General features: G+C 41.5%; 5 protein-coding genes across 7 annotated transcripts; 4 read left to right on the top strand and 1 right to left on the bottom strand.

The window, feature by feature from the left end:
- The first annotated feature begins 2,722 nt into the window (after positions 1-2,722).
- jam3a (junctional adhesion molecule 3a) lies at positions 2,723-13,392 on the top strand. The gene is made up of 9 exons (XM_062385129.1): positions 2,723-2,892; positions 9,546-9,617; positions 9,710-9,823; positions 10,038-10,190; positions 10,752-10,954; positions 11,445-11,544; positions 11,861-11,990; positions 12,102-12,153; positions 12,247-13,392. The coding sequence occupies exons 1-9, from the start codon at positions 2,844-2,846 to the stop codon at positions 12,280-12,282; spliced, it is 909 nt and encodes a 302-aa protein (XP_062241113.1). The 5' UTR covers positions 2,723-2,843; the 3' UTR covers positions 12,283-13,392.
- Positions 13,393-17,236: 3,844 nt separating this feature from the next.
- LOC133951963 (vacuolar protein sorting-associated protein 26B-like) lies at positions 17,237-21,950 on the top strand. Its single transcript, XM_062386219.1, has 6 exons — positions 17,237-18,092; positions 18,879-19,035; positions 19,194-19,358; positions 19,675-19,850; positions 19,960-20,102; positions 20,897-21,950. Exons 1-6 carry the CDS (start codon positions 17,870-17,872, stop codon positions 21,032-21,034), a joined length of 1,002 nt encoding a protein of 333 aa, XP_062242203.1. The 5' UTR covers positions 17,237-17,869; the 3' UTR covers positions 21,035-21,950.
- Positions 21,951-23,016: 1,066 nt separating this feature from the next.
- Positions 23,017-29,163, top strand: acad8 (acyl-CoA dehydrogenase family, member 8). The gene is made up of 11 exons (XM_062386453.1): positions 23,017-23,158; positions 24,609-24,709; positions 24,908-25,077; positions 25,276-25,385; positions 25,490-25,566; positions 25,666-25,803; positions 25,936-26,071; positions 27,117-27,214; positions 27,319-27,471; positions 27,561-27,663; positions 27,770-29,163. Exons 1-11 carry the CDS (start codon positions 23,038-23,040, stop codon positions 27,823-27,825), a joined length of 1,263 nt encoding a protein of 420 aa, XP_062242437.1. The 5' UTR covers positions 23,017-23,037; the 3' UTR covers positions 27,826-29,163.
- Positions 29,164-29,262: 99 nt separating this feature from the next.
- Positions 29,263-69,069, bottom strand: esamb (endothelial cell adhesion molecule b). Of its 2 annotated transcripts, XM_062386450.1 has the most exons (8): positions 68,635-69,069; positions 39,396-39,541; positions 37,302-37,503; positions 36,715-36,870; positions 35,084-35,128; positions 31,556-31,678; positions 31,331-31,460; positions 29,263-30,587 (listed from the first exon to the last, which is right to left on the bottom strand). In XM_062386450.1, exons 1-8 carry the CDS (start codon positions 68,687-68,689, stop codon positions 30,116-30,118), a joined length of 1,329 nt encoding a protein of 442 aa, XP_062242434.1. In that variant the 5' UTR covers positions 68,690-69,069; the 3' UTR covers positions 29,263-30,115. The 2 variants fall into 2 exon arrangements, with proteins under 2 accessions (XP_062242434.1, XP_062242436.1); XM_062386452.1 differs by lacking the exon at positions 35,084-35,128 and having other exon boundaries at positions 68,635-69,066.
- An 11,703-nt stretch (positions 69,070-80,772) lies between these two features.
- Positions 80,773-125,371, top strand: LOC133952401 (roundabout homolog 2-like). Of its 2 annotated transcripts, none has more exons than XM_062386824.1 (26): positions 80,773-81,245; positions 91,210-91,536; positions 100,695-100,852; positions 102,520-102,640; positions 102,721-102,859; positions 104,159-104,286; positions 108,072-108,196; positions 110,019-110,190; positions 110,569-110,774; positions 112,558-112,639; positions 112,782-112,950; positions 114,912-115,078; positions 115,321-115,442; positions 115,644-115,860; positions 116,246-116,364; positions 117,851-118,028; positions 118,687-118,905; positions 119,832-119,874; positions 119,970-120,106; positions 120,217-120,522; positions 121,207-121,345; positions 122,374-122,705; positions 122,903-123,019; positions 123,715-123,861; positions 124,179-124,300; positions 124,742-125,371. In XM_062386824.1, exons 1-26 carry the CDS (start codon positions 81,191-81,193, stop codon positions 124,751-124,753), a joined length of 4,059 nt encoding a protein of 1,352 aa, XP_062242808.1. In that variant the 5' UTR covers positions 80,773-81,190; the 3' UTR covers positions 124,754-125,371. The 2 variants fall into 2 exon arrangements, with proteins under 2 accessions (XP_062242808.1, XP_062242807.1); XM_062386823.1 differs by having other exon boundaries at positions 123,682-123,861.
- Positions 125,372-127,990: the final 2,619 nt, after the last annotated feature.

Genomic DNA, 127,990 nt, shown 5'->3' with positions numbered 1-127,990 from the left:
TCGATATAGTTTTTGGCCTTTTTAAGTAATTTCATTTTTGCATCCTTTTGTGACAGCTTTGCCTTATTTTTGTGGTTTTCTGTCTCTTTGTTGTCATCTTCCACATGTTTTGTGGCCATTTTGCATCTTGCTGTGTTTGTTACTTTGTCTTTTTCTCACTTATGACAAAGGCTCTCTTAACCTCTTCATCCAGTAAATCTGCTCTGTAAACTTTACATCACTGCCTAGATTTGTTTCCCTCTTCCATACTATGAAATTTTCTCCCAGGAAAATGTGTTCAAGACAAGACACATTCCAAACCAGGATATTTAGTTATTGTGTTCGCTTCATGTGTGAAACAATAGACATGTACCGTTTTCAAAGAGATGCATCAAAGGGGCGGCCAGCAGCAGGGACCTTGCAACACAGGAATTATTGCTTAGCAACATATTCTACTAACACTGCAACAGGCAGGCAGGATGGTGGGATCTTGCAGGTAAATTGTAAAACCTCAACAAGTTCATCTTATTTGTGTTTTTGATATTTAAGTGGGTGGTTCAGGGGTTGATACGAGATTTAAAGTGACTGTGACAGAGTCTTTAAATGGTGTTCTATGACATACAATTGGAATGGCATATAATCCCTTTCTGTAACCTTTATTATAATATTTCCAACAAAACAAACAATCAACCATATTCAATATAATTATCATGATAATTCATACATTAAAATAAGATGCTATGTTAATGTTTTGACAGCTGAAATGATGTCTGGTTTTACACTGCCACCTGCTGTTTATTTGCAGGAATCCCAGCAGCTACAGTTACAAACAGTGTATCAGTGCAAAGCTTGAAAATAAATAGAATGAGAAAGTAAATGACATAAATGATATCTCAGCAGGATCGTTTGGTTTCCAGCTCTAAAGCCCTACTCACAGAGCATCCTGCTGTTTTTCTGCAGAATACAGATGTTAAAATGTTTTATATTTATCCTCACATCTGGTTCAGATCAGTAACTTTCTGTTTCCTTGGCAATATTTTTATTTTTTGACGTAGCATTGGGAATCAGCACTGGTCCAGTGGAAGATGTGGTGTTGATGTTGGACATCAGGCACCCTGGCACAGTGATGTTCAGGCACTTCCTGTCTGTGAACCGTGCATCTTCCGCCCCGATGCCCTTGTGGCGTTCATTACAGCTGAGTTTGCCCTCAGTGTTGTCTTACAGGCCACAACCACGAGATCCTCCCCATGTCTCTTAGCATGTTGGTTTTACTTTTTAACAATTCTTGTGTCACATATGTGCTCTTGATATTGCGTCTCTAAATATGTTTGACATTTTGGTTTTACTGTAATTATTTATAATGTATTGTAAAGTGTCCTTGAGTGTCTAAAGGCATTGCTACAATTGTCACATTTCATACTTTTCCAGTGTATTTTGGTGACTTGTGTAGAGATGATATAAATGCTAAATAGGCAACACACAATTTGTAAGGGATCACAAGGGGGTCATTAACCATTCATTTTACCATAAATTGTGTGTGTAAGATTATCATGCTTTTCATGCAAAATCTTATTTTGCAAGCTAAGTGTACTGAAATGTGAAGTAGAAGAAAATATAAACACTCAAGTAAAGTACCTCAAAATTGTACCCAACTTTTGAAAAATGTACTCTGTTACCTTCTAGCAGTAACACTACGTTATACTCTGAGGATTGCAGGTGAGATTCCAACTGTTAAAGATACTGGGTTACACTGGGTTATCAGAACCATCCCCAATGTTAAGTCTGTTTTATCTCTCTACACTATTGTACATTTATATTCAGCAACTATTTATACTCTCACAGGAAAACAAAACCACTAGAGGGTGTAGGTCGACACTTTCTCACGACAACAGATGTCCATGACTGTCTGTGTGTGCTTGTGCGTCTGCGTGTGCGTGTGAGTGTGTGTGCAAGACTTGGTTTTAGGGTCTGAATGAGGGTAAGGATAAGGACCAGGCATTTAGTGGTAATAGTCAAGGACAGTGGCCATAGGGAATGCAATGATGCAATGAGTGTCCTCAATATTTACTGAGAGAGAGAGAGAGAGAGAGGGATAAAGAGAGAGAGAGAGCGAGAGCGAGAGAGAGTGAGAGAGAGAGAGAGAGAGAGAGATAGGGATATATAGAGTAAGATCCAGTAAGATGAAGAGCGGGTTTATATAAATGTAAATAAAGAGAGAGAGATAAAGGGAAAAAGAGAGAGAGATAGAGATAGAGAGAGAGAGAGAGAGAGAGAGTGAGAGAGACAGATTTTTTTAGGGTATGATAGAGCTATAGATAGATAGATAGATAGATAGATAGATAGATAGATAGATAGATAGAACGATAGAACGATAGAACGATAGATAGAACGATAGATAGATAGATATATAGATAGACAGATAGACAGACAGATAGACAGATTAAGATATATAGATAGATAGATAGATAGATAGATAGATAGATAGATAGATAGATAGATAGAGAGATAGATAGAGAGCTAGATAGATAGATAGATAGATAGATAGATAGATAGATAGATAGATAGATAGATAGATAGATAGATAGATAGATAGATAGATAGATAGATAGATAGATAGATAGATAGATAATGTTAGAGATAGAGGAGGAGGAGACCCCATCAGGGGCCCCGCCTCCTGCCTGACAGACAGCACTGAGGGCCCGCCCCCCTCCCGCTTGTAGCTATGGAAACTCGTGGATGGCAGCATCCAGCAGTCGGCTGCTCCGCTCCTCTGCACCCTCCCGCCGCTGCTCCTCCTCCTGCTCGAACCTCCGAGCTGCTCACTGACTCCGAGGCGCCGGGACCGAGGGACCAGAGGCAGCAAGATGGCGATCGCGCGGCTGGTGGCTTGTTTCGCTCTCTGCACGAGTCTGGGTGAGTCGGTTGATCCTCTGTTCTGCGTCAGGATAGAAGGTGTCCGTGAAGTTGCTGATCCGGAGCCGTCGGTGCTACAGACGGAACAGACGCTAGCTCGGACACAAACAGGCTGCTGCTCGTCAGTGAGCCGTCAGGTGCTGCCCGGTGTTCGTGACGCTTTTTTCTACTGTAATGTCACCGACACGCTTTTTATTCTTATCTAACGTTAAAGCGCGTGTGTCAGTTACAACCGTCGGTGAGCGTATTCTGAGAGCAGCTCACACTCAAGGCAGCGATAAGCGTCTCTTTAACGTCTCTGCTGAATGAACCTGTGAGGGAAGAGCCTCGATGTGAGTGTGTGTGTCAATGGAGGCTCGTTCCTCAGAGGACGAATAGAGCCAGCGTGTCTTTGAGGGACGCACGGAGACATGTCCCGTGTGTCCGGACACGAAGGGGACAAGACACATAACAAATCCCAGGCCAGTGTGTGTGTGTCCGGGAGAGTCTCAGATATAACATGTGTGTTTGTCAACGCTGCAGCTCCATGTGCCATGATGCATTGATGGGGCAAGTTAAACAGGCATTACAAGCTGCAACCAACAACAACAACAATAATAATAATAATAATAACTTAAACAGGTGCTTTACGATTAACAATAAAAAACTTTCATAATAAGAATACAGATATTAAAAGCATGGACATCACACGATTAAAGCTTTTTTTTTTTGAAGAGATGTTAATGGGTAACCGGATCTTTAAGTCTAATCCAATGGCTTTATTTATAAGTATTATATATTATGTAAGAACAATTTCTCACTTAACAGCCGGATTAATAACCCCTGGAACAAACTCCCACTGACCCCCACCACCACCACCACTACACACAATGGTTTCATGAAGATTAGAAATTAGTCAACAGCTCATCAATGTGAATATTTGCAGGTGAATCTAATGTTAAAGATTCTTTTTTTTTTATAAACAGTCCAGGACAAAGCCCACAACTTTCAGTAATGAAGAGTTCACTGTGTCTGATGAGAGTTGTTTCATTGCTTAATTAGCACAAACAGTTGATATATAGTGAACCCAGGGTGTAAGTCTCCTGTCTAAAGTAAATGGATTCATAATTTGCAATAAGCATCACAACATGTTAATGAACAAGTAAGAATTTGTTGGTTTCCTGTAAATGTTTAATACTTAAAGGTTTCTACAGCAGCCTACAGGATCAGGTCAGATTAAAAATATAAATATTAACCCTGATATGTCATGAACCCGTTAGAACTGGTGCCTGGTCAGAATGTGAAGTCACATCATGTGCGGACCATTTGGTTCGGGTTGCAACTAAGGATTATTTTCATTATTGATCTTCTATTAACTGCCATCCATTATGTTGAGTCATCTATTATTTGTTGGTGTTTTAAAGGTCACTCTTTAACAGTCGGGTTGTATTTGATTGAGATTTTAAAAGATATAAAGATATTTAGAGTTTTGTTTAGAGTATTTCGAGTTTTGTGATATATAATATCTCACATTTTAGAAAACCTGAACAAAAGGCACATTTTTGATTGTGAAAGTACTCGGATGATTTATCAGTTATCAAAACATTTGCTGGTCAATCATCTGTCGATCAAATAATCTATAAATGGATTCAACTCTACTCTCGGTCACAACTAATAAAACCTGAAAAATCAAAGGTCATCTTTCCAACCAGCTCCCGTCCACGAGTAACATTGTGCACTGACCTTCTGGGGATCACGTGGTGATTGGTGGCGGTGGGCGGGGGGGGGGGGGTGTTGTCAGTGCCGCAGGTCGAGGCCGTCAGTTGAAAACGTCCTCGGTCATGGTGAGGCCGCTCAGCAGAGGTGACACGTCTCGTGGCGGCTGCCCTTAAACCCAGCTGGAGCTTTTGAGTTGATCAATGTAGCGGATGCTGAGCGATGTGCTGCGTCCAGCCTGGTGTGCGTTTGCTGTGAGGTCATCACCGCTGCCGCCGCCGCCGAGCGACTTTCGTGGAGTGGGTCGGTTGGACCACCAAAAATGCATCAGTAAAGGCTGAACTTTTGACCCAGGTCTTCTGCAGAGTGTGGATCAAATGACTAAGAGAAGGCCGACAGGCAGCGCTCGCTCTAATGAGGCCGTTGACACTGCTCTGGTGCTGAATCAGGTCCGACCTCATCGCTCAGAAGTACAGCAGCAGTCCTGTTTTGAGACTCATATTAATAAATGAATGGAAAGTTCTGTCCTTAAGTTTCCGTCTGTCTTTAGGGGTGAATAATGAGGAGGAATCAGAATTAGCATTCTTTAATTCATGCTTCATGTAATTAGGACACAGCGGAGCAGAAAGTTGAATTATTAAATTTAAATTAAGTCCTTGTTGCCTCCTTCCTCGAGTTATTTTTGGAGAAAGAAGTCAGTGAAAAAATGTGAGACAGAATTTCCCACAGAGCAAAATAAGAATCGCTTGAATGAGTCATTTATAACAATGAAGACAAATCGTCACATCTGCTGGAATGAGACTCATTGGTAGTTTTGTGTTTTAAATGACTTAAGTGAGTAATGAGTTATCAGCGTCAAATGAAACCTTTCCTTTTCTACACCATTTTGTCAAATGAAAATATTTTGGTTGTTTATTGCACATTACCCCCGAAACATTCTGCCTGATGTATTTGTTCAATTGATGTATTTGTTCAATTCAAGACTTCGTGCAGTCTGATGCGTCAGTGGCACTGCAGAGATTAAATCTACCGGAGCGACATTACCTCTCGGTCTCTAGTCAGAGTGGGATCCTGCAGTGTTGAGAGTTTTTTTCTGTGCACAGGCGTCTTTAGAAAACACAAGAGTAAAGTACAGTTCACGTGTCTCTTTCTTATATCGCTCAATTATTTATGACAACATGACTGTCTCCCTCTAATCTACTGGAGTGATTAATTGTTCTTACACGCTCACTCCACCATGCTGTGAATCCCACCGGTCCCTGTCCTCACTCCACTCCCCCTCTGCCCGCAGCTAACTCTGCCTTTAGCATATTTGCAGCAGACTGCACTGGAATGTCTGGGAAGCTGGCTTTTTATAGATGCACTGGATCAACAACTTTTTGTTGCAGGGATGGGGATGGGTGGTTGTTTTTCACATTTAGCCCATAAGAGGATTTCAGAATGTGGCTAGTTAGGAGCGTGTTTCCCTCAGAACGGGCTCTAGACCTGGATTGTCTCTGAGTTACAATAGCAGGGGGATTATAATCCAGCCTCTGTTCGCTTTCCAGCAGACGATGGGATTATTTTCATAATTTAAAAAATATTGTCTTCTCCCCAGCCTACATTGTGTCACTGGGGGTCCAAGCCTGGCCGTATGAATGCTTTTATTCTAAGCCTGTATTAGTAATTAGCTGCACATTGTCTTGTTAATCGTCTGTGGTTCCCACGGCCTAGTTTTGTTTTGTTTGGATAAACCTTCACTAGAAATCATGTTAATACAGTCTGGTTGGTACTGATTTTGGATGTTGCTTCTCCTTGTATCTACTCAGTCCTCTGTCGACTACCTCTAGAGTATACTGTGTTAAATTCTGCAGAAAATAAGACAGAAATGTGTTTTTGTTCATTTTTGGCCAAATGGACGCGGGGGAGGTCACATGCAGCAAAGGTCTCCTCCACGACCTTTTATCAGTGTTCCAGAGAGCTTTACAAAAACAAACAGACTGGGACGCTTGAGACACTGTCATGTCGCAATCCCGGAAATAACGAGTTCTAATGCATTATTAGAACTCTGGGGGGGGGGGGATTGCGACATGACAGTGTCTCATGCGTACGAGTCCGTTTGTTTTTTGTTCGATGGTCAATATCTCACAGAGTTTCAGTTTTCCTTTTGTTCCTGAAAACGTGTCCCTTCAACCCCCCCCCCCCCCCAGCTCCTGTCTGTTTTATATGCATATGTCAAGGGTGCGTTTGCTGGACGAGCACTTTCCGTGTCTCTCAGGATGTCCAGTCACAGTTGGGGTAAAAATAGCTCTTGATGCACAGGGTGGGAAAGTCAGCAACAGGGACGGAAGCTGAGACCTGGGAGTCAGATCTCATCAGTGTCTGCAGCTGCGCCTGTATGACTGGAACGCCTCGGCAGGACCCATGTTTGAGCATCGGCTACACGCCTGCTCCCGATGGCTCCGAGTCACACACGGCACATCTCAGGGTCACTTGTGTGCTCACAGGGCCGCTCCGGAGAGATACCTCAGAGTGGCTCCCAGTGCCTCGGGCCCACAGGAGCAGATTCCCCTGCTGCACTCGGAGCCCGATGACTGTTATTGTCTACGTTGTGCTTCATACGCAACCCTTCACATGACCCCACAGGGAGGCCTGCATTACACAGCGTGGGCTCTATTAGTTACATGTATACCCAGTAATTACGACATTTGGAGGCGTCACAGACACAGTAGGTTGAGTGTAGGGCAGCAACATGCTTATTTGTTCCCAGCATTTAAAACCAAACACACGGTTGAGTCATGGGTACATCTGAAATTATAATTTTCCACATTTTGCCTAATTTATTGTTGTGGTCCCCCGCCTTCCCACGACTCTCTAATTTAACGCTCAACTTGGCTTTCTACATGGCCCCGTTTTTTACTGAACTTGTGAATTACGCCTCTTGTTATTTTAATGTGACATTTACAAAATAACACTGATTGCTTTAAGGAGTTCACCCAAGCACGGAACTTCAAATAAGTGTATGTCATGTGTTGTTTGAGCCAGGGGGCATGACGTTGTGATGATGTTGATTAAATATGTTAAGAACGGAAGCACAGTCCCACTGTTGCGTTAAGTCTGTTCCTTTGCATTTGCTTTGTTTGGGGGAATTTCTATAAATTATTTATTCACCGTAGCTCAGAGTATCTTAGCGTCACAATTTAGTGAAGCAAGAAGCCCTTGTATCTTGTAATGTCTTAGGGCATATGTGGCTTTTAAACAACCGTTTGGCCCAAATCTGTTATATAACAATGTAAAAATTGCACAACCCTTCCACAGAGCTCACATTTCAATATGGTATAACAACGCACACTGGACCAAAAATCTGTAAATATTATTTACAGAAATAAAATGGTGGCACTTTGCTCTAGCGGGTGATGCATCGTTGACTGCTCCCAGGTATTAGTCAGAGATGTTTCATCGCCCAAACACGAGTGAGATCTCGTGTCCCTCTGATGCAAATGCTTACATCTAAAAAAAGAAAACAAGCATCATCCTCAACGTTGCACGAGATAGATTGTCCCCAACTATGTTTCTTTTCTGGTAACTTTACTGTGTCATAATTAAATGAGGATTTGTGAATGGTAGGATATTTTTGGATATACACGTACTTGCTATGAGGAACAGAAGATGTCTTACAGTTTCATCCTTTTAATTTGGGAGGTCTAGCAAAATAGGTTGACATGCTGTTAAGGGCAGACCATTCACTGCTGCATCATCGCCTCCTTTCACCCTCTGTCTGAAACACTCATTTTCGCTGTTGGCCCAAAAAAAGCCCAGTCTGCTCTGGTTGGTCACTGGCCCCGCTCTTTCTGTGATTGGTCATCTGCTTAAAGAGCGTGTCAGAAATGTCACAGTCCGAACCCAGAGGCTTCCTGATCAGCTGCAAAACACTGCTGTAGCAATGGTAACAATGGCGATGGGTCTGCAGAGCCAGTTCGGGTCAGATTAGCTGGAAGGTGGTCATGTGATGCTTTATAGAGGCATTAAAAAAGGCTGGGATGCAAACAAGGTGTTTCAGCATCTTTTTCTGTGGGAGAGATGGACCCCGTGTACCAATGACTTTGGCCTTTAACAGATCTTTTACAGGCACAACACAATAAAGAAAATGGAAAAACCTGAAAAACACAATATGGACGCTATCAGATTAATCAGCCTCGAGCTACAGTTAGTCTTTACATAAATACTCAAGTCCCTCTTGATTTCTTATGTTTTTTCTCACTAATTGAAACAAAACGTGTGTGGACTAGAAAAGGTTCCTCAGTGTACAGTTTTTTTGCTGATTGTTTGTGTTCTGCTGCATTGGCCTGAGGGCAGCACACAGAGGGACTGTGCATGAAAACCTTCCTACACAGGCTCTTCAGTATGCGCGGTGTGACAACCTCAAAGAAAAAAGGCTGAGAGGCTGAGAGTCAGCACTTTAACCTCAGTCGGGCTTTCAGTCCAAACACAGTGTGCTGGAGGAAAATCGAAACAATAGATCTGTTTTACTGCCCACGTATTTACCGATACCACTGTATTAATATTTCATTGCAGTAATTTAACTTTTAAAACCTGCTCTCACTTGCAATGAACCATCGCCAACTAAATTATTTACCATTTAACCACTACACAAGAACAAAATCAAATATTGAAGTCTGAATATTTGTACTCCGAGTCAGTTTATTCTAAAACACCATGGGCAGTACACATCAAATCTTTAAAACTTACACTCTTTGCCCCCAGGTTATAATCCTCTTAAACACAAGTGGGAATTAATTAATAAGATACGTTTGCCCTAAATCGAATCCCAAGCCTCTCACACTCTCTTAGTTTCTAAATTTATCTGTCTAATCCTCTTTTTATTAGGCAACATGCCCACTAGATAATGTGTGCTAATGCCTGTGAATGCTGTCAGCTTTACTCATTTGGTGTCTTTTTTTTCTTCTTTTTCTCCACAGGTCAAATTCCATCATCAGCCGGGGTTACCCTTCGAACCACGGACAAGATTGTGTGGGCAAATGAGTTTGAGCGTAAGTTTTTGTAAAATCTCTCGAACCTATTTGTGCCAAAGTAGCTTTTCTCTCCCTGACTCCTGCCTGCATGCTCTCTGTTTCCTCCACAGCCATCGAACTGACCTGTTTAATAGAGTCCATCTCCACAAACAACCCAAGGATTGAATGGAAAAAGATTAAAAACGGGGTCCCCAGTTATGTGTACTTCCAAAACAAGATATCAGGTAAACCGTTCAGAAAGTCTCTTATTTAAAAGAACCATATCCGCCTGCAGAGCACGGAGTGGAAACACAGTGTCTCAGGACTCAGAGCTCAGATTGAATGAATGGTACCTTGAAAGAAGTTGGCAGCGGATTCTGTTCTTTGCTCTGTGGAGAGTCACACTGTGTATTTGAATGAGGGATTGTTAAGTGTTTTTTTTTCCTCTTCCCTTTGAAGGGGACTTGGAGCAGAGAGCTCAGCTCAGAGAACCAGCCAACATTCTGATCTTCAACTCCACTCGCTCTGACACGGCAGAGTACCGCTGCGAGGTGGCCGCCATCGACGATCAGAGGGACTTTGATGAGATACTTATAAGTCTCGCAGTGAGAGGTGCGGAGGGCCGACACTGGGTTCAGATACCCACCACTCATGGTTGCACCACATCTAGAATTACATTATGGTTTGATAACAGATGATGAAAAAATTACACTGCACCTCAAAAATCTAAAATGTAGTTGATTTTCTTTGTTTTGACATTATTATGGGATTCATATTTTATGATTTGGGTGGATAAGGCCAATTTGATAGTAATAGTTAAAGATACATTTAATGAGTAATCTTATTTAATTTTTATCACACAAATTCTATTCTATTTCTGTCTTATCGTATTACTGTATTTATCTGATGACTACCGTTATTATTGTTATCTTTATTACTTAATTAACTACTACTATTATTTTTGTTATTTATTACACAACCAAATGCGACAATAACAAATCTTTATTATTATTTATAGTATGTCCTGTACAGAGATAAGAGCATCCCCTAACCCTAACCCTAACCCTTTTTCATTTAGGTAATTTATGCATCAACTAAATAGTTAAAAACAAAAGCAGTCGGTTGTTGTTAATGTGTTGCGCCTGTTGTTGACTGCTGTGTGTCTGTGCGCAGTGAAACCCGTTGTTCCACGGTGCAGCGTGCCGGAGGCGGTCACGGTGGGAACATCAACGGAGCTGCGATGTCTGGAGAACGAGGGCTTCCCTGCTCCTCTCTACCGCTGGTTCCACAACAATGAGGAGCTCCCCCAGGATCCCAAAAACACCCCCAAGCTGCTCAACTCCTCATACAGCATCAACCCCGACACCGGAGGCCTGGTGAGACAGACAGAGATGTGTTGTTGCCCGTTATTGGTACATTTAGGACTTCTGGAAAATAGAATCTGTCTCAGTCAAGCAGGAGGAAGTATCCGACTGACCTGTTTGTGGATGAGCCTCTTCAGCATCCAGAATACTTAATGGCAGCTTATCTAATGTAAATGTGAACAGCTTAATCCAAATAAACCCATAGCCATCATATGACTAATAGCAGGATTAATCCATGTGTGTAAAGATAGCCCGTGTGGAAGCTAAAACCTAAACTGGCACATATGAAAGGAGGATAATGATGCATCCAAAGCCAAGGTGATGTGATGTGTAAATAGTTCACTTCACAAATATAACAACTGAGAAAAAGTCTTACACACAGTAAGGAATTCTACTGCATACACATCTCATGTCCTTATCATAAAGAGTAACAGAACAATTAAAGACATTAAGGATTTATGAACAGGTCGACACTGAAATATTCAAAAAAATCTCTTCACAGAAATTTCGAAGGCTGAGGAAGGAGGACGCAGGAGAGTACTACTGCCAGGCGAAGAACGACGCAGGACATGCACAGTGTCCCGTGCAAATAATGGAAGTCTGTGAGTGTTAGCGTTTTCCTGTCCACAGATTTGAAACATCCAAAGGTTTGAGGTAGTTTCTGAGACGTCTTCTGCAGATGTCCTGAGTGAAAATATGGCCTGGTGGTTTCTGTAATGTGAAAAGCAACTTCAATCAAAGACGGCTGAAAAGACGAGATGATTTTTTTTTTACTATCACTTCTCACTCAACACTTTATAAAAGCAAACAAAGCTAAATCCATTTTGTCGGTCCCTAAGCAAAAGTGTACAACTTGACCTCTTGTACTCAAAACTACAGGCACAAATTTGTTAAGATCTGATCTTTGTTCTGTGGCAGATGATATCGACATCCTTGGGATTTTCCTCAAGTGCTTCGGAGGAGTGATTGTATTCTTCTGTGTGGCTGCTTCCATGTGTCATTATCTTAGACGTGGATGCTTCAACAAAAAAGGTCACAATGAAAACAAGTGAGTATAAACCTCACCTCTGATAAGGGGCTCCTTTGTCATTCTGTCTAACGTTCAACACTATTTGAATGATTTCATTAAAATGTTATTTTGTGTATCTATTCGTTTCAGCTACAACTGGCCAGCACAGAGTGATGGTGTTGACTACGGTGATGCAGATGAGGTAAACATAATTGTTGAAAAAACATACACAGCATTTAATTTTTGTCCCATTAACTCTGGACAGGCTCATTTTCTAATTCTTATTTTTTTACAGGGCCATTTCCGCCACAAGAGTTCATTCATCATCTGACGGGGGTCGGTTCAGGGTTAGAGCTGCAGGAAAAGGATCAAATACACAAGCAAAAACCTTTGAGGTTAATTTGCAACAATGATGCTCCAGATGCTGAAGTTAGAAGTGGAACATGGCACATTATTCTCTGAGGCACATCAAAATCAGCCAACTTGCCAAAGTAATTTTTGATATAATTTGTGTGGCACTGTTTTATGGTATTTATAAAAGTAACAGCATTCTTTTATATTTTGTTAGTATTCATTTCCATTTGAAACATTTGGGGTGTAATTTTAGTTTGAGTCATTATCCAGATTTTTTCTAAATGATTGAACCATTTGAATGCAGTGATATTTGTTCCACGGTGTCGTTGCTAAAGATACTGTTCCAACAAATCCTCTTTTATAAACCTTAAACTTTTTACTGTGTACACTGCAATTGTTCTACAAATCTCCTTTACATTTTGTTCGTTCATAAGATCAGCACATTCTCTTCTCGGGTTTGTTTCACGTGGGGAAGAGGAGAAACAAGTTTTTGTATATACTGTCGTTATACAGACAAGTAGCAGACTGCAAAAAGGCTGAATAGCTAAGACTGATATGGCACAATTCATTAGCCTTTATTCTATTTACAGACGTAACAAGTAAGTGCAAGTACAGATTAACCCTTGAATTTGAGAACCATGTATCCCACTATGCTGCAAAGTCATTATAAAATATAAAAGGTGGTAAAGTATTATTTTTGAGTGCTGTTTTCTGTGTATAAGTGACCTTCTGTACTTTAATAATTATTTCTTGAGTATTGGACATATTGTCCAGTTTTGACTCGGTATTTAATGTACATAAATACAACAAATTTTGTTCTTTTGATTTTCATTCATTGCATACCATACCTTATTGTAAATATGGCAATAAAACTGTTGGTCGGAAATAAATGTACAGTATTTACTGTTCAGTGTGTTTCTGCAGTGTCAAGCCCATCAGTAATAACAGTATTATTTTAATTTCAAACATTTGTGTCAATGATTTGTGTAACAACTCAGGAACTGTTGTAAAATGTCCACTGTTCATTTGATATTAATTCTACATGTTCATGTTATTTTGTTACTATTAAATACAATTGAACTGTAAATGTTGTCTTAAAAGTTTTTTTGTTGTACATGTATGCAGGGCAGGCAAAGTATGCAGATACAGAAGTAACAGTAAGGCTCAAACACAACAGTAAACTACACACACAGAATATACAGTAGTGTTTTTTGAAAAAACTATTATACCAAACTTAATACGTCTGTTTAATGCTACTTTAATACTACACTATTTTTGTATTGTTTTAGATATCATGCACTCTACGTCAAGACATAAAGGAGTCAATAAACCTGTAACCTGTGGCTCCTAAATGGAATGAGCTCGACATCCGAACATCAGAGAGTTTACACATCTTCCGCCGCACTGCTCTTGGTTCCAGTCCTTACATACAAGGCTCTGAAGGGATTAGCAACAACAGCAGACATTAAATCAGAGGTGCAGCATTTGTAAACTACACATATTTTTAGATTTAAATTGTATGTTAATCACTTTGAGCTGCATTGAAAGGCGTTACATGAAGAAGTTTACCATCACTAATCAAATGTAAACAGGCATGTGCACAGACAGACCCCTAGTGGTGCTCAAGCACTGGCCCTTTTGCCCTTCTGCTGGAGCCCAATTTTTTCTTCATTCATCAATGGTTCATGCTGGTTGTACATCAAATTGCCCTTGAAGGATATTAAAGATTTTCTTTTATGGACAACTTTGGTTAATCACAAGCTGCACAAACCAATCCAGAGCAGCAGAGGAACCCAGCAGCCAGCAGGGGGCAGCCTCAGGACATCACAGCAGACTGTGATTCTTGTTAGGCGTCTGAAGACAAGGTTGGAAAAGTACTGGGTTATTCTCTAACAACAGTTTTTTTAAAGTATGTTAAATCATCCAGTATCTAAAAGCCAAAAATATAAAAGTAACTTTTAAGTAAGTATGTAGTAAAGTAGAAAATATTTTCTCTGCTGTTTTAGGGATAATTTGTCAATGTTATTACTTTGCTTAATTCGTCATTGCAATCATCAGGCTGTGTGGCCTAGTTGGCAAGGTGATTGCTCTCCAATAAGAAAGACCTGGGTACAAATCCCACTCTTCCCATCTTCTAGCTAGCAAAATACTGAATTCTTAAAATTGGCAGGATTTCACCTATTAATTGCTAAATATATTACACTATGTCAATTTAAATTAATTAATATAAAAACAGAACAAAATTTAATTAAAAAAAACTGTGCGCGCAATTCCTGCGCAGTTCGCTTCTGCGCAGGGCGTGCGCTTCTGTTTTGTATTATTTATTATTAATTTTAATTTTATAAACAATTTTGGCGATGGGTCCCCTTTTTTTGGTTTGAGCAACTGCCCCCAAAAATGGCTGTGCACGTGCCTGATTGTTAATGTGTAGTTTTACTCAAAGACCAAAAAACGTCTTGCACAAAGCTAAGATAAGACAAGAAGTCCTTTATTAGTCCCGCAATGGGGACAAACATGAATAGTTCACGTTCATAGTTCACCATTTAAATTCTGAACTAGTTCATAGTTCAGTTCATTTCATAGTTTTAAGGTGGAAGCTGAGAATGAAAGACTTAACTTGTTAAAGAAAACCTTATTCATCATTACTCCTTGCCTTTACTGTCAGAATCTTTATCACAGTGTGTAAAAATCCCTCAGATAATAATCTGGTGCATCGGATCTCGGATGTAGTTGCTGAGTCTGCGTCTCTGCTTTCTCTTGCCATCTGTATATGAGACCGAGAGCTGTTGCGTTGCATGTATGGCCTGCCCCTTTAAGGAAAGTTTGTAGTGTGTGACGTAGTGCACCAGGGTTTTGTGGGAAAATACGCTGAAAGTGTGTTTATAAGGAGAAGTGACGGACCACCTAGAGGGGATGCGAGTGTTGCTCCTGCTGTATATCCGAGAAATGAAGTGGCCGCATTCCAAGTAAAGAAACATCTCCTCCTCCTTCTTCACGGAGCGGTTGGGACGGCTGGTTACCGGCCAGACAGCGAGCCAAGATAACGAGTGACATTGGCGGCTCCTGGTACAGGCGACAGAGGAGACTGATCTCTCATGGACGTGACACATGCAATGAAAAACAATACATTAACGTCACACCATCATCCTCTAACCCCGGGGACGCACTGGAGGTAGAAGCGCTGCGAAAAGCGGTCAGCCTCCTTTCCTCGCCCATATTAAATACTCGGGCTGTTCGCACCGGCAGCATAGTGCAGGAAGAACCAGGAAGCGCCGCGACCACACACGCAGGCACATTATCTCCTGTGGGGGGGGGTGGCGACTACAGGCTTGCGTAGGTCAGTCACCTGTGAAGACCAGCATCATTTACCCCTGAACCAGCGCGGAGAAATAATGATGATGAAATTTAATATGAAAAATTTAAACATAAAATGAAAAATAAAAAAATTAATTAAATGAAATATATATTTTTTCAAATTAAAAGAAATGGGGAAAAAAAAAAAAAAAAAAAAAAACTGCGCGCGCAGATTCTGCGCAGAAGCCCACTGCGCAGATTCTGCGCAGAAGCCCACTGCGCAGATTCTGCGCAGAAGCCCACTGCGCACATTCTGCGCAGAAGTCCATTGCGCACATCCTGCGCAGAAGCCTACTGCGCACATTCTGCGCAGAAGTCCATTGCGCACATCCTGCGCAGAAGCCTACTGCGCACATTCTGCGCAGAAGCCCACTGCGCACATTCTGCGCAGAAGCCCATTGCGCACATTCTGCGCAGAAGCTTACTGCGCACATTCTGCGCAGAAGCCTACTGCGCACATTCTGCGCAGAAGCCCACTGCGCACATTCTGCGCAGAAGCCCATTGCGCACATTCTGCGCAGAAGCTTACTGCGCACATTCTGCGCAGAAGCCTACTGCGCACATTCTGCGCAGAAGCCCATTGCGCACATTCTGCGCACATTCTGCGCGGAAGCCCATTGCGCAGGAATTGCGCGCGCAGTTTTTTTTTTTTTTTTTTTTTAAATTAAATTTTTCCGCCTGTTTTTATATTTAATTAATTTAAATTAACATAGTGTAAGATATTTTGCAATTAATAGAAGTCCTGCCAACATGAAGAGTTTAAGATATTGCCAGCTTGAAAATGGGAGGGAGTGGGATTCGAACCCGGGTCGCTCTTATTGGAGAGCGACTGCTTTACCGACTACGCCACATGAGCAGATGGTTAACTCACTGAACTAAGCAGACTAAGACAATGGACAAATTATCGCGTGTGTATGCTGCTTTTGATAAACACTTCAGAGAAAATATTTTCTACTTTACTACATATATTTGACAGCCTTACTTAAAGTTACTTTTATATTTTGGCTTTTAGATACTGGATGAAACCTAATGTTAGAGAATAACCCACTGGGGGGGGATATTTTTTGAGAGAAGATTCCAGACTCATTCACTATACGGCTCAACAGATCTCTGATCCATGAAGCTTCCTTCTACCACGTTGTGTGGTTCGGAGACGAGACACTGGCCAGAGAAGAAAACACTTGGAATACGTTGCTTGTTTGGTCTGCGTATGTGTGCAATGAGTGATGGGTAACGTAGTGCGAAGTCGAGTTAGTTGGTCTCGGTTAGGCTAAATCGCGGACATTTTACGGGCACTGAGCAACGACATGGTGAAAGCATTCGATTGAGACAGCGTCTCTCCTGAGGAGAAAGTATTGAAATGTCCCGAGGGTCAGTGAACAGGTAGGGGTGGGGCACGTGACAGTTCAAGCCAATGATAGGAGTGTTGGAGTTACGAACAAGAAGTGTGTCGTGTTCGCTGGACTTTAATAAAGTTACACATAAAGATAGGTTTCCTGTTAGACAACGAGGACACTACAATATGAACGTGTTCACCGTTCAAATTCATTATTTGGCATTTAGTTGCGTTCAGTTCATCGTTCTCATAAAAGTGAACGTGTTCAATGAGCGCGTTCTTTTGCGTTCGTTCATGCACAACACTGGGATTAATCAGTTTGGACAATGATAATGTGTTCACGTGAATATATGAGAGGTCAAGACTTCCGGTACTGGGCCGCCAGTCTTGTTTGCTCTTACTCTGAAAACCCCCACCCGGAAGCAGTCGTGTCATCCAGGTTTCGCACTTCCTGGTGGTTTGACAACAGTTTGTGTCAGAGAAAACAAACATGTCGGGTTCCTCCTCAGCGGGAAGCTGCTGTTCGTGTCTGTGAAGCCGCTGCAGAGCGCGAGATAGAAGAGGAAACCGGCAGCTAACGTGCTCATGTGCTAATGGACGTGTCGCTGCACGTTTTCCCTCCATACGTCGTTTCACGTTTAACTTCATCGGCGGAGGCGAGTGCGGACATGTAGCTACTGTGGAGTGTTTCTGAGAAGCATCCTCGTCTCCTCCAAGTGTAGCTGTGTGTGCGTGTAGTTGTGTGTAGTGAGCTCGGAGAAGAAGAAGGCCACCGCTGTGTTGTGTGTGTGTTGTCTTCTTCTTCACAACGTTAGCAAACTGCTGGGGGTTTGCGCTTTTTAATTTTTGGAGATAAGAGGTTCGCGACGCGACCATGAGTTTCTTCAGCTTCGGACAGAGTGCAGAGATCGACGTGGTGCTGAACGACGCCGAGACGCGGAAGAAAGCCGAGCACAAGACCGAGGATGGGAAGAAGGACAAGTACTTCCTCTTCTACGATGGCGAGACCGTGAGTGGGAAGGTGAACGTCACGCTGAAGAGTCCCGGGAAGAGGCTGGAGCACCAGGGCATCAAGATCGAGTTCGTTGGTCAAATAGGTACAAATAAACCCGCACCTCCAAATTATAGACACAATTAAAATGTCCATTATTGTCACACTTTTAGTCATATCTCTTCCTTTAGTACTTTATTACTAAATTTTTCTCCTACCATTATTGTTTACTCCTATTATATAATAATATCAGTTTATTATTGGGTCATTTTTGCTCCTTTGCTCTTTGAGGCATATCATTTGAGTGTCAATCCTCCTCATTATGCTTGGACAAGTTAACTTTTGTTATATTGCCATTGATGAAAATTACATTGACAATCACACCAAGTTCACACACATTTCACACTGGCTTCTGTGCATTACCTTTTCACAACAGTTAGCAGTGTTATCACTCACACTTCTTTGCATTTGATTATTAGGGAAACTGCGACACCATCCTCACAATAACACAGTCACACACAGAATCATTGACTGGTGCAATAATGACTATTTACCAAAATAAGAAAAACTTGCACAAAAGGTTGCAACTTTAGTTTCTACCTCACTACATGTGAAACCAAATTGCACAATAATTGTGGAATAATTGTGGGAAATGAGGAGTACTATTGACTTACTAAGCATTTTATTTTTTTTCAATACGCGATTTTAACCAATATTCCTGAAGTATAATTCTGCCTTTGGTTATAAGTTATCAATTTGATTTCACTATAAAGTTCTGCTTTCTGTGAAGATAGGAGCTGCAGAAATACTTCCCCTTTCTGCAATCCCCTCCTCCCATTACTTATTTTTTCACACAGTCTCTTTGGGTAAAACTCTGATTCTTCTATTCTAGAGCTTTATTACGACAGAGGAAACCATCATGAGTTTGTTTCGCTGGTGAAAGATCTGGCCAGACCTGGTGAAATAACTCAGTCGCAGACCTTCGACTTTGAGTTCACTCATGTTGAGAAACCTTACGAGTCCTACACAGGCCAGAATGTCAAGCTAAGGTAAGTTTGATCATTCACTTTACAGGCAGTGAGATGAGTGACTCTGAGTGTCACTCTTTAACCAGCCTGTCCTGTGGTGTCACTGACACTTGTTGAGTTTACTTTGCAGATGTGATGCAATAATATAACAACTTAACATTAGTTTGTTCCATTTGCAGATATTTCCTTCGTGCCACAGTGATCCGAAGATTAAATGACATCAGTAAAGAGATGGACATTGTGGTCCACACACTGAGCACTTACCCCGAACTCAACTCCTCCATTAAGATGGAGGTTGGAATCGAAGATTGTCTCCACATCGAGTTTGAGTATAATAAATCCAAGTAAGAGCTTGTCAGCGGGTTTTCTTTCAATCGATTCATCAACTAGTTGTTTAACCCATTTAAACATGAAAATCTCTGACTCAAATGATAAACATGATTTTCTGGTACTTTTGAATTTACGATCTGCCTTTAAGGAAAGAAAATTATTCAATCTATTTATAGTTTTATTAATCTATCAACAGCAATGTTTGGATACAATTTAAAGCATCCAGACAAACAGTTTATAAATAATTAGTGTACACATATTAACCCATTTATTGACAGCTCTAATTCTCATTCTAATGCTTTTGTCTTTGTTCTATTTATTTTTTGACAGGTACCATCTGAAAGATGTAATTGTGGGGAAAATCTATTTCCTGTTGGTGAGGATTAAGATAAAGCACATGGAGATTGATATAATCAAACGTGAGACAACAGGCACCGGCCCAAGTGTATACCATGAAAATGACACTATTGCCAAGTATGAGATAATGGACGGGGCTCCGGTCAGGGGTAAGCAAACCTGATTCATAATTGTCAAGTTTCTTTACAATATAGAACACTTATTTTTTAGTTAAAATAAGTCCGTATCTAATCTGATACCCTGTACTTCGTATTTCAGGGGAATCCATTCCCATCCGGTTATTTCTGGCTGGTTATGATCTGACTCCCACGATGCGAGACATCAACAAGAAGTTCTCTGTGCGCTACTACCTGAACCTGGTGTTGATCGATGAGGAGGAGCGACGCTACTTCAAACAACAGGTAAGATCAGGATGAAAGGGAGAGCGGCTTCTCTCCTGCTCAGTGTTTGCATGTATTAATATAATCTGAATATTCTCTACATCTGGCACTAATCTGAGTCTAGAATTATCCCTGCAAATGTAGCACCTGGTTTCACCGACCCTCTGAATACTGTTTCATCGCTGCTGGAGAAAGCTTATTTAATTTAGAGATGTCTAATACCCTAATGGATGGGTCACAAAGGTTTATTGAGTTAACAGTGTGTATGGCAAAGACCCAAGATGGAAACATCCATTAAGAAACTGGACATTTAACAAAGTCCTTGTGATGTTCTATTGAACTGATCTGCAAACAGATAAAGAGCTGAAACCAGCCTACACCTTTTTAGTGTTTAATTATTTATTTATTCATAGTAGGGCTTCAACTAACAGGTATTTTATTACCTATTATTCTGATGATTACTAAAATCAATAAAATGCACATCCCAACTTCACAAACACTCAGTGTGATAACTTCTAATAGTCAAAAACACAAACATACTGAGTTTGCTTTTATGAGAGAAGAAGTAAACTATTCCTGATTGAGATCTGACAAAGAATCTTGCTCTATTTTCTGTCACAAAATAAATAAGTTAAAAAAATGACCACCAACAGCAACAATACAAATTTTTTAAGTGAGAAAACCCAGATTATTGACATGGTCTTAAGTTTTATACACAGTTCCATTAATTTAACCAGTGCACATGGACTTAAAGCTAATAAATAATCAAGCTAAGTCTAAATACTAACGTGCTCGAACCTTTTCTCCTTCTACAGGAAATCACACTGTGGAGGAAAGGTGACGTGGTCAGGAAAAGCATGTCCCATCAGGCCGCCATCGCCTCTCAGCGGTTCGAGGGCTCGGCGGCTTCGGAGAGCGCCCTGGAGCGGGCTGCGAGGGAGGAGAGCGGGTAGAGCCGCCACCCCCCCGTCTCCTCACACAAGACTCATCAGCGCCTGAGTCGGAGTAGTGAAGGCACCTGTAAACCGTACATCATCTCGTCAAGCAGCTGTTCTATTGGGGAGGAAGAAGGGAGACAGACATGTGACCAATGGAACCGTTCGCATGAGGCATTGAAGTGGCGTCAGGCTGCTGGTCTTCACCTTCCTCATTAATACTTTCCTTTTTCTTTATGGGAATCAAACTAATCACCTGTCGCGATGTCCACCGTGTAAAATGTTTCATGTGAAGTTGTGGGATTTTTAAGCCTTTTGCTACATTTTCATGCTTTTTAGGGATAAAATGATTTGTTTGTCTCCTTATTAATGCGACTTAAATGTCATGAGTTTCCATCTAAATGTGGCCAACATTCCATGTGTAATAAACGCATTACTAACATTGCTATTAGGTCAAGATATCTGAGATAACTTTGCACTGCTATATCTTGCTGAACACCCTTTTCTCTTTGGGTTTGTGTTTGTGTGTTTGCATATAAAAAAAACGGTGGAAGTGGAAACTGGAATCTTTTTATTTTGAAGTATTTTCCAACACATTTTTAAAAGGAACCTGTACATAAGACCAGATGAATCCTGTTACCCTGTGCTAGGTTGTGTACACTGCTTCTACAGTACACGGTGCCACAAAACGACCGTTCACTTCCATGTGCTTACCTCAGCATTCCAGTGGTGTTAGGAAAAGAGTGTCACAGTGTTTGTATTCAGATCTGATAGTATGAAGTCCTCTTTATCATCTTTGTTAGAGACTTGAAATTTGTGCCTCAGTGTATCAAGCTAATTAAATCTTCCTGCCTCTAACATGATTTTAGTATTTTAACCCAAGAGAAGTTACAGTAGAACGATCTATCTTTTGCTAAATGCTAATCTCTTACTCCTTGTCCCCAAAAGTCTAATAAATTGATGCCAAATGGAAAACCTCAGATTCTGTATTGTTTGTGTTGAATAGATGAATTTGCTTAAATAATAAAAACATTATGGGAATAAGTTTCTGTTTGACCACATCTTGCAACACTTGGGGGTGAGCGCTGTGTTGACATTTCAAGCCCCACAACACCATGGGAAAGAATTTATTCAGATTTTTTAAATAGAAACAGGCTGTTAAACAACACATGCAACTGTTTCTATAAATGCCTGAATCACTTAAACTGACTGAAACTGGTTTGGGCTACAGTGGACTACATATATTCAGTCAACACACATTTGGAGACGTTTTGGTATAAAGGCTCGTAGGTGTTACTTTCTAACAGACTGGCAGAACTGGAAAGGAAGAGTTTTCTCTTTTGGTTTTCTCAGAGCTTTGTCAGACTTGAAATGAAATTATAAGTCATCTTTTTGGACTGTGTTTTCATATGTTTAACTCTCAGTAGCTGCCAAGAACATTTTAAGCCTGTTGAGTAAATTGCACCTGTATGAAAATGAAAACTCACACATGCACGCAATGTACACAAAATACTTCACAATCAATACTCACACAATTTTCTGCCATGCCTGTTCACCCTCTTTTAGAATTCAAATGTAATCTCCACCTGGGAGAAGTCAGAGGCTTGAGTCACAATCACAGAGATGACATCTGTGTTCCACTGATGAGGGTTTTTATCTCCTCTCACACAGTCACACACCCACACAACCACACGCACACATACACACACACGCTCCACTCTTATATTTATAATAAAGTTCATGGACAAACTGCATCACATTTCTTTACATCACTAGTTTGATTAGGACATACATATATTTAGATAGATAGATAGATAGATAGATAGATAGATAGATAGATAGATAGATAGATAGATAGATAGATAGATAGACAGCCCATACCCCAACACAATCAATCACCAAATGTGGGCACAGTGGGCGCTGTATTTCATAAAAATCACCTTTAAGCCTCCCTGCTGATAAAACTACATTTCCCAGCAGCAGTAGCGGCGGCTCGGTGACATAAGGCTGTGAGGTGAAACATGGCGGCTGCAGGACCTTTATCCAGAGTGTTCAGACTGAGCTCCATCATCTGCAGGAGGAACCAGAGGTTGTTTCCCGGCAGGAGCTCACTCAGACGGGGGATCGCTTCATGCGTTGACCGTAAGTCGAGAAACACGTGGATGTATATACACATGACAGATCATACAACCTGCTGAACTGTACCGGGTGAACAAATCGAGCACGTCAGCTAACTTCTACAGCTCTGACATTAACTGTTAATTCATGAAAACGAGTGAACACAGACATGTTGATTTATCTTTAAATGTTAGATTTGAACAGCTGTCATTGGTCAGAGAGACACACACCCCTCACTAACACCGCCCCTCTTCTCACGAAGGTTATAGTAGGTTATAACTAGTTTTATCCTCTGTTCCTCTGATAAGCTCAGAAAAAGGATGGTTGATGGTCCTGGATGAGACGTATACCTAAAGTACTAGGTTCAACATGGACTAGACCTAAAGTACTAGGTTCAACATGGACCGTACCTAAAGTACTAGGTTCAACATGGACCATACCTAAAGTTCTAGGTTCAACATGGACTAGACCTAAAGTACTAGGTTCAACATGGACTAGACCTAAAGTTCTAGGTTCAACATGGACTAGACCTAAAGTACTAGGTTCAACATGGACTAGACCTAAAGTACTGGGTTCAACATGGACCATACCTAAAGTTCTAGGTTCAAGATGGTCTAAACCTAAAGTACTAGGTTCATCATGGACTAAACCTAAAGTACTAGGTTCAACATGGACCATACCTAAAGTACTAGGTTCAACATGGACCAAACCTAAAGTAATAACTTCAACAGGGACCATACCTAAAGTACTTGGTTCAACATGGACAATACCTAAACATGGACTAAAAGTAGAAAATAAACCTAATTCAATTTTGGACCTGGAAACAACATTTTCAATATGTGACTGTAATGACAAGTTCTTATTAATAATAAAACGCAAACACTTCTATATTGTGACCATTTTCAATCCCTTGATCAGTTGATATAATGAAGAAAAATAGTTTGTACTTAACACCAACTGAACTGAAGTGGAGTGAAATGGAACTGATGGGAACACGGTACAAGGCTTGAAGTCATTTTCAGTTATCTTTTGAGTTGTTTGCTTTAATTTCACTGACTGTATCCTAGAGCTGCTCATTAGCTACAGCAACCCTAATTATTTATTTGCTCAAGAGCAGGACGCTGAATAAGAGACTGTAGCTGTCGTCTCTTTTCTTCTTAAATTTACACGTATATATTCTTCTAAAAAAAGAAACCATCAGATACAGATGTATTGCATATTGATACATTTATTTGATAAAGAGCTTTTCTCTCTCTTCCCCCAGGCTTAGTATTCGTATCAGTACTTTCTGCAGCCTCAGGACTCCTGCCAGCCAAAGAAATTCAAAATCATCTGACAAATGCGATACAATAGTTATTTAATTTCTTTCTATCTTTATTTATGCATGACTGAGATTACATATCCGGCTACCGGGATGAGTGCATGTGATTGGCTATGTGTGTCATACTTAATGTTCTCTGCTCTTTGTTTACAGCTGCTCACGGACTCAGCGATGAACAGAGGGAGTTCCAGAAAGTGGCCTTTGACTTTGCAGCCAATGAGATGGCTCCGCACATGGCAGAGTGGGACCAGAAGGTACTTGTACAGCAATGATTAGTTTATAATGTCACTAAAGAGAGCGTGAAGGCAATGGTCACAAATTCATAAACTGTAATATACAATAATCAATCACTTGGTTTAAGAATTAGCATTTGTGAGTAACATTTTAAGACAGAACCAGGTCCTGGTTGGGCGGTAACACTGAGAACCGTTCATTATTCCTTTTCTTTACAGGAAATCTTCCCGGTAGAGACGATGAGGAAAGCAGCACAGCTCGGGTTCGGAGGGATCTACGTTCAGCCAGAAGTTGGAGGATCGGGTCTTTCTCGCCTGGACACGTCGGTGATCTTCGAGGCTTTGTCCACGGGATGTGTCAGCACCACGGCGTACATCAGTATCCACAAGTACGAATCCCTCACACCGCGATAATGAAGTTCAAGTGTGATGAAAAGATGAATGGTTTGGTTGTTCAGACGACCAGAGGATGACTGAGTGGTGAAAACAGTTAGAAATAGTTAAAGGGTGTTCATTATAACGATTTTTATGGACTCTACAGGGAAACATATGTATACAATAGCTGGATATATCCTCTTTCTTTGCAGCATGTGCGCCTGGATGATCGACACGTTTGGCAACAACGTGCAGAGGGAGAGGTTCTGTCCTGATCTCTGCTCCATGGAAAAGTTGGCTTCCTATTGTCTCACTGAACCAGGTCAGTTCATACACACATAAAAGTCCTTGAATGTGATGTTTGAGAACGTGTAATAAAAAACCCCATTTTATCAAAGTAAATAAACCAGAGATCTTTGACTTCAGGCAGCGGCAGTGATGCTGCATCAATTTCGACCTCTGCTCGGCGGCAAGGGGACCACTACATCTTGAACGGCACCAAGGTATTACGTCTTGGCACGTGTTGACACTCACACGTGGCTTCACATCGCACCATGAACTGCCGATTCAGACACGTAGCTCATGTCTCGATGATTCTCCAGGCCTTCATCAGTGGAGGAGGAGACACGGACGTTTACGTTGTGATGTGCCGAACCGGAGTTAAAGGACCCAAAGGCATCTCGTGTGTGGTGGTGGAGAAGGGAACGCCAGGCCTCAGTTTTGGCAAAAAAGAAAAAAAGGTAACGTTTTATTTTTGGCTTGTAAATTCAACTGGATTTGCTTCGTTGGGATTATTTAGCGCCGCTGTAGTTTTAACAGTTAACCACTAGATGGCAGAATTATGTCACAGTCACTCAGCTGTTGTTCTTCAGGTGGGTTGGAACTCTCAGCCGACAAGAGCGGTGATATTTGAGGACTGTGCTGTTCCAGTGAGCAACCGGCTGGGGGAGGAAGGTCAAGGCTTCAGCATCGCCATGAAAGGCCTGAATGGAGGCAGGATTAATATCGGTGAGGAGGAAAACAACTTAAATATTCACTCCTTCATCAAACAGCATCTTCTGACACCCACATTATCCCTCTAGCTGGAGAGGTCGTGGAAATGATCACACATAAAACTCGATTTTATAGACTTGAACAGTCAATCTGCTGAGCATCTGTGAATGAATCTGTCAGCAACAGATTTGTGAATAAAATATGAGCATGTTGTTAAAAAGAATGGAGTCCGGAGGTGGTGAAGACGTGAAGGACGGTTGTTGAAGCCGACAGTAAATCAAGACTATGATTATGTACATTTTTCAAGAGGAAATAAAACATTCACTTACTAAAAGAAAAATTCAATTCATAATAGGTCAAACGCACCTTTTCTGATTTCAACACCCACAGAGTTTCTCAGTCTGGTTTAACCAACAGCTCGCAGCAAAGACATGAATTGTTTTAGATATAAATTACAGACAACTTAAAAAGTCTTAAAACCCGTTTCAGAAATAAAAGAGCTTTGAGGTATTACGTTGACTTACATTCAGATGGGATGGGTCCCACCATGAAAATGTCTCTTGTCTGCCAGACCAAAGAAGAAAATTGATTAGTTTGGGAAATGCACTGCATTGTGAGAATGTTTCTGATCAAATTTCTGTGTTACACTAATGTTTATCTAGCCTAGCTGCAACTTAATTTATGAACATGGGAAAATGCAAGTTTAACAATCAGTGGCTTGAGAAGGACGAGTAATTGTGGTAGTTAAATCCTGGAAATACTCGAATGTCTTTCAAACTTACATTGTTATCAAAGCGGTGAAATCTAATAGACATAAATATGAACATATATTTTCACTTTTGGTCTGTATTTACATCACAATTTTGGTCTTAAATTAAATTAAATTTTCATCATGTTAAAAAGGTAAGATGTTAAATTGTATTATTATTTAGAGACATTTTCTGACAGTCTGACTCTGCTCTGGTAGTTCTACTAGTGTTCAGAAGTTTCATAAAAAAATCCTGGTCCCTACTTTTTATTCCTCACATCATCAGTTTTAACCTGAATACTCTGTCGACAGCTTCCTGTTCTCTGGGGGCGGCTCATGCCTGTGTGCAGCTCGCCAGGGATCACCTGCTGGTGCGCAAACAGTTCGGAGAGACACTTTCCAGCAACCAGGTAAGAACCAAAATTCACAGTGTGCAGCCGCTGACCCTGTGTGTGTGTGTTTAAAAAGATGTCTGTGCTTGATCCTTCCCTTCTGTCTGTGCCCGCCTGTGTAGTTTCTTCAGTTCAAACTGGCGGAGATGGCGACCAAGCTGGTTGCCTCTCGCCTCCTGGTGCGCGAAGCTGCCACGGCGCTGCAGGAGGGCCGATCCGACGCCGTCTATCTCTGCTCCATGGCCAAGCTCTTCGCGACAGACGAGTGCTTTGATGTGAGTGATAAAAGAGGCATTCGTCGACTCGGAAGAAAACTGTCACCGAGGTTTTTTAACTGTTGCATGTCTCACTGCTCCCTGAACAGATCTGCAACCAGGCGCTTCAGATGCACGGCGGGTACGGTTACCTCAAAGACTACGCAGTGCAGCAGTTTGTGCGTGACATCCGGGTGCATCAGATCCTGGAGGGTGAGCTCGTTTCAGATTTCCTCACATTTAAATATTTGTCAGACCATGGTTTTGTTGAGCATTAACATTTTTTTTTGTGTCTCTCCTGTTTTTGTTTCCCTGAAAGGAACAAACGAGGTGATGAGGATGATTGTTTCCCGAAACCTTCTGACTGAGTCGTGATGAAACTCCCTCCCTGGATCTGGAAGTGACTTCACTAGTGACCATATTGTTCTGGTCTCATCGCTGGTTTGTTACTGTGTGACTTGTTTCCTGAATTGCCTCCAGCATCGTAGTTTTTCAAAGGGGGAGAAATGTATATTAGGTTTTTTAGGGTTTTATTTCTAGCTACAGTGAAAGATCATGAGCTGCTCTTCTCATTCTGATCAGAGTGAAATATTTCAGCCAACATTGCACAGATCGTCAAATAACATTTCTTTCAGCGCCATCTGCAGGTCAGTTTCCTCCTGTCCAACACTTGGGTGATGATTGGATTTCCAGCTATTCTTGCTAATACAACAACATTAAGCATTTAGAATGCTAACATTAGCGTCCAGCTCAAGGCACAGCTGAATGCAGTGTCATCTAAACTAGACAGATCACATATGAAGCTCACATTGTTTCAGTGCAGGATGGAGCAGACGAACACTGATGGTGATATTGTCGCCTGAGCCTGAGATGAATTGTTCATAACCACATGGGAACCGAACGGTAGCTCTGGCTCCACCTGCAGACAAAATAAATAGTTAACTTTTGATTTTTCATTGTAAATATCTAATTCCTGTCAATCTGCTCGTGTAGATCTAAGTCTCGTTAAAAAGCTGCTAAAACTGTTGAAAATTATTTAACACCAACCACTAACACAAAGTGCTAATACATGTATACAATATATATACTGTACCTCTGCCACTGTACTCTACCTCTGCCAAGGCCAAACTATCCTCTCTCCAGTTCTTATAGTATAAACTTAAAAGGTCTGAGAATCTAAAACTTAAATTTTCTAGAGGTTCTTTGTCCAAGAACAGCAACAGTGCGTTACCACTGCACCCAGCCAACTGTGTTATAACAAATACATCATTAAGATTTTAAATGCTTTATAGTCCAGGTCAAACTCCGCCGGCTGGGATAGGCTCCAGGCTCCCCTCTGTGATCTTTACAGAAGAAGCGGTTTGATGAAAAACAGAGTGAGTCTGCCTCTTAAAATGCAAATGCACCAAAATGTTAAATTTTCTTCCCACACTTACAAGTTTGGTGGAAAACTGTTCAGTAGTTTCACCCTAATCCTGTGTACATCTCCTTGGCCGAGGTCATTATGTGGTTGTTTTATTTCACATATCTACAGTTTGTCACATGCAACCTCAGTGTCTGTCCCTTAAGTGACTTTTCAAAACCTCTGTTACTGTATCGTTACTGTGTTTTACTCCACTGTGTTTTCTGTAAAGTTAGTGTTGTATGGGTCGTATGTAAAAATGTCATTTTGCAATTTGCAAACTACACTCTAAATAAAATGATCAGAATTTTCCTTTTTGTCAATCACCTGAATTAAACATGACTGGGATTTGTTATTTAAAATGTCTGCCATTTTGTAAGTGCGAAAAAAATTCAGTGAGGCTAAAAAACAACCACTCCAGAGCACTTTATTGAAAAACAATCCGAACTGCATTAAAAGTGCTACATGTAGCCTGTCAACACCGATAACTCACTGCCACATCAAATCCAGAGTTCAGCATAATTACAAGAAAACAAACCAGTTTCAGTCCGAAGACCAGTAGTCTCAATTCTCACCTAATTGTCTCGTGTGTTTTACGGTAATAATAATATCAAATTATATCAAGCACCTTTTCAACAAAAAAAAAAGAATCTCTACTTCAACAATGTCACGATTTTGGTTACATCCCATCTACCACGACCGGCGAAGAAACTCAAACAGAAGGTTCTCTCCGAAGTGAAGAGAGAGAGAAACTAACACACACACGGTTATTAAAACCGGAACTGTGGTTTTAGTTTTGGCTGAAGTTTTGCCCTGAACTTGTGTAGTGAGCCTGAGAAGAGTGAACTGAACGTGACAGAGAAATGAAATAATAGAAAAAAATAGTTTTTTTTTTTTACATTATTCAAATGTAACCAAAACGTTATACTTTACAAGAACCTCCAAACTCTAAGAGCACTCCACCGTTCATTATGGTTCACAGTATCCAGACAGATCTTATAGGAACTGGTGTCTTAATGCTACTTCACCACATTACTGAAAATGTCTTTCTGAGCATGTAAATACAGATTAACCCTCAGTGAGACAGAACGCAGCAAACGAAAACTGAAATGAGCGACGCTGCGTTTACGTTGATCGGCAGAGCGACGGGAGCGTCTGTGCAAACGAAGCACGAACCATCTACTCTCGGAAACTTTCAGGTTTTCAACTTTCCAACTTTCCCCAACAAACAACCGCTGTCCTTGTATTCCCCGACCAGCGCGGTCACACCAGCGAGCCGGCTTGGCTCTGAGCCGGCACCATGACGGCGACGGCTCCCGTGCGCGTCAGGGTGGAGGAGCTCATTTGTGGGGACACGGCGAGCGGCGGCGCCTGCGGCTGCGCCCCCTCAGTCCTGTGGGGGGGGACGCCGAGCAAAGAGCTCCTCACAATCTGCGGAGGGCCCCCGTTCGCACAGGGGGGCCGCTTGTGTTTACGTGACGGAGTGCCGCCCATGTTGTAACCAGGAAGTCCCTGTAAGGTGTTGGCCTCTCCAGGTCGCAGCTGGTAGGCGTTGATGACTGAGCCCGTGTCCGACGCCGAGATGGGCGAGTACGGGTAGTGGTAGCTGGGCGGGTTCGGGTCTCGGGTCCGGGGACTGGTTGCTATGGAGGACAGCGTGCCGTTCTTGGACACGATGTCGGAGCCGGTGTTGCTCTTTGCCCACGACACTCGCTTTGGGGCCTGAGCATCCTCCCTGAGGTGGGGGGAGAGAGAGAGAGAGCGAGAGAGGGAGGCAGAGAACACCAATATTACTATTTATCAAGACTAATAAAATGAAATAAACAATCTTTTCTTGCTACCATGAAGTGAAAGTACACATGACGCACAGTCAGCTTATACATTACTACAGTATTTACAGTGGCTGGATGTTACTTGTAATGTTAAGTGGTTGAGTGGTTGTAACATCTAGAAAAGTGTTTTTAAAATAGTTATTTCCCCCCCCCAAAAAAAATATATATTTTTATGATTTCTGTCTTCTGTTTTTCTGACATTGTCATACGTCTTAATGCAGATAAACGATTCCCGTGGTTTGTAGCTGTGTTATAATGAACTACACAATGTTCAAATGTGTTTCTAATATTCTGCGTGTTAAACTACAAAAATAATTACTTTTCTTATGGTGTTAGAAAACTGAACATTATGTATAAACTTGATAAACCGAGCTGCTCTACTGAATTAAACTGGAGGTGTGCACGGTGGAACAGTGGTGAGCACCGTCGCCTGACAGCAGGAAGGTTACAGAGTTCAAACCCGGTTTGGCCAGTGGCTCTCTAGAGTTTGTATGTTGTGAATGTGAATTGTGTCTGGGCCGCTTCTTGGCTGGGATTGGCTGCAGCTAACCCCCCCCCACAACCCTCCGAGGACAAGCGGTATAGGTAATGGACGACTGGACGTGTGCCTCTAATAAAGAGACCAGCGAGTGTGAAGTGAACTCACTTGATCTCGTTGGCCATCTCCTCCTCCGTGTCCCGTCTCCTCCTCAGGATGAATATGAGGAACAGCACCATGGCCATGAGACCCACCACTGACCCCAGGGTGGCCGCTGCGATCATGCCTGCGTTGGAAGCTTCAACAACAACACCACCAGTCAGTATTCAGCCTCACAGCTGGGATTTCAATACACACTGTGGAGACGTGAAGAAGGTTTTACTGTGGACGTACAGGTGATGACTTCCAGGTTAATGGAGCAGCTGTCGGAGCCGGCCGTGTTGCTGGCTCGGCACACGTACTTCCCCGACATGTTTTTGGTGAGGTTGCTCAGCCGGAGGGTGCCGTGTCTCTCGTCTGCAACACAACGGCACAGTTACACACAAACACACACTGGAATCATTATAGATGCATGTGATCTCTGCAAGTGGGTGTAATAGAGCTAACCAAGGGAAATACATTGGTTAATATTAAACAACAATACTAAAGGTTTGGGAACTATTAACAAACACAAAGTCACTGAAAGTAAGATTACACAATGGACAAAAAAAAAAAAAAGACATTTTAAATGTGATATTTAAATCAGTGAAAAAAGTTCCAATTTGAGTTATTCAACATTTCTGCTGCAGATCAGACAATTATCTACTAATTTCTTTATTCTTGTAAAATCATGAATTCTTCTCGTAACATTATGACTTTAGTCTTATAAAATCCTAACTTTAGTTTTGTGAAATGACGGAAAAAAGATCCTTGTAAATTACAACTTAATCCTTGTAAATTGCTTATTTTTTCAAGTTATATCACGACTTTTCTTCCGAATATTATGACCTCAATCTTGTAAATCACAATTTTTATTCTCCTCTGATATTTTGACATTATTCTTGTAAAATCCCTACTTTATATTTGTAAAATAAAATTTTTGTCTCGTAAATTATGACTTTATTCATGACATCTCTACATTTCCCCTTTGAGTGGCCTAATACTCGTCGTTCTTCCTTAATCCAGAATGTTTGGCATCGCAGACATCAGAGGACGACCTGCTGCAATCTCACAACATGTTGCTCAGCACTTTTTCCTGTGTTCAGTGCTTTCGCAACCAGATAGTTCCATTCAACGCAATCTGTTCTTGGCAAATCTGGCTTCAAACTGCCGTGTTGTCGCGAACATAGGCAGTAGAAAAATAAACAAGCTTTATTCGGGACTTATCACAACAAATCCTCTCAAATCCAATCTTACACGTCACATTGCAGCATGTCTTCATGTGATGTGGTCTTTTGATTTGGTGGGGATGCAAGGAAATACGACTGTGTGTGTGTGTGTGTGTGTGTGTGGGGGGGGGGGTAGTTTGGGGGAATCACCCTTATAGAGTCTAGCGCACATAAAAAAGGGTGATTCCTGCTTGTGCACGTGTCAGAAAAAAGAAATGCAAATCAGGGACTCATCCAAATCATCCCCTGACAAAAAGTCCAGGTTGCGTCAGCAGGCAACATATTAATGCAAGAGACCAGACAATCAATCACCATCAGCGGATCCACAGAGCCGCCACCCTGACCCCAGAGTTTGGGTGAGTGAAGGCTGGACTGAGCTTTGTGTTTTGGCTGCAGCACACAGAGCCAGTCAACAACATAAATCTAATTGGTACAGTCACTGAGTGTCGTCACAAACTGTCTGATGTAACTCTGCTGATGATGGATGTCAGTCAACAGCAAACACACAATAATTAGTTGGTGTAAAAAAACAGATTTTAGCCTGGGTGTTTTATTGTTTATCCTTTGGTCCAGCTGTTAAAAATCATGTCTCAGATATGAAAGCAAACGCAAATGAGTCCGACGTGCACCTAGGCCGATCGGATTATTAATCTTGCCAGTTGGAAATCCAGCTGTGAGGAATCAAACCCAATTGTGACAGATTAGCAGAACGTCAGCTGACTCGGAGCCCGGAGCGAGTTCCAGCCCGTGCTCACTGATCAGAGCCCAGCGCTGGAGGGAACGTGACGTTACAGCTCCATCTGAGGAGCATTACTCATGTTACACTGTCGTCACTGCAAGGTCAACGAGCAGCTTCTATCAGAGCCCTGACACTTGATTAATGGGAATAGGACGCTCGGGGGACAGTTTGAAACATCACATGACAGCTTTCCAAATTCATGTGTCAAGATAATAACCTTTATAACCAATAACTGTCATTTACTAATCACTTATTTCATCAATTTGACTCTGGAACTATCAGCCTGTGGTTGTTTAACTCCACCAACGCAGTGTTTCAGCCTGAATACAATCATTATTCTGGATTCATACAAGGTCGCTGTGACCTTTGACTACATAAATGGAATCAGTTCATCTGTGTGTCCCAAGTAACAACTGATGAAAATGTTCCAGAGAGGCAGACTTGAGATATGTTCAAGAAGCTAAAAACATGGTTCTTGAGGCCACCTTGACATTTGACCTTTGACCTTAGACCACCCAAATTTAATCAGGTAATCTGTGATTTTAGGTGAACCCGTGCACCATATGTGAAAGGCCCAGGTTGAGTTGCTTCTGAGATGTTTGGTTCATAAGGCTAAATAAGCGTTTGGGGGGGTAACAGTAACTTTGACCTTCGACCACAAAAATCATATCAGTTCCAACTTCAGCCAAACTGGAAAGTTTTGCCAAATTTGTATAAATTCCCTGAAGGTGTTATTGATGTTCACAAGACACTGACAAACAACCCGGAAATATAAAAACAAACACACTTGTCTTCTACTCAACATTGTGAAGAAACATCTGAAACAGGACCGTACAGGACACAGCTGTCAATTCACTCACTTTTCTACTTGCTCCAAAAATATGCCTTCAGATTACTTTTAATTCTAACATTCAAATTATAGTTAAATAAATATAAATGTTGACTGATAATAATAATTTCAACCTTATAGGAAATAAATAAATAATGTTTTGCTTCACAATAGGCCTCATTCAGCATCCAGGCTTGCTGTCGTCCGGATGTAGCACACAGTGGAAAGATGAATGAATGGAGTGACAGCCCAGACTAACACCACACAATTACAATAAAGATCGACAAGGCAATTTCAACCCTTTATCACAAAATATGAATAATCGCAACTATAAAAAAACCTTCTCATAGATTTATCCATTAAGTTTTTATATTCCACATCCTAACAGTAAAGATAAAATACTACTTGTTATTACTCAAAAGTTTATTAATCTATGAATGTGCAAGAAGACTGGGAATATCAGAGGTTGAATGGGATTATCACCTGGTTTCACACCAGTGCTAAGCAGTTTATTTATTTACAGTAGATGGTTATCATTCCTGAATCATAACTCTATTAGCATCCTGATAAGCTGGGGTGTTTTTTACAGTTTAAGCCTGACCGGGAGTTGACTCCAGACACCCTGACCCCTCAGGAGGTCAAAGGTTTACAGTGACCGAGACGCCACAAGCGCATTAACGGAAAAAACACAATCGCAAAAGCCACACAATGTGAACTTAACCACAACAGAAGTGAGAGACAACAAATGTCGACAATGAAACATGCAGAGTTGTGGATTTTGCAGTTGTTTTGTAGCGTTTGCAGTTGTGCTGTGGCTCTTGCAGTTGTGTAGTCACTTTTGCATTTGTGTAGTGGATTTTGCATTTGTCTTTTCCATTAATGTGCTTGTGTCAGATATCCTGGCAACTGCACTGTTTTCAGGTGAGGGTGGGATAGATGGAGGTATGAGGAAAGGAGTAGAAACGGTTATGAGATGAAATCCTTACCCATGAACCCAAGCACCAGCATAGGCTGGGGGCAGGTTCTCCATTCTTTGCGTGTGGAGAAGATGGGTGAGACAGAGTGAGCGTGAATGAAGGGTAGGGAGGGAGTGATATGCACCGACAGGACAGGGGGAAAGACGCTGCCGTCCCCAAATCTAAATGATGCCTCTCGGAGGGGTTGATTAAGTAATGACATGGGACGAGTTAGATTAGGAACAGAGGTCAACAGGAAATGAGGAGCACAGAGAGAGGATCAGCAGGGAGATGGGAAAAAAAACAAAAACCAGCTGAGCAGAATATGAGAGATCGCTGAAAGATAAGCAGCTGTGGCAGAGTGAAGTTTGAGTGTCAGAGAGAGAGAGAGCGAGAGAGAGAGAGAGCGTACACAAGTGCAGATAAAACGATGGAGCACAGGGTTTGATGGCAATTAAGAGGTGCGGCCCCCGGCCCAATGCACAATCGCAGGGAGTAGTTTTCCTACTGTCAGTCTGGGGACTTTTCTGCTATAAAGAGATGACGGGCCAGAGATCACAACAGTTAAGTCAATACTCAATCTATCAGCCCGTGTCCCGCTGTGCAGAAACAGATGGTGTTGTCCCTGCAGCATTATCTCCAAACAAACATCAACAAAGTACTGCGACAAATGAGGCCCGTGCACGACCCGCAGGAACGCACTTCCTTCTCAATTATGCTGGAGTGGACAGTGTGTCTCAATCTGTAAAGAGGATTTCAGGCTGGATGTTACAAGGCATGATGGAGGCTCTTCCTCTCAGGAGCGTCCGGAACAACGATCAGCAAAGTAAAGCTCAGAGGCGACTTATCATCATGAACATGGGTTATGAGTGTGACCTCTGCCCCAGGTGCATGTAGGTGTCAGGGTCAACACGGAGGAGCGGGACCTTTAGACAGGGTTGAAGATCATTTCTCTACTGGACAGCTAGGCTAACTGACAAAAAGCTGTCTTTATTTTAACAATGGTAGAAGAGTTATTATAATAATAATAATTTATTTTTAATGTACCAACATCCCTGAAATCATGTTTCTGTAATAATACTGTTAATAATTTTATCTGAAGCATATTTTATAAGAAAATCAAACCAAAAACGACATTAAAATGTAATCTTTATAAATTTTATTAAATTAATTTAAAGTTAAATTGTATGGACAGTACTTGTTTACCACTGTTCTCTCCTTGTTTGGATTAAAGTGTCTGAGATCAACTCTCATCTGGATTTTCGACAACTGGAATTAAAGTTCACCATCCTTGGAGAACCTGGACATCAGACATCAACTCTGAAGTTCGTGTTTCACATATGAGGAATGTAGCAGGAGATTCAGAAGAGAGGTGTCGAGCAGTAGAGCAGCAAAACTCAAATTTCTCGAATCTGGTTTTTCCAATCCTCGTTGGTGTCTTCTACGTGCACGACACATCTGTTTATCCTGAGATATTTGTATTCATTTTATTTTTTAAAGTTGGACCTTTTTTTGCTGTATCGTCACATTCTCACACAATTTACCAGACATTTACCAATGTGGCGCTGTCAGGAAAAGTTTCCGTAAAATGAAAGAAGTTCAGTGCCTGCCTGAGAGCAGCTTACACGTGAGAGCTACTTCCTCATAATCACAGTACTCACTCTGCATCGGCGAGAAGAAAACCTCCGACAGGGGCGCGGCCTTGGTCCACTTGTACTGAGGGATGGGTTTTCCGTGACTGGACTTACAGCTCAGCGTCACGTTGCCCTTCACCACTGGGTTTCCTGTCATGGTGCACACCGGCGGAGAGGGGGGGACTGGGCGGAGAGACAGACAGTGTTATTAAGTTAACAGAAGAATAAAGGATCAGTGACCCCTTACTGAACTTGATCATTTGCATATTAGTTTTAATCCTGTGCCAGTGACGTGGAGATGGCAGAAGCCATATTGTAAAAAAAAAATGAAAAAAAGTGTTTTGACGCCCACCCCTCCCCCTTTGTCCCATCTGCTGCTGGAGGATGACATAATGGCCTGTGAATCCCTCAACAACAGATGAGTTTTGTTTGTACAGTGCTTACTCACACAAATACAAGATGTTTAACAGACGGGTCCAATCCAAAATCCTCCAAAATATGTTCGGCATTTGCTCTGGCTGGATTTCCAAATCCAGAGAAAAGTGTGAGCCGCGCCGCAGACTGCTGTGATTAAACCTGACCTCTGAAATTGCTCTGACGCTGAGCCGCCGTACCTTTGACATTGAGGTGTATCTCTCCTGAAATGCCATTACTTCTAGGGATGAGGACGCTGCAGACGTAACGCCCCGAGTCCGACTCCTGTGTGTTGTTGATGTAGATGGAGAGGTTGGCTGAGGGCATGGCCGCGCTGAAGCCCACCCTGGTGGTGTAATCGCTCTGACCGAGCCCGACCTCACCGGAGCTGAAGTTTATCACCTGCACAGAGAAAACCCAATCATGGAAACCCTTTAAATCTGTCTTATTGCAGAAAGTATTAAGTATTATTGCACAAATTAATTCATTAGTGTTAATTAGGATTACGCAACGGCAATTTCCGTTTAACTCTATATCCTCAAACAGTCTTTACATTTTATTTAAAGTGCAGATTAACCCTATAACAGAAATCGATGTGCTTCATAAAGATAATCCGGACATGTACAGATGGTGGATGTTGAATTTTAGGCTGATTTTCTGTTTGAGCTAAGCTCAGACATCGTACACTGAAACTGTTCAGATTATAATAATCATGCAAAGACCCTTCACACACACACACACACACACACGTACACACACACACACACACACATGCACTGACAAACACACACACTCACAGACACACACAATATGGGCAGATATATCTCACTGGAGGTCCGTGCTTCATATAGGAGGTTCCGGGGGAATCAGAGATGAAATGTCATTAGTGTCATCCGTTCATTAATGTCACTCATCCATCTTTCCTTCCTTCCTACTCAGCAGTGGTGTTGGACATAATCCTAATCTCCACAGATCATCTTTTTTTCACCTTGCACATCATCAGATATGTTTCTCAGAATGTTACAGAATCATGAAAACAAATAATGACTCCTCTCCTCTTGCATAACATTAAGCAGTGAAGAGACAGTCCCTGGAAGAGCATACAAAAAAAAGACACAACATTATAGCAGCTGTCTGGTTTTTAACGTCGTGGCTCATCTGTGTATTTTTGACTCAGGCAGGAAAATAAAGTTTTCAATCACATTCCTTATGTTTCAAAGTGTGAATAAATCTACAGTGATCTGCAACAACATTACCTGGTTTCATGTTGTGGTTAATGGGTGAGCTCAATGGTCACTAATAGGTGGACCATGGTCTGGATCCAGACTTAGAAGCCATTGTACCTGGACATTTAACCTGTAAATCACTAAGAATTACTTTGAGAGAGCATCTTGGAACAGTTCTTTTTTTTTCGTTAGCAGGCCAGGGAACTCGCAGACCAATTGCATGACTCGTAAATAATCTCACAATCTCACAACTCAGCCAATCAAATCTGTGAATTCTGATTGACTGGAGTCGGAGAGTGAAATACACAGAGCAGGGAGCGAACGAGAGGAGGAGGAAGACGGTAGGAAGTGAGTCAGAGAAGAGTTACTTCAAATGGTTCAAAAGGAGAAAGTCAACTGCGAAGAACCAAGTTTTAAACAAAAAAGAAAAGGTGAAACTTAACTTACCCTTTAATTTAAGTTTTTTTTGTATGAAGCACAACAACTACCTGCTTTGAATTATTTTGTAGTTGACATGAAGATTATTCATCTAATATTTCAATAACTATTGCAATGAATCACAAAACTATTTAAGATATTATGATGTTTCAGACCTTCGCTTGAGGAAATGTTCTCTATCTGGACCTCTCTGAAGTTGAATCTAATAACCCAGGTGTAGCTGGTTATTCTATAGGATTTACTGAAATTAATTTATTTTGAGCTTTCTACACGATATCCAACAGCCATATTGATTAATCTGTTGATTTGATCTAGAACATCGCTCGTGTTTTTGTCTTCACATCCACTGAAACTATTGAATTCAAAGAAAGCAGCAAATGATGGTATTAGATAAGCTGGAGAGTGTTTTTGTAGTTTGCTTAAAACAACTTCAATAATAATATGATCATCAGAACACTAATCATGGTCACAGCTCTGATATTTGGGTTTATCGATGTCTACATTAGCATGAGTGAACTGTACTTGACTTGAATCCCTGTAAAGAGTCTCTCCTGTCCCTGCTCCACCAGAGGTCAGATCGGGGTTAACTACACAGCAGATCAGTGCAGATCCATGTTCCGACCTCCTCACCTGCCTCGACTTATTCCCCATGAACTGCCAAATGACAGAGTTCCTGGAAATGTCGGAGTTGGGGCTGTACCAGGCTTGTAGCACCACCATCTCGCCTTTCACCACCTCCAGCTCCACTCTGGGGATCTCCACCTTGTGGGTGTCACCTGAAACACAGACCAGTATGGAAATGGTTAATCTCCTCCGTTATGTGACAGAGTTTTTTAACTTATTTACATTTTTATTAGTTTCTTGATTTATAAAAGAGCCATTTTTCTTTTCCGTGGTTAACACTTAAAAACTGATCATAGATGATCAGTGACAATGATGAAGATCACAGAAACACACTCAAATAATTAACTGATTCAACTCAGTTTATTTAAAGTTTGTTTTTAACTTTTTGTCTCAATCTGTTTTGTGAATGAGAGTTTTATTTTCATTGATCGATGAAATATTGCTAAATCTAATCATGTTTATATTTTTGAAGTGATCCAACCGATGTACTGATGGTCAGTATGAGAGGACCTGCTAAGAATGAAGTGGTATAAAAAGTAAAAAACAGGAACATGTTATGAAACGTTGAGGTTTATAAATGTGATATCAGTTCACCGATCTGTTAACATTTTCATAATCAACAGTGATCATTCGATCTAAAAAATGCTGAGACACAACAATCACATTTTGCGCTGTCTTCTACTCTTTTAAAATAAAAATATATATCAAGGCACAGTTAAGGCGAATACAAATGCATCAGAATCATGTGGGAGCTGAAGAAAATCTATTGATAAGCAGAGACTGTGCTTTAAATAAGTGTAAAGATAATAACATTGAAAAGAAAAATCTCATGTGAGTTAAATGAAAATGTCCAAATGTGACATTTGAACGAGAAAAGGTTTCTGGTCAGGTTGAAATTGTTCAATTAAATGCAGAAGTTAACCTATAAAAGAAAATATATATATGCAACATTAAAAATCAAAAGCATGTGTTTCAGTGGAAAGTTCAGATCTCCTTAAGTTCCATCTGCATGGTAGCCTCTTAAAATGATTTATTGATGACTGTAAACAGGATAAAACATTTTTCAATTTCCCTTTCCATTACATTAGTCCTCATGAAGAATAAAGGGAGATCAATCTCCAGGCAAATGAGCACAAAGTCCATAAAGCACATCTACTTGTCTTAGTGCATCAATGAAAAAAGCTAATCTTAAGAAATTAAGAAAAGGGGATGGTAGGAAAAAATTGTGATCGTCTATTTATGATTCAAGAAGTGTATTGTCTAAGAGTCATTCTCAAATCAAATTATGCCTGTTGTAAAGATTTACCAGGGAAGATATTCAAATATAAAAAACTAGCATCTATATCATGAAAATATAGAACGAGAAAAGAAGTTCTTCCATAAACTAATGGTCAGCATATAACATGAGTATACAGTCAAGAAAATACAAAGCAACTCCCCCCTCAATTACTGCCATTGCTCAAAGCTTAAATACATTTGAAAACGAACAGAAGAAGATTGTTAAGGAGATGAAACAATGATCATAATGATGTGAAGGAAGAATCGAGGAGAGGAAAGGAAGCGAAAGAAAGGGAAAAAGATGATGGGAATCTTTAAAAGAGGAGGAGGAGGTCTGACTCACAGGGTGCTCCGTCACCCGAACCCGACAGCTGCAGCTGGATCAAGTGATCCCAGCAGTCGGTGTCTATCTGTGTCTCCAGCTTGAAGATGGGCTCAATAAAACTCAGGCCAAGTAAAAAAAAAAAAAGAAAAAGTATTTGTTGCCACTAAATCCCGTGACTGCAGCAAAACTGTGGAGAGTTTCCCTCGTGTACTAACATATACAGAGGGAGTGCATCCTTAGAGAGAGAGAGAGGGGGGGGGAGAGAGAGAGAGAGAGAGAGAGAGAGAGAGAGAGAGAGAGAGTTATGATCTCCAGCTGAGATCTCCGCATCTGTTCAGCCCAGCATGCCTTCCTCCTTTTCCAGACTGAAAGCATGTAGAGGCAGAGATTTAGCAGATTGGTGGTGGTGGTGGGACGGAGGGTTGCACCGGCCGAGAGGAGGGGAAATATATGTGCAGGTGTGATAGAGAAAGACAGAAAGCATGAGGAAAAACAGAGGAATGAATTTGTTTGGACACGTGCTTCTGCCGCAGTGACTTGCTGCTTTCTTATTCCTCCCGGGACGATGTGACCTCGGCTGCTGCAGCGCTCTCCTGTCCCCTTAATTTCTGAATCTCTGAATCTGGTAAGTCCTGCTGACTAATCCCCAAACAATCCTGGGCTCAATCCTCTCACCTCACATGAGCAAAAGAGCTCAGCGGGACATGGATATGATGTAACTCACTTCTCCCGGCAACGCCCCCTTCGTCATATCATCATAATCATCATCACGGCAAAAGCATTTACATTCTCTAAATTCCGATTAGCGGATGGTTTTGCTTTACATTAAATCGTATGCATGTCATGCGATCTGGGCTGAGCCGGTTTGTGGATTTCACGTGTCGTGGGTCTGAAGTAATGCGCTCAACACGTCAGGAAAATCTGGTAACGCGCTCTTTAATAAATATAAAAATCCAACATCTAAAAAGGGCAGAAAACATCCTGTCATGATTATATAAGAAAATAAACTAGGCAATATTGATTATATTTTTACAAAAATGATAGAAACTGATTGATAAACTTGAGTTTTCTTTAAAACGCAGCCGGATTCATCTTTCATCCAACAAAACTGTGCTACACAGAGACCCAAAAGAGGATGTCACAATTCCACTGTGGGTAAAAAAATTACTTTGAGCAGAGAAACTCTACTCGCGTGAAAGATGATTTCCCCCTCGTCACTGTTGACATAATTGAACCACAGATACAAAGATGGAAAACGTGACAGCTTCCCAAAAGTGTCACGATCACAAACTGGTGGTCGGCTGCAGTAGAGGTCACACGTCCCACCTCCTCCACGTGAACAGACGGGAGGTTTACCACAAAAACAGTCAAATCACAATACACCCACAACTCTGATTTGTATTGTGTGCCATGAATACAAAATGCAGGCAGCATCTAATCGTAAAACATGTCTTCCTTTCTATCATTTGCTCAAGTCAGTGGTGTCGAGCAAAGCCACCTCCTGAACATGCTTGAGATTAACATCTTTACCATCATCCTCACAGCTGCAGCAGCCGTCGCTGTATCGGCCTGTTTCTGATTCACAATGTCCGGCAGCCCAGAGTCTCTTTTTTATAGATTTTTTTCATTTTTTCACAAATTCTGTTAAAGCTTCAATCTCATTTCCACCTGCTAATGTTTTTGCAGTTGCCAATAAACTGATGAGCTGCGACAATAATGCAACAATGTGGAGAAAGACTCATGTTCGGGACGTGATTGTCTGCATTGACAACGAAAGCCTGGGATCTCTTTGCCCCGTATAATGCTATAAAGTGCTGTGTTGCGTCTTGATTAATATACATTGTGTCGCGCAGAGCAAACAATCAGAAAGGATCAGGTTTTCTGTAGGTTGATGAGGGCATGTTGCACTCATGGGAGTGATTGGCAGCTTTAGGGGCCATGCAGTAGTGGAGGCCGACGGTAATTCTGAATGATACACAGCTATCCCATGATGAAGCAGGATAATGCCCTGTAGTCTCCCCACTCCAGACTATTCTTATGCTTCTTTGAGCAGGTTTATCCTCAGAACTGTGTCATTCAATTGTTTATTAAATGAAGGAAAATCTTCACTAATCCGCGGCCGTCTCCATCTGGGATGTGTGTGTGTGTGGCTGCAGACACACACACACAGACGGAGTGTTCAAGATGTGGATATGGGTATGAATTCAACTTAAATCCCTCACAAGAGGGAAAAAAAATGGGAAAAGCTGCCAATTAAGAGGGTGCAGATATGATACCATGTGGCCTCATTAAACTCGTCTTAATTATATTTTGCCAGAGGCTAATGCTCTGCCACGCTTTATATCTTCTAATTGGATTCTTCTCTTTAGAATAAACAATGTTTTTTGTTTTCCTGCAGGGCATCCTGGCTTTGAGATGTTGGCACAAACTCAGCTGCAAGAGCAATTAAGACGTCAGGGATGTTGGACCCGCAAAACAATCAGGGAGCAGTCGACCATGTCGCCCATGCACGTGTGCGCCAGGGGCGCAATTATGAGATCAATTGTGCATGAGCTGTAGTATCTCAAGCCGCCCATAGAGGGCAACACATTCATGTGAAAAAAGCAGATCATGTGATTATGACTTAAAAACCCCAGTGGAAATCATCATATCAGCAGAAGTCTCAAATCTCAGAACATTAAACTCCACATGTGAATTAATGAGAGGAAAGTAAAGCACCAGAGTGAGACTCTGAAAACCAGGCTGAGCAGGTTTAGGTTTAAAAATAACCACATAGGTGTCTCACTTGTTACTGGAGTACATGTAATTTGCATGTCTAACTAGGCATCTCGACCCAATTCTGCCGCGTGTTGTTGTGATCAAGTGAAGGATAAGAAGTCAGTCCCCCTCTCTCGACGCCCTCAGGGAACCATGTAGGCCTTTGTGAAGAAAAACTGATCCTCCTTAACCAGCCTCACTCTATCTCCCTGAGTAATCTCCCTGCTTCCTCCCATGTCTTTCTGTCATGTGAGTCTCTCTCTCTCTCTCTCCCTCTCTCACTCACTCTCTGGAGCTAAAGCTTCAGTGGAGGCTCTCCATTTACACCAAGTGAAAACCACAAAGGTTTAGGGTCTTAAAAAGGGGACGATGAGTGATTTTAAATATTGGTTAAAGGATATGTTGTAAAAATCCAACAATTTCTGTCCACAAACTTTAAGATAAAGAAACCCCTTCATATTTATAAAACATCTATATAGTTTCACCTTATTTAAAACCACAGATACCATATTTCATATTTTTACCATTGAGCCTTGCAATTATGTTTATTGAGATTTGGTGCTACATTACATTTTTAGTCACATGTCATCACTTGGTCTCTTCAAATTCACATGCTACGTTCGTAAAAGGCAGAGACAGGTTGTAAACAATTTCGACCTGCACTAAAAAAAAGGGAATTGGGGGCGTGGTCGGCTAGCAGCTGGGCGTATATTATGCTAATGATCCCCACCATTCTTCACACAGCTTCTCAGATATTTTGGCTGTCATGATTGTCAGCACAGGACACTTTTGTCTGCTAGTGTCCTCCGTCTTTGTAGAAAAACAAACTAATTGGTTTGCTTTACTGATCACTGATCAAAAGGGCATGTGGATAGTGAGCGCCCTCTGCTGGATCACGCAAACTTTTCTAGACAGTTCCCATCTACAAGCAATTAACGATGCGTCACAGGATTGCGGTAGAAATCAGATTTACACTTGTAATTTGGAGGTAAACATATGTACAACACGTCCTTGCAACCACACGAGAAGTTTGATTAGTGTTTGAATTCTGGCAGGTACGTGTTTCTGTGACAAACAGCAGCTTACAATGCTTTTCTGCAAAGACGGAACTCTACAACGTGTTCCGTCTTTGCCAAGCGGGGATCTGTGTCAGAGCAGCGATAACAAAGTCATCGGATGACCCCATAAACAAGGAGCCATGCAAGAACAAACAAGTTAATCATGAATAATTTAATCTGATTTGTTCCCCTCATTATATAATTTCATTGATGTGGCTTGTTCATGGATCTAGAGGCCCTTTGGTTTTTCACTTCAATTAAGCCATTTAACAAGTGAGACACTTCAAATGCAAACAGATTTTCCAGATGGGTTGACATCAAACAAGGATAAATAAGAACACAGATGATAACTGAGCCGGGAAAAAAGTGTCAGATCGGATAGGGAGGAATTTAGGACAGCAAAATAGCCTTGTCGTAGTAAAACTGCACATTGGACTGACCCTACAGGCTTCAAACAGATGGTGCTTCAATAATAAATATTTGGGGAAGGCTCCTTTAAATTGGATTACATTAGTGTAATCTCTGCAGCTATTTTAAACCATTTTGAGTGTGCTATCTCATCACAGTAGCTTTAATCCCTCTTAACTTTTGATTGTGTTTAAATTGATTCTCTTCGCACACATGGCTCCAAACTCCTGCATCCTCCCTCTGGTTCTCACTGCAGAACTCGCTTGATTCTACCCTCACGTGCACAAACATGCACACGTGAAGTCATGCAGGCAAAATAAATATATACCTACATACAACGTTGCACAGAAAGAAATAGACATTATTTTGGCATTATAATCTTTCGGTCAAAGGTCCCAGCAGATGACCCATTCCACTCAGAAGTCAGTTACTGTGCAACCGAGTTGAAGGATTTCAAAGCTACTGACTTATGAACTTAAAAGTTTATTTTCAGTCTGTAGCTAGATTTATATCATGCATTTTTCTTCAGACCCATATGAGGTCACAGTGACAAACTTGACCTTCACAAACAGCAGTCTTGGAATATCATGTTCAAGTTTCCGTTTTGCCAAATGTGAAATCATTCCCTTAATCTCTCAAAAATAATGTGTTCACCAGGCAAAAAAGGGTTTGTGAGGTCACAGTGACCTTGAAGTTTGACCTTCAACCACAATGTTCACCAGCTACTTCATTTATTTTTTCTTTGTATTATTTGGTACAGCGTAAAGAGAATCTAACCGCTACCAACACAGACATCACAGATCATCATTGGTGAACATAAACACTGCAGCTGCGCTCTGCAAAACTAAACAGGGACATGAAACTCGCAATAAATCTCTGTAAAGCTGAGAGGAACTTCTGTTTGTCTGTGGGTTCTTCACTGAGAGTGACCCCTCTCTCCTAGATCTGGTCATGTGGTCCCAGTGCACCCAGTAGAGCACACGCCTCCAAAAAGAGCCCAACAGTTACATTAAATTCAATAAAGCTGCACCAAATAACGCACACTCATAGATTTCAGCTTCCTAAATATGCCCGATTTCCACATCAAGATCAGTGAATTATTCAAAGGAAAAACAGTGAAAATTTTGAAAAGTGCCCAATTATGCAAAATTAAATGGAGTGGGACAAAAAACTGGATCTGCCCCCTGATCCATATCCACACACCAAAATTCAACGGTAAGTTTCGTGTTAATCCATTCGATAGATTGTGTGTAATCTCACTCACAATAAAAATAAATAAAAAACACCGGACATGGGTGAAAACATAACCTCCTTGGTAGAGGTAAAACCATCAGAAGCACAATTAATGCAGAGATGCATTGACGTCATTAAAAAAACCCAAAGCTGACATGTTTATTCATTGTGTATGTTGTGTGGGCGTGTCTTTCACCCCCAGCCTACAAACCCTCACCGCAGTTCAATGACCTTTTGAACCCATTCACACGCCGACTGTTTGTTTGTCCTCTGACTCTCCTTACAAGATTTATTTACATGCATGATTATGCATTTATAGCCACAGCGGCGACGGGCATGCTGGTGTGTTTATTCTGAATGCCTTTCATGTCTTCTTACAGCGCTGACATCCTACACACTTAACCACAATGCCCCTCGGAGCTGAGCACAACACCTGACAGGCAACAGAGGAGCAGGTTTCTATAGTCAGCCAGGGAAGGAGGGAGCAGTGGGTTTGATCACATGCAAATACCACACACACAGGGGATATAGGTGTTTACGTACGAAAACAAAGAGTCTCATTGTAGACCAACTTTACTGAATTATGCAAAAGCCTTGCATCTGTTTGTGTGTGCATACTAATTCATGAGCTGAGAGAATATTTAGACCCAGAGAAAGAGTCTGTAAAGTGGCTGGTGTCTTCTTGTGTTTTTGGTGAGTTGGTCCGTCCGACTCGGAGCAGTGGATGCCAGTGGTCTTTTTTATCCCAGCTGTCCATCACACGTCCCCCTGTGCCCTTCCTTACCCCTCTTCCAGCCAGCTCTGGGCTCCTCGTGGCAGGGAATGAAAGGCAAACTGAGAGCTTAAATGGGTCTGCAATGTTACACCACAACAGGGCCCATGACCACCCCGCCGCCCCCGACACCGACTCTGGTCTTTGAAGAAGATATTTATAAACCATTAGTGCGGCAGCTCGGCGAGGGTTGGCTGTTTTATCTCCCAGATCTGTCATGTGCTACCGTGCACGAGGCGAGCTGCGCTGACAGACTGACAGAGTGGCGGCTGATAGGACCTCTGCAGCACAAGCCCAGAGTGGTAGGCGGCGGCCGAGGGCCCACAGAATGCCTCGCCACTTCACTGCCGGTGGGACGTGGGGAGGGTTTAATGCAGTGAGACCGTAATTAAGAAGTTGAGTGATCTGATTACCGACTTAAATTGAGCTCTCATCAGAGATGAATTACAGGATGATACTTATGAGCTACAACATCACACACTGAAACGCCTCCCAAGCATCTGAACATCTGGAGAGAGAAACTGTTCTTCTTGAGTGTTTATAGGGAATCGCTAATAGAAACAGTTGTGTTCTTCTGGAAGCTTTAAAGTCTGCTAGTATTATATAAACTGTTGTTTTTACTTGTGAATATTGATACAAATTGTTACTTACATACGTAAATACATTTTTTACAGCTAAGTAACTCAACTGTATAAGATCTCTGTTTAAAGCAATTTCCTGAAACTCAGACCATGTCCACACAAGCTCAACAAACGTTTTCCTCTGCGTTTCTAAGATTGTAGTCTAAAGTCACTAGACTTTTAATGGCCTTCCAAAGGGCAGATGTTCAAAAACACCTGTTTCTATGAATCCGTACTAAGTAAAATCAAGCACTTTGGAAACAGCGTACTTCACAAAGGCCCTCTGTTGCTTTGTGTAGTCAGCATGCAAGCATGGTTGGACTATCTACAAGTAAGCAGCTACACGTATTCACAGGCGTTTACCTCACCCCATTTTGCTTGGACCACAGTGTTCTCTGCTACTTGAAGGATCATCGATGTAGACTTTATCGACACCCAATGACCTGGCCTCCTAATTTATGGTTAGTGCTCAATTGTGTGTTCTTCTCTAGATGGAGATGTTTTGTAAAGTGAAGGCTGTGTAGACGGAGATAATAGAAAAAAAAAGGGGGGAAATATCTCTTGTATCTTTAATATTAGCATTAGTGTAGACGTGGCTTAAGGTTGATAATTTTCGATAAACACCCATGCTGATAAATCAACCTTACTTGTCTAACTTTAGTCTCAATGAAAGGGAAAGTGTTAAAATGACAAATCACAGCTTTATTTTGACCTATTTCTTGGTTGAACGTCCCGAAGACTCTGCTGGTCGCCTGCCAACTGCTCGGAGCCAAGCAACACAACAATTATACAACTGTTCCTGGTTCCTCTCTCTTCTCTTTCCCCTCTTCCGCTTCTCTCCTCCTTTTACACCCAGCTCTCCTGTCTCTGGTTCTGTTGGAGGTTTCTTCCTCTTAAAAGGGAGTTTTGTCTATGCTTGATCATTGACCGGATCATTGACCAGACCGCTGAAAGCTGCAGAAATATTTGGCTTCCTGGTTTGCTAAATAGTAAAAGCTTATTCAAAATATTACTGTAATAAACGCCTTCTTTGATTTTAACACAATCAATCAGGTTTAAATTATACAGCAGTGAAACACATGCTCACCTCATCTTATATCTTATTCTATCTTTACCTTTAGCAGAGAAATGAGATGATTAATAATTAACATAACCTGGTGCACAATCCATTACATAGGCTAAATCAATATTTCAAATAAAGTCTAATAATAGCATGCTATTTTAACATGTATTTAGGACATGGAAGACATGATTGACTGCATATATTCTGATAGAACATGAACAGGTGCGGGTAATAGGTGAAAAATGTGCATTATTTAGTGAAAAATGAAGCCTGTTTTATTTACAAACTCTTTATGACACACCAGCCTGTGGATATTCTACCGCAAGTAGTTAAATCTTCAAAGGTACAGACTCAGAAGAGTCAGGCGCTCTTGGTCAGTGGTGATGGTCGCAGCCCCGCTGGCCCCCATCTCCACTCTACATTACATCTAACAGCCTGTTACAGGCAGATAGTGCCAGCTGGCCCTCTCATCCACACGCTCACATGATGTCCACCTACACTAAAGCTGCGGGGCCTGACCCAAGGTGAGAGCTACAGCTTCAGGTCTATGGAGACCAAAGGAAATCACTTGGCCTGTCATGTGTCCCACCTGAGCCCTGGCTGCTGCTCTTTTATCACATTTACTGTAAGGACACAGATTATGTTTGCCTTATTCACAAAAAGACAATTTTGCACTTTCCAACTTTTATCAGATTAATCTGAGTTTTCCATGTTTGTATTTTATATCATTAGGTCCCAATGCTATACTATATATAATCGAGAGAAATATTACAAAGGAGTTTCACAGATTAACGAGGTTAAACCGATTTTGGAGAACCAGGGCATGTTGATGACAAGTGGACAGCTGGAGCAAGACAGATGCATAATAACTGAGAATTGAGAGTTGATGGAATGTTACTAGAGAGGTGACATGAAACATGTGGGAACCATCAATAGAAATGAGCTTAGATTATAGCTGGAGATTGAGAGACTCAATCAAGGGAATAATAGCACAAAACCGACCCACTCAGTTCAGAGAGTCCTAAACAATACGAATATAAGGGAGAAAGAGGTTTAACATATTGTGAGAACCAATGGCAAAAGCTGGTAGACCTAAAAGAAGAAGACAGCAACCTCCCAGAACAAAAAACAGTCAACGTCAGAAGTCTCAGGCATCACCAGTTCCTGACATGATCCACTCCAACTGATTCACAGTTATCATAGCAGCTAAGTTGAGTCGGATTGAGTCAACACTTGAGCAAAGCTTAGAAACAACATAGCAGCTTTGGAAACAATACCAGAAGGTCAAAGCACCAGCTACTGGAGACAGAACAACCCGATCACTGCCTGGATGGACCTCAACAAAGCGTCCTTCACACTAGAGTGCTTGGCACTATGCAGAGCACTGATAACCCTCAATGAGGCTATGGAAAACAACACTAGACGCCAACTCCAAGGCAAGATATCATGACAGTCTGCCTGTTGCTGTTCTGCGTAAACTAGATCATCGCAAAGAGTGGATATGGATCGAGATTCAGAAGTGGAATGAGCATCAGCCTCAAATAAATACATGATATGTGCGCCAGGAGTGATTGAGACATAGACTCACCAGGATCTACTGGAAGGAGTCTTTCAGGTTGGATAAATTCCAAAATGCAGAAAAGCGATCAGGACTGAAAGGGTGAAGTTACCAGAAAGTAAGTAAACAGACATACAGGACAGCTACAAGTACAGAGGTGTCCCAAAGACTAATGGGAGCCATGATCATCAACTGAAAGAGGAAGTGGCTGGTATTTGAGAAATCAGTGGTTCCAAAAAGCCGACCCGACGGAAAGCTCAGAGGGTCTTAGCACAATACAAGGTCCTAAGCTCCCAACAGATGCTGGGCTCTACCACAGCAGACAGAACCCAAGGTTGTACAAAGACTTCCATTAAAAAGTCGAGCGCATGGTAGCAGGTTGTCAGTTGCACGCTGGGATAGTGTTCACAGAGGAGCACAGCCATGTGGCTGGTGAACGGGAACATCTGTGCCGAGTTTGGATTAGAAGTGCCCAAGTCACGATAGGACAATTACAAATGTTTGTAATTTTGGTGGATCCGATCCTTTAACAGCTGCTTCACCTTTGTCCCGGTTTCACTCACCTGTGGCACATGGTGCAGGTCACCTCCAACAAACTGGAGCTTAATTTAGACGTAAAACTGGAGCCGTATGTTACATAATGAAAAGAGGGGACACAGAGATTATTCTCCAACCAGATTAGATTTTTATCTGAAGTTGGTTGCTGGAAAATTTGCTTGTGCTGTGTTCCCTTTGTGGAAAAGCAGTCATTTGAGCAAATAAAGTACAACCCACTAATCGAGCAAATGTGGGCATTACAATTTAACTTATCCTTAAAGGGTTAATTATATTTAAATCAAATGATCTGCTGTTTCTATAAGATTAAACACACACACATTGTGTAAAATAAACACAGGATATGCTATTGCTCTGCACACTTCTAAAATAGGTTGTTCAGTGTCTCACCCCTGCAGATTATTACTGTCCGGTGCAGCTCAGGGCCTCAGCAGTCACAGTCGTGTCCAAGTGTGACATTTTACTGCCGAGCAAAGTGTCTTGTATCTATTCGCCATGCTCGCAAATCACAGCTGTGATTTATGTGGCGCAGTGAATTGAACAGGTAATTTCGCTCCTGCTTTAGTTCCCTTCTGTGCATTACTGTGCTAATGTGACACTTTATTGATCCCTGTAGGGAAATGTTCTTTTCCCAGCAAGGTCTAAGTGCAGGGTCAGTAACAGGCGAGCAGCTCAGCAGCTGGTAAAGATTCAGTGTCGTGTTGAAGGATGTTTGCCGTCACGGGGGCTTAAACCTGTGGCCTGCTGTGGTTGAAGGACGGTCAAAGAACTCAACAAGCTGCCAAAAGCTGCCTGTTGTTACAAGATTTCCCGGTTAGTTAATGCAGATGTACAATGTAGTAATTATCTGCTTTGTAGCTGCATTTCAATCCTCACACTACCTGATTGGATATATGAAAAGGTAAGCTGATATTTTATGAAATAAACAACATGATACTACGGTTGAATTTGAGCATTAATTTAATTAAATGGGGAGATCTGGAGACACAGCAGCAGCAGTAAAACACCAGTTGAAGTAGCACAGTAGCAAATTACTTTTGGAATTGTACACAAACCTATTAAATGAATTTACCCACTGGCCCCACTATCTCACACATTAACGTCTTTGGATAATTATCGCAAGTCAGCGGTCGCACAAATTTTCATCAAACATTTTTTTGTGTGTACACTCATCACACCATTCGAACACATGAGCAAATTGCGTTTGCCTCGTGATCCAGCAGTGGGACCTTTTGCACGTCTTCTCGACCCATCATCACTAATGTTACGATGTTTTGCCACAAAAAAGAGGCTAGCAAGCAAAGCTATCCTGTGTGGACTAACACGACATCATTTGAATACGTATGAATTTGCGTATCGTATCAAATTTGTTCAAACAACATGAGTGAGAACCCATCTATTAATCAATATTTAGTTGGACGCTCTAGTTATACAGCACCTCATACTACAAAGAAAGACTATCTGATATAAAAGATCAGAGTGAACGCTCTGCAGATACTGCACCAACAAAGTCTTTTCATGTAAAATGTCCAGTCTAATCAGCAATGATTTTAATTCACAACCACTGAAACAACAAACAGATAAATCATAAAACACATCTAACAGAGGAACAATTATACCGTAATGGCCGTAATGGACCATCTGATTCAGATGTTGTACCGACAGTCATGCACTTTCTCTTTCAAAGAAAAGGAAATAAAGTGGTCCCCAGTGAGCACACCGTCAGCGAGAAAGAGTCTTTACACAACAGGGACATGAAGTCGATGTGTGTTTCCATTTGACACAGTTGTGAGCGGCGGTAATTTACGAGAGGTGAGAATCAACATGGATTATCACGGTGTAAAAGGATTCAATGGCTCCCCCAACACTGACAGGATGGATTTAGTCAAAGAGGCTTTTAAGGCCCCTCGAGGGTCCACTTGGGAATGCATTATACACTGCGCCTTCCTCAAAATGCTCCCCTCACTTTTGCGATTAGATGGAGAACAGTTACTCCTCTGAGACTGGCCGAGTGGTGTCTCTGTGTAATGGTCAAAGGCGAGATGGGGATTCTGGTGTTTGGTGTAATCCTCCTGAGCTACTTTACTCTTCCACAAATATACACATATAAACCTGCTTTCTTCATGATAGCAGATTTGCCAAATGGTTATTTCCCTGAGATGTGAACCAAAGACAAATGGGTTAAATTACTATGAGGATGTTTCAATCTATTACTGCAACTAACCTCTGTTTTCATCATCAATAGATCTGATTATTTTCTCCATTAGTCAATTAACTGTTTTGTCTTTGGCAATGTCTGTTCTAAAATCAAATTGGTGATTATATTCAACAGTCAAAAATAACAAACATATTACCTTTTATCTATTGATGTCACAGTAGAGAGTGAAAAAACTACAAATCCTTATATTTGACAAACTATGCACAAACTATATATTAATTAAATCTGAAAACTGCTATCACTTAAACCCAACATGCACAAGCAATGTTTTATTCTTCAAGGGCCTCAAACCCTAGAAAACTGTTCCAAAGAGAAGCTTTTTAAAATCAAAGCAAAAAGCTTTAGGTTCAACATTAAAACCTTGAGAGCTGCAGTTATCACAGTTCTCTGTTGTTGTGTGGGGCTTTTTACTCCACTATAAAGTGCCTGGTTCTGTTAAGGTCTTTGAAGACAGCTGGGAGCAAAAGGGGTTAAGCTTTTAATTCTGCTACAGTTCAACAGAGCATTGATTAGTTTGGATGGGGCCATTGATGGAGGGGGAGGTTGTGTTTGTTGTGGAGGTGGCGATTACAGATGGTAAACAGAGCGTTTGCATGCTCATAAAATGAAGCATGTGGTTTTATTTTTGTGCAACTTTCCATGTTACAGCGTTGTGTTGTGTTTCTGAATATAACCGTCGGTGCCCTGAGCGTCTCCTGATCTGGCAATTAAAGCTGAGCGCACACAGTGAGCTTATAGACACATTGGTGCAGTGACTGAAGGGAGCCTGTTGCCCTTTGACCCCTGCAGCCTCACACCCACTCTCTGCTCTGAGACCCCTTTCTCCCGTCAGGTTGATCTGCAGCAGACGTGCAGATAAACAATCGCTGTTTCCTAGGTCACTCAGCTACCTCTCCACACACTAATCTCATTATCAGCCCAAGCTGGCTTTAGCAGGGAGGGAGACGGAATCAACAAAAGTCGTGCTCGAGACAAGACATCGTAACATGACCACTGTCCTTTAACTTGGGAGACTATCACATTATAGTAGAAACCTGGTGGTGAGCATGGAAAGGCTGAGTCTGGGAGCGAGGCTGTATAATATAGTTTCCACTAACACCACAGACATTGTACAGTACTTCCTATTGTGAAAAATACTATAAATACAACATAACACAATAATATTATAATACTATCATTTTAACACGCTTGTGTGATTTCAGCTTTTTAGAAATATCGATGATAAAAAGTGAACAATATTTTACAGCAACATCAGATAACTGGAAAATAATAAAAAATGGATTGAAGCTGGCAAACCATTTCAGATTTTTTTTGTTCAATTTCCTTTTCAGGGCAATTCAGTTTACGTCTCTCATTTTTCACACAAAAGCACGAAAAGCACACATAGTTAAATATTTCTAGATGGTGCAACATCAACATTTACACTAGAATTAAAAAACGTAAAGCTAATTTAAGCTCAACGTTAGATAAGAATATGAAAAGGGACTGAGCCTTCTGTCCGTACTCTGCGTTCATTTCATCCATCGCTTTATGGACACTGATGAAACAGACAATATGGAGCAGGATGGAAATTGAGTGTATTTATAAATTGACTTGTCTTCAGGACCTTTCAATGCCCTTCACAATACCAGCCACACACATTCATATAATGACTCCATGCACAGCACTTTTCTGTCACACATCAGTCACACCATCAGGGGCAATTAGGGGTTCACTGTGTCGCCCACGGACACTTTGGCGTGCAGAACTCCAGGAGCCGGGTATTGAACCACTGTCAGATTAGATGTGAGACACGAGGCAGCTGTCATTCTTGAAATTTGTGTCATGAAACACCTGGTTCCAGAACAAAAGCACCTACCTAACCTTTGTTTTACAGCCTTTTCAAAGAAAACCGGCTTCTAGGAAAGAAGGAAAAGCTCTTGAGGGCACAAGCCATCGTCCGAGTCTTCACCTAAACCAATTAGGCTTGATCAAATGCAGTGGTCCCCTCACCCCCAAATGATGCTCTCAAAAAGAGTATACATACACTTAAAGCTGAGGTGTTACTCTGTGATATCATGAGGGACACTGAAAACTGTAAATAATTGGTCCACGTGCGAAACACAACAGCAATAAACACAGGATCTGAGAAGGATTATTTACCAGTGTGAGGCAAAGGGGGAGTCTGCTGTTCATGGTCTATTGTCTGTAATCCACCTTTCATCCAGCTGAAGCTGTACATCAGAGACTGAGAGTGAGACCACACTCGAACCAACTCTATAAACTTTATTTTAGTAAATTATTTAAACTGCGCAAATAAATAAAACTCCTGCCACAATGATGAAGTGAAAAAATTACTCTAAAGGCTCATTTTTGCTGCTTTTAAGTAAGAAAAGAGAAACAATGTAACCGTCAGTGCTCAAATAGTTCCATGCGTCCTTTAAGATGGCTTGATTGTTAAGCAAACCATCCACTAGAGGGCAGCACAATGTCGGGAGTCCCAGACAACAAACATGGCGACAGTGAAAGAGGTTGTGATTACGTTCAACGTTTTAGAAAGTTTGTCGCTGTGGTAAAGCTACATCCCTGTAAAGATTATAGTTTCATACCAACTGCAAAGTTTCTCCTCAAAGGTTTCCCACATTTCTGAAATTTCATCTCGCTTAAACTACTGGCTACACTGTTCCCCACTGGTTTCCGGTGGTACTGCTCTGTTTTGACTGTTTCTTCCATATTCGTAAACATTAATAAACACGGACAAAATGTACCCAGAGACAAAAGCACGTATCCAATGTTGTTCATAAATGAGCCTGAAATAGTGACTGTGTGATGTCAAATAAAATCCAGTTTAAATGTTGGCATTGTCTTTTACCATTTAGGCTTGTCATTGTTTTGTGTAAACTTTTGAAAAAATTATAATTAAAGATATAAACTGGACTGACCTGAAACCCAAAATAAAAAAAACATGCCTGTTTTTTTCTTACCAACTCGCAAAGTCTCATCAAAAGGTTTCCCCGTTGTTTAGATTTCTTCCTCATGTCTTATTATCATTTCCCTTGTGCCTATTAATTGAAGTGGTACTGCTCCATATCGTTTAGGATACATGCATAAATACGGACAAAATGAACACATAGATAATGTTTCCATATATGTGTCTAGGGTTGAGCCTTAATGAGCCGATTGGGTCAAATAGAAAATAAAAGAGAAATTAAGATGCTCTTCGGCTACGGCAGCGTTTGTGCTTATATGCTGAAACTCTTTCTGTGACTGCAGCAGTGACACTAATTTTCTCATTTGGAATCAGTAAGGACACGAGCACTGATCAGACGATCTAAATGCACGCCGGTCGTCTCCACTGCAGGATTTTTTTTCTGAAAACTCTCTGCCAATGCTTTTTTCTTCTTTGGACTAATTTGTGACAGTGGAGGAGAACAGATGAATAATGAAATAAAGGCATAAATGCCACAAAAGCAGGAAATGTCTTAGTCTGAGTCGCTGATTAATCACAAACTGGATTTGACTCGCTTCAGTATGAAAAGGGAGCGCTGGTATTTTGAATGTGCTGTGTTTCACCTTTACCCTGAAAATAAAAGCTTCTCTTCAGTAAAGTTTATCTGTTGAAACTGAAAATGTACTTTTATTCTTGCTCCTTAAAGCAACTTTCAATCTTATTTTTAATCAGTGTTTTGTCTCAGGATGTATGTATGCAGCTATATGAACTATAAATAAAATAGAAGACGCAAATACAACCAAATATATAGAGCCAGATATAAGAAAATAAGCTTATTTTTTTCATGAACATGAATATACATCTTTTTAGCATTGTTGTTTCTCTGAAATATAAGGTTCATGTCTGCACCCATTAACATTCATACCAATTTGTCTATGAAAGGCTGATATCGGCCAATTTTTACCAATATATCAATCAGGCTTTTATTAACCTCATCAGTAAACCTCCTGGATCATTGCAAAGTGCGTTCACTTTGTACGCTTCCCACTGTATGCTCCAGTTTTCAGTGCTGAACTATTTCTCGGATGTGTCACCACTTTCGGGATGAAATCCTAAATTTCACTGGCTCGACTTGACACCAGAGAAACTTTATGACTTCATTTTCCCATTTGAAATGAAGCATATTTGAAGTCTGAGCTGTGGCGCTAAAGGTGCCATGGCTGCCGAGCTTATCAGGTTTCTGCAGGTTTCTTAGAAGCAGCTGTGTTCGCCAGATCAATTTAGAAGACCAGCCAACCTCTGGGTCGGGAAATAGAAATGAGAAAATTTCCCCTCCTGAAAATAAGACCATATAGGTGAGACTCACTCTATAGATACTAATATATGTGCCTTAATGCATGACTGGGCCCACTGCCACTTTGCGGACAGAGATAAGGGAGATGGCTCAAAAAAAGCAGTTCATGTTTTTGTACACGTGAGCTAATTTAATTTCAGTTCAGCTAACCACTCTATTATATCAAAGCTATTTTCAAAACTGATACTGCAAATGAGTTAAGGTGATGAGCAAATTATCTGTTAATACATTGTCAAGTGATTTAGTCAGCATTTCATGTCAAAGAGAGTGGAGCTATAATAGAGACGTGTTTATATTCAGTTTAATCCACGTCTGCTGTCCACTAGTGAACACTCATTTATAATGATTCAGCTCAACACTTTTCCTTCTCCTCATACAGACAACTTCTGCTAAATCTGGTCCTAAATTACATGGGCTCTTCTATGGTTCATACCCCCTTAGTGTTTGAGTAATCATGCCAAAATACTTAGATAGAAAACAACCTAGATAGAATGGCAATCACTAGAGCACATTACTAAAGCCCAACGGTCCTGTGATGAAACCACATTTAAATTAACAGGATCTGCACACACTCACTATATTTGACAGAGTTTGACATCAAGATCCAAGAAATATTCAGAGAAATAAAAAATAAAAATGTTTAAGATCCGTCCCCTGATCCAGGTCTGCAACAAAACATACAGTAAATGTAAAGGTGTTCCTCACTAAATGTAGAATTAGGGGATGGGAATTTTCTGCTCAACTTGCTGCAGTGAACAGGAAATGAAATGAAATTCACCTGAACCGTTCGTGCAGAGACACTGACACTAGGTATGATGCAGAGGAGAAATTTCACCTACCAAAGCTCCCTGGTCATACTAATGACATCGAGAGAGGCTTACAGACAGGAGTGTCACTTCAAGTGATGTTAAGGTCATTACTCTGCCCGGCTCCAATTCTCAACCATCCCAAAGAGCCAATTATTCCAGGGTTTGACAGATCCCTGAGATTGTAAAATGCTGTTTGGCTACGCTTTCTGCTTGGTAGGTTGTTTCTATTTTGAGTGGCAATACCTAGAGGTATTGATTCTAATGGCAATTGCCTCACCGCCACCAGCGGGACTGAGCCGAAAGAAAATTTGATCCACAAACTAAATTGATGCTACGGCTCCTATATAAACACTTGAGGGCTGGAGAAAAAAAAGAGTAAGTAAAGGGATTCATGAAAACAACAAAAGCCATTTCAGGGGGATTTGTTGTCACATGGTGAGTAAGTGGTGCGGTAAGACACAATACATCCTGACCGTACAATTATATGATGTCAAAAGACTAGTTAGACACATCATTGACAAGTTTTTTAGGTTAATGGGCCTACAATTTGAAACCAAAAAATGATGATTTATTATTAATCAATAGTTTACAAAAGAGTCTATTGAATATAGACAAGCTTCAGGACAGAAGCAACAGTGGTTTTGCTTTGATTCATTTCATTACACACTACATTATTCAGCTTTATTAGAACAGAGCTTTTTGGATGATTTGACAAACAGTAGGTCTCTAGATGGCTACTACATCAGTTTATGGTGTTTGGGCCGCTGAGCTGATGAACCTAATAACAGATTTTAAAAATAGAACATTTTTTATGCAGAACATGACAACATGATATCAATTTTGACCTTGACAACCAAAATCAAATCAGTTTCTCTTTCTGTCCAAGTGAACAATTTTAGCAAAATTTAATGAAGTTCCCTCAAGACATTACTGAGGCCTCACGTTAACAAGAATTGAACACACACACAGACAACCTGTAAACATTATGTCACTGGTGAGGAGCAACATTACAGAGCCACGGTGTAAAGCAGTTTTAATCTGCGAGGTGGAATAACTGCAGCCCGTGAGCTTGAGTTGCCTCGCCAATGCAGGATTGACCCGAGGGACCTTCTTTAGCCTCAGATAACCACGCCTGAAGCCTGTGAGGACAGGTTAGACCTCAAATCAGATGAGAGCATTAATCTGGCCTCAACAACCCTCCCCGCCATCTGGCGAGACAGTCGAGCAACAGGAGAAAGGAGCAAGGATGCCTCTCACTCCTCAATGAATACTAATCTCCCATCTCTGCTCAGACCGAAGCCACCGTGCTTCAGATCACACCCGTTCTGTTCTTCCACGCATTAAAATCCTCCAGTATCTTACGGCTATCATCCACCATTTAAAAACTAACATGTCACCAGTACAGCCTCGCACATAACTCATCCAACCCTCTGACACCACAGTGAAAAAAAATCCCATCTCCCTTTGCTTTACTATAACCGCCAAACAGGGCAATAACCTGAGTGCGCCCCAGTGCAGAACTCATCCGCTGTGAACAGACAGCCCTTTTCCTACCTGAACTACAAAGTCAAAAGAATAAAGATGTTTCTTTTTCTCTCTTTACAGACGAGCAGTTTTCAGGCGCTTTACCCCCACAATTCAATCTCACTCTGTGGATAAAAGGAAACATTTAAAAACGCTGATGAAACTGGTTTAATGCTTTAAAAAAGAGCCTCCGTCATATTATATAACAGCTTGCAACAACTGAGTATTTGTGATGAGCTGCAGAAACTGCCTGAAAATGTATTTCTGCAGGTTAACGCGTTCTTGAGCCACGAACTCCAGCATAAATAGGATTTCTTTTTCTCAAACGTTTCCGTGGATGTCTCTCGTTAGACGTCAGTCAGGGGCTTTTTGCGAAATGTATGTGGGTTTGTGCACCTGGTCTCTAAAGTCCACATGCTTGTTTCTATCCAGAGCAAAGGTCTATTTTAAAGACTGAATGTACCTCATTAGTTTGTGCCACTTCCTCTCAGAGCGCACCTGGTCTGAAGGCAGCACGACCCTCGCCTACGCCTGGGGTGTAAATGACACACTCCTGACAGATGCATCATTTATGGCCACAATCAGGGGAAACCGGCAGCTTCCACAAACTCAGCACAGCTCATTTGGATGCTTTTTTCCCTTTGTAGACTATCTATGATTCAGAAGCTGAGCGGTTACAGCAGAAGAGGTAAAGACGAAGGAGCCAAGCAAACATCTGATTGGCGGAGAAGGGGAGATGGACCAAAGTGTCCCGATCGTCTCATCCTGCAGGTGGTAAAACTCCACTGGTCACCAACGGCCACATCATTAGTCTCATGAAGATGGAGTGTGGATGAGGAGGCGGCGGGGAGGTGATGACACACCTGTCAGGCTGCACCACCGCTGGCTCAATCAGCCTGAGCTTCATTACTATTCACTGCACTGAAAATCTAAATCTAAAGCGACGTGCATTCGACTCAGCCTCAGCCCATCGGTAGGTTTAAAGAAGGATTTAATTAACTGACCAAACAGAATTCACTTAACAGCAGCTGAATTTAAACAACGCCTTTGTCCGATAAATATTCGGGAGCTGTGGAAGGTCATGACGCAAAATGCTGATGGTTGTTAGGGTAGTTGTGGTTCCAGCAAACCTGAGCACGGTGAATATACCAAACAACAAAAAGTTTCTTTTGGAAGAAGTTACAGAGACTAACACCTGTCGTTATAAACTATTTCAGTATTTTACATTCTGCATCCATGGACTGTTTGTGCTAGGAACTTAAGAGATAATAAATATAAATCCTGTACAAATGAAAATCTGCATTTAACCCAGTATACATTAAATTACATCTACCACATTCTTATCTAACGTTCCTATTCATCCAGGTCATGGTATCTTCAGGAATTTGGACTTGCTCGTGTTTTTGCCGTTTCATGTTTCTATCCACTTCTCACTGACTAGTGGGAAATTTACGCATGTTCGAATCCTGAAGCTGCGACATTTTGTACCTCACTGTCTCACTGGTTTGGACTTATAACACAGGCTACTTTCTCTTGTCATATTTGACATCAGAAACCTTTTTCAGCCTGTTCAAATGTCAGAGAGTATCAACAACCATAACTTGACATCTGTAGCTGCTGCATAAAAACATTCATATTTGATCAGATTAGGAAAATACATCCTCCGGGGTTTTACTACCATCCTAAACAACACTTCTCAGACAGCTGGGGATTGTCAGGCATAATTTCCTTTTGCTCCTCATTACAGTATCACTCCCCTGAATACTGATTACTACAGACACAGTGTATAGTAGTGGTACTGTACTTTAAATAAATATGCTGTTAGAAACATTCATGCCCAGAGTGATGTGTGAAGGGGCAGTGATCTTAAAGCGGGTCACTGCTGTTTAATCACAGGAGAGAAAACACCATAACATATATATGACTGTGAGCTTCCCTCTCTGTGAGTAGTTTCAATAAGTGAATAATTCAAGTGCACCACACAAGGGCTGGAATAGACGCGACTGTAAAAGATAGAGATGAAATGGTTTGAAAATCATTTAATATGATTATAGTCATCAGAAATATGATATTCTGTACTTAAGGCTGCAGCTAAATTGAACCAGTACAACTTCTCTACCCTTCCTCCAGTTTCAGCTGAGTCTAAAGCACCTCCCTGCACCTATCTCATCGCCCTGCAGAGCCGGAGAGCCTTCCTGCCATACTGAATGCGGCGTGAGCTGCTGCTGGCTGGCTAATTGCAATGAAGCAGACATTTGGCTAACTCACGCTATATAGATGACCACTACAGCAACACTTGGCTGTACAGCTCAACCAATAGTATGCCAGTCTCAGCTGACAATAAGGGTTGACGTTCCAATGCGTTTTTATTCACATCCAATGACAGTAAAATTAAAAACATTTATCTTAATGTGTACTTTTTTATGTCATATTCGCTAACATGGAGGAGGTGGGATTTATGACATATATTGCAGCCAACCACCAGGTGGGGATCACGATACCATTGTGTTTTCCATCGGTGTTTACAGTCTATGCTCTCTATATGTCAGCTGGTGCCATGTCCAGGATGTACCCAGCCTCTCCCCCACTGTCGGCTGCGATTGGCTCCAAGCCCGACTTTGATCCTCAAAGGACAAGCTTTAAAAATAATGGATGGCGGGATGTACGATCAATATGTTGGGTCTAATAATTAGGTTAAATTATTTAATATTCTGCGAATACTACACTCTTAATTTATTATTAATTTAGGACAATAAGGATACAAGATAGAGTGCACTCTATCCAATTGCGACTGAACATGAAAACAGTTTAATCACTCGGAGCTGAACAGAATGAATCAATGCTGTGGCCACAGAGGCTGTTGATCAGATGTTGATTAAAATTTGTTACAGTCTTTGTTTTTCCATAGAAAAATAGTTGAATTGGGTTTTCAACTAAATCATTGACTTTGTGGTAGAGCTCATTCGCTGCTCACTTTAATCAGAAACATGAACAAACCAAAGACCTTTTACAGTCACGGGGGAGAGAAGTTTACACGTGATGGCTCCTCTTCTGTAAAGCATTTGAACATTTTCTTCAGTCGTTGCTGACAGAGCGGCACAATCATGAGAATTATTCGACGGTTACAGTATGCTGTGGACAGCAGATCGCTAATGCACTCAGTGGTGTTCACATCAAAGCAAAACATCCGGCAACAAAATGCTGATTAGTTTGTGAAAATAATGGTTAACATTGCGTTCCATATTTTTCCTTCTGATGTCGGGGAAACATGGATCATTTGTTTAATCTGCATCAGCTAAAATGTACATGGCTCCAACATAATGATATTCCTTTAATAACAGCAAAGCAAGCACAACAGACAAACTGCAACAAAACACAGGAGACATTTGCAAGTGAAATGGTGGCATGTTCCACATACACATTGTTTCTGCTGTTCATTAAACTAAGACCTCTCAATTACACTGAAAGTGTAATAGTGAACAAATATTTCTGTGTTAATTTAGTACACACATATTATTGACGTTTTACTTCCCATGTCTTTATAACAATAATGATTTTGCCCAGGAGCAATGTATGGACTACTGAGCAAGGACCAGCGCCCCCTCAGGACCAGAGCCGGTGTTTGATGTGATCATGAACATTTCTAGTGTAAAAGCCAGAGAACTTAAGACTATGAATAAAAACATATCCAAAAGCGACACAAAATCCCCAAAAGACACAAAAAATAAACAAAACATAAAAGGCAAACATTTCTCTTTGCCAGTTTCTCATAATCCATTAATATCAGGACCCAGATAACTGGCAAAAACAAATACTTAAATTTTTTCTACAACTGGCACTTCCAGGAAACTGTCATCTTTCACTCCTGACTTAAATATGCCGGGGGGGGGGGGGGGGGGGGGGGGTCTGCTATCACAGGGTTATTATTCATCTTGAGATAAATAGACTATTCAATTATAATTGGATAGAAAATAGTCATGTGACCCATGCAGTTGGAGGTCAATGAGTTAGATGAGTTTTAACAGTATTTACAAAAAATGTTTTAGTTTCTTACGCTACTCACATATGAGTTGGATTAACGCTTGATGGTGGGCGTGCATGAAGCCATAATGACAGCAAGCATACTTTCAAGCTTTGTTTACAAAACATAGCTAGCCTTCGTGCAAATTTGCCATGCCAGCCAACACTACAATGCTAAAGAGAAGTACACAAGATAAATAAATTCCACAACCAGCTACATGTGCCTGTTCTTTTGCACTACTGCGATATGATAGGCTAGTGCCCCTGCTTGAGTCTTTAGAGATTTGAAGGGCTGGTGCATCCGTTACCACGTGACAAGTTAGTTCTTCTCAACTTCTGCCACACTCTTTACTACCAAAACAATGTAACAGTACCACAGAACAATTTGGCATCGCATGATCTTTCACAATTCAAAGAAAACGGAGCGGCGTTTCCATTAAAGCCACATACGTGTGAGTCCTGCGCTGCGTGGGTACAGTAGAGCTACAGCTCATCTGTCAACACACGTCAACGTCCTCCAGGTGAGTTCAGCACTTCCAGGCTGTTTTAATCACCTGCCTCAAAGTCACATTAACTCAACGAGCCGGCACACACGGCGCCACTCAACACCTGTCAACCTCCACTACTGTAACTGTCACAGGGAAAATCAACACAGATAACTTGATGTTTAGAGCCTTCGGTGTGTAACTGTGATGTCAAACACACAGCAGCTGTTGTGTAGCAACATCAAAATATGCACATCAGTGTCCTTTTCATTGTGCGGCGCGAGCGTGAGCCAATTAATCTGACCTAGTTCTATACGGGCGAATCCTTTCGGTAGCTTTGGCTGTTTCTGCCTCCAATCAGTGTCTGCAACCTCTACAGGGGTCCTCCCAGTGTTCATGGTACACATGGTGGACGGTGGTCAATTATAGGAACACCCACACTAAGGTCTGTGTCAGCCTAACAAATGCAACCATATGAGAAACTGGTGGAAATGTATCAGCTTGAGTCGATAGAGAAGATAAATTGAGCTCAATGAAGGGACTCAGAAGACGAACAGCGTCAGGAGGTTTTCTCTGCAGCAGATTGTACTAGTGACAAGAAAGAATTAAGACACGTTTTCTTTTAATGTGTTTAGCTCATTACTCTGCACGAGGTGAGGATACTAAGGCACGTACTCTAAGCGAACCTGGATTAGAGCAGAAACAATTAGTTACTTAGTCAATAAGTGGAACAGGAAAATAACGGTAGATCAAAAAGGGGAATATTCCCCGGTTTGAGTTGTTCTCTGGTTAGTTTGTTGGAGTGAGCCTAGAGAGCATTTTACCATATTGATCACAACTACATAAACACAATCGGAATCAGCTTCATTGGCCATGTATGTGTACGCAAATATGACAATACGACAACACTCATCATTATGATTAACACACAATTACAAACTTAGACTGTTGTGTAAATTTGTGATGTTCAAATACAGTAGTGAGTATTAACTTTCCCATAACCATTTAGTAGCACCTACTATATATATATATATTTGCTTTAAAAAAACTGCCAATGATTCCTTAGACATTGTCATCAAACCCTCATGACAAAGAAATATAGCCGAGGCTAGATATTATACAGACATAAAAGTGGAACTAAGAAAATAAATATAAATGTTTTCACATATATCATCATCTTTTAGAAGTTCTTAGACTTCTTTATTTCCAGATATCTCTCATATCTCTGAGACTCTGTCTTGCCAACCTCTGCCTGTGCACTGATAGTTAATTCACATGCAGCCGCCTGCCAGCAGTGCTGTTTGTTCCACTGCTGGACGACCACTGTTTAATTTCTTGTTAAGTTAATCATGCAATACATAATTAGAATTACCCTAAGCCCTGTGAGTTATTCTGTGAAAAGGGATATAGCTGGCTCGCAAGCATCAGCTGACACCGGAGCCAAGTGGCTCCCGTCTCATTATGAAGCAGCCGTCACCGAACACAATCAGCTGAGGACATGGTAATGTTTCAATAGCCGGGGAAGGAGAAAGGCATTCTCACATGAGGAGGGTGACGTTGGCACGCTAACCTGACTCTCCAGTCAGACTACTGGCTGCCAAGTCGCCTAGTCACTTATGAGCAGCAGTAATGTTTGACATACTGCGTGATACTGTATCACGGAAATGTTCAGCATCGTCTCGCAGAGGCAAAAATGAAAAGGATCCCAGAGGCAGCTGAGTATTAACACATTTATTTAAACCTTTAACAGCCAATTAGCAACGTATGGGTCTCCTCATGTAAAGCCAACAAGCTGCATTTCTTTAACAGAGGCTGCGTCTTCCCGGCTCATTTGAAGTCGCATCGGACGGACGGGCAGCGCGGTTTACTGCAGCACTTTCTCGAGCTGCTAATTCTTAAGTTTCTGACAGGCAGGATTGGCTTTTGACAGGCTGCTTAGCTGCTGTCGGAAACATAAAAAGAAATCCATCATGCAAATTGAGAAATCCACTTGATCACCAGAGCTGGAGGCGACTGTGAGTTGCTTGTCAGCGAGCCACAAGACTTCATGAGTTCATCCATTTGTTTCATTCCATTTAGCAGTTACACCAAATCAACAGACGGCAGATGTACCGTCACGCCAGAGTGGTTTCCGTGAACATGACAACAACACAGATATAAACTAAGGTGTCCTGTGCCTTGTTAAATAATGAAATACACAAATGCTTTCTAAATAATTTCAGCATCTGAAACTGAGCTGAGCTGGAGTTTGAACCAAACAACTCCTGATACAAGAGACACAAGCCGTAAAAACCGAGGATTTCTTCACCAGCGCAAAGACAACATCTGGTCAGAAGTGATGCAGCGGCACTGTTGACAAGATCGTCCGAGTCAGACGAGCCTGAAGGCCTTTTATAGAAGCAGAGACTAAATGATGCAGAGTGTTTAAAAAGAGGAGAATTCACCATGTTTAACACTTCCTGTCAATATTTGTGTGTGATTATGTAACGTAATAGCATCCAGCTGGAAAACAGCTGTGAGTTTTGGCTCCAAATTAACTGCTTCCAGTACAGACCCTTTTTTATTCACAGGGACCCTTCAACAAAAAGCCATGTTAAACATTTAAATTGTCATCTTTGACTTTTAAAAAGGTATAATAAGGCATAATTCATGACATTTTCAGCCAATATATTTGAATTTGTATCAGTTAATCAATGAATTTGTTGCTAAATTATTTCTTACAAGCCATTCCAGGAATAAAAGCCAATATTTGATAGAATTTAAATTTGTATTTTACCATTGTATAAGTGGTTGCCCCAAATATGTATGGTGGGATTTCACGTCCAGAATCATCGCAATCACATCCTGCACTTTCAGGTATACACACATGGTTTTATATTCCTTATTTTGTATGTCACAAGGGACAATAACCATCAAAAGAAAGCAAAGAAAAAAAAACTTCCTTGAAACTCAATTTAAGTCATTCAACCGTGCAACAACATTATGCCCTCTTAAGATGAGGAGTGCTCCGCTGTGTGGTGCCTCAAAGGGGACCTCTAGTAAAAAAAAACACCAGCCGTGGCAGCCACTTTGAATTTCAAAGCAATAGAAAAATTACATATTTCATGTAGTGTCAGCGTGCTCTCGTTCCCGAAAAACTTTGTCGGAAGACAGGGTGGGGGCAGGGGTCAGACACGAATAGACTCATAACTGCAGATTCGTCTTATATGAATGGACTGAATCATGAATCTGAGTATAATGCAAAGTGGATCCGATTCTGGTGTTAATGAAAGCCTGTGAGAATGGTAGGGCTTGGCAATAAAACGTTTATCGCAGTATAATTTTCATCAATAGCAATATGACAAAAGTCCAAATATTATGTATTGATTATATACGTTGTGCTGGCTCATAAAGAAACATTTAAGATATATCTAATATTTGTAAAATTAGTGCCTGTTCTAAACTTGCCATTTCTCTGTTTTCGGTCGAGGCTCCGCAGCTGGTTCAGAATTATTCCTCCTTTAAAATATACGGTCACTGTTTTTCATTATTGTTTGCATGTGGGCAGTTGTGGGTAGGGACAAAGTTTCTTATTCACTGCCTATGGCGCAAAATGAAGTTACAAAATGTTGCTTTCATCCTACCTGGTTTATGTGCAATGAATGTTTATACTGACACGCACACACCGAGTGCAACAGAGCACTGGTTGACTGTTTATTACATTTTTATTGATATTTAACATGTTGCTTGTCCGAAATCGCACCAAACTCGGCACTGCACTTCCCATGATCACTAAGAACGCACGAGCCAGGTCAAAGGTCGATTAGTTGAATGGTTTGCGAGAGAAACTGATATTTGTGAAACTTGTAGGTAGATGTTTTAAGGCGCATAAAGAAGAGTTTAAAAGCATGACCTACACTAATGGAGTAAAATGTATGAAAACATAAAATGGATAATAAAGTGACACTTATCGCGATAATTACCGTTATGTATCAATATTTTGGGTCATAATTTCCAGGCCTGGTGAAAGGTCACACAGGTAAACTCTCTTTACTGTGTTATATGTTGGACTTTTGTCACTAAATTGATACCAAGTAACAATTCAAACTCAAGATTCTGTTAATTGGAATAAAAACTAACTTTACTTTGAAAGTTCGGGGGTTAGGGTAGGTCTTCAGAGACATGTGACATGTTCCCGTGCACATGCAGATGGACGTGCGAGCTCCTGGTTCCTCGCGGACACTCCAGCACCACCGGCAGCAGCTTATCGAAGCGTCGAGTGAATTAATCAGCTTATTACCTTGAGACATCCACATGAACAGCAGCAGCGCGCGAAGTCTCGTCTTTGTCTCCATGGCGCCTCATCCACCGGCTCCCTCCAAAGTTCGCACGGCGGGCTTCACTCGCACAGAACACGGCCGAGCGAGTCTCCAGGTGACGGGGTCCTCTGTGAGAAGCAGCGGGAGCACATGGAGCCTCCTCTCCTCCTCTCTGCCATCCCGCCTCCTCCTCCTCCTCCTCCTCCTCTTCACATCACCGGGGCGCACCGGCGGCCACGCGCCTCACACCCGGGGGGAAGGAAAGAAGAGACGCTCGCTCCTTCGCTTTCTCTCATTCCTCGCTCCTCTCGGGTGTTTTCCTCCACGTCCGCCTCCTCTGCTGGGCTTCACTGAGTGAGGCTGCCTCGTGTCCTCCGCACTCTGCCAAACTGTGGGAGCTTATTTCACCTGCAGGAGCTGCTCGGTGACGCCCCCTGCCACCGAAACCTCAACTGCAGCTGGACGGTCACACAGCACTGTGTAAGAAGTTCACCTGAACAGACCCAGAACCATCACACAGGTGTTTATGTGTGTATAAGTATTCAGATCCTTTCAGTTAAAGTAAATAGCCTAATAATACTCCATACAAAAAAACAACTCAAAGAAGGTGAAAGTTTCAAAATGCCTCAAAGTGGTGAATCACAAAAGAGAGGTTTGCATGTGGACACTGTTTGGGGATCATGATGGTGGATCGTCAATCAGAGGTTGTGGATCCTGATCGTGTTGGCAGCTGATTGTTGAATAGGATTATTCAACGGCTTGATATACATACACCAACTCACACACTCCACCATTACTGACAATAACCCCATTACCGCCCAACTAACCCTAAACCAAATTTGTCATCGGTGCTCCCACCATCTCCATACGACATTCTCTTATGTATAAATAATTTCAACATTGACACACTTTTCCATCTTGTTACTGTTATGGTGTGTAACGTAAAAAATGCTATAACATATGGGGACAATACTCACTCTCCACGTAGCTCAGTTTTGGTCCCACCATCTCCTGCTTTTGTCCCCAGCAGCCGTCTGCTCCACTTTCTTCACCAGCTCCTTGTTAACTTTGTCTTTCTGCTGTTTGGTGCAGGACACGTGCAAGAAGTGCACAGCAGCTGAGTTTGGTCCCTACAAAAAAATAGTTTAAGCAATAAAAGAGTTGGAAGAGATTGTATGAGAAAAATGATAATCCTGCATTTTCCAGATATATAGTCATTGGACCCATTGTTTAAAATACTCTTCACTGGTGGCTGCAATTTTAATATTTTACTTTTACTGTGTTTTATCTTAAAACACTAAAATTATCCCAGACCATAATGACGTCATTCAAAAACACTCTGGTCCAAACTAATGTAACGTCAACTCAATTACCATGAACTTCCTGAAGTATTATAACAAGTCTCGTACGGAGCAGACACCCGTCGCAGGTAAAGGTCTCACAAGAAAACACTGCAGCCACTTACACAGAAGAACAGGATGCAGGCGGGGGGTTCTACATTATAATGTAAGTCTCAGCTCACAATAAATGGGCTGTCAGGTGAAATATTAATGCAGGTGGAGCCATGTGTTGTATTTTTAATGCAACATAATGGATTTATTACGTGATATTGAGCTTCACATGTTTTTTGACGTGACCTGCACCTCCATGTGATCTCAGGTTCACAATTGTACACATTCAAACACATGAAGACAGACATGTACGTCTTTGTGTGTGTGTGTGTGTGTGTGTGTGTGTTTGTGTGTATGTGTTTATGTGTGTGTGTGTATGATGATATTTTTCATCTGCTTCGAGTTCTGTCTGACAGGCAATTACGCTCCTGACTTATTTATGTTGTTCTCATATTGTGGAACCGGCTGTCCTCGTCTTCTTCAATAGACGGATGTTAAGGTTGGACCTGGCATACGGGTTTTTGACTGAATTTGACTGACCTTGAAACATAAGGTCGGGACAAATTGTGCAATTTACTGAAGATTTGTCAATACAATACAAGTATGTTGCAAGTGCAAGAGAGGAACATGACTTTGAATTAATTATACGTATATGATCAATAATTATGGATATTAGTGAATATTACTGGAGGGAACATGGGCAAAATAATTTTATTATGGCAGTTCACTTTGTTATGGATGTATTTATTAAAAAAAAGATTCCCTCCAGATTAAAGTGTCAACAGATTTTCTCTCTATCTATCTATCTATCTATCTATCTATCTATCTATCTATCTATCTATCTTTAGGTCTGTAATCTATATTTAATATGTACTATAGGTAAGTTAAAGAGTATTTAAACTTTAAGTCGTGTTTCTAACCTTCTCCCTCGAATCGAAACAGTTTCTTATAAGATCTGACTTTCAAGTCTACATTTGTGTTTGAGCGTGTGTAAAACGTGTGGCTCTTGGACAGACACCTGAAAATTAGAAATATAATGTCATCGCTCTGTGTGACTAGTTGATTGCTTCAGCGTGAAAATATGAAACCGGTATGAAGCCTTTTCCAATCCTGCTCCCCTTCAATGAGCCACATCATCCGCATGTCAGGTAGACTTTTTTACATATGGTGTCAGTTAAAAGACCACCTGTGCTTTCATGCAGCGCTGCAAAGACACTGAAATGACACAATCTGATCCTTACTGGCATTTAGTAAGAAAAATGCTTCTGGGGTAGAGGTCCATTTCTTCAGTATCTCTCTGATTTGTGTCACGTTCAGCAGCTATCTATACAAGCTAAAACTCTCCCTGCCGTACTGCTGAATACATCTATTGTTGAGAAAGGCGGAGATGCTGTTATCTCACTGCCAGATGGTGGACGATGAATTTGGCCTTGACAGTCGACTCCTACATAGCATGACAGTAGTTCTTTGTGGAGACCATTTCCTCTTGTTGCACTTTGTTACCAATAAATGAATGTAAAAATATTTATTCATGCAGAAAAATGACCCTTTGTGACTGAGGTAATCTTATTAGCATTATTATTATACATGATATTGTTAATATATATATATATACTGATGCATATCTCTACGTAACTTATTGTTTTCTCTTGTGGCTGCTTGAGTTGGAGCTAATTTAACTACTTCAAAAACAGTATTTTAATCCAGTGATTCACGGTTTAGGGGGGAGGCCTTTTTAAAAGGTCACAAAATAAATCTGTGACGACGTTAGATGAAAGATGGAGAAGAAAATAAGAGAAACTGAATTTTTCTCCACATATTATTTTGATTATATTTCCCTTTTTTTAATTGTTTATTGTTTATATTTCTGGTGTGTTTTAGAAAATTTATTTTGCCCCTTTGGGCTTCAAGCACATACTTAAATGAATATGCATGTGACACACATTTTTCTGTAAGGTAGTACGAGCCAAAAGGTTTTTTTTTTTAAAGTAGATTAATATTTAGTGATATGTTGTATTTTATAAGTGACATCTTATTTTAGAGTATGATTATTATTATTTTGGAACTATCTAGTAATCATACCTGTGAAATAAAGGCACATGATGGGCTCAAAACTGCAGTATCTTCCTTTTAAATGTAGTAATGTATAAATATAAAGGAGCATAAATACTACACTATCTCAGTAAATTCACTCTGTATTTCTCAGTGTCAGAGCAGAATGATGGAATGCTGGTATTCCTACCAAGTACAGAGCTCAGATTAGTGTGTTCTTCTGTGCCACCTAGTGGTGTAACGCCTGAAGCGCAGGAGCAGTCTGTCCATACGCCTGCTTTTTTATTTGTAGAGATTTGTGGGGGTGTAACCTGCAGGTTATGAAGAAGTAAACAGTGGACAGGTCAGCAGTCGCTCTCAGGGCTGATACAGATTGACAGACAATCATTCACACTCACGCTCAGAGCCGCTGGCAGATTTGATGTCTCAGCTCCTGACCTGAGTGTCTGTGTCGTCCAGAGTGAGAACATGCAATGTCCTCAAACAACAGGGCCACAGCAGGGAATCAAACATGTGGAACTTAATGTCAGAAAATGTCTGACTGTATACCGTGCATGTTGACTGGAACCTAACTAGATAAGTGTTATTCAATGTTCTGAATACAACTTGTAATTACGTTGTACATACAGAGTTCAGATTCTGTATTCCCATCTTATTATCAGGCACATATAGCTTCATCCCAGCTGCTTATTCTGTATTATTCTGTATCATCCAACGCGAAGTCCATTTATTCTACTTTTATGCAGCGTGCTTTTATTTAAAATGCAAACTACCACAACAATAACAATATATTTTATATTTTAAGTTGCTGATTAATGTTTAATGTTTTCATGTGATTATTCTTACAGATACTTCAGCATCTTATTCTTGTAGCCGGTTGAAGCTGCACTGCTTTAAAATACTTTCTGTACAGTATATTTGATACTTACTCCCATGCTAAAGGACATTTGAAGAGACTTTTTGGATCCTTTTGGGGACTTTTAATTCTTTGTTTAGACTTGTTTTGGAACTATACGTATATAAACGTCGTGTTTTTTACGTCTAACAAAAATATCACTAGGATGTTTATATATTAAATCTCTGCTTATAGATCCCTTTCATCTAAATGTTACACGCTGAACCTCTAGTTCATTTTTTCTTCTTCACATTTGTTCTTCTTTGTATTTTGTATGACTTGACAATGACAGTTTTTAAAGATAGGAACAATTTAGGTGATTTACGTTTGGATAAATTACATTAAAATATAATCTTGATGCTCACTTGAGTGACCTCGTTGATAAATCACAGCATGTGGTGAATTCAGCTGCCACTGTTTTATTTAATGGAAGTGATATTTGTGATGCATGGAGACGTTTTTAATGTCTTTTCACATAAAAAAATCCGCAAGGAATTGGTCACACAGGAATATTGTTGATTATCTGAACCGGAAAGACTTTAGATTTGTATTTGCATTTATGCCAAACAAATATGAGAATTAATCTTTTTCCAGCTCAATAAAGAGAAATGGAATCAAACTGAAAATGAACCTGAATGTCTTAATTTCCTAATTTCTTTTAATTATTGATGAATCACTTTGTTCTCTCAGTGCTGGAAGCATCTGTGTATAAAGTGAAAAGAGTTTGAAGAATTCTCGCTGTGAAACTGTAGCCATTAGTTTGTTCTGGACACTGACTGCTTTCTTTTTATTTCCATTAAAAATGTCCTGACGGTGACACGCTGATATTGTGCGGGAGGGACGTGCAGCTGAACCACAGTCAGGTCTGTGTGTAACCTCAGAGGCTGAGTGTGTGTGTGGGTGTGTCTGTGTGTGTGTGGCTGCCACATGTTTGATGATACGACTCCTCTGTCGTTTATCAGTCTTCACCATCATTACAGAGATTAGATTTGGACGCGCTCGTGGGATATGAGAATGACCTCGTGTGAGACTGAAATGGGCATCAAAGATTTATTTATTTTAGGTAGTGATAATAGGCTGTGATTCTGCTTCTGTGCAGCACAATAACACATAATCACATCCACTCCCTATGAGTATAAATATGAATTTTTACATTATAAAATTTTGTAGTGGAAGGTAAATGTCAGTCCTCACAGGCTGCTGTGAGTCTGTCCCCTCCTCGTTCTCTGTCCCTCCAAACGCTTCAAACTGCTGTGATTCTGGTTATTAATCTTAATTGCCAATTTGCTTCACACTAGCATTGCCTCTGTTGTACTCTCCCTCCCCGTGACACTGTACACGACAGCGGCTTTTGTAGCTCAGCACGACAGAGAGTCTCTAACAAAAACACAACTGTTTTTATTGTCTCCAGAAAACTGTGTCTGAGCCAGAATGTTGTTCCTCTGCAGAAGGAGGAGCTGGATTAGGTTTCACAGATGAAGAGGAGCATGAGAAGATGTTTCAAATAAACAAGATGACGTCTCTGTGTAGTGATATCAGTCTGGAGAGGGAGCTCTGACTCCCCCTGTCACGAGGAATTTCTTTTAAAACAAGGTGACGACCAACTGAGAGAGTGAGAGATAATGGGAAAATAATTGCATTTTTTAAATCTTCACACTTATTAATAAAGAAATACATGAGATATCACCTGTCGATGCAGGAAACACTGAACAACATATGGCCAAATAATAATCAGTCCTGAAAAAGTGTCCTGTTGGCATTTCCATTATTGATTCCTGATTAATTACATGAAATGGTCTAATTGTTTCTCAATTCAGCCATTAGGTGGTAAATCACTTGGTCCTTGAATGTCACAATATAATGAGAAATATCCTAGTTGTTGCTGGTGGAATGTAACAATGTACATTAAATAAAATGTGATGTCTTTTCATGTCACTTTATACTTCTAGTCCACCACATAAGAAGATACCTTTAACACAATGCAGTGTTGTGTTGCAGGTTTAACTGCAGTGACAACAAGCAGAGCTGTTTATTATCTTTGGGAAATATCAAAACCCAGATCTTCCAATTTTCATGCATGGCTGCACATTTCCATTGAATGAAAGATATGCTCAATGTGTTGTGCATCATTTATGCATATTTCTCTGAAGCCTTTGAGATTTGCTATCTTTAGGAAATCTTGGAAAATGTATTTTTAGAATAAATTGCTATGGATTTTGAATTAACTTCCGCTTCACAGCAGGAGGTTATTCTGACTAAACTGACATTCTAAGACAAAAAGACATTTGTTTCTATGTTAATAACTATCAACTGGGTTGCAGCTTTATGAAATAGTTTTTTTATATATATATTTTGTGATAATTTCAAACCAAACAGAGAAATCCATAATATAAATAAATGCTGGCTCCAGGATGTATCCTTTTTTCATGCTGATGTCTTCTGATGCACTGCATACAAGTTATTAAATATCATCCAGAGGAATTGCACATTTTATTTAATGGGAATTTTGAATTTTTAGATGTGACCACAGTCGCCTTGAATCTGAAACTGAATTTAAAACCTGGATCAGTTCTGCTGACACTTGAGAAGAGCTGATGTCCCCCTGGATAAATGTGTAGTTCTAAGTTCAGACCAGCAGAGATCGCTCTTGAGCCTTTGCTGGAATCAGCTGCTCCTCCTGTGTTCAGTTGGTCTCACATGATCCATGTGATTCACTCTAATGTCTGAAGCATTGTTGGGGAGATTAATCCAAACGTCCACATGCTATATCGTTGGGTTTGCTCTGTAACAAGCATTGAAGGAGATTATCATTGAAAATATCTGAGTGTTGCTCTGCTTCAGTTGTAGTTTCACCAGCTGCTGAACATGTTTGATATTTTCATCACAGACTCGTGGAGCAGAAGCAGAACTCGAGGGCTGTGATGTAATGTTGTAGAATAGATAAATGGGCTCTCAAGCACAAGTGGCAATTACAAGAGAGTTCTATTTGTACAGAGCAGCCAATGGATGAAGATGTGGAAACAGAAAAATCACTTTATTCCCTCCTTCATTTGTGCAGAAAGCAGAATCACTGCATGTGTCATTGTTGAGAGGAGCTCATCTTGTCGAAATCTGTGTGAATAGGAATTCGCTGTCACATAAAATGCAGATTTCTCCCCGAACAACATGTACAACTCACCAAACAAGACCTTCTCTGAAAAAACAGCAATCACATTATCATTTTACAGGCACATCAGGCAGCTGACATGTTGACAGATCACCACCACTTGGTGTAAAATGAGTGGATGAGGATATATTCAATCATTTAAAGTTGTAAACATGTGTGCATACATAAAGAAATCCTGATTTAGTATGTTTCATATCACCACTTGGGCGTAATGCAAGACAAGCATTTAAAAATATGTATATATTTTTTATCTGGACAGAATTATGTGCTTGAAATTCAATAATGAGAGAGAAGCCATAATATAGTAAAAATACTTTTACCTACTATCTCTTCATTTCATTTTTATTTCATACATTTCTTCAATTAATATTATCATGACCAAATTTATTTTTGTCATAAAGTAGCTCCAGCACATTAAAGTAGAACCACAACGAAATCAAAACGTTTTACTTCATAATATTGACTTACTATGATGTGATCGCAGTTAAATATGAACACATCTCACATTTATATGGTATTTATGATATTTTATCTCACACGTATTACTTACTGAGTAAGAATTTGGACATAGCAAATCAAAATCCATACTTCTTGCCTCATGATTTTGACTTTCCGTGCCTCTGTTTCTATCCCGTCAAAAACTCTGCTTCCCATACACACATGTAGAAAACAATAAACTACAAAAACTCTCTCTTCCGCACTAGTGCCTGTTTTGGGAGCGTGCACCATCATTTGGGAGAGGAGTGCATGTCATATTTGCAGAGAGGGACTGTGATATTTACTGTAAGCCGCCTCACACAGGCTCATTATATCAGTTTATCAGATGCAGCAGGAGTCTGGTTCGCTCCAGGGTTCCTCCAGCTCCGTGCACTGCTCAATACAAACAACTCTCAGACAATGTGACACCACCATTTAAGGGTGTGAGAAAAGAGGAGCCGCCATGCTCCCTCTGCTGGCAAAGGTCCCAGACCAAAAATAAAAAAAGAACTGAACCAAATGTTGCAGCAATAGTCGCTGCTTACCTTTGCATTCTGGTGCATTGGGTGTGAGTGACTCGCTGCTAGTGGCCCTGTGCTGCTGTGACACTCAGCCTATAAATAAACTCTGGAGTCCTCCTGGCTATCTAAAGGTCCTTTGCACTTGCATATACACACAGGCACACCGTCTCCGCAGGGAAACAAAAGCCCTGCTCCTGTGACTAATGAAATCTGCTGACAAAGTATCTCAGTGGGTCAACAGCCAAGACCCATGACCGAGTAAAGAGAGATAACAGGAGCTCAATTAGGGACGGCAGCCAAATCCTGAGAGGTATTTCAGCTTTTATCAGTGCCAACGGTGCCCTCCGCTTTTTTTTTCTTTTACATTTTTCTTCAGTAATTTTTGCAGCTAAATTGTGACTGGGAAGCAATATGGACTTTGTCATAATGAGATGGAGCCAGACGGTGATCAGAGACACATAAGGTCAGAGCCAGGGGGGCGAGAGGCCAACAGCTGAATTCACATTCTTCACCGCAGTCAGACAGACTGCCACATCCCACCATCTGTACCTCCCTGTTCTGTCAGGGCACACACACACACACACACACACACACACACACACACACACACACACACACACACACACACACACACACACACTATCTGCGGCAAGTGTCACCTTAAACCCTGTTGCATCCTAACAGTCAGATGGACACAAGCAAAAAAGTGCGAAACAAATATAGGAATAATTAAGCTGGAGTATTTTATTATTTGAATTTGATTTGAACATAGGTCATAAATCCTGCAACCTCCATGTAAGTGGATGGGAAATGGCTCGAAAGAAAACCAAACGTCAATTTAAACTTTTCTCAAAGATGGCTTCTGTCATTAAAAAGATAGTGTGAAACAAACACATCAGATCTGTGGACAGTTGAATACTGTAACGTTTCTCAAATCAAAACAGGCAATAGCACAAATACCATGTTTCCTTCAATTTGTCCACATGCCTTCCCACAGCTAGAGGTTTAACTGGCACCTTCCTCTGTGTTGTTAATGGTTTTATGGTTCCCAACTGAGAATTAGCACCACTTGCTGCTTATCTCAATGAACAGAATTGGCATAATGGTGGAGGATGCAAACGCACATTAATTCTTACTTTCTGTTTGGTTCAATTTGTGCTAAATTTGGATGGAAACGTCGCTAATGTCAAACTATTCCTTTTAGTTCGTTAATCTAATCCCATTAAACCGAAGAATAGGTCTTTCTCTGCATAATTAGAGAGGATATTAGACTCTGATTGACTGACAACATCTGCTCCGGTTAATTGAAATGTTGTGAACCTGCTGAGTTTTCCAGCGGGGACGATGTCTGTCCAAATGAGACAAAGCCGCATGGCTGGAAGGACTTGATTGAATGTTTAATGTCCACACGGGAGAAAAAGCCGGAGAAAACATGCAGTCTGATGAAAGATATGAGTTTTATTAGAGGATGGAAAACGGCACAAAATTGTATCCAACAACAGCAAGAGTAAAAAAGTGTGTGTGTTCAACAGAGACACAAAGAGGGGAAACTGAGGCCTGACTCCACCTGGGTACCCAGGCTCCTCTGAGGGTTTTATCTTGAAATACGACCACCATCCCCATCTTACACCTCACTCTGCTGCTGAGATGCCTCTATTTTATGCCTGTTAAGCCTTTGTGGACAAGAACAATGTCCACACTTCCACTGGAGCTGTGATTGGAGCCATTGTGGACCCTCTTTGTGTCACGCCTTTGCTACAGACATCTGGACTCCTCTTCTGTTGCCCAATTTCGAGTCCCATTCAAGACGAACAAAGGAGAGCAGGCGCCCGACCGTCCAAAAGTTGCCCTCCATCACGTCGGACACTCACAGCCTGACATGGAGACAATGAGGTGGAGGGTGTCGAAGCAACAGCGCCCAGGAACCGGTCTGCTCTGTGTTGGAGGAGGGGGAAGGAATGAGCAAGTGAAACCGAGCTCGTACCCCCCAGGGAGCCATGTGTGTCCACTAGTCCCCGAGAGAGAGACCCGGCTGGGCACCAGTGGCTCCAGAGGGGCCTCGGATTGTGGACGAGTGGGAGTGGGAACAACAGCTGCTAAATAAATCAGCACCGAATCAGACAGCGGATGATAGACAGCAGGACTGCAACGATCTTTAGTGGCGAGGACGCCGGGTGACGGCTAACATGTGCGGTCAAACCTCCTCCACCCTCATTGGCAGCAGTAGCAGAGAGGATGGCTAACAATGATGATGAAACTGAGAGAGCAATGATCGTGTTCACGTGTTAGTGTTGCTGTGCAGCGAGGTTATTAATAAACGACTGTAATCGTCATAGTTAGAGCGTCAAGTTCATTTGTGCTGCAGGAAATCACACGTTGGTCTCAGAGGGCGTCACATTCCATCTCAGAGAAGTCATTATGAACTACTTGAGACATGTGTTGTGCTGAAATCTAAAAAGCTGAACAGAAAGATGAACCGAGGCAGCGGCTGAGAAGTCAATGGGTAGAGATCGTCGAAGAAGCAGCTGCATGAAAAGGCTCAGAGGTGCTTGAGAATTCAAAAAGTGGTTTGTCTGTAAAACCAATCACAAGTTGGTAAAACCACTATATATCCACAATATTTGATGTTTGTGTCATTATGTAGTTTCCTTCACTGACACTGTTTGTAATTTGCTGACAATCCAAATTGTAGAACTAAACTGAAATCCCACACAGGTCGAGTTTCAACATCTTACTTCAATAATTGATCCAAAGCATCATTTAAAAAATACAGCACCGATTCAACAGATTAGCAATTATATAATAAATAATAGTGGAATCATTGAAGTTGTGTCTCAATAGATCAGAAGTAAAGCTAATAAGAATATAAATAACCTGAAACACGATTTCCACTTATTCAATGTTTATGTCTTAAGATAGATGTGTGGTGGTTAAATGTCAAGAGTTTGGCTCAAATAAAAATATCTTGATTGAAATCTATTCAAAAGAGAGATCAACTCACGTTATGTATTTTAACATTACAAAGCATTGTCATCAAAATGGATGAAGTGGTTTTCTTAATTTGCACGTGTGTTTTCTACTTGAAAGGCTTTTTCTTAATCTGCAGTGCGTCCTTCTCTCACGTCCACTGTGCATTTAAAAACATGGTATTTATGGAATAGGGATTCCTATAATCTAGATAACTCTTCAGTTGATGTGAAATGCATGGTTTTTCTTCAAGAAGCTTCAATCTGCATAACATTGTATCCTTACCTAAATAATGTTCTTTAAAACTCCTAAACCTTGAAATGAAATATTCCCATCAACTCAAAGGAATGAGCTTGACAAATACACTTTATTTATATATGAAATGCATTTAGACATGAAGACATACAACGATCACAAAGACAGCAATTAAGTGGAATGAAGACCTCCATAAAACCTCTATAATTAACCTGTCTAACATTGACCCTGCAGAGGAGTCAAAGATCAGCCTGTGATATGTGCTGCTCTAAGTTCTCTGGCTGCTCTCGGACACCGAGGACGCTCAGGGCGCAGATGTCGTGCGTGTCTCTTTAAAACACTGACTCCTGGAGGCGGCCGAGCATTTTGCTGCGGATCGCGGGGACGAGGAGTGTGCAGCTCGGCGGAGCCTCGTTCGTACCGACGCTTCATCCTGAGACCGTTCCGAGGAGAGGGCTCGTTTTATTTAAGAAGCGGATGAATACAGTTTAACCTTGTTTTTTTTATATATATCAAGCATCTGAGGAAGAACTGTGTGTGTGTGTGTGTGTGTGTGATGGACCATGCCTGGACGGAGAAGTGATGCTGCCGAGTTTTGCTGAAGCTTCCTCCGGGGCGGTGCTGCCTCTCATCCCGCTGCTGGCACGTCTTTTTCTGGGAGTGACATCAAAGTTTCCTCGGGGTGATTTTACTCTCCAGGTTCATTGTCTTCCAGTCGCATCTCAGCTGTTTTGAGTGAGGTTTCACAACATCATCTGACACTGAGCGGACACTGCAGACTCTCAGAGGAGCTGACACCAGGACACAGGGGAGATGAACTTTGGACATTTACTACTTGTGACTGTGTCATTCATCAACATCGCTTCAGGTAAGGAAGAGAAATACTCAAGCAGAAATGTCTTTTTTAAATCTAAATTTCAATCTTTCTCTCTCTCTCTCTCTCTCTCTCTCTCTCTCTCTCACACACACACACACACACACACACACACACACACACAAACACACACACACACAGTCACAAACACACACACACACGCGCGCACACAGTCGAGTCTCCATGGCTTCGTGGAGGATAACATTGGTTTCCAGACTTACTCTAACCTTAACCATATTTACTACAGGCCTAACCCTAACCTAACCATAACTCCAACCTGAAGCTGACCCTAAAACGTGTCTGCAACTCAAAATCTAATACACATTTTGAGGACTTGCTTTTGTCCCCATAAGGAAGACAAGTCCCCATAATGTGACTGTGCACACAGATTTAGGTCCCTGAGTTATACCTGGACCCCACATACACACACACACACACACAGACACACACACATACACACAAACTCAAGCAGGTTTTGGCAGATGCCTTGTTGGGACAACGATTGACTTCCATTCATTAAGGACCATAACCTAACCATAACCATGGCAAATTCACATTGTACCTCTTATCTTAACCAGGACCTCAGAAATTATGTTTTACCTCAGCAAGACCAGGCTATTGTCCCCATAAGGTCCTTGGTCCTCACAATGTGTGTTTATACTGGTCCTAAATAGGTAACAAAAACAAGTATACACACAAAATACACACACACACACACACACAATCTCACACACTCTCGCACACCCAAACACACACACACACACACTGCCCATATGGCGTGACTGTCTCACTGTGCACCCTATTTGACTCGTCTTATCGTGTGTTCCGTCACTCCAGGGGGACGTGAACGGTGTGTTTAGCTGAATTTCAAACACATTTCCCTGACAGCTGTGGCAACTGAACACATCAAATATATATATTTATGTGTGTGTGTAAAAGCAAATGCCAACCACGCATAAATCTGTAATATTAAAATACCACTGGTGAATGCCAAGAAGATGCACCTTTCCTCAGTGACCTCCTCTCCATCAGCTCAGAGGTGGTCTCACATGGAGGCCATTAGGCAGCAGGAGAGGTCAAAGGAGAATCCACTCGAGCAAAGAGTGAAAATATTTGACTCTCACTTTCAGCTCACATATTCTCAGTGACAGGCTTATAGTCCTGAAAGCCACAGGCTCCTGCAAAAGTGTTCATGGGGGTTCACATGTTCGTGTTATTGAAAAATGCTTTCAAAAGCTCATTTTTTGATTACCTTTGAGAAAGGGATTATATATTTTAACCATTGCTCTAATAACAGTTTAAATTTCCAAGCCTTAATCCAAAGCCCACATAAAAGCAGGGCTCAGAAAAAAACAATTCATGAGAGTGCAGATGTGCATTGATTATGTCTCCGATTAATTTATGCAACTTTACCATGAAAAACAGACAATATGTATTATTCTTTTGATGCATGCATCATGATATCTGGTGTGTTTCAGTCTGGAATAATGAGTTGAACTAAAATCAGTGGATATGAAATTAAATCGAACCAAGAAATATGCTGTGCACTATCAAAGATAACAATTACAGTAAGTAAATTCAGAAGTGTACCAATATGAAGATTTGAAAACAATTTAATAGCTGATGTGAATTTATTTACACCAACACATACAAGAAAATACACAATATTTCTCATTTGATCCGTTAACGGTTCCCTGAAGGGTCAATGATTTTGTTTGTGGTAAAAATGTGTAGGATTATGTTGCAGTGTAATTTTCGTCCCTCTAGTGGTTCAATTTATAATTTACCACCGGTTGAAAGTTGCTGGCATCCACACGCCACCAGAGGCAGTAGTAAGACAAGTACTGTTGGCAAGTAAACATGTAAACATAAGTCACAATATATTTCTTTAAAAACAGACTTTAAAATGTCCGACAAGAAAGAAACGCAAACATTTAGGCAACATTTTTCGTATACTAGCCTAACCATGTATCTAGCCAAATACATTATCATCACTATAGGGCACCTGTAGAATGTATTCCTCCACCAAGGCTAAAGTACCATCTAATTGCATAAAATAAAATAATAATCCTGGATCTGCTTGTATATCTGGATTCATTCCAAAATGGGTTTTTCCTTGAGTCATGCCCCACCCCAGGAATACATTTCATGGAAAGCGGATCAGTCGTTTGTGAGTAATGTTGCTGACAGACAGCAATGAAAACATAAGTGTGGTTAAATATTTGTCTCTTAAGCTGCTAAATGCTTTGCTGTGTTCACAGACCCGTCTCTGCTTTGTCTGGTTGCTAATTTGTGCTGGGAAAGTTGCATACGGTTTGTTTTTAGGGGACAATAAGAGTCAACTAAATACATTGAATCTGCCGGCTGGAAAACCAAAACAATGAGGTGAAAGAAGTTAAAAACGCCTGTTACAGATTAGCGGTCCTGTGGATGGGATTCTCTTCTTTCACATAGGAGTGGAAATAGTAATTCACTGTTAATATAAACAAAATGATTATGGCAGCTTTAAAACTTCATGACCAGATGCACTCAGCAGAATCTTTTGCAGTTAATAAGTAAAGCTATCTCACGTTTGACTCTTTTCCCGTCAGTCTATTAACTCACACACTGACTCCAGTATATCTGCGGTAAACTAATAACAGCTGACACGTGGGTCCAGCAGTTATTGGTCGAGCTCTATTTTACATCTTCAATAATAAACTATAATTTCACAATAAATCCTGAGCTTTGTGGTGGCCGTGACACCTCTCACCACTCGTTCTGCTTCAATATCATACACTAGTGCCTCCGCTCCTCGTTAAAGACACTTTAAAACACCCACACCTTCTGCCTACTTCTCTTTAGCTGGAGTGAGCGTTTCCACTTATTCCCACGTCGAGTTTACTGCACATTTCCCGCTGGATGATTTGCATCCAGCGGGAAATGTGGATGCAAGCATCTCTCAAGCATTTTTTCATAAAAATGCTTGAGAGAAGAGGATTCAAATAGGCTCCATGACCTCTGTGGGTGTCGTGATAAGACATATGCCCCACTTGTAGATTTTATTCCGTTGTTTATTCATACAAATATTCAGATAAATAGGAATTATTTTTTGTGTTATAGTGAGATATGTATTTTCCTGTTGTTGCGTCTTACCAGTAAGCTCCTCTCTGTTTGTGCTAGGATGTGTGGTGGGAGTTAAAGGCTCTGTTTTATGAAACCTCTGTGTGATTGTATAGAGGAAAACAACAACAATCACCTTCACTCACACACACACAGACACACACAAACACACACACGCACACACGCACACACACACACACACACACACACACACACACACACACACACACACACACGGATTCTTAATTAATATGCCATCAGTGTAGAGGCTAATATTCAATGTCTCCTCGAAATTTCAGTTATCTTGAGTTGCATTCAGACTCAGCCGTGGAACTAATTGATGCTAAACAACCTTTAGCTGGTGATTTGTGTCCATTCTGTCCTCCTGCTCATTATTTAGTGACAAATACGGCTGAGGGCTGACTAAAGCCTCTCATGATGAAATGACCGGGGATGATGAAGCCACTGCATGGACCTGGTTAGTCGTCTTAATGTGCCATGGGCTTGAGTCATGTCGCCGGATGTTGATGATGTCCCACTTCTGGCACAGCCGCTGATGACATCATTCTGGAGATTAGATGACGGCTGAGGAGGACAGTTGCCAAACAAAGGCACTAAACGCCCAGACCGCTGCCAGAAGAAAAATCTAACCTGACGTGTTTTGAAATTCAGTTTGCTGTGGCACGTTATCGTCCTCCCGCAGAGATTACTTGGGAATGTCAGAGGGACTCCTCAAATGTTTTTGGCCTTTTTAAGTATGTAAATGAATTGAAATTGAAAAAGATTCAAGTTAATCTCTGCAGACGAGCTGTCAACCTTCTGCTGCGGACTCACTTGTAGCGTGAGAGCATGAGAAAGTTAGTCTCAGAGTTTTCTGCCCGTCAGGTAGTTAGTAGTTGAGTTTCACATCAAGCTGTGAGCTCTGACAGGTCCAGTGCACAAGTCTGAGAGGCACAGAGATATGAAGCAAAACAAGATGTCCTTCTGTGGCATTGTTGTTTTTGCACATTAGCGTGACAGCGGTACACTTCTGCCCCCGGGGAGAACGCGGGGCTATTATTTGTAAATACTAATTAATGAACGCGACCACTGTTACGTAAGGCAACAACTACGAGCCAGGAAGTGCCAAATATAGCCTGAATCAACAGGGTTTTTTCCAAACGTGATCCTGATCATCCCTTCAGCTCCTGCACTGCCCACTCTGTGTGCTCCATGAGGCAGAAATGGTGGAGATGCACCGAGCAAACATGCGGGTGTGTGTCAGGGTTTGCAATTAGGACCGATGCGATAACTTGTCTATCAGCGCCGTGTGCTGCACTAATGAGCTTTCATTTGACTTTGGTCGCTTGCGCTTCTCTGGATGCTGTTTTTAAATTTTTTGCATTGCTTTGTGAACAAATGGAAAAATTCTCACAGATCAGAAGCAACCATGACAATTATCCCCCCAAATCAACCATGCACACGATCAAATCATAATGAGCCCGCTGCTCTAATGCTATTAATACCCCCTGGAAAGGAAAGTTAGTCCCACGCACTCATCACCGACTTTATTGATGGCGTTTCGGGATGAAGTTCTTATAGACATCCAGTCAAAAAGACACGGGCTAGACTTCTACGTTTGCATACAAATTACTGGTATAATCAATATTTTATAACAGCGTTGCACCAAACAGAATGAAAAGAAAGTGGCAGCATGTCAATTAGCGTTTCAGCTGTCAAGACCACAACTTTACTGTCCTGGTTCCCTCGCTGCTGTCCTGAGCTGTGTTTCAAGGATCCAATGCTCAGGAACGGAAGCAACCTTCAAAATGGGACAGCCTCTGCTTGCCACAGTCGGTCTTCAAATGCAGCATCCGAAGGATGCATCCCCTGAACTGGGATACAGCTGTAGCATCTCTGGCAGTACACTACGTGCTCAGCAACCCACAGCAGACACACAGTTAGAGGGTAGTTGGTGAACATAGTGGAGCATTTAGCAGCTTGAGATTCATATTCAGTGTTTCCCTCAGAAGACGGTGGAGACCAAACACAGAGCTAAAAGAAAAGGAATTCTGGACTTCTATTCATCAGGTGGACACATTCATGATGGTCATACTTGCTCCTTAACTGGTGGATGTGCATATAATCAGCTTTAAATGTGATATTATGTCAGGGTTGTTTTTACAGCTATTTTGTGCGCCCCCCTCCCCCCTAAATATTTAAAGATTAATTATTGCAGATTTAAAGTGAAGAATATTTTTATAGAATTTAAAGAATTATGAGGCAGTTTATTGAGGTAGTGTAACGGAAGGATCCATCAAAATTAGAAGGGACTGCATGAAAAAGAGAAATCGATTTATGTTAACGAGAATAAAATACTATTCGAAGGGTCAACGTATATCAAATGAGTCGAGCTTTTAAATAAAATTTACTGTGCTTTTCTGAAAAGCACAGCTGCCTCTCACCCTCACACTCAGGAGAGCCTTGAGAGTAAACCACGGAGCGATTACCTTGCATGGAGCGAGCACACTCATGGACAATGTCCCCTCAAGAATGTTGAGTTGTGCTGAAGGTCTGTGTTGCTGGTACAAGTTCAGACCCGTTTATAATGGTTTGAATGATTAGTCTGCTCTTAAATGTCTTCACGGCGGGGGTTCAACAGGGATTTGTATTGTGCTATAACAGTCAATATAACTCTGTTCAATTAATACATGTGTTGAACTGAACCGTATCTTGCTGTTTTAACAACTATGGAAGCCATGAATTATCTGAGGCAGTAGTTTGTGAAGCATCTCTTTCGATATCTGCTTTTTTTTGCTTGAATTTTCCAGAGGGGCTGTGTGGGAAAATGAAAATGTCAGAGTCGGTTTCTCTGTAAGTAGTCCAGAACTTTCCCTAGCAGCCCCCCCGAGTAAAATGTCTAGAAAATGGCCAAGTGAGCCCATGTGACCATAAAAGTGGGCGTGTCGATGAGGTTTTTGGAGTAACACAAGACAGAAAACAATAGCTCACGGAGGAAAAAGAGTTGACTAACACGTAGAAGATGCGGACGAAAATGTCAACTCTGAAAGACGAAGAGAATTGAGAGCTTTTAGCGATAAGGGCAATCACTGAAGTTGGTGCTTTCAGCAGTGGAGTTTAGCCCCTGCTTCAGCTCTAACCAGACGCCAAACCCTCGCCTGAACGTTAGAATGAATATTTTCCTGTTGTCGAGAACACGTCTGACTCTGACAATCTTCTGCTGGGTTCTGCATATGTAAGTGGGAAAGTCCAAAGACCTAAACTTCCGGAATTCATGTCTGAAAAGGATTTATGTTTATGTAAACTCTTCTACATGAGGAGTCCTCCTCTACTTGTTCATGCCTTGTAAATGTGAAGCTCATTTCACACCAGAATGCCCCAGATTAATACTTTTCACACTCAACATTTTTCCACATGCACCCTGATATCTCTGAGGAGCCACTGTGGACTCTAATAGGTTGCGTTTATGATCCGACAAAAAAAAAAAAAAATACATTCACTGAGGCCTGTGAAGTTTTCTTTTCCACGTCAATAGCGCTAAGAGTTTCGTTTTTTGCCAAAAGGTGCTTTCAGTCACTACTCCACAATCTTCCTGTCATGAAGCAAACGTTACCTTGAAACTATTCCTTCTCACAAACACAACGTGTCGCTGATGGCTCAAGGTGGTGTAGACCTTTTTTTTTATTGATTGCACACTTGTCACAGGAGCAGATTGTCTCGTCACTTCGACCACCTGAAGCTGTTTGCTATTCCTCCTTTTTTTTCCTCACATGAATATTCTGCCTGCAATGAATCCGCACGACTCCGCATTGATTCTGCTGCACGATAGCTGCGGCTGTAATGAGCGCCCAATCAATCTCATTAATAATCCCCAGGGATAGAAAAAATTAAATGCTTCTGTCACACTTTTTATCCTCTGCTGTGTCTGCATTGGAATCATTAGATAGTATCACTCTTAGTATTTCCCAAGGGGTCAAATCGATCCACAAGTGTTTGTTCGTTGTATGGTGACGGTTAAGCTATTCAAACCAACTCAAACCAACCTTGACAACACAACACAATACACCATGACACACACAAGGACAGCTGGACAAGGACAGCTCGATTGCATAAACACTGGAAAGACAATGTAACTAAACAGACACTCTGCAATTCTATATAATACTCAGATTAAAAGGACATATTGTTAATCATTTTTGGGGGTGTTAATGTTTTTAAATGTTGATGGTTTTACTGGATGAGAGGTAACCACTGATTTGTTGGTATCAAAAGAAGTTTGGAGACAATAAAAAGGAGCCGATCAGAATAATCTATAACTATAAGAGACAAATGACTGATTTCAACAATACAGGTAGTGTAAATGCAGCTATTTTAATATATCAGTGATTTTACAATAATTCTTGAAGAAAGAAATTCTACCACAGACCTATTAAGGGTAATATAGTTAGTCAACTTTCTTTATTCAGGACATTTTATTGAGATTAGAATCTTTTTTTCAAAAGAGACCATGTCCGGAATTTATCTAATATATCAACTTAAATTAAATATATAAACAAAAATCCTTATTTTTAGTTTGTGCACTTTATCATGGCTGCAAACAAGAATATATCTTTAAAAAATTAACCAAAGTATATCGTTTCAGCAGAATGACGTTTCCACTTCAGCCAATTTCCAATGATTTCATCCTGATATTTTTCTTAGAAGATGGTGGAGACCAAAAACAGAGCAAGAGTGAAATAAAACACAAAACACTAGATTGGTCATAATTGGCTGTTTGTATACAATATAAAGTAAACAACATACAAAACAATAAATAAATAAAAATGTATTGTACACTCCTTATAAAACTAAGTACATCAGGACTGGGCTATACTCAATATTGTATACAGACGTTTATTACAATTTTTGGTGGTGTGTCTATCAAGGGGATGCTGGACGAGGATGACGGGAGGGCACACGGGATGGGAGTTATGTAGGATGTATTAAAAATGTTGACTCTGTGAATTATCCATGTATAATTCCAATAAACAGAAGTTGAAAAAAATAATTAATTATTGGCTGTTTACACCAGGACAGTCTTTGATTTTCTGAGATTCAATGTGAGTCTTTAGATTAGAGAGCTGCCTCCAAAAAACAACAAACAAACAAACATCACATCTCACATCAGCTAAAGAAAATCCAAAAGTCATTAATCCTTCATCTTTCCTTGGGTGTTATCAAGTAGAAGTCAGGATATTTTGGCCTCTGCAGCATCGATTTTTACCATTTAGTTGTTTACATGCATGTCTCACAATACTCCCATCACTGAAACACTGCAGCTCTGCTTTCAAGAGCTCGACTCTGTCTCTCAGTATTTGTTTTTGGGATAAAACTCCAGATACGACTGAAGTGGAAGGGAGCTCAGTGTGTGATGTAACTGTATTACACGGCTTGGGACTTTAAACTGCCAGCGGATCCTTTGCGTGCTTAGAAAAACCCCAGTTCACCATCAGGACATGGACGTCTGCAGAGATACTTCTTCAAAAATTAAAACGATTCAGATGTGTCAATATGTAATCTTCACAGATGCTATACAGCTCTGATGAGATATAATCCGCAGGAAAGCACTTTTTAATATCTTAGAGGATCAGCTTATGGGCACACAGCATGAAATGTTTCACCCTATACTTGCTCCTCTTCATGTAAACAAAGTGTGGTTTTGCATCAAGTGGAAGTGCTACGGCACATTTTTACCGCCCGATTAGTATTCATCCAGATCCTGCATTAGCGTTTAGTGAGCTGTCCTGGTTCGTGACCCCGGGGTGTTAGCTGAGAGCGCTCGCATCGCTCTTTGGATGTTTACCTCGGGTCTGAGTCGTGATGGCAACTCCGCGGGGATCAAATCAGTTCATGAAAAGACATAAATCTGCTTACGGCGTAAAAGTGAGGGTTTATCCTGATGCCGCAGATTTAAGTATAATGTAACAGCAAGCGTGTGCAGCGACATGTGTGTCATAGGGTTAGTCCCAGCCGCTCCTCCCTGCTCATAAAGGAGGACGTTCAAGCAGTCGAGATTATGTCCTGAAAATAATGCCTCAGACAGAGCCGCATAGTAATCAGTCGCACAGTGACCATTTCATTTCCCCATCTTTCTTTCTTTTTTGTTAACAGTGAGGGAGAGACCATCTGTTCCTAAGAACCAAACTAAAAGCAGCAGGATTTTGAATTATTCATTTTTTTCCAACTGTAACACATTGTTAGAGACATTTGGTCTTGCTCTAAAAGCTTACCTTCGGTCTTGAAGCAGTGGGCCTTTCCCTCACAGCCAAGAGAAAATGGATCCCCAGAGAGAGGGATATGGGAGTTATCTATATCTTTCTGTTTTATTCTCACATCCTCTCTCCCTTTCATACGCACAGGTCTGTCTGTGTTATGCCCACTTTTCCTCCGACTTCATCATCTCAGCCTCTGCAACGGTTCAGATTGACACAGAGATTGGCCATTATCATATCACATGTGTGAATTCATCCTTGGCACATGCAGCGTCTATTTGAAGATACTGTATGCACACTTTACTAGAAAGCAACAGAAACCCCTGCTGAGGAATGGATATTAAAGGTTGTTATAGGAATACGTCCTCCCTGAAATCATAGTAACCATCGAAGAGTTATTACCCATGATTATGATAAAATAACTGTATTTATATAGCAATATTCAGGGGAATGTATTGATATTGTAACGATTCACCGCTATTATCCAAAACAAAATCTATGTCCGTCATCTCCAACGAACGATTATCATTATCTATTTCTGTGTTTTCTATAAAAGTGGGTGCTCAGCCTCGTAAGTGACATCTGTCCTCATCTCCACGTTACAGGGTCCCGGGCACGGCTGGAGGACAGCGGGCCTCGAATAGTGGAGGACCCCTCGGATTTGATTGTCTCCAAGGGGGAGCCCGCCACCCTCAACTGCAAGGCAGAGGGCCGACCCACTCCTAGCATTGAGTGGTACAAAGATGGCGAGCGTGTGGAGACTGACAAGGACGACCCGCGATCCCACCGCATGCTCCTGCCCAGTGGCTCCCTCTTCTTCCTGCGCATCGTACACGGGCGACGGAGCAAACCAGACGAAGGCATCTACACCTGTGTGGCCCGCAACCCCCTGGGAGATGCCATCAGTCGCAATGCTTCTCTGGAAGTTGCCGGTAGGCTCTGTTTTATTTGTTATTGTCCTTAAAGTTGGTGTGTGTGTTCCTTTGCACTACATGTTGTGTGTGTATGAAGATGCTTCACAGTTTGTCACAGATCTCGCTGCAGTCGCCTGGCAGCTTAATGGAGGTCCACTGGACAGTTGGCTGTGCTTGAAAATGATGACATGACACAACCGAGCTGCAGGAGGCGACCCCAAAAGAGACAGGGCTAGAGATAAATTCAGTTACAAGCGCTGGCCTGTGGATCTGATCCTAATTTTAGATTATTGTGGTAGGAAAGTATTTTCTCCAGAGTTGTTTTCTTGTTAGTAGCTCTTTAATTGAGGCTTTAAAAGAGTCAACGCTTTGACCATAAACAACATTTGTACCCATTAAAAAAAAGTGATAATAACATATTCTTTCTGAAGGAGTCATTTGAAATAGGACACTACTGTGGCGTTGCTGTTTTACCCTTGTTTAATCTCTTAGGAGAAAAATGATCCCCAAATATTTAACTTCAATATTGGGTTTTTCAATATTACTTCTCGATTGCCATTCATTTAAAAGTCGTCCCTTTCACTGGCCCTTGCAGGACTGTAAGATACACACGACGAATGAAATGCTAGCTGTTGTCAGTCAGTGTGCCTTCATGTGTTTTGGGGGTGTGGCTTTGAGGGAGGGCAGATTAAAGGGGGTGGGATGTAATGGCCGCATTTTTTTTGAGTGATCTGCTGTTACTCGCTTTCCCAGGATTACCAACCCTAGCTCTAATACATACATTTTAATTTGGGAAATTGACTTGTAATGAAATAGACTGGTATTAGATCAGTTTACACTGGTTATGATATATTGGCCTGAACTGACGTAAAGGAATCAGTCTCAGTAGAGATAACGTTTGTTGCATCTCTAATTTCCTTCACCACTTCTTATGCAGGGATTTCAGAAAAAAATACTTCAACGAGGTTTGGAGGTTAAAGCGTTCCTCTGACAACTTTTCATAACAGTTCAATTAGTGAGAAAACTCAACAACTTGTCCTTGTGTCACAATGGATCTATTGTGATGCAAAGATTTCACTGCTTGCTTTAGGTCAGACTCAATGAGATGAGTGCATGAGAGGATTTATATTTAACTCAAGTGTTTTTAAAAGATGGATGAATCTATGAAAAACAACCTGGGCTAGTGACGTTTACCTGCTTGACCCTCATGTCTTCATCAGTAATGCTGAACACAAAGGAATATGTCAAAGCCAAATTTCCATTTCGTTCGTGTCTTGATTAACTATACATGATGTCGTGATTCATAGAGCATGCTACAATTCCGTTACACAGTCTTAGTAAATTATAGTAGGCCTGCAGCTTTCAATTAATTCATTTCGTTCCTTATAAAATGTCAGAACATGGTGAAAAAATACAATTTCTCCAAGTTGTTGCTCACAAATATATTAGTTTGTCCAAAACTCTCTAAATAATGTAATTAATATTCATTTTGTGATAAAGAACAACAGCAAGTCTTCACTTATTTGAGATTTTGGCTTGAATGGTGATACAGAAAACTCAAGGGTCACTTAATAGAGCCCAAACCTCTGCCAAGGCCCAACAGTCCCATTCAAGTCACTGTCAAAGATAAAACTTCCCTAGATACCCCTGATTTGTTTTAGGATCCATGAATTATTGCCACTTTCTCCAGACCATCGTCTGAATGTGAAGATGGACGACATGACAGCTCCCCAAACGTGAAGCCAAAGCATCTCAATGGCCATCTGCAGGATCAGTCATTAATCCTGCCTCCTCCATGTTAGCAGATGGGACAAGCACCAAAATCAAAAGTTAAAGTACATGTTCCTGTCAGTGTAGGTCGTTCTTATGGCTTATTATTTTGATGTTATAAAATAGAGTGACATGTCATGATTGACAGCTGAGAGTCTGTGATTGGCTCCGTCCCCTGGCTGCTCCTGCCAAGACTCTGGCTCCAAACGCACAAGATGGCACTGTCCTCCTCCAGGACATCAGCTTAATGTTTGGATAGTGGGAGCGGAGCCCATCATCCATCTTTATTTACAGTCTACGGTCCAGATCCACCAAGTTTCAAGAAAATTGTTGAACTAGTTTTGCCATAATCCTGCTAACAGACAAACAGAAACATAACTTTGGCGAAGGTACATTTTGTTGTTTTACCTTGTTTCAGTTACTAGTAACCATACAGACTGAGACCTCCTCTATGGCAGCCAGGTAATCATCACATCTACTGAGAGTCACCGCTTAGCCAAGCAGTGTTTTCTTTGAACAGACATGTGGCAGAGGAATACAGCAGGGGAGCGTGAGCGTCCTCAAATCTTGGCGCGTGCACTGAAGTAAAAAGCTCCCAATAGTAAGGAGCCGTGTCTATTATTTTTCGCTCCTCGGTCTGGGACACGTGCCATTGTCTTCCTCCTCTCCTAATTGTGCCAGCGTGTTTCGGCCTTGGGCTGAACTGCGGCTCTCTGCGACACAAGGAAATGGATTAGTCAGTGGGTTGATTGGGGGAAGGAGCATTGCAGATTACCAAGGTTGAACCGTCCTCGTTAAAAAAAACAACACAACACAAAACCGCAATTTGAGCTGGGTCTTATCTGCCACCACACTGAGGCTTCCTCGCTGACAGTGAGTGTAAGTGCTCACGGCTGGCTGACCTCATCTGCAGCGCGTGTTCAAAAATAGGGATGGTCTCCTCAGATATAGCGCATAGTCGGAACCATCGGAAGCTGCGGCTCATGCACCGAACCGGGCTGAAGATGTAACACATGTGAAGTCACATCGTCTCCTTTGCATTGTTGATAATATATTTTAGTTCGCTTTTTTGCGGAGCTGCAGATAACAGTGCAGTCATATCTGTAAAGGGATGATTCACCTGCAGGCGCAGAGTGACTAACAGTATTAGTAAGTGGCTGTTTTGTTCTAATCTCACTGCCTCTGGCTGGGGCATATGCTGAAACAGTGTGGTGGTGGTCTCAGACTCCCCCTCCCACTCTGTGTGAGGGTGTGCTGACTCTGGGGTAAATTGTGACCCAATTAGCTCTGGCAGGGAGGTGGGGGGGAGTCTGCCGTGTTAATGAGGGGGCCAGTTTTAAGCAGGTGGTCTGAGTGCGTGTGTGTGTGAGAGGGACAACAGGTGGGAGGAGGAAGAGCTTTTCTATCTCCCACTGAGGAGTAATTAATACCAATGGATCTGTTGGATTGTTAATGCAGCTCTGTGTATGGCGCCGACTCTAACCTGGTTTTAAGCACATTAATTACACATTAATTGTCAGTGGATGATGCATAATGTATTGTGTTGTGCTGCGTGACTAAGGCTTCTCTCTGCAGTGAGCTAACAGGCTGGCGCCGCTCACTCTATCCACGCCCGAGCTGGAACAGCGTCTACCGAGAAAACAGAGATACACATCTAACCTATGTCGGTTCCATGCATCACACGGCTCCGGCAGCTCTGCACAGTCGAGAATGATATCAGAGCCGAGACAGGCTGAGTGAATGCGGTTTTTCACAAGTAGAGGATATTGTTTTGTTTTTCAGCGATGGGTTGACGTGCGAGGAAAGGATGTGTGTATGTTCTGCATTAGCAATTCACAGGCTAATATAATGCTGTCTTGGGGGGGGGGGGGGGGGGGGGGAACAGTGTTTTATTTTCCAGCGTCGGGTGTTATCTCCCAAAGATCTTAAATCTTGTTGTCTTCCCAGGTTTACATCTTCGTCGCCAGTGTGTTTGACACCTCTATGTCCTCCTGAGATGTTTGTTTTCTTTTTGTGTTTTTTTTTTTTTCAGTTTTGCATCTGTCTCGTGTTGGAAACATGATCAATGTCATCACTTTACTGCTGTGATCTCACACGGGTTCAAAATAATCAGCATGTTTACCTTGTGGGGGTGGGGGGGCTGGCAGGAGAGGTCCAGGAACGTGTCTGGAGCAACCAACTCAGACATTTGAGTTCACACTGTTGCTTGGGTCACAATTTCCTGTCTCTACCTGACTGAGCCGAGGGGGGGGTGGACTTGAACCCGACACTCTGTTCAAACCCAACCTGATGTTTCTCAGATTGCAGACAAAATGAGGACCCGGCCTACGCGTCATTCTAGGAGATTTTTCCTTTTTTTTTAAAAATAGTTTATTAACTGCAACCGAAAAAATTTTGGGAAATGTCTGACCAAACATTTGTGGATGCTCAAAAGCTTTTTCTTTCTGTATCTGCTGTTGCTCCCTCTGCAGTAACCGATATTCATGAGCTCGGTTGCCAGCAACAGTTATTATTCTGTCTTTTCGCTCCTCTTTTTTTGTTACTTTAAGCTGCCAGTGATCAGCTGACCTGCCTGGCTATTGAAAAACCAGAATAATGAGACAGTGAAAATATAATCAATTTCATTCCTCGCTCCTTTTTTTTAGGCTTTAAAGGATACAAACGTTTGGGGGGGGGGGACTGCAGTAGTGTCTATTTCAAAATCCTGAATGTCTGCCCGTCTCGCTGAGGAGACAGTCACATGGTGGCAGGATTAGAATAAAGTAGGACAAGTAAAAAATAAAACTTGCTTAAAAGGCTTTAGAGCCAGATGTTCCTCTTACTCCTGATGAGGGATTATGAAGGAATCAAAGTTCTGGCTGCAGCTTGTTTCTTTGGCTGCGATTGCTCTATACGACAGAGAATCTGCAGATATATACGTATCATCCCTGATAAGTACAGTTTATACGTGCAGCTTAGAATATCTGCTGCTGGATGCATTAAAGTTGTCAGCTCAAATTTCCCTCTGCAGTTCAGCAGGGCTGCGGTTTATAGGAGCCCCGTCAGATGTACTGATGAAGCAGAATGCGTTGTGCAATGTCTCTGTGAAATTGAAACATTACATTTCTGTAAAATGGAGGGATTCATGGGCGAGAGCTTCTGAAACAGACCGTTTTCCCCGTTGTCCCTTCTCATCCTCCATCAACATAATCAGACAATGGATTAACGCTGGCTTCTCTGCAGGCAAAGCCTCCATTAGCCATGACAGGGCAGTATCATGGCAATGGGATTAGACCACCTCTAACGGGTTTAGTGCTCTCTAAAATAAAAGAACAATAGGAGCCAGGCACAGGGTCGTCTCAGGCTCTTAAAAAAACATGCACTGACGCCGTCCTTTCACCTCTGCTCTGTCTGTCCCACAATCACTGTCAACACATGTTTAGTACAAAAACTTTTCTTTTCACGTCCCGTCTGTCACTCACCCACCAGGTGTCAGTCAACGGTCTGGATTTGTGAATGGTCAGCAAAGTGTTGAGTTCATTTTCCTGCAGGCTTTGATTTGCAGTCACTAAAGTGTATACTTCCAATAAACCAGATTTAAATGTATCTTTATTAACTGATTCTACATGTGAATATATACAGAATCTGTAGGTGCGGATAATGGGACATTTTCGGGATTTCAAAAACTATCTGCCTTTTGATTTACCTTCATTCATATGCAGATAACTGCTGACAGAGATAAGCCCAAATGTTGTCTGGACCTAAAACACCTACAAAAAGTATCCCTGTTTGTGTTTTGTGTGGACAAATGTGTCACAAGTGTAACAAAAAAAACTAGTCCAACAATAAAAGCATTATTTGCTTGGATATCTGCTTCAGATACAAGAGAAATTACTGGCTGTTTCCCACAGAAGTCAATTCTTCATTTATAGCCAATGGGCTACTGGATTGTATATAAATTCCCTGGATCCGGATTTTGGGATTTGCACTATGAACTATGTTCATCAAGGTCCATAAATGATTCAGTGAGAAATCAAACAAATAACAAAAACACACCCATTCCCTTATCCAGATCCCCACCAAAATGTGGTGGGTTCTTCTCTGACTCATACGCATCCTTCCAACAGGTCTCATAACAACCCTTTAGTTGGTTATGTGCGATCCTGCTAACTAACAGGAAACCAAACAAAAGCAGAAGAAAATATAAGCTCCATAGGCAAAAATTAATAATTAACAATAAACCCATCGTCAGCAATATACAGGAATCTGCCCTGCACATGCAATACAAAGCGTGAATGCAGCAGGTACCATATTCTGGTGATTAATCTCTATCCCGCCTCTGTTCATTTTTTACAAAAACATTAACAGATGGCCTCTCTGCAGCTTCTCTCTACTAAACTCTGTATCATAGAGATAAATGTCACTTAAAACCCAAGTGATGAATATTCTCAAAGAGATTAAATCTCCTAATCTGTGTATCCCTGATATATTAAAGTTAAAATGAATGTACGCTCTCAGAATAGTGCCCAGAGAAGTAATGATGAAACCGCTGAAATCATTTAGCCCTGCTTTGCCATTATTTAAGCTCACATGAAGAAGTGCCCTGGGGAGGCTGAGGACTTGTCTGTTGCTCGCCGCCTGAGCCCAGTGTGGATGGAAGCGAGCGCACAGGGCCCGGTGTAGGAGATTGTTAAGATCTAGTGATGTAATGTCCGAGGAGCTTGTGGACACTAGCACCTCGGGAGCAGGTGGTGGGTGGGGAATGTTGCTGGTTGTCCCTGATTCTTTGGCACGATCGTCTGCACACACTTTAAAGTCGGAGCATGGGGGGGTTCACATTAACTCGAATTCAGCTTCAAAGAAAATTTTGGAGCTGGCATCTGAGGGTAGTGATGTGTTTCAACCCTCAAATGTCCCACTTTCCACGTCCATTCCGGGGGACTCCGGGGTTTAAAGTGCTAAAGGTGTGTGTGTGTGCGTGTATGTGTCTATGTGTGTTTGGATCAGCGGTGTCGGGGATTAGCTCTGTGGCCGTAACCTCTTAACTTCATGGCAGTAAAACAAAGGTCTCTGCATGGCCGTCCATCCAGGCATAACATACGGAGGTCTAAAAATAATGCCGTGCTTTCAATTAGCCCTTCAGCTCAGCAAAACATTTGAAACATCAGCTAAGTGAACAGGGTCGGGGGTATTTGGTGGATAGACCTTCGGGAGCCCTGTGAGTGCCTTTACTGGTTTTTGCTACAGCTCCTGCAAACACGCATTTTGTGAGGATACTCAGGGTGTTTTAGTTTTCTGCGAGAGATGTCAGAGCTTCATCCAAACCTCTGCTCAGCCTCTGCGATCTGACTTGATCACCTGCTCCGGGATATATTCCAGTGTTTGAAAGTGAATAATCACCGAAGTTTCACTGTGGGGTAATGAGAAATTGAATAATGTCAAAGAGGTTAGAAGCTCTGAACGAGTCTTCATTCTGCAGAGACTCCTCACGTCTCCTCAGCGTAAATGTCAAAGTGTTAAATGATAGGAAAAGACAATTCTCTCCCACGTGGTAAAAAGCGACTTTCACTTAATTTCAATAAAGTTCAGAGTTAAGACGGCAGGAAGCGTGTGATTGATGAAGTCATACCATGGAGCGAGTTAAAGAAAAGGGAGAATGTACGGGTTGACTAATGTCCAATTCAGACCTGAGGGAGAACTGTCTGCCACCTCGCTAAGTTTTGGAATATTCATTGCCCGTTTTACCCAAGACAATTATGGCAGTCAAATGAGGGAGAGCAATGACTCCCCCGTCTTTGAATAGCTGCGATAAAGTCACTTCAAAAGACATTTCATTCAAGCCCAGTGGCAGTGAATATTGATGTTGGACTGAAGACCAGGGCTGCCATGTTGACACAGTCCTGTCAGACGAACTGGTGGATAATTAATGTGACAGTCATGTACTCAGATTAATTAGAACTAAGTGCATATGGGGTAAAAATCCCATTCATTTTCTGGATAGAGATTTTGATTATCAGCCGTAATGTTGTAACAATCCGAGGTAGATTTACCACGAGCTACGAGGTAGTGAAACAATATTATGTTCTCCAGTAGAAGCCACAAGTCTGTCTGATATCTTCTGGGCTTAAGAACAAAATGTGTGAGAGGTGCTACACTATCCACAATCCTCAGGTGTAAGAGCAACGTCTACGTTCACCAAAACTGCAAAAATCATGTCATGTGCTACGATTCGTCCATTCTCCGATCATTCAGTGTTGAGTGAGTCTATTTAGTTATATTAAATTTCAGGAAAATGTTTGGATTTCGGTGCATGTCTGATAGTAGCTTGTGCTAGTTAGCTGTGCATGCTAATGTCTGCTACTTTTATATCTTTTTTTTGATAAATGCACAGTTTGAGTATCTTTTGGTTTTGGAAACAAGCCACTAAAAAAAGAAACTACCCTCCAAACTTTGGACGTGACAGACCCGCCACGGATTTGTGTTTTAGTGATCGTTTAATTGATGATTGAGAGGGATCGACGTTTACCATGGATTGTAGTTTCACTGTCATCTCTCATCGTCGTATCTGTTAAACATTGATAAAATATTCATGAAAGTGTAAAAGTAGATTGCATTGATTATGCCGCCATAGTTCACTTTGGTTGAGAGCTAAAGAGCCTGCAGGCTGTAGCTACAGGATGTGGTCCAACATGACAACTGAAGTGGTGTGTGCGAGGCTGTCAGCAGCCGACGACAACTCTCCATTGTTCACGAGAAGCCACCGGTTCACAGTTCACTCTGAGACTTTGTCAATCACAGTAAAAAAAAGATTAAAAGATATCAAAGGTCGCCGTGTCAAACTCCTCATCCTGCCGCCATCCACGGGGGCTGATGGGAGAGCAAACCCCGGGGTTGATGTGAGGATAGGCTCTGCTCGTTCAGTGTTGATTTCATCGTAAGTCAGAGCTGCGCCAATTCTCTTTCAAGCAAGCGTTTGGAAACAGAGGAATAATCCTTTCATTAACACAGGGGCCATTTTTTTCTCCCTCCCATATGAGCTAAATTATGAATGCGCCGTTATTGTTCACTCCATGTTGGAACGGGTGATGTGTATTATTCATCTGCTCTGACAGGAGAGACAGCGGAGTAGGACACAGGGCCAGGAAAACATTAAATCAAGAGCACAGTCTAACAAGGACGTTGCCAGGGATTTTGAGTGCTCATGCACATGCAAACACAACAATTGACTTTCCCTCAATATGCCTGTTTTCACCTTTCAGCAGGAAGATGCTTCACTCAAGAAAAACATATCTGAATGTCTTCCAAGACAAATCTGTGTTTCTTTTGATTATAGCAGGTTGCATGTCTGGGCTGCTGCTCGTCGATCCTGATTCCCAGACAGACGGGGCTTCTGAAGCTAATTAGATTTCTTTGTGTTTTCATCCTAGTCCTGAGAGATGATTTCCGGCAGGCGCCGAGTGATGTGGTGGTGGCTGCTGGCGAGCCTGCCGTGCTGGAGTGTGTGCCTCCGCGTGGTCACCCCGAACCCACCGTGTCCTGGAAACGCAACAACGCCCGAGTCAGTGCCAAGGATGACCGCATCGCTGTGAGTTGAAACAAAACACTGATCAAGGACTCTCCGGTTTCCATTTTAAAATACTGAGCAAACACAAAGCTATTAAACTGGAAGGGCACTCAGCAGAATGCAAATTCCCGCCAAGGCCCAACAGCCCCTCTTTGAAAGCAAATTTAAATTCACTATATAGACAGATTGTTTTTGGAACTGCACCAATGAAATCAACTAAAATGCCTGTCACAATGTTGAATCAAGTAAAAAATGATTCCTCCATCCGCCCACTGATCTGGATCCCTACCAAAATCTTAGAGGTTCTTCTCTGATCCACACTGCATCCCTCCACCACGTCCAGAAACCCTCCAAACAAACAACTCATGTTGTTTGATTTATGTTAACCTCATGAGAACTCACAGAATATGTGTACAGGCTAATTCTTGGTAAATCTGTATACTACTTTTTGAGCTTTACAGCGTTTAGTCAGTGTTAGGACCATTTTGATTTCAAACAATATATTTTATTACAATAAGTAATAAGTAGAATTTATGTCAAATTAAAGCAGAAGATCTGGTTATATTTGTCATTCTTAATAAATACGATGAAAAGATGAAAGCCTACAGTGAACTGAAATCACAAGTAGATATTGTCTGTGTAGCTAAAGCCTGACTTAGCTTTTTTATCTGTGCCGCAGACCTCCATTAAATATACATTTGAGAGCTGCACTGTTAAAGTGGGTGACATGTTCCTTTTTTTAACACGAACACGACCACAGTGGTTTATTTCGAGCTGATCCCACATATCTAGGCTACTGTCCTGCTGCTGTAAATACTCCATAGCATGAATCCTCAGCTGGAAATAGACTCATTTAAGTTGCCGGTTTCTCTGGTGCCCGGCTGTTTTTGTATTTTGCTTCCATTTAAAAAAAAAAAAAAGATTTCCTTTCTCTCTCGCTGAGCTCTTTAGACGTGACAGAAAAGCTTTGAGAGACGGAATAAAGCAATTCTGTTTTTCTCCTTTTCTTATCTTTTAATTGGGGAATCAGGAGTGTGAGAGGTCGGCCTCAAATTTTGAGTCCATACTTTATTGTTCTGTTCTTCATTATTTCTGGTCTACATGGCTAAACACTTGCTTTAAAATTAATTGATTTTGACGAATATCACTCCAGGACTTCTTTATAAAACCCTCAGCTCCTCTTCTGCAGCGCTGGAAAAAAGGCAGGGATTCAGATTTACAATGACAATGTCTTACTATCTTTCAACAGCCCTTAATTAAATGTGGATCTGTTTTTCTATGGAGTGGAAAATATCTCTGTGTCGCTCTGTTCTCTCCTCTCATGTGTAAAAATCAGGAGTCTAATGGTTTTTCACAGGCATCTTTTGAAAACGTAGGAAGCATCTTACACCGCTCATCATCTGGTTTTATTATGGAGAATAAGTAGAAGATTCCAATATTGAACCCAATCGCAAGTACACTGATACTGCTTTAAATATATGTATAGTAGTTGTGTTCCTGCACAAAAGTACACCACAATGACTCATACGGTGCTTTAAAGATGAAGGATTAATGATTTATTACAGTGCTAGGGGATCCAAATGTGGATTGGTTTTCCCCTGAAAGGGAACGGGTTGATAAAATGGAGTCGCATCTGGCGTCTTCATCTAAAGTCTTATTTCTAGTGCCGACACTTTGCTGTTTTTCAGATGCGTGGTGGGAAACTGATGATCTCTCACACCAGGAAGAGCGATGCCGGCATGTACGTCTGTGTGGGCACGAACATGGTGGGAGAGAGGGACAGCGATCCCGCGGAGCTGGTGGTGTACGGTGAGTTCCTGATGAAGGTCGTGCAGGGAATGTTTCTTTAGAGGAGCATGAGCCTGGACAAACTTTCTCTCCTGCTGCAGAGCGGCCCGTGTTGGTGCGAAGGCCGGTGAACCAGGTGGTGATGGAGGACGAGACGGTGGACTTCCTGTGCGAGGTGCACGGAGACCCCCCTCCCACCGTGCGATGGCGCAGAGAGGAAGGAGAGCTGCCCCGCGGGAGGTGAGAGCGTCCGACTTGAGCACTGACATACAGACTGTGAAATGGTTGATGCACATCCAGCATCTCATGAGGCTGTATAAGAAAAATAAGTTTTACCAGAGACAGGTTGTGAGTTTGATAATTCCAACACGTGACCCAGAAAACATATGTGGAGTAACTGTTCATTAATTCATGCTCTGCTAATATGGATTCATAAATAGAAGAGACCAAAGAGGATTCATTAGTCGGCAAAATCCTCCTGTGACCACTTTCATCCTATTTTCCAACTCAACGCAATATAATGTATATTTAGCTCAGCCTATTAGATAATTACATTTTTATTCTCCAACATTATACAACTATAAAACTTTACATTGTAAACTTACATAGAACAAATTACTGATACATTACAGCCAAGAGTTTATATAATTAATGTGGTTTACATTTCAATAGACAGAAATTTATTTGAAAGTAGAAGTTCACATAAAATTCATATATGAACTTTTAATGACTTAATAATTGTTTAATGTTTTGCACAACTGAGCATTACTCACAAGAAATAATCTTCTGTGACTCAAGATATTTAGAAAACTATTCTTGGCATTTGGGTTTTTCTCAATACTTTCTATACTTTTGCTGTTAATACCATCACAAAGGGATTATTTCAGTATATATAAGTTATCAAAGATGGTGCTGAAAAGTCTTAAATTGAGTTTTAAGGAAACTTTTTTTATAAAGTTGACCAAGTGTTGAGATTGCTATTGTACGTACATGTCAAAAAACACCATGTTGTTAGCAGCTAACCTTCAGTTGTGACATTTTTGCTATTTTCAGAATTGCAATGAACTTGTCTTATCTTGTTATCTTTTATTTTCTTTGTCTTATTTTCTTCAGTAGCGTATGAGTCAATTAAAACAATTTAATTATTGCATAGAAAAATACTTTGTACCATATACTTTACACTGTGGTTGTACTCGGTAATTCCAAAATATATTTTTTCAACAGTAGTCTTTCCTAAATCCAGGTAGAAATCTGCCAAGGGGATAAAGTAATCATCCTTATTTCTAATTTCAACAGTTTTGAGTAACAGCAGCAATATCAGGCAGCGAGGACACAGTGTTCTACTCGTTTCAAGATAATGTCACCTGATTGAAAAAGAAAATAATCCTCTCAGCAGGCTGATTGACGTGGAGAGAAATGATATTATCTTGAGCCACTGGCAGATTTTCTCGACTTTGTGTAGATCAGTGTGGCCATTTATTTCCCTGCTATGCTCCTCTGTTAGATCTTTCATTATCTCCCTGTGTCTCATTCCCCCAGGTTTGAAATCCGCAACGGCAACAGCCTCCGTTTGTTCCGCGTGAAGGAGCAGGACGAGGGCACCTACACCTGCACGTCTGAGAACAGCGTGGGCAAGACGGAGGCCTCGGCCATGCTGCAGGTCCACGGTGAGAAACAAATCATGCATACTAAAAACAAGCGTGCACGCACATCTGGCCACACTGTCGTTCAAAAGGCCGGTGTTGTTTCCTGTCCACCGCTCTGTGTTTTTATATGAGTCTGTCTTTGTGAGTTTGTGCGATGCTGCCAGGAGCTTATACTAACCCGTATGGATTATGCCATTTGACAGATGTTTGGTAGATGTGTGCTTTAACTCACTGCCAGAGAGCAGTCCCTGCATTAATAAGACATGTGTCTCTCTCTCTCTCTCTCTCTCTCTCTCTCTCTCTCTCTCTCTCTCTCTCTCTCTCTCTCTCTCTCTCTGCCCTTTTCTCATTTTACTACACAACATGTGTGTGTGTGTGTTTGTGTCTTGGTTTAAAATGTCTCAGATGACTTCTTCCACTAATGCCTTTATCAGTGCAAATGAAATCCAAACTGAGCCGTTATCCGTTCACTCTGTTTCTCCTTCTTCCTCTTTTTCTCCTTTCCTTGCTATTACCGGTTATGTTTTGTAGCTCAGCGTTTCATCCATCTCATTAATTTTCCATCTCTCTCCATCACGTTTCAAACCCTATCATCATTCCAGTTTGCCCGTTCCGTAAGTTCACTCTCCATCTAATTCTTTGTTATTTATATCCCTTCTCTTCCCTGCATGGTAGGGATCACTCCCTAATGGTGTAAATAAGTTCCTCCATTAGTGTATCTTAGTGTGTCGACATGCCTGTTGCTGCAGTCAGGCATTAAGTAAGCCTCAGACATTGTGACTTAATGCACACCGGATTAAGAAACTCCTATCACATAGACATGACACATCTGCCGTGTGTGTGAGGATTGTGTGACAACATGTAAATCTCCCTCTCGTGTGCAGCTGCAGTCGTTTTAAATTACTTTAAGTCACGATTCAGTAAAAGTCTATTTAAACATCAAACATATTGTGTTATTACATTGTTCTTATTGTTATTTCTATTACTACTATTATTAACCACTTTGATGGATACCTGATATTACCAGAGCTATTATATAGTGTTATTGTTAAAGGAGCACTCCGTCAATTCAGTATGCTCTTATTTCCCATAATGCAACGCCATACAGTTTTTTCTACACACATTAAAAAACAACTTTCTTCCCTGCATCTCACAGCTCCAAAGCTAAAGAAGACACCATGTTGAGAGGGCAGATTGCTATAATTTATGTACTATCATGTTTCAAATGAGTGGAGGGCCCCTTTAACTAACAGTACAACTACTCGTAATAGTAGTAGTAGTAGCAGTAGTGGTAGTAGAAGTAGTAGTAGTAGTTGCTGCTGCATCTCTTGCATTAACTGTACTGTAATAATAATACCATAACAGTATGTTTGCATCATTGGATATTTTGGGATTTTTATTTAACAAGGAACTTAAACTGTTCTAGTTTGAGATCATTGTGTATTTGCCGAATCAGCTGTCGACAGCAGTGAGTTACTGTTCCACCATTATTGTGCAACATATGGTGACATTCTCTCCCTGCTCCTCACACCAATCCTCACAGGAGGAGAAAACTCATTTATTTTACAGAAGGTGACTTTAAATGAGACGTCAGGAAGTTTTATGCTCAGCGTGAACTCAAGCAGAAGTTACATTTGCAACACAGGAGCTAAACTAGTGGAACTCACCAGAAAAGACAGTGAAGAGAAAATGAGCCTGGAGGGAGAAGTTAAGATTTTGTTGTGGGGGTATATTTGAATTATACATGAATTACGCCTTTCTGAAGATTTATTAAGCTAGTTCAGTGTTGTTAGAAACGAATTTACCTTCATGCAGAAAAATAAAAAAGTTATCTGTTATCATGAAATACAGTGATTAAGTTTGCTGTATAATTTTCTCAGATCTCAGTGGACGTGTAACTACAGTGAGTTAAGACGAGAGGAGGAAATATGGAGAAAATTTAGAACATGCAGTTTTCTTAATTGTGTCATAAAACCATTAAAAACAACCACAGATTAATGGGATTAGTCACTGACTGACTCCTCTTTGTGGGTTCACTACTGCTGCATATAAGCGAGATTTCTGTTCTGTTAAATATAAAACCAGTGATAACATCGACAAGACTCCGACACAGAGACTGCGGCTCCGTTCCCATTAGAGTGTTGAACAATTTGAACTGATAGTAATCTGATCAGAAACAGCAGATAACCAGTAGCTCAGACACAAAGTCCACAGAGAATAATAATCCTTCACACTTCAGACATATTTTTTATCACATTGTCTCCAGTTGGGAGAGACATTTTAATACATGTAGCTGGTTATGTTGAGAGATAAATGATCAGCTGTCAACACAGAAAATATCACATAATCAAAATGATAATACAAAGGATAAAAGCATAAGTAAATCATCCAATAGGAGCCACGTGCAAGACACAGGCTCAATCTAGTGCTGAAACATAAGTGTATGGGAATAACACAACACAACATACAGCACAAACAGATTTGTTTAAAGACATTGCAGCATTATGAAGTAAACAAAATTCGCAAAACATCATCAAAACACTCTGATGTTGATGATGGTGTGAGACATCTTCAGTGTTTGGGAACAAGCTCGCAGTGAGATCATTAAGACGGGACACAGATGACTCAGCTCTCTTGCACATCGAGCCAAATGCCCGTGTGAGTGTGTGTTTGTGAGTGTGTGTGTGTGGTGTGAGTGAGTACGAATCCAGGCTAGGGTAGGTTCTCATTTGACAGGAAGCCCGAGCCAATTATTGAGACGGGAGGTAGAAGGCAGTGGTCAATGTAAATCTGCCGAGGATGTGACCTGACCTGAGCTGCAAAGTGCCGTCTCTGCTCAGACTTTTCCCCCAAATAACACAGTAAAAGTCATTAGAGCGGCGTTGCCTCCAGCCGCCATGATTTGCTTTTACAGAGGAGACAGAGACGATTTGGCTCATTAAAGATGAAAGGTGCGATGAGAGGGTAGAGACGGATCAAAAAGCTCCGAAGGTTAAAGAGACGGCCCTTCAATCCCACTTGTTAGGAGCTGACGAACGCTCTATCTATTCAGACCAAGGTCAAAACCATTGGTGGACCATATCTAAAGAAAGTATTGTAGTCTAAGTTATAATATGTTAGAATTCTTCATTAAAATGTCTAAAAAGCACTTGATCTACGTTATACTTAGATTTGTGAACTGACATCATCTAAAAAAGACATTTAATTCATCACATCAAAAACACTGCTGGGCAGTTAGCCAGCTATTTATTGGTCCCTCGTAATGGATCACGATGATTCATTGTCGTTTGCTGCATAACCTGATTAAAACTTGTATCCATTATCTCATCCGTGAACATTGTTTGCACCTGAGTTGCTAGTCCCAGTTAGTAACTGTTCAAGGCCTGAGATTAGATAATTCATTATTTGATAAGTGAAAGATATTATTTGATATGTGAAAGTGATCATCTCAAGAACCCTTGAGGTTCACCTTGTGGTCTTTTGGAGGGATCCAACCCACATGTTGGGAACCACTCGGCCATCACTAACACCAGTGCATCAATAATCTATGAGCAGTCTATGTGGCCTATATTTTTCACCGAGAGTCCTTTTACTTTTGAAATTTTAAGGACATTTTGCTCATTGCTATTGAGTAGGATTTTAAATGCAGGACTTCTACTTGTACTGGAGCATTTTTATATTGTTGTACTGGTAATTTATCTTAAGTAAAGGAAATTCCTTCCGAACCCTAAAGGAGTTGATCACACGTTTGAAAGAGTTTTCTGTCTTTGACTGGGTGGTGAGTGACACTTCTTATCCTCTTCCAGTTCCACCTCAGATTGCCTCGAAGCCCCGGGACCAGATTACCACCCAGGGGATGAGCGTCACCTTTCAATGCGGCACCACGGGAAACCCTCCACCTGCCATCTTCTGGCAGAAAGAGGGCAGCCAGGTAACAATACATTCTCTAACGGAGAATACTGCAGCAGCAGGGACTTCCAGCACAATACGTTTCTCTTCAGGAGACACAGCACGAGTGCATATGAATAAATCTGCTTCCTAACATTGATATTACCAGAGCTATTATATAGTGTTATTGTTAAAGGAGCACTCCGTCAATTCAGTCTGCTCTTATTTCCCATAATGCAACTCCATACAGTTTTTTCTACACACATTCAAAAAACAAATTTCTTCCCTGCATCTCACAGCTCCAAAGCTATAGAAGACACCATGTTGAGAGGGCATATTGCTATAATGTATGTACTATCATGTTTCAAATGAGTGGAGGGCCCCTTTAACTAACAGTACAACTACTCGTAATAGTAGTAGTAGTAGCAGTAGTGGTAGTAGAAGAAGTAGTAGTAGTTGCTTCTGCATCTCTTGCATTAACTGTACTGTAATAATAATACCATAACAGTATGTTTGCATCATTGGATATTTTGGGATTTTTAACAAGCCGTAGATGTTTGTTTTTTTATCTGCGCTTACAGGGATTTAAAAAAAAAAAAAAATGTGTATTTTTATCTTATCAATAAGCACAGTTTTCACACCTTCTTCATTTTAAAGGTGAGAATGATTCACGGCAACGTGAGCAGTTATTTCAGATTTATTCGTACAGGTTTTTTCGAGTGGCCCACACTCTTCAGCAACACATATTTTTACATGTAAAAATGGACGAGAGATGAGCAAGAGAGTGCAACACATTTGCATTTGGCTCAGCGATATGACGAGATACAAATTGTTGGAAGGCGTTAGCGTTAATGCGTTGGCGGGAAATGTTTCTCCTGCTTGCGCCCGGAGTGTTAGAGAACGGCAGAAGTAGAGGAGGGGAGAGGGAGGGAGGGGTGGCAGGAAGTACACCAGGTGTAGAAACTGCGTCTTTAGGGCAAATCCGCAGACAAACGCCGTCCTCTTCCATATTGTACCCAACTATAAATACCCTGTTGCGCAACGGCAGCTGGGATCAGTGAATCGAAGAAGCATCCTCAGATGTTTTTAGGAGCATGCCTGAAAGAAAAACAGGAAGTTCAGCCGCACCTTTTGTGAATAAACCTCGGTGTGCAGGATGGTGGAGGCACTCCTTGGCTGTTTGCGGAGCTTTTTGCTGTATTCGGCGGATTATCTGCAGCCCTATAACCTTGGTCTCTCCACCGACGTCTAAGCCTCTTAGAGGAATGAAATGGACGGCTGAATGGATTGATGTGCATCCCTTCCCCCAACTTCACATCCAACTCGCTTACAGAAAAACAGAATGTGAAAGCTGTGTGAGAGTGGGCATCATCCCAAAAAAACACCAAAACAACCCGTCTCCCAGCTTTGACCTGAGTTGTTGCTGTAAGAGGAGTGTCCGTCTGTCAGTCCACGCAGGTCCACGCTGAAACCGCTCTGCAGCCACTGAGTGAACTGACTCTTTCTTTGTTTAGACAGTGATAGTTGGTGGGAAGGTCGATATTTTCTAGTTTTGAGTGAAATGTCTTGACCTCAGCTGGATGGGTCATGAAACTTAGTTCACATTCACGTTTCAGTTTGTCCAATCGATTCTACATCCAAATTAGTCATCTCCTACAATTTCATAGACTTAATAATGACTTAAAAATATATGTATTTATTATTATTCTTCCAATTAAATATTCCTATTATTTTAGAGACCTTTTATATACTTAATTGTTGAACCAAATAATTGAAGATAATTAGCGGATGAATTGTGATCTACCGGTAAGTTGGTTGTTGGTGGTCTGAATGATCTGTTGTGCTGTGTGTGTCTGTGCGTTTAGATGTTGTTGTTCCCCGGTCAGCCGCCGTCACAGTCTGGTCGTTACTCGGTGTCCATGAGCGGAGAGCTGACCGTCGCGGACGTCCACCCCGAGGACTCTGGTTTCTACATCTGCCAGGCCATCAGTGTCGCGGGGAGTGTGTTGACCAAGGCGCTGCTGGAGGTGGAAGGAGGTGAGTCTTCACAGCCTCGTTTCAACCTGGGGATGGTTTAGTCTTTATTCTGTACCATCAACTAATGAGGGGAAAACATGAATTTCTTAGTAGGTGCACAGCGATAGGACTAAAAATAGAACACAATTAGAGACCCCATTTAGAAAGAACAATGAATATCTTGTATAATGTTCTTTTTCAGCAGCGTCTAAGCACCAGATTTGAGATTTTTGTTTTGCTTTTCATGCAACCTACTTTATTCTGCCTACTGAGCATCTGTATATTTTCACCTTTTGCACTCTCCACCATCCAAAATAAGTTTATTTTCACTTTTCTTTAGCTAATCAGGATAAAGATGACGTGCCTAACATATGCTTCCACTCCCCCTCTAACCGCCAGGCCCTTCAGGACGTGTACCGCCGATCATTCGCCAAGGTCCGGCCAATCAGACCGTATCTCGGGGTGCCACGGCGCAGCTGCACTGCCGTGTAATCGGAGGACCTTCAGTCAGGATTTCATGGGAGAAAGATGGAGAGAGACTGCAGGGAAATAAACCAAGACTGACCTTGATGGAGAATGGCACTTTGCAAATCGCAGGCATAATGGTGTGTGTTTGTGTGTGTGTGAGTGGGGGGGGAGGTTGTCATTTATTCAGAGAGGCATTAAAAGAAGATGCTCTGAAAAGTGTTTGCTTTCAAATGAAGAAAAATCTGATTGTGTGACTGAAGGAGAAAAAACTGTGTAAACAGTGACTCTGACCTCCTTTGACTTTCTCCCCAACCCACACGGCAAATCATTTGTTTCACGTTTCCATTATAAATTCAGTTTAGTTTTGAAAAGATAAGGTGAGTTTCAAAGAGCGATCTCTCCGAGGCAGTGCACATCTCTCCAGCAGCATGATGCGCTCATACGTGCTGTTATTGTAATGTTAATGAAGGTGCTAGTTTGTAAATGCTAATGTGCTCCGCTTTGATGGAAGAGCAGTCAGCAGCCCCTTTGTGCTATAACCCCACCTGGAGGTCAGCGGGTGCAAGCAGGGTGGGGTAAAAGTTTTGCTGTTTGTTTCCCTCCGTTAATTGATGGGGTGATAGATGATAATTAGTTTGTGGGCATATTAATCCAATAACCTTCCCGGACTTTGCTTATTTTCGCCTCCTCTCTCGTCCTTATCCGCAGCAGTGGTGCACAGAGAAACTTGGAAGCATTAGGATTTGGTCCAGTGCACCGCTGAGGCGAGGGAAATCTGCCATGCCAATGTGCTCAATGGAACAGAAGACATGCATTAGTGTGGCATCAAGGGGATGACAAGGGTGGGGGGGATGGGGACGGGGGGAAATGGAGATGACGAGTGAGGGACTAAAAATATTTACCCTGCTGATGCCCTTAACCCGCCATCAATATTTGAGCAGTCGCTGGAGTCATTTAAGGAAAATCACCTGTCCACACGCAGCGCTGTCAGTCAGCCAGAGGTCAACACTGCGGAGGATGATCTCATATGGTCTGATGGTAGTTCGAGCAGACTGGCTCTTATCCAGGACAAGGCTGTGCACCACGAGCGGCAGTGAAGCGTGAAGAAGTATGCGGTTCATAATATAAACACGAGAGTGTGGCGCAGTGTCCTTTGGTTTGTTAAAGGGAAGCGTCTAGAGCTGCATAGGCTGATACGATGATTTCTACATTTGAACGTTGGTAAATAAGTAATTTGCTTAAAGCTGGTATAGTGAATATTCTTGTATCAAGAATGGGAATAATAACTATTAATAATAACAGATTGTCAGTCATAAGGACAAACTCACAGAGAATTCTCACCTGACTGCGATTCTAGAAGGGTTATTTTTTAAATAGAGTGATTCATTACAAGATGGTTTTGTAATCTCCCTACATATACATATTTCAGAGTGATTCATTTGTTTATTTATATACTACTGCAACAGAATGCAAAATAGGATATTTGCCTTTAGGCACGCCAACACATCAAAATAGAGGAATTACATTTCCAGCAAGAAATGAGTGAAAAAAATATTCAATTAGGGCTTTGAATTTAGCTTTTTCTTTTCTTATAAATTCTTCTTTTCCCATTAATTGGTACGAAAAGACCAATAGTAAATCTTCAGTACTCCCACAAGTACTTTAAACTGCACTTAGATATCCTTGGATCGTTTATTCTATAATTTTATTTAATATTCCTCCAAATTAATCGTAGCTTTAAGATCATTTCTGAGGTCGAGTAGACCACTTCAGAAATGTGATAACATATAATATTAAAACTCAAATCAATATTCTGTAAAAACTTTCTCGAGACACTCTTGACCTTAAACTTTTTTTCAGTCATCTCCACAGCTCCAAAACATCCCTCAAAAATGTTAAACTCCCAAATGTTGTCTGCAGGACACGGACTCTGGGTCGTACATGTGCGTCGTGTCCAGCGCCACGGGGGAGACGAGCTGGAGTGGGATGTTGACTATCAGAGGTACTGACACCAACACTCTCCGAACTCCGTCTCTCTCTCTTACACTTCTCATTCCGTCACCATCACAAAACAAAAATCAATTCCCAGTTTCAACGCTGGTCCGTTGTTGCCTTCTAACACTGTTTTCCTGTGTGTGGAACAGAAGATGGAGTTTCTTCAGTGTCCAGAGTTTCTGAGTTCATCCAGCTTCCGGGACCTCCACAGAAGCCCGTGGTGACGGAGGTGACCAAAAACACCGTCACCCTCACCTGGCAGTCCAACCCTCATGAAGGCGGGGCCGCCGTCACCTCCTACGTGATCGAAGCTTTCAGGTATGACAGACGTACACACACAGTGGCCCGAGGAAACGTTAGTACTCATGATCATCATGATTTAAACTGGGAGAATTGTTTACTGGTTTAAAGGGCTCTCATTGCTGCGTCATTGTCCTGCATGCACAGTAAGGTCTATTCCTGTGTCGAGGTTTTCAAAATATCTAAGCACAGACAGATTTTGGGAGTGAATCCCCAGATGATTAACTTTTGGAGCTGATCGTACCGGGGTCTGGGATGCGGGGGGACGACACCCATTAAGCAGAGGACAGAACCAGTGCTGGTAGTGGTATCTACTGAGTTTAATGCCGAATCCTACCTGCCTGCTGAGGACAGTAAAACCATGATATTTGAATACTTCTCACGCTGCTGCTGATGGTCAGTGTGACTGCGACAGATGGTCAGTGTGTTTGTGACGGAGAGAGAGAGAGCGAGGGAGAGAGTGCTGTCCTTCTGTTCCTGTTCAATGTCATTTAGTTTCAAATATATAAATAACCTGTGGATGCCTCACACAAATTATCTATCTGCACGTGCAGCACACTCTCTCAAAGGGGGGGGGGGAGTGGCCCCTCCTCTTCCTCCAAATTGCTCACAACAGACACATCAATATCATGAATCTAATGTGTCTGTACTTACTAAAAACTACTGTGTGAGATGAGAATCAGCACAGACAGCCTCCACTTAACTTCCCAGCCCTCTCACTGTCTGTATCCACGCTCTCTCTGTTTCCATTTGTTAGTAGTCAGACTGTGCCCTGATAATGAAGTCTTCTTCATTTAGAGTCATTAGTTTGGAAATGACTCATCTGCGCCTGAGGGACAAACAGCTCTGTTAAGTGACGTCCCGAAGTGAATCCGCAACACTTGCCGCATCGGTATTTAGCCGCGGCGTCCCGAGGAGAGCCACAGCCGCTCTAACGACCAACCAGAGGCCTCAGTGAGACCGACAGCCAGTGAAAGAGAAGACAATTACTGCAGTGGTCAGCTCGGGAGCGGCTCTGTCCTGTCCTGGGGCAGTGGAAGGAGGGGAGCAGCCCGGTTGGAGAGCTCACTCGTTACAGAAGCAGGAGAGAAGGGTACAGAACGAGTGTAGAGACACAAACACACACAAAAGTTCTGGCTCTGTGTGGAGAGAAAGCTCAGAGCTGGAGGCTTACATGCACGGCTGATGACCAAGATCCACTCGCTGTTACACGCTCCACCACCAACAAATTGCTCAAAAATATTTGTTTTCAGGCATCAGAGGCGAGAAAAAGACCGAAAGTTCAAACCCATATATCCCCTGTTCTAGTATCCTCTCATGTATACAGTACATAATAATACTTATGTCTGTTTTCATATAAAAGGGACGAAATCATAATGGAGGATTTTATGCTAAATGGGTCACTGTGGCTTCCACTCGGAACCCATTCAAAGCTTTTAAAGAAGCAGGATGATTCCATTTAAAGTGCAAAAGTGGTTCTCCGAAGAACACTTGGGGCGGGAGTGTGTGTGAGGGAGGAAACGTGGATGATAGAAAAATGCTGTAATTACTTCGTCATTTTCTGCTTCACGGAGTTCAGCAAAATGTTCAGTCGTGCTCTCGGTGTTTGATAGCCCTCGCTCCTGCTCGGCATCAGGCTGTAGTATCCTCGCCGGACTCGTTTCGGAGGCAGTCGTTTTAATGTCGGCTTCCCCGCAGTAAAAAGAGGGAAATAAAAATGTGTCATTGTTCATGTCCGCAAGCTAGGACGGGCCAGGCGTCTGTAGATGCACAACTAACAAGTGGCGTATATCTATTCATCAATTTAATTGCGACTCCTAAGAGACAGGGTTTTGTTTTGTAATCTAGATTTTTTTGGTTCACTCTCTTGCTGAAAATTAGATGAGCCAACCAAACAATGAGTGGAAGCATAACCTCCTTGAAGTATTGACATATTTCCATGTGTCCTTGGGTGAAATGTCCCTTTTTCTCCTCTGCAGCCAATCAGTGGGCAGCACCTGGCAAACGGTGGCGGACCACGTGAGGCAGGAGAGGCACACGGTGGTCGGACTCTTCCCCAACACGGTTTATCTCTTCATCGTTCGAGCCGTCAACTCCTACGGCCTCAGTGACCCCAGCCCGATCTCCGAGCCTGTCAGGACGCAGGGTGAGTTACAGAGGCAGAAAATAATTTGGTTTTAGAATATGCATCAGACAGTGCAGCCTTTATAAGAAGGAAATAACACTTAATGCTTTCCCTGCGTAGTTTATAAACATATTGCTTTCTCAGTGTAATACTCCTCTACCCTGACCTCTTCATCAGAAAGCTTTCTTCAGTTTGTTTTCCCAATAAGCTTGAATTCAGTTGTATCAGCCCTGACTGCAGAGGGGATTTCTCTGTTGTTTCAGACGGGAGTCCCACAGAACAGGGCGTGGACCACAGACAGGTGCAGAGGGATTTAGGAGAGGTGTCTGTCTACCTGCAGAAGCCTGTGGTTCTCTCTCCTTCCAGCGCCAGGATTCATTGGACTGTGAGTGGAATGCTTGGCTTTAGAAGAGTTTACTTTTCAAAGTTGGCCCGCAGTGTGTGGAGGACACGCTAATCTCCAAACATTCACTTCAAAAACTCCTCCAAACGTGACTTGATGCAAACAGATCAACTTGAGGTGCAAGGAACCGCTGACGTGAATGTGAAATGTTTGTGTTCTCTGTGTCTTGCCAACATTTAACAGGTCGCCCGCCAGTCCCGGTACGTTCAGGGTTACCGAATATTTTACCGGACTATCGGCAACTCCTGGTTGTTCCAGGATGTGGAGGCCACCTCTGACAACAGTGCCATCTTAGTGGATCTACAGAGCAGCTCCGAGTATGAGGTCAAGATCCGCCCTTACTTCAATGAGCTCCAGGGTCATGACAGCCTCATGGTTCTGCTGCATACACCCGAGGAGGGTAAGAAATATTTATTAGTTACTTTACCGATGGCTCAAAACTTTAATCCTTTGGGAATTAAGAACATTTCATGGTTTTTCATGTTCTGGTAAACAAAGAGTAATTGAATGAAATTAAATCTAAACAGACAAAAAAGTAAAAGTGGGTAACACCTAAGTTTGTGGGTGCATAATCTCCAAATATCTTCCATTCAAATTATAGTGAAATAAATGAATATTTATTGAGGAATACATTTTACTTTTTTCAATTTCTCTGAATGAAGTACCAAATCATATAATTCATCCTGGGAGCCCATTTGGAAGTTACGAACTTGTAAAGAATTATCCTTACACTGAAATCTACTAATATGATAATTCAAATCCACCTGTTCTCTGTCTGTCTGCAGTGGTAAGTGCTCCTCCACAGGGTATATCAGTGGTGCAGCTCACCAACAGCTCCAGTATCAGTGTATCCTGGGAGCCTCCGCCTCATCATATTCAGAGTGGCATCATTCGGGAGTACAAGGTGAGATTATAGCTATCGGAGCACAACTACACCTGAGACTACACCGGGCTGTCTGCTTTCTTATCTGGTGTTTATTACTTCCTTTAGAACCAGTGATGCAGCTGAAAAAAAAAAAAAATGGAACAAATTGTCTATTTACTCCACAATCTCTGTATTTCGACACAGTCGTTACTCAGCGTTGTTCAAACAAGTTGTTTTGATACTTGATAAACAATGTTTTTTATTAACAGTCCATAATTACTCATTACTCATTATCTGCTGCCAGTGCATGTGCTGCCTTCACTGAAAGAGACTGAATACAACTGAACACTGACTCTCCCAGTCATCTGTGAAAAAAACACTCGGCTCTGACTATCTGTCTCTTAGCATAGGCACAACACTGATTACTAATCATCAGGCTGCTCAGGAAGAAAACACACTGAAATGGAACATGCAGTTCTATTGTTTTGCTTTATTCTTCCCATCTGTGTGTGCATGTTGAAAGTTACGAGACAAACGGCACAAGTCTGATCACGGAAAAAACAGATTCTCTTGTATGTGGCGGCTCGTCAGCCAAAGGCGAGGATCCCACTTAATCCACTTAAACATTCAATTTGCTGAGAACGGCACACAGTGTTTTGTGATTGCTTTGAGAGGCTTACATGTGAAAAATGGTAGTATTACAGGTATTACCGGATAAAAGCAGCTCTCTGTTTTTGATCAAATAGAAAACTTCAGCAAAGACTAAAAGTATACACACAGTAAATTGCACCACTGCTGAAAAGAAACAAATATGTACCCAGGAACTGAACTACTGAGATGTTCAATTAATGCTACTCTTTTCTTCTTCTCCCATACTCTGTATTTTATAGTAAAATGTTCAACTTTTTACATATCATATATATATCATATATATATATATATTTATATATGTATCTTCTGTTGCGCTGCATGATCCACTCAATAATTGACAGCACGAAACAGATCTTTTAATTTATTTATCAAGAAACAAACAAATGAGCTGAACCTTTCAACTTTAAAAACAAGACTTTCAGCTCTGTAAACATATTATTTTTTATCTCTGACATCATATGAATATTAAATGCGTGGGATTTCTTTGATGTGAGTAAAACGATACAAAATCATTTACAATATACGTTAGGAATCTGAACGTTTGTTCCAATGCAGAGTTATTGAACATACATCTAACATGCATGAACGTTCCTGGGAGAAACACTGAGAGAAGCTGTGATGCCCAAAGGCACGGAACTGTATATTTGCAACATCAGGATTTAGAATCGGGCTCTAAGCTGTCATTGCATCAACATCCCTTTCTCTTTCATCTCTGCTTTACGTTTGCTCCAGACGTGTTCTACCAGATGAAGCTTCGATGCCAAAAAAAAATGAGAAGCACCCAGTCTATAACAACAGACCACATCTTATCACAGGCTGTGCAGGATAATGTCTTCACCTGTCATTAAAGCCCTTTATATCTGCTCTCCATTAGGTCTGGTGTCTGGGCAGTGGCCTGGCTGAGGAGAACCAGATCAACCGCACGGTGGACGGAGCGGTTCTGTCCATCCTGCTGACGGGCCTGCTGCCCAACGTCCGCTACTCTGTCACGGTGGCTGCTGTCACCGGCCCGGGTGTGGGCGCCCAAAGTCCGCCGGTCAGCCTGCTGCTCAGTGAGTCACTGAAACTGTTACAGCTGCTACACAGATGTGCTCTCGCGGATTGTACCTGTTTGTGAATGTGCTGCGTGAACGGGTCATCAGCATTTGTGAGTGTGGAGATGTTTTAACTGAGGATTCAGATAATAAATAGCATTTGGATTCATCAGCCTCTATAAATCTCTGCTTTTATCTTTAAGGCATGTTGGGAAATACTATTTTTTATTTTTTGCAAGAGCTACATGGAAGCTTGGTACCACTCCCATGTCTAGCTAAATCTAGCCACCAATTAGCTTAGCTTAGCATAAAGCCTGGAGACAAAGGGGGGATGGTTAGCCTAGCTCTGTCTAAAGGAAACAATAATAAGCCACCTCTAATGCTCTAAAGCTATTATTTGTTGGCCGCACAGAAACCAAAGTGTAAAGCTATAGTTTGTGGTTCCAAGGGGGGGTTATCCACTGGTTTGTGTCGACACAACTCCCATCTGATGTGTAACTTCTTGTTCAGACAGAGCACTAACGCAGAGCTCCAGGTTAAAGGCTAAATGTGCAGACATTTATATTATATAATGAGTACATAGCTGCATAAAGGTACATAGAGTTGCATAAACGTTTTCAACTTTCAAATTCTTATCTCATCTTATTCTTATCTCATCTGTCCATCTTTCCTCCAGCTGTCCCACTGGACAAGAATTCAACGCCTGTGAAGAAAGATGGTGGTCTCACCATAACGGAGCAGATCACCAGCGTAGTGCGCCAGCCGGCCTTCATCGCAGGACTGGGCGTGGCCGCGTGGTTGGCGCTGACGGGCTTCAGTGGTTGGCTGTACTGTCGCCACCGCAGGAGGAAGCAGCTGGGACACTACACCACATCCTTCGCATACACACCAGCAGGTGAGTGGGGGGTGGGCTTTGACTCTGAATGGAAAGTTGAACCTCTTTTGTTTCTTTTTGAGATTATCAGCTGTGTCATATCAGGACTGCTCCTTAAAGAAAGATATGTAGAAAGAAGTAGTAAAGATTTAAATTATGACCTTGAAGGATTTTCAGCGACCTTCACATCTTTAAAGAGAGAAGTTAATCTTCAGCAGTAGTAGAGTGAGTCATCAGATTTTATTTTCAACTAGTGACAGAGATAAACTTCGTAAAATAGACCACTGGGGATTTCTCCAGCAGTGATGAATGTTTTATAAATTTAGTATTTTGCTAAAGCAGAGGCGGCACTTTCATCACATATTCGGTTAATTAAAATGAATTTATCCCCATAGGCCAGTTTCCATGGCAGGAAAACACTGATATCACACTGAAGCATATGTAACCAGTAAACATTATATAATGTTTATTCTAAAATATGGGCTCTGGCACATAAACACAGCAACTGTTTTCTGACTTTAAGAGACGAATTATTCATGTTCAGAAACACTAGATGTGAAGTCCAAGGCCTTAAGAAACACATCTGAAATTAGATTCTCCCATAAATATTTCATATATTTGATACCATACTTATGACTGTATTATTTCACATTGTAGTATAGATTTAACTATCACCATAATATAAATGTTAATGATCTCCATATAAGCAGAGAAAACAGCTCCATTTAATCAGCTGCATTTTTATTTATTGCAGGCATGTTGTGTAATATTGATTAGAATCTGCACTCTTCTGTGGGATAACCTGTTAATTTGATAAGGAGCGTTATTCGATAAAAGATTTATTTGTTTTCCCGAGAATCCTCTTAAAAACAGTGTGGAGAAAAACATTACATTACTTCCTGCTGTAAGAGACGATTTATGACTAAATTATTTTCAACTCTTTCCAGTTGGCTTCGCTCACAGTGAAGGGTCCGGGATCATAAACGGAGGGTAAACTGAAGATCATGATTTGATAGAGACAACATTTACGACTGTGTGGTTTATGTAAAGAAAATGATGTAGATACATCGCATCTCTCTTTCCAGACCTGGCTTGCTGGGATCAAACATGGGTAACTACCCGTGGCTGTCAGACTCTTGGCCGACTCCAAACCTCTCTCACAACAGCAAGGACTCAGTGAACTGCTGCTCTGGCAAACTGGACTCAGATAGATATTATAACAGTAAGAACTCCCCAGACTGCGTTTTTGGGATTTAGAATAGAATACTTTGGGATTTTTAGAATACTTAATAGATGATCATAACTAATGTAACACTGTGCTTTTCTGTTTAGCAGTTGGAATCGCAAACTACCCGAACCAGTCAGAGAAGCTCAGTGCTGCGTCCACCGACAGTCCCATCTACAGCACCATCAACCCAGCTGCCGAGGACGACCTGCTGGCTTATTATGATACCTACTCCAGCACGACCTACAACCAGGGTCCAGACCCATACAGCAGCAACCCAGGGCTGTCAAACAGTGGACTGGTGGGTCTGGGTCTCGGTCACGGCCTGGGGCAGGACCTGGACCAGTGGACCATCCAGTCTGGAGAGTCTGGGTCTGAGTATGCCAAGCTCCAGTACACCAAGAAAAGCAACGGTAAGTGTTTTCTGCTTCTACGATACGTTTTAATTTCATAATACAGGGAAGATGCATATACAAACCACAGATTCAATAGAGATGGATGACATGACAGCTCCCCAAAGTACTGAATCCATATCATCTGGATAGGCCTCATTGGTGGCTGGTAGTACAGGTAAAATAAATGTTCCCCAAAATGGTTTATGCTCTGTTAGGATGGCTATTTCAGAAAGATTTTAAGACGTTATTTGATGCTTTAAAACACGGTGTGATGTCATGATTGACAGCTAGAAGTGATTTGTGATTGGTCAAGGCTCAGATATCTGGGATAATTTATTGGCTGTGGAAAGAATGGATTTATATAGTCTATTTTTAAATAGAGTTTATGATGGAAACTACTAGGACCTCTTACAATTAGTTCTTACAATGAACTGACACATTATTCCACTTGCTTCAGCTTCTTTATCTTTACAGTAGCGTCACACTACCTCTAACAATGCCTCCTCTTGATGTTTAAACCAAAAATAAAGTACAGCCCCCACTCCCTTTAAGAAACCACATTCGTCAGCAGAGAACTTATATGCAGCACCTTTAAATTGAGCTCATTTATCATTTAAAAGCCGGTGGTTTCAAGCCCAGGATGGAGACATTGAAGACAAAGTGATGACACTTACACGTATCCACTCTTCTTTGTCCTCGTAGACAAACTGGCAAAGCAGAAGTCGACTGGATCCTCATCCAAGTCAGCTCCTCTCACCTGGGTGGATGTTTTGTCGCTTCCTCTTCCTCCCAACAAAGAAAAGGGTTGCACAAAGACAGACAAAAGAGACGGGCGCCACAGGTGAGGTGCTTTTTGTTCTGGCTAATAATCACTCACGTCAGGTTATTATTAGCACCAAGGCCTCTGACTTCACCTACATGACAGAGAGAGTTAGGGAAGATGAATATCAAACCTGCCCTGTAACTCCGCCACAGCTATCAAACAAAACTCGAGTGAAGTTTGGAGTCTGGTGAGTTTTCAAATTAACAACATTGTGTCTGCAGGCAGTGAGGCGACCGTGCTCGTGGACTATGGAGCGAAGCGTCTCCTCTAACTGGTTATGACAGATTGGATTGTGTACACAACCGGGTGGGTTGGGGGGGGCTTTTCTTAACGTGACGTGTCTTTTGTAATGACATTAGCCACGATCTGACAGATTGAATTAGTACTTTGCCGTTTTTATGACACGTCCATCATTAAATCAGACCCGACACAACTGAAGTGACGAACGGAGATGGTTCTCCTTCTCTGTAACTCTGCACTGGTTCCCTTTTTTATTGGTTATTTTTTCTATTCGATAATATGGATGGCAGAGGGATTCATCTGTCCACCATGAAATGTTATATTTTGTTTGGACGTTCGAATTCACTACAGACTGTGATCTTCTGACCTTTGTGGGTTACTTGGATGAATATTCATGGCGTCTTCTTCTCATGCACATTCACGTTCCCTTCAAACTGATTTATGATTTCTCAGGAGAAACCTTTAATGTCTCATAAAAACCATCATCAGGTTCCAATGTAAATTTGTCCAAGACTTTGTGACGAGATCAAGCTTGATTTAGCTGTACTTTTGTGTTTATCGCAAATAAGCCCGTCTTGTGTATGATTGTGTTAGCATGTTAATGATATAAGCTCCTAGCACAGTGCTGAAATACAGCCTCACAGAGCTGTTACCATGTCTACAGACTTCAGTTTGAACGATCTCTGTTGTAATGGTTTTAAACCAGTTGGGTTATTGCAAATGTTTTAGGTTGCATGTTCACTGCGTTCAGTGTTTCCCCTCAGAGACACGCGCTCATGCTGTGTCATTGACTGTCAATCCTTCAGCTCTGAGGAGGAGGAGGATGACTGGTGTCCGCCGTTGCCTGCCAGAACTTACCTAATGGACGCTTCCAGGGAGGAAATCTCCAGCCTGCCTTCAAAAACAGACGATCTGTCTTACGCGGCGACATTGATGGCCTTTCCTCAGCGAGACACACACAAGCCTGGGGACAGTCTGCGGCTGCACAGCTTCGACCTCTTGACCCGCCAACACTTGGGCTCCCAGGTGTCCCAGTCCAACCCAGATTTATTTACCAATACCAAGGCCCGGGATGTCAGCGGGATGTACCACACCAACCAATGGGCAGACAATTACAGGGGGGAAAGCTACAGCAAAGGTAATTGTGAAAACAGTTTTAAGACCCTCGGTTGTCGTAGTCTTCCTACGACAACCACGTAGTGTCATATATAATTTAGTTTGAGATGTTACCTAACAGAAAGTATTTGTACAGGGAAATCATGTCGCATTTATTATAAAGTGCAGCTCAGTGTTCCTCGTGTCCCGGAGGATGACATCAGTGTGCTTTCTTGTCAGGACCATCTCCTGCTGCAGCTGCCGAGTCGAGTCCCGGAGCCCAGACGCACAGATCCAGGAGTAAGAAGAAAACGCCCAAGGAAGGACAACTGAAGCGAGAGCTACACGGCCACACAGGTTTGACACAGTGTTTGTAACTCATCTAACTTGTTTTTAGGGTAAAGAAAACAGGCGTGTTATAAGAAGGCAGTTCAGTGCATTCGTTTTGGTTGCCCCCTTGTGTCAAGTATAGACCGTTTATAAAGATGGACGTCATGACGGCTCTGAAGCCAAAGTGTCTCAATCGCCCCCTTGTTTGCTGCCTGCCGCCACTTCCTCTATGTTAGTGGATGGGACATGGACCACACATAAAAGTCAAAGAACACTTTGGTCAAAGATGGTTTCTGTCATTTTATGTAGAGTTTGGTTTTAATTTGTTGCTACAAAAACATTGTTAAACATCGAGCGGGTGTATTGGCCGGCTAGCACAGTTTCATCCCCTGATCGCTAGTGCGCAGACTCTGGCTCCAAATTCAAGTATTCCAATGCTGGTTATTTTGGCTTAATTTCCGGAGTGAAAAAACATATTTTCCATTGCTGTCCATTGTTTCTAGTGCTAATGTTAAAGCTAGGCTAACCAGCTGCTTGCTCCAGCTTCATATCCAATGCACAGGCTGGAGACTGGTATTGTTTTTCTCATTTAACTCACGGCAGGAAAGCGAATAAGCATGAACATTTTTTTTTGAAGTGTAGTTTTTCTCTCAGTGAATTGTTAATCACCAATAATCAATCATATACAGGACTCCCCCCTCCCCCGGCCCCGCCCCCTACAGATGACTCCCTGCAGCTCCTGACGGAGGTTCTGAGCCGCGGACGAACGGACACGGAAAGAAAAGTTGCCGGCGACTCGCCTACGCTTCCGAGGAGGGCAGAACAGTTCTCACCGCCGAGGAGAGGACCGACACATTGTTTATCGCAGGGTACGTACGACATGAGGTTCAACAACTGTCCACAGCCTAAAACAGGACAAAGAACAACTCATCTCTGAACATCACGCACCATCTTGCTTCACCAGCTTGATCCAAAAAAGACGTGTATTAATATTATTGTTTTGCTTCACATTAATCCCCTTGAGCTTAGAAAGAACCAACTGCTGCCAGTGTGCGAACTCGAGTTATCCCACAGCAGTAGCTCTGCTTTTAGTAGCAGGGGGTCTTTTTCCAGCCTGCTCTATCACTTAGGATTTAACCTACATAAATACAGCTGTAACTTCGAATGATTTGTTTGTCATCTGCAGATGAAAATTTAATCCCATATGGACAGTCCAGCTTCCTGCCCAAGGTCCAGATGTCGGGCTACGGGTCCCTTGGCGGAGGAGTGTTGCCGCGACCCTCCCCCGGCCCCATTAGGAGAGATGAGGTACAGACAACACAAACAGAATAGGAACTGCTAAACAGACACTTTGTTGATGGGTCACAAATAGTTCAATAATAAACAGAGGGCAGTTTCAGCTGCTTGTCGACTTGCATGCGACAGTGAAAGACAGAACACGTCCAATTGCTTGATTCAAGATTCAAGATTCAAGACCAGTGCCAGATAATAGTTAACTAGCATACTGACAAACGCAGTAATCATTTTTTGAGGTTTGTCGCTACTGGTATATTTTTGAAATAACAATAGACACAAGATCACCTGATAATAAGTCAACCATTCCAACCCCTAAATGACAACACCAATGTATTAATTTAGGAAAGGGTTAATTTCCTCATTGCTCCAAATATATATCTGATGCTCGTCTCTTCTGTGTTTCAATGACGATGTTGTTATTGTCTCTTTATCTCGTGTTTTTTTTCTTTCCAGAACCTCATGTGAACAGAAGCGGATCTCGATTTCACTCTCTGATTTCCTGTCTTTGCAAACCATCAATCTGTTTCCATGGTATCTAACTGAAAAGCTGAAGACAAAAGGGAAAGGCTCGTCATCGCCTTTTCACCAACGATTTGTATTCTTTTTTTTAATATTTGAATGATTGGATCTTTATTTTTTTGTGATTCTCTTCACCTCTTCTCCTTGTATATAGGCATCTTTGCAATTTTTAAAAAAACGTGATGAGATATATTACTAAAGTATATCTGGGGGGAAAAGAATTGTATTTTTAGGCAATGGGAATTAACTGTAACTGAAATTATTGTACAGCAGATTATTGAATGTATCTTCTGTTTACTCCTGATCATTAAAACCATGATGGTGTGTGTGTGTGTGTGTGTGCTCCGTTAAAGACTGGAAAATATACGAGGCAGAAGATTCGTTAATAACTCATCATGTTGGTGTGGGTGTGTTTGAGTGTGCGTGTCAGTGCATGTGCGTAGTGTTTGTGTGTGTTACTGTTTTTAATCTGTCATCTCTGTGTGACTGTGCCGTGGTTTCCCTGTAGATCACCAGTGTGTTGTCAAGCTTTTTAAAATGACCAATAAAACATTTGTTACTAAGTCGCTTCGGTTTGTGTGTGAATATGACGGGGCAGGTAAAGCCTTCTCAGACATGGGCGGGTCGGAACAGAAATATCATTGTTTACCAAATTGTTTTGATTATAGGCCATAATATTAGGGCCTTATTGGAATTCAGGAATAATTATGTAATGTTACAAAAATAAAGTTGTAATTGAGATAAAAGTCATACTAAGAGAGTTATCGAAGTTCTTATATTGTAAAATGTTTTCTGCAGCAATGTTGGGTTTAACAAACAGATTAGAAAAAGAATATATCTCAGTTCAATTTCAAAATAAAACATGAAATACAAGAGTGAAGGTGAATTAGACTAAATAACACAGAATCCCTGTTCGGCAAATGTTAAAATGCTAATACATAAAACAAATCTTCCCTCTTGTAGCTGGAATACTTAATTTACAATATGTAGATGACATTTTAACATGAGTCATTTGTCTCAGAACTTATTTTGAAAAACATTGCCTCATCTTAAGCAAACCTTGAAATAATGTTTGCACAAATTCGTGGTGAGAGCAACGAAGTGAAGAACAGCTGCGAAGAGAAAGTGGGTGTAAGTGTGTTGCATAATTCAGACCAGGACAAGACTGAGAGTTGGAGAAAAAAAAAAAAGCATGAGCTCAGATTTTTCTATCAGCATCCCGGAGGTCCACATGAACTCAGCCTTCATTTCATTGTAGCAGTAAGCAAACTTCTCTGATACAAGCTACTCAACATGATTCAGCGTCTTCTCCGGGCTCTATGAATGCACCTTCACCTCGTCTGTGCAGATGGTTATTTAGATGAAGTGCCACAGTGTTTGGAAAGGTGGTGGATGATGGTTGAAAGTGAGTTGGACTCTGTTGCTGTCGGCAAATACCCACTGAGTCTCTCCTGGCCTGGAGGATAATGTTAATCTCATGTAATTGAGATGGTTTCTACAACATTAGGCCTGTACGGTGGATTAGAGGCTCTCACAAGGCTCAGTTCGACCAGCCACAGTCTGTTATTGAGGCCACTTCAATCGCTGCTGCCAAACAGCGATTGAAACTTCGGGGAAACTAGCAAAACACTTAAGGTCCAATGTGTAAGACTGAGGTGATCTATTGGCAGAGAGTGAATAGGAGACAATCCCAGTGATGTGAATATTGTCCCCAGCCGTCACCCACTACATCTGTCAAAAAAAAGTTTACAGAAAATTGAAGAAAAAGAAAAAGATAGTGGGAGTCACAGAGAAATGAGGATAACTATCTAAACAATCTCAGATAGACAACTGAAGGTGTCAACCCTCTGACAGCAAACAACCAAACTGGACGAGGAACCCAAACCTCCTTATAAACCCTACCATTCTCAGCTGATCGCCAGCAGCTGTGCGGGGTCCCTGGTGCATCCCATTACTCCTGATGAGCTGGGGAACATGTGACCCGGGTTCTGATCTCCAAATGATCTCCATGTTCATCTCACCGTCAGCTGACATCTCAGTGATTCACCCTCTTTCTCCACAGTCACAACGTTAAAATTAATAATCTATAATTAATGTGGAAATTATGGATAAGGATTATTGATCTTCACTCTAACATCCAGTATCACTGTTATGAGAACCCGAGATTTATAATTTCAACATCAAATTCAAACACATCTTCAACTCAGAGTCAAGGAGATCAGAGAGAAACTCTCCGATTTCAGAAGATAAATGTGTGTGTCTGTCTTCTGATGTCAAACTCTGCACGAACATCATTCAGCACAGCGAGACACAAACATCCGAGTCGAGTAACAATAAGCAAAACACAGATTTGAGTGGAGGGAGGCCTCGAAATCTGCATACCATGATGGAGAACGTGAAACATAAAATCTTCTAGAACAGTGTGAACACTCACGTCGGGGGGGTACAGCTTCTTGTGCACAGGCAAACGGATTTTGGGAGAGATGATTGAGCAGCTAAACTAATTTTTTTAAATATGAAAGTACGGACAAGGATTTATATTACGGGTCGGTTAATTACAATTTATTTCCAAATCATATCCCGAAAGATTTCCTGGAAAGAATCATATTATTGTGGGCTTATTACAAGCAAAACACAGAGAGAGAGAGAGAGAGAGAGAGAGAGAGAGAGAGAGAGAGAGAGAAAGAGAGAGAGAGAGAAAGATTGAAATTTAGATTTAAAAAAGACATTTCTGCTTGAGTATTTCTCTTCCTTACCTGAAGCGATGTTGATGAATGACACAGTCACAAGTAGTAAATGTGCAACTGAGAGCTCAGTTGAAGCACTTCCAGTTATTTCTAGAGGAACGTTGTAGACCCCAATTCAGAGGATTATAGCAGGAGAGCTAAAAATGCAAAATGGGAAGTATGACAGGAAACATCCGAACAACGGAAGAACTGATAAGAAATGAATTAGTGACCAACATTTACTGGGACCATTTCATCTAAAAGGAAACTATAAACTTTATTTAGGCTTCATGTCTGGATAGAAGGAGGCAGTGGAAATATGTTAACATCCCTGTTTCAGTTCTTGTCATGTTTCTTGTTCTTCCTGATGTTCCAGTTTTTGCCCCGTGTGGTTTGCTGGGTTGCTTCTCTTGTGTTTTTGGAGTTTGGGATCTTTTATTCAGTCTCCCTGCCACCT

This window comes from Platichthys flesus, chromosome 4 (genome assembly GCF_949316205.1).
Source record: "Platichthys flesus chromosome 4, fPlaFle2.1, whole genome shotgun sequence".
Lineage (NCBI taxonomy): Eukaryota > Metazoa > Chordata > Actinopteri > Pleuronectiformes > Pleuronectidae > Platichthys > Platichthys flesus.
Note: the sequence above shows the minus strand (reverse complement) of the source record. Positions and strands in the feature narration are given on the sequence as shown.

What these genes read in the sequence shown, in the direction of transcription:
- LOC133952401 (XM_062386823.1), top strand. Translation starts at nt 81,191, where the DNA reads ATGAACTTTGGACATTTACTACTTGTGACTGTGTCATTCATCAACATC. An exon ending in GCATCATTCGGGAGTACAAG is followed by an intron (nt 116,365 to 117,850) that starts GTGAGATTATAG and finishes GCTCTCCATTAG; the next exon opens with GTCTGGTGTCTGGGCAGTGG. An exon ending in GACACATTGTTTATCGCAGG is followed by an intron (nt 123,862 to 124,178) that starts GTACGTACGACA and finishes TGTCATCTGCAG; the next exon opens with ATGAAAATTTAATCCCATAT.
- LOC133951963 (XM_062386219.1), top strand. Translation starts at nt 17,870, where the DNA reads ATGAGTTTCTTCAGCTTCGGACAGAGTGCAGAGATCGACGTGGTGCTG. An exon ending in GGCCAGAATGTCAAGCTAAG is followed by an intron (nt 19,036 to 19,193) that starts GTAAGTTTGATC and finishes TTCCATTTGCAG; the next exon opens with ATATTTCCTTCGTGCCACAG. An exon ending in TTTGAGTATAATAAATCCAA is followed by an intron (nt 19,359 to 19,674) that starts GTAAGAGCTTGT and finishes ATTTTTTGACAG; the next exon opens with GTACCATCTGAAAGATGTAA.
- esamb (XM_062386450.1), bottom strand. Translation starts at nt 68,689, where the DNA reads ATGGAGACAAAGACGAGACTTCGCGCGCTGCTGCTGTTCATGTGGATG. An exon ending in GATACACCTCAATGTCAAAG is followed by an intron (nt 36,871 to 37,301) that starts GTACGGCGGCTC and finishes CTCTCCGCCCAG; the next exon opens with TCCCCCCCTCTCCGCCGGTG. An exon ending in GCTGGTGCTTGGGTTCATGG is followed by an intron (nt 31,679 to 35,083) that starts GTAAGGATTTCA and finishes GTTGTGTTGCAG; the next exon opens with ACGAGAGACACGGCACCCTC.
- acad8 (XM_062386453.1), top strand. Translation starts at nt 23,038, where the DNA reads ATGGCGGCTGCAGGACCTTTATCCAGAGTGTTCAGACTGAGCTCCATC. An exon ending in GATCGCTTCATGCGTTGACC is followed by an intron (nt 23,159 to 24,608) that starts GTAAGTCGAGAA and finishes CTTTGTTTACAG; the next exon opens with CTGCTCACGGACTCAGCGAT. An exon ending in TGGCAGAGTGGGACCAGAAG is followed by an intron (nt 24,710 to 24,907) that starts GTACTTGTACAG and finishes TTTTCTTTACAG; the next exon opens with GAAATCTTCCCGGTAGAGAC.
- jam3a (XM_062385129.1), top strand. Translation starts at nt 2,844, where the DNA reads ATGGCGATCGCGCGGCTGGTGGCTTGTTTCGCTCTCTGCACGAGTCTG. An exon ending in CTTCCAAAACAAGATATCAG is followed by an intron (nt 9,824 to 10,037) that starts GTAAACCGTTCA and finishes TTCCCTTTGAAG; the next exon opens with GGGACTTGGAGCAGAGAGCT. An exon ending in ACTACGGTGATGCAGATGAG is followed by an intron (nt 12,154 to 12,246) that starts GTAAACATAATT and finishes ATTTTTTTACAG; the next exon opens with GGCCATTTCCGCCACAAGAG.